Genomic DNA, 144,179 nt, shown 5'->3' with positions numbered 1-144,179 from the left:
ATCAAATAAAAAGGTGTCGTTTTTGTCTTAATGGTTATGATCCTTCGAAATTTTGTTTGCACTATTTAACTTATCTGCTGAACGACTTGTGCTGGGGAAGATTGAAGACACAAGAGCGAAGATCAGGTTAAAACAACACTCAATTGTCCACTCCACGAGTGTAAGCAAAGCTGAAGCTTACCACCAGACCAGGTGTGGCGACCACGACCACTCTGCCAAGAATGTAGCGACGAAGAAGAAGAAGATATTAATTGAAGCACTTTTAATTTATAAGTATCTCCATTTAGTCAAATCAATAGACTATTTGACACCATTCCCCAATGATTCGAAATCACAACTTTTTGAAATTGACACTTCATTCTGGTCTTAAAAACCTAATTAAATTTAAACTATCTGTAAATTAATGTTTTTTGTTACATTGTAATTGAAAAAAGTTGAGTTGACAAAATAGTGACGTCACTTGCTTGTATTACAATACAAAATCTATGGGAGAGTATCGTTTTGACAGTTTTAAAAAGTGCGTCAATTGATTGTGGTGTCAACACGTCTATTTTACGTTTGACCTCAATTAATTTTAATGAGAAAGTAACGCAGAGCCAATAAACAACAAAGCAGTAAACAACTCCAGTTAATATAAAACTAACACAAACTACAGAACTAACATTTACATAAACACAAATACGCTTGTAAAACTCTACAAAGTTGGCGCATTCATTTCTTAAGATTTAAATACAAACTTAGACTTGCAAAAGTTGGGAACTCTTTTTATCTCATTGACTTCTTTCTTAGAGTAGTTGAAAACACTTCTTAAGGCGCTTAATTAAAGGGCCAATATTGAAAATAAATAACTTTCTTGTTGCTTGATTTTTAAATGGAAATTATCCTACTAATCCTATCGTACCAATATCACGAAATAATTGTGAAAGCATGTGAGGATTGTAGTTTGTAAAATCTTAACGGATTTTGATGAAACTTTTCTGTGGTATTGTTTGTACATTAGAATAACATTAATCTAACCCCCTTGATAATAAAAAGTAGGATGAACTCTGGATTAAAATGTCATTTCCATACTAGATGACAACTTAAGCCAGAGTTCAACTAGGGTGTAACTTTTATTAATAAGGCCCTATTATTAGTACAAAGAAGGAAGATTTGATTGTTTGTATTGAATAGGCTCCATAACTAATTCTGTCACCATTAGAATACTACATTATTCCTGATGAACATACGCGGTACGAACTCCGCCGGGTTACCTAGTAATAAATAAACCCAGTTACTAAATAGGTACACAGTTATTTATTCGTTAATACAATTTCATTGTAGACATTCTGGAATAAACACTCAGCGAAAAGTCTTATTTCTTCCCACTTCCCACTAAAGCACGATAAATTTCAAGCCGCCTGCAAGTGGCTATTTCACAGAACTCTACTGGTTTCCAGTCAATGCCATTGAATGTAAGTTGCCGTGAATGGAAGCCATGGAAATGTATGAATATAGTTCATTTATACACACTAGCGGCCGCCCGCGACTTCGTACGCGTGGATCCCGTTTTACCCCTTTAGGGATGGAGATTCGTAAAATCCGTTATTAGTGAGCACCTACGTTCTAAATGGAACCCCCATGCAAAATTTGAGACTCCTAGCACTTGTAGTTTTTGAGATTTCGTGATGAGTCAGTGAGTCAGTCTGTTTCTTATGTGTATGTTTCTTAAAGTGTATACATATATTCTAAGTATATTTTTCTGACTGTCCTTTAATAAATAAAGAAATTCAACCTGCAGGTTTAAGATTTGTAACGTTGTTCAGATATCATTACACTTTCCGATCGTAATTCTCCTTAATGCTGAAGAAAACTTAGCTAAAGAATCTTTTATTCACAACCTCTATTCCTTCCACTACTGCACAATAAATTGCGAGCTTGCTGCAAGTGGCTGTTCCAAAGATGTGTACAGTCCACAGCAGATTGAGCAAACATTTGTGTTCCAAAATAGTATCTATTACAACAACTTAGCGACTGCAGTATTTAGCTTGATGCGCCGTCTGTACATTCGATTCAACAATACTCATGCATTTTGTGCACTTTGTGCCCACTCCTGATGTACTTTTTTTGAACGTGCGATAATTTATTTTATACCTACGTCACTCTACGTCACATCCGTTCCCATTTCAAGACACATAAATGAATTATTCTAAGATAAGCAGTTTCAAATTTGATAGAAAATCGCCAAGGTTTAATTGAATCCCAATACATCACTACACTGGCCTGCAAAAGAAAATATCACGCTTTTAAAATTGCAATGACTTTGGAGGTACAAAATATATTATTAAACTTCGGAATAAAAACTAGTTGAAAAAGAGTTTAATAGTAAACTATTAAACTATAGCTTCTAAGAAAACTCATAAGACTTGCTAAAAAACTTTTTATTTTAATCTCTACCTTTTAAAGATTATAAAAAAATGAAATTGTAAGTGTAGTTAGTTTTGCAGGCCAGTGTAGATAGGCAGATTAAACAAGATAAAAACGGCCAAACAGCTGCAACCCCAAGCCTGAAAAAGTCTGAAAAATCTTTTGAAATATTTCCCGATAGCGTTGATTGCAAATATGAATAACACTCAGCCATTGCGCCGCTCGCGCTGTTCGAGCGGTGCTTGCAACTTGTGTAAATACTAATGCTTTATTTTATCCGATTTCCAGTGTATATCCAGCCTAAACATGAATGTATTTGACAGTTACTCTTTCACTAAACAGTGTTTAACGCCCGTATTCACAAACATTATTATGAAATCTCACAGTGCACGTGGACGCACAGGGTGACACACGAACCAATTACAGAGCTCTATTCAACGCTGTGCGTTCGATTTGCTGCTTCACTTAAGCAAGCATCGTTTGTTAATACGGGTGTTAGTTACCGATAATTTTGATAAGAAATTACTTACAGCGTCTATCTATGGTTAGTTTCGGATTTCAGTAGAAAACTAGGTATGTTAACTTAAAATAAAATACACTCGGCATCAAATAAATCGCACCTCCCGCGACAAGCACTTATCAAACGTATGCATCGCCACTTCCCACCAACATTGGTACCATTTGAAAGCCTAGTTCTAAACTTCATTTCATTAAAGGAAAGGTTTTTACCCCAAAAATGTGTCTTTACAAGGATCCAGAGTCACTTCTTCAAAAAATAGGTAGTTACGCTACAGCCATTTTTTATGACTCTATAACTGTTAAGTTAGGATTAATCGCTATCCATCTGTTAAAGAGGACACGTGAGATCTTTATTTGGTTTTATAACCATAAAAATTGGTCTAATTGATCCCAGAGGTGAGCCCAAAGTGAGGTCTATTTTCAAGTCACATTAATTTATGGTATATGTTAATCATTTATTTAGAAATGAAATGTATTTTTCTTTAAGGATATTATTGGGCTTTCAAATAACACCAATATTGTTGGGGTACCATAATTGTGTCAGAAGAAAATCTTTAAAGTTCGCGTCGCGGAAGGTGCGGTTTATTTGATGTTGAGTGTAGTCATAAAACCTTTTCCATTGCACTGGCCTGAATTCTTCTACATCTGCAATAATATTATAAAGAGAAAAGATTTGATTGTTTGATTGTACAGAAAAGGCTCCGAAACTATTGTATCGATTCGAAAAATTATTTCACCATTAGAATCCTAAATTATTTCTGATGAACATAGGCGGTATGAAGTTTTCCGGATCAATAAGGGACATACAAATAGTTTTCTGGAAGATAAATGTCTTGATGTTTTCGCCGTTTTTCAACCGTCACTCACAATCAATATGTATTTGGCGTAAGGTTGGGTAGCTGGTAGCTGTGAATTCGGCGATATGCTACACTCACAGTGGATGTGGACTGAGTGGGAGCATTATTTCCAGTAAAATCAACAACTGATGGATACGCCTTCAAAATCAGCAGAGTTTGATTTGACATAATTACTAACATTTCCACAATTTATACTCAATAGGTTCATTTAATTTATATAAACTACTAAGATCGTTCTACCTCCTTCCAAAAGCTTATGTGTTCTAACTGGGTCCATATAACTGCTTAAATTGTAAGACCTAATGCACTAATGAAGTGTGTACGTGTACATGCACATAACAATAGTGTAATATATATCAAAACTTTTGAAAAACGAACAGTAGCGAGCCACCACACATGTAAAGCTCACTGGCCTTAGGGCTATATTTCACCGGGACACCATGGCGGTGCAACCAGTCGCCGCTACCAACAATGGCTTTATTGGTTGCCCTGTAACGGTTAGCGTTACCGTTGACCTTTATCTTAGATCTAAATTCTAATTTAATTACTATTATCTACCTAAATAAATAAACTAAAATAATAAAATATCTAAATCTACGTAAGCTACCTAACTAAATAACTTAATTAAGTAATTCATATTATTCTACACTAATAAAATAAATAAAATAATAAATCTACAAGCAAACCCGCGCGAAACAAGTTGTTAAATATTTCTTTTGTTCTCTGTCGAGCGGGCGGGCCGTTTTTTATGTATGCGCAAGCGACGCGCCTACGGCCGCGATGCTCCCGCCGCGTCTCCTAGTCCGAGCCAGAGCGTTAGCGAGCACGGACGTATCGCTGTCCGTCACCGCCGGACCCGCGATTTACGTAATGTTCTAAAAACTAAATATGTAATCGCGTATTGGTGAACCCCGCTACCGGGTGAGTGTTGCAAAAGTATTTTTAATGCCTAGATTTTATACTTGTGCTAAATGTAAGTGCCTAGCCGCCATTTTGTTCTTGAAATGTGCTATACATGTGCTCGGTGTCATTTCATACAAATTTCCTATTTCTATAACTTCTTAATATTATTATTTTACACCTTACTACATGATTAAATAAATACACTAAATATTTTATGAAATGACGTCGACACGTCATGACTTTACATGACCTTGGTCGTACTGTAACGACACTAATTTCAATTCTACTTGCTAATTTAAATTGTTTCATCGCATCGTACTTGTTCTAATTATTCTAAATTATTGCCTACCTATATTGTTCTATAAATTAATTGCCTACATAGATGATATGCTAAATTATTTTCTACCTACATAATTTAATATTTTGCCTACTTCACTTTGCAATTACTTTCTCTGCACCTACTGTAATTCTGTTTGACTGCCACATCATTACATCACCATTTATTACTTAAATCATTCCATCTGCTTCGCTAGTATTTTGATGTCGCAGTCAAACGGTTAAGCTGGCAACTGCTTAAATATGCCGTTTGATTCGCAGGGTTCACGTTCACCTTCATCTTCACCTTTCTCCTCACTACAAATGGCCATCTCACCACTACCGAAACCACCACCTGGCTCCTCAACCCGGCAGAGCTGCCTGTCGTGTCGGACGGCCCGTACGCACACTCTAAGTGGCCCTACACCACAGTGCGTACGGTCCCTAACCGTCTGGCGCGTCGACGACCCTGCGGGCTCACCACCAGCGAGGAACCAAACCACATCACCATCAATGCTAGCGAGGACAGTGGTTTGAATATACTACCACCGGTGACGAATCTCGTGCGATACGATAGTTTGCTCGACAACCCACACCCTTAAGGTCTCTTTCTCTTAAATTGAAATAAATGACTTGTTAACTTAAATCTATCTTTTATTTCTCAAACTTAACTCTAAAATTCTATTATGTCACTTGGCTCTAAAGCCAATAACCGTGACATTGGCGCCCATACCGGTCTATTCTATCGCACTTGAGACGTTACCAGTGAGTTTACTTGTAATAAATGGTTATTTTTGGTGTTGGCATTCAAATAACTTAGTTATAAGATTGTAACTAATATTGTAATCTCTGTGTGGTGGTACTAAACTTGTAATTTTTGTGGAGAATAGCTACACTATTCTACCTACTATAATTTCCTTAAAGATAAAATGTATCTACCTACATTTTATAATATTAACTAAATTCTACCTACCTTTGGTAATATAATTTATCTTTTACTACTACCTACCACACACAGATTTTACTTTTGTTAAACTAAATTGTAATGCTTATTGTCTTATTGTGTAATTTGCAACACACACCCGCGTGCCTACCTAGTATTTTTTTATATTTACTCGGTAATTCTAACTAAAATATAAATTTAACTTGTAACTTAAAACGTTACTGTACTTCTAATTAAACTATTAAATAAAATAATAAATTGTAAATACTACTAAAAATAAACAATTTATTAGACCACTCGTATCTTACCTACTGGTATCTCTTAAACCTATAATTGAAAATCTACCTTAATTATAAAGTCTGAAACTAATTTTTAACTGTCTTGTCTGACGCACCATCTAAAATGGATTGCAAGGTACACTCTACTAAGTACCTCTTTGCATTGCTTAGGACTCAAGATAGGAAGTTGTTGGGTGCAGCAGTTGCTAAACAACTGTGCATACTTGTAATTAGCTGTAGTCTACCCTACAGATAATATTCCGACCTCTTCATTAAATAATGGTTATCTTATGACTTTCTCTAAATCTTAACTTAATGAATCTTGTGAGTATTATGAGATCTACTAAAAATCATATACTCTGTACGTCAGGTTGCAAGTAAACAGACCTAAAATGTTTATTTTGTTAGTCAGACTCAAGATTAGCTAGTACAGTTAAGATAGCGGATTTTCCTTAGGTAAAATCCTACCGTAAAAAGGGGGATATGTAACGGTTAGCGTTACCGTTGACCTTTATCTTAGATCTAAATTCTAATTTAATTACTATTATCTACCTAAATAAATAAACTAAAATAATAAAATATCTAAATCTACGTAAGCTACCTAACTAAATAACTTAATTAAGTAATTCATATTATTCTACACTAATAAAATAAATAAAATAATAAATCTACAAGCAAACCCGCGCGAAACAAGTTGTTAAATATTTCTTTTGTTCTCTGTCGAGCGGGCGGGCCGTTTTTTATGTATGCGCAAGCGACGCGCCTACGGCCGCGATGCTCCCGCCGCGTCTCCTAGTCCGAGCCAGAGCGTTAGCGAGCACGGACGTATCGCTGTCCGTCACCGCCGGACCCGCGATTTACGTAATGTTCTAAAAACTAAATATGTAATCGCGTATTGGTGAACCCCGCTACCGGGTGAGTGTTGCAAAAGTATTTTTAATGCCTAGATTTTATACTTGTGCTAAATGTAAGTGCCTAGCCGCCATTTTGTTCTTGAAATGTGCTATACATGTGCTCGGTGTCATTTCATACAAATTTCCTATTTCTATAACTTCTTAATATTATTATTTTACACCTTACTACATGATTAAATAAATACACTAAATATTTTATGAAATGACGTCGACACGTCATGACTTTACATGACCTTGGTCGTACTGTAACGACACTAATTTCAATTCTACTTGCTAATTTAAATTGTTTCATCGCATCGTACTTGTTCTAATTATTCTAAATTATTGCCTACCTATATTGTTCTATAAATTAATTGCCTACATAGATGATATGCTAAATTATTTTCTACCTACATAATTTAATATTTTGCCTACTTCACTTTGCAATTACTTTCTCTGCACCTACTGTAATTCTGTTTGACTGCCACATCATTACATCACCATTTATTACTTAAATCATTCCATCTGCTTCGCTAGTATTTTGATGTCGCAGTCAAACGGTTAAGCTGGCAACTGCTTAAATATGCCGTTTGATTCGCAGGGTTCACGTTCACCTTCATCTTCACCTTTCTCCTCACTACAAATGGCCATCTCACCACTACCGAAACCACCACCTGGCTCCTCAACCCGGCAGAGCTGCCTGTCGTGTCGGACGGCCCGTACGCACACTCTAAGTGGCCCTACACCACAGTGCGTACGGTCCCTAACCGTCTGGCGCGTCGACGACCCTGCGGGCTCACCACCAGCGAGGAACCAAACCACATCACCATCAATGCTAGCGAGGACAGTGGTTTGAATATACTACCACCGGTGACGAATCTCGTGCGATACGATAGTTTGCTCGACAACCCACACCCTTAAGGTCTCTTTCTCTTAAATTGAAATAAATGACTTGTTAACTTAAATCTATCTTTTATTTCTCAAACTTAACTCTAAAATTCTATTATGTCACTTGGCTCTAAAGCCAATAACCGTGACAGCCCATTAAGATCCTCCTAGGTTTTCTTAAGATTCTCTTAGTGAATTACAACAACTATCCGAGTAATGTGGTAAAGCATTCAGTATAGAAGAAGAATCAGAAGGTTGGCGTAGGAACTATAGGCCTACTTCATCGACTTTTACTGTGACTGACTCAAAAAGGTCGACATTTTTCTCGTCGTACGTGCGTAAAGCGAGCCTGACAGCCTCCTGATTTCGCGTAGTTGTGCTGTTTTTACACCGACGGAACCGTTAGAAGTGTTCGTTTCAAACGAATTCCGTCCACTGCTGGACAAAGGCCTCACCATGGATTTCCCATTTCCACAACGACCAGTCCTACGGTGTCCGGATTTATGTGCTATCCGCGACCTTCACCAGATAGTTGGCCAGTCGTGTGGAAGGCCTACACTACGTTTTACGATATTATATTGCCCTTTTGGAACTAAAAATGATTAAACTACTATGAAGAAAATGTTTATAAATAAATTCAATCTTGTCACTATTTAGCACATATATCTTACCAGACTATATTTCATTATAGTTTTAGTTACTCACACATTAACGTTTCCGTTTTATTGCTCAGTAGCTCGCGACGCGCTTGAAAAATCTGCAACTATAAAAAGAAAATTTTGTTTTTTTTTACTTTGACGGTGAAACGCGTCAAGGTTTTTGTCTCTATTGTCTCTGTGCCGCATGCGATTTGTGGGAGGGCAGGCGGTGTTTCTTGCATTTGCTTGTACTAATAACATTCAGTGGGCATCACTAAGCGGAATTATTCGTTCGTTTCAACCGAAAGACGTCCACTGCTGGACAAAGGCCTCCCCCAAGGATTTCCACAAAGACCGGTCCTGCGCCGCTCGCATCCAGGCACCTTCCGCGACCTTCACCAGATCGTTGGTCCACCTAGTGGGAGGCCTACCCACGCTACATCTTCTGGTTTGGGGTCGCCACTCAAGAGCTTTACTGCCCCAGCGGCCATCAGCTCTACGAGCTGTGCCCCGCCCACTGCCACTTGATTTTAGTGATTCTGTGGGCTATGTCAGTCACTGGTTCTCCTACGGATCTCCTCATTTCTGATTCGATCACGCAGGAAAGCTCCGAACATAGCACGCTCCATTGCCCTTTGGGTGACCTTGAGCCTTCTTATGAGGCCCATAGTAAGCGACTACGTTCCGCTAAATAATTTTATCTATTTTAATATCTAGCACTAAACATCACGCACTGTGTAAATAGTGCCGCGTAAAGAGTATTTCACACTTGATGCGCTCGCGTCCGTGCGTACGATAGGGGCAGAGATGCTATCACGCAGTGTATAATATAACTGTCCCGAACGGCACGTCTGACCCGATGCATATCGCGACTTGTTTATGCGAAATATCACTCAATGTCAAGTTTCGTGTGGACGTTTCAGAACAAGTCATTTAAGCCGCGTACAAACGAAACGCATTTTAGGTACCTATCTAATAAACTGACTGTACCCGTGACTTTGTAAGCATAAAAATAGTTTGCTCGTTTGTCTCCTGTCCCATAAAAATATCCCGTTTTTACAAAAAAAAATATTTACTGCTCCGCCCCTATTGGCTGTTATTAAGCTGAAGAGTTCGTTTCTTTGTTTGCTTGGACGCGCTAATTTCAGGAACTACTGGTCAGATTTGAAAAAATAATTTTCAATAAATGTATCGAGAAAGGCTTTAGGCTTTATGACATCAGCCTACGGCCGATGGCTGAGCAGTAAAGAAAAATGTTGCAAAAACGGGAAATATTAATCTAACTACGTATATTCACGCGTACGAAACCGCGGGTACAGTCAGTTTATTAGATAGGTACCTAAAATGCGTACGGCTAAGAGTAGTAATGAATAAAGTTGTCATTGAAGTAAAAACAATGACAACAGCCGCATACAATATACCTATTTCAGTCGTCCAGTTTGTTATCACAAAAAACATGATGACGTAGTTATGCTCGTTCCTTCACGATAATGTTATGGTATGATATGAAAATAGATGGGTATTTTGTGGTTCATACAGGGTGAATAACTTATATAAAATATTTAACCCTCGCTGTACGAGGTGGGGTGTGACACACCCCAGTCCTTTAAAAATAGCCGCAATTTTAAAAATTTGCAAGTGCTGAATTTGAAATTCTCAGTAGCTGGAATTATGACACTGCTGCTTCGATCAGCGTTGCAAAATCAGTCCAGCGGTGACTACCAACTGAGTTACATGCCTTTAAAGTGCGTGTGGGTGTCACACACCCCACCTGGTACGGGACGTTGTTAAAAAGTTTTAAAAAAAATCTAACAGTTTTGGTGTAATTTATATATTTTTAGCTTGTCAATTGAATAAAATTCAATACAAATATTATTTTTCGTGATTTTTACGGTATCTGAAATTTTCAAGCACTTTTAGTCAAATGAGATGACTTTTAGTGCGAATCTGGAAGTTTAGTACTGAGATCCGAAGATGTAAGTGAACATACACTTATGGGCTACAATTTATACTTGGTGATACAATTTATGGGCTACTGAAATGGAATAACATATTTTATAAATAAATAAAATTGTTACGCTCCCATTTTATGCATTGAGCATACTCATTTTCTTTCATCAGAATTGTGGTAAATTGAAAACCGATGATCAAAACAAATTTATACCCTTCCAGTTTTTAATTTACTTTCAAATTATAAGTAAATACTTGTACTTTGTTAAATAAAAACGGTTGTCATAATTAAAGGCACTAATTAAAAATTATACATAGGAAACTGATTCCTAAATTACAAGAACAACGGAAATTGTGTCTTTTTGTTTTTTTATGATAAAAATGTTATAATACATATTTTCAGCTCAGAGCATTTCTTAAACCTAATTAGCATACGTAAATAATCAATATTAAACATTAAATTCCACCTAAAAAATGTTGAATGAAAATTTTATCACTTTGTATATTGGGGTGTGTCATACCCCACCTGGTACGGGACGTAACTTTTAGTCACCTCGTACACGGAGGGTTAACACGTGTAGTCTAACCTAACCTAACTTGTTGATGAACTTTTTGTTACGATCAGTTTGACACTTAACCTTGACGTTTGCAATAAGGCTATTTGTAAAATAAGTGTTATTTATCCCTTTAAATAGCACTTATTTTACAAAATGTGGGTTGTGTATGAATATAATCAGACTACTTTAAATCGTCTCGTTAATATACTTGTTCAGGAATTTCAGGATCAACGCAGATTATGAATAGATTATTTTTGTATTGTATCTTACACCCTATATTATTATTGTAACAATCAGTTCGTGGTTGTGGTCTATTTTATTTAGATATTATACTTATCAAAAGTGGTAATTATTGTTAACAAAAAAACAAATTTCAATGTCATATTCTTATCGCGCTACTAACCACAAAATAATCAACTGAAAAAGTATAAAACCTGGCGGCTGTATGGTATTTTTCATTAACTGCCATAAGTGTTGTGCGAAAATCAGTAATATTTTCTGTTATTGTGACTACTCAGAATTGTTCAAAATGTCGGCGGTGAAGCACTTGTTTGAGACGAAAGAGATGTCCGACTGCAGTTTCATGGTGGGAAAAACGAATGCACAGCTCGTCTTAGGACACAAAAATATCATATCAGCAGCTTCTTCAGTCCTCCGAGAAAAGCTCAAAGCAGCAGACACTGACAATCCTAAAGTAAGCTTGACTGATGTTGAGCCCGAAATTTTCCAGTTAATGTTGAAGTACATCTACACCGACCGTGTTGAAGTTGACTCTGAAACAGCTTATGATTTGGCTGAAGCGGCAAAGGTCTATGAAATTCCAGAGTTGATAAAAAAGTGCACTGGGTACATTTCTGATAACCTGACGACGAAGAATGTTCTCCGAGCTTACAGTCTTGCTCTTCAATCAAGTGATAAAGAAGATTTAAAGAAGAAATGTGAAGAGCTGATAAAAGCTAAAGCTAAAGACGTGCTCGCTGACAGTACCTTTGAAGAAACTTGCCTTGATGTGGTTGTGGCAGTTTTCTCACTGGAGTCTCTAGATATTGAAAGTGAGCTGGATCTCTTGAACGCAGCTGACCGCTACGCCAAGCACATCACTAAGTGTAACAATGTGGACAGTGAAACCCTCGATATTCGTAAAGTCTTACAAAAAATTCGCTTTCTCTCTCTGACTCCTACTGAATTTGCCAAAGGTCGAGCTTTTTTTTTTTTTTTTTTTTTTTTTTTTTTTTTTTGCGTCAGGAAAATGTATTGAAATGCATACCCACCGGTCCGGGGGTTCCGGTGGGTTATGTGGGGCTCTCCCTGCCAGAAGGGCAGGGCCTACCCACTAAAAACCTGACGGGTCCCTCGGGTGGCGCTTAGTGGAGTAGCACGTAAGGCGCCGTTAAGTCGTTCACGTGCGTACCCCCACGCTTTGGCCGCAGCCTCACTCAAACTGTCGCCCTTAGAAGGGCAACTCTCTCCGAAGCGCGCGGGGACTCCGCGCGCACTTCGGGCCTCAATGTTAGGAGGCAGACGCCCCCGCGTCTACCTCCATGAGGCTCGCCGTCGTGCCGGCTCGCTGCGCCGGCTTCGGCTTTTGCGCCGGCTGAGGGCAATCTTTTGCCCCCAGTGCCAAAGGTCGAGCTGCCACAACCGTTCTCTCTGACTCGGACGCTTGCGCAATCCTTGCTAACATAGCATATGATAAATCATCGACTAAAATGCCCGCGGGTTTTTCACTTCGAAAAGATCCCAGAAAAACAAAGATGAATATAAATATATATGAAAGGTCCTCTGAGATACAATTTAAATTCCCTGTATTGGATATTCAAAATGTAATCGAAAAAGTGGAAAAGAAGTGGTCCGACAAATTCACGGTATCAAGTTTAAAATGGAAAGTTTATATCGATTTTAAGGTTAAAGATTCTAAAAAATTTTTAAGTATATATTCGTATACTAATTGGGATAGCGATTCCAAAACATGGTCTTGTAAAGCAGAAGTAGAATTTAAGCTACTACGCACTGATGAGGATAAACCTTTTAGTCGTGTATTTAATCATGAATATACCCATGACACTAATGATTGGGGCTACCCAGAATTCATTGAGACATCTCAGTTGCTGGATCCCAAGAATCATTACATAAAAGATGGGGCCGTTACTTTCCAGGTTCGTATAAAGGCTTACGAACCACAAGGGCTGTAACTTTAAGATTTCTTTTGTAAACAAACTAAATGTATTATTGTTTGCTGAAGGTATGGTATGGTAACTAAACAATTAAAATTCTCCGTCTAATAATAGTAGCCTGAAATAAATTATGGAAACATTGTGTTAAAATTGTATTGTTTCAAATAAATTGCGTCTTTTCAAACTACTCTCCGTGTTTTATTACTTTTTTATATCTGTTCTCTTGTATTTGATATTATTATATGACATTAGTGATAATTATTGATCCTTTGGTTTTCATTGATTTAGTCTTTACAATACAATATGTTGACTTTGCAACGGGGTGCGAAATTTTTAGGACTGACCCACGACACGAACCAACAGAACTCTATTCAACGCTGTGCGTTTCATTTGCTGCTTCACTTAAGCAAGCATCGTTTGTAAATACGGGTGTATGACTTCTATCAAAGGCTTACTTACAAACGTCGATTAGTTTTATTAACATAGAGTTCGCATTATGCCGTTATACGACCAAATTAAAACAATGTGTGTACATGTAACATGACGAATGGACACGGCTTTGACAGAGCAACGGTAACAATCACGCTAACTAACAATTAGTCGGTTTATTGTTAACTGGCATTGAAATAAATAGTTATTTTCTTAAATGACTTAAGTATAAACATAAATTATGAAAACCGTTGTTCTTTCCAAAAAAAATTAAATTAAATGCGAAATAATCTAGTCACTGGTCGAACTACAGCAGTTTTTTGTTTTAATAATCTTAGGCTGAGTTGCACCACCTATAACGATTACCGGTGTCTTTTGTATGGAGTTTCACAGATTTTTGACGTTTGTTAAAGTTAAAGTAAGATGGTGCAGCCAGCCTTAATGATTTATCTTCACGCTAAATTTTAATGCATCCTGTAATAAGTTAATATTTTCATCGAACATGTAGGTACCCACTCTTGTCAAGATGTAATGATAGTGTTGTTGGTGTAAATAATTGTTGGTGAACCAAATAAAAAAATAAAAAAATCTTGATTCTATTAAATTTAACCGCTTCTGTGGTGTAGTGGTAAGACGAGATTCGATTCCCAGTGGGGGCAGATTTTTCTGTTCGGTTTGGTTGGTGGTAGGGCTTGTTCTAAGTCCGCCAGGCTAGCTACCACCATCTTATCTAATTCTATCGCCATAACATCAATGTTAATAGCATTTTTGTGTTCCGGCAGTTAGAGGCAAGAGGCAGTTCCCCCGTGGTTGAGGATTCCAGGTGAAGCTCGCTTCCACCTTCGGCCTGATCATCACTTACCATCAGGTGAGATACAGGCCAAGAGCTTCCTCGTTGTGGATAAAAAAAATTTATTCGTATCTCATTAAAAACAAGCTATAGGTATATTATCTCATTAAATTTCATCAAAAACAGGCGGAAGTTCGCGAGTGGCGACCACGGGCCGAAGACGTAGCGTGGGCAGGATCCCACTAGGTGGACCTACAAACTGGTGAAGAACCTGGATGCGGGCAGCGCAGGACCGGTCTTTATGGAAATCCTTGGGGGAGGCCTTTGTTCAATAGTGGACGTCATTTTGCTAAAACGAACGAACAAATCTTTATTAGAAAATGTATACAGAATTCGCACAATAAGCCATATTTATTTAGAAAGTACTTTCAAACTAAAAGAGCTGTTTTCCATTTCGGGACAAAGTTTTTGTGGTTTCGTCCCCCAACTTTTAGGATTAGGGAGGATCATTGGAAAAACTACTTTGTGTGGAAGCTCGCTCCCACTATAGGATTAAAAATATACATCCGTTCTCTTTGTTTCGATGTCATAGGACGAAAATAAAGGAATACATAGTTGTGCTTTGAGCTTTATCTAGTACGGGTAAAACAATCAGATATTCAGAGACAAAAAAACAGAATTTTAAGTTTTTTTATTTAAATGTTAGTGTGAGATGAGACTCTTAACGCTGAAACATTTTTCATAACACCAGAATCAGTACTTGTATAAGTTTACTCAACCAGTATTACAAAAAAAAAAACGAAGAATCGCGGCTACCGTAGTGTCTCATATACCTACTTAAGTTGTTTTCTCTAGGAAAATCCGATAAATTAAACCATAAGTTGTTATATGCGAGTAATTACAAGAAAGTACTATGATTCAAGTTAATACTAATTGTTGCATTTAAATTCCTTTTAAACCCCCCAAGAGGGAGTCATGGGGTCGCCATTGGGAACATGCAAGCGAATTCTTTTCATCAATTACTAAGAATAGTAGCTCAAGTCAGAATACAAATCAAACCAATGATGGGAACAGTTTCGATTGTGATAATTCTATCGAGGGTAAATATAAAAAAGAAAAAAAAACTTTTTAAAAACAAGCTTTTAGTTCTAAAAAGAATAAAATATAAATTATAAGCCATAAATTACATTACTCAATTTGTATGACGAAAAACTTGTGTCAACAAGAAATCATTAATTAGGTATCTAATTTTTATTCATAGGTATTATATTCATCATAATTAACTCAAAAAATACGTGTTAAATTGCATAAAAATTTAACTTTTTACTTTTAATTTAGTATGTTCAGTCGGGGTGACATTAACAAAATTAATTTTATAACTACTGAGAAACTATACACCGCAAGAAAACTAATCCTACTAATAATGTTATAAATGTGAAAGTTTGGATGTCTGGATGTTTGTTACTCTTTCACGCAAAAAGTACTAAACGGATTTTGTTGAAACTTTACAGTATTATTGTTTGTAATCCATATTAACATATAGGTAGGCTATAATTTATGCCGATCTGTGACACAAAATTTCACGCGGGTGAAGCCGCGGGCAAAAGCTAGTATTTAATAAAAGCTTGTAATAAATAATTGGGCCTCAAGTACCTCTTGATATCAAATAATAAATTTTCACATATAAACGATAATAATACACTTTGTCATTCCAAAAAGATTATTGTTACACCCTTTCGCTGTCTATTGATAACATTATTTTAATCATAAAAATATTCAATCAAATCGAATCCACCAGGTTACTCCGAAACGCTATTTACGTGGTTTCGGCTCTATCTGTCACCGTCGCTCAAGCTTTCCGCGAGAGGGATGGCAACATCGAAACTTCGGAAAAGATTTTCGGAGTAACCTCTCCAATCCCATTAAGGTTTGGCCAAACCAGCGCGCTTGTAGAAATCAGTATAGCGATGGTGATCCTACTGATTTCTATTGATCGCCATCGCGCACGCGGAATGCACGCGTTGGTTTGCCCGACCTTTAATGTATCGTCTATGTAGATCACTTTTATCATCATCACTCGCCTTATCGGCCAGTACCAACTATAATAGGCTAGATGACAAAATTTCAATTAGGTATTTGTCCGTCAAACAGATAATTAGAAAATATTAGACTCACATTTTTTATTTTCTTTCATAATTAAATAATAACAGTGCTACATCGAGTTGAAATGGCGCGTTACGTCACGCTTGAGTAGATTTTTTACTCCAAAGTGACGTCACGCGACATCTCAACTAAATATAATTCTGTAATTATTCGATTATGAAAAAGATTAAAAAATATGTGTCCAAAATGTTTTTATTATCTGTCTGACGGACTAAATAAAAAATTACCCAGTCATCATCCCAATTGGCATATGACACGATAAAATGTATCGATAGAATTACGCACACCACTAAACACAAATCCAAACAGCGCTAGTTGCTGTTTTACACGTAAACTTTATAGCTTTAATAATGTCGTTCCATATTTATAGTGTTTTTAAAGTTTCTGCGACTGAATTATTGCGGCTTGCTTTTGTAGGTAGTTGTGAATATTGCGACGGATTCCGGGATAATCCGCAGTTTAATTCCAAATGAAAAACTTAATTTATAATACAGTTTTTTTGCCGTATTTGTTAACAAATAAGGGTGTAAATCATTGAAAATATCAGCTTGGAAATTATATGACTTTTTCAAGCATTTCATAATTTTTATGGCGAGATTATTTCGACCAGGATTACCAGGAACCAAGTCTTGAGTCCTATGTTATACTTATATCAAATAAAAAATGTATTTAAGCGGCTTGTTTAGAAAATGCAATAAAAAGTGCAGAATTTTTTCATGTTATCGTATTTTACATCCTGTGTTTATGATTTATTTATTAGAGTATTAAAGACTTCAATTACCTATTCATCTAACTACTATGTATGTCCTTTCAATACGTTTTCTATTGCCTGGGATAATCTTTGCGTTTGTGTAGAACCGCCCTAATCAATATTCTGTTGAATAAATGAAGTTCTTAGGCCGTATTTACACAGTATACAGCGTACCAACATATTATCTATTCACTTACAGGGTCACTGTTTGTTGTAACGGCAACAATGGAGGCGGCATGAGGTCAGATGCTAAATACCACCAAGAATCATGGAAAATATCAAATGGATGTGGCGTTGTACTTTTCGATAGATATTGATCTATACTATTTTTTACCGTCGCAGACGACTTTTAGTCAGCCGATCATCATCATCATCATCTCAGCCACAGGACGTCCACTGCTGAACATAGGCCTCCCCCAATGCTTTCCATGTTGCCCGGTTGGTAGTGACCTGCGTCAAGCGCCTTCTTGCTGCCTGATGTCGTCCCACTCTGCGTTTTCCGGTACGTGGCCTCCACTCCAGAACCTTGCTGCCCCATCGGCCGTCAGTTCTGCGTACTATGTGCCCTGCCCATTTCCCCTTCAGCTTACTAATCCGTCGGGCTATGTCAGGGACTTTAGTCCGTTTACGGATCTCCTCATTTCTGATTCGATCTCGTAAAGAAACACCAAGCATGCCCTCTCCATAGCACGCTCCACTATATCCATGGCCAATAATTCATCATCGTCATAATTTCAGCCATAGGACGTCCACTGCTGAACATAGGCCTCCCCCAATGCTTTCCATGTTGATCGATTGGTAGCGGCGTGCGTCCAGCGCTTCCCCGCTACCTTTACGATGTCGTCGGTCCATCTTGTAGGTGGACGTTCCACGCCAATAATTATGTATAAGTTATTGTGTATGAAAGTAGTATCGACTCCAAACCAAACTATCACACTATATTAGCACATCGTTGTACAGTTTGGACAACGGTGTCCAAATCCTGAATTATTAATATGAGCTTTAGGGTGAGGCATTTCGATTTAGGCCCGTCAGAGGGCAGCACTGTCTGTTGTATCCAATATACATTTATTACGATCGCATTTCATACGTTATTAAAGTCTGGATATTTAAATGGTTGCGGTTTAATAATGTGACTTTGGTTTTGTTTGTGTTACCCACTTGATAACAATTAATGTAGCGCGAATGTATGTCAATGCGTGATTCGGGTATACGATAAAAATGAATTTGTCGTTTTATGTTTAATTAATGTCACAGATTATTTATGTGAGTGTAATCCTAACTGTTATTGTTTCATCAATCAATGTCTTATAATACACTTACTTTTGTCTGTGCCTTCGGCTGCTTGAATTTCATTTTTTCACAGATAGTTATAAATTAAAGCCTATCAATGTTATTCTAATAAATAAACATTAATATCTTTAGTAAAGATAATTTATAATATTTCATAAAAATCCATTTAGTGATTCGTTTGAGTGAAAGAGTAACACAAACGCATTTATAACATAAACGTATTTATATAGGATAATTCAATCATTTATCATCACAATGCTTATTTACTTACAGCAAAATCAAACTCATTAAGTTCGTTTTAGTTTCCAAAAATAATTTTCTTTAATAACCGTTAAAAAACCAACATCGCGTAAAAACGATCCCATTAATTGAATAATCTTCTTTTTAAACTTGCCCATTAGACGCAAACATTAAAAAAGTAGGCTCAAAAAGTTGCCAGGATTTTTTCACTAGTCACTTAAGTCTAAAGTAAGAGCCAAAGCACACGATGCGTTGCGGCGTCGCACCGCAAAGATTTCACAATATCGCTCAGCGCGACGGCCGCACCCGCACTGTCGTGTGTCCGCCATAGATAAAAAGTTATATTTTAGGCGCGTCATTAACATCATAATTTCAGCCATAAAACTTCCACTGCACTGGTAGCGGCCTGCATCCAGGGCCTTCCTGCTACCTTATGAGGTCGTCGTCGCATCGGTCCACCTTGTGAGTGGACATCCTACGCTGTGCTGTCCAGTACGTGGCCTCCACTCCAGAACCGGCTGCCCCATCGGCCGTCAGACCTGCGTACTATGTGCCCTGTCAATTGATACTTCAGCTTGCTAATCCGTCGGGCTATGCCAGCAACTTTACCTTGTGAATTAAGGCTACGTCGCGGCGTCTAGGAGGCGTTGTTTGTTTGTTTTTTCCCCATTTAATTTCTTTCTAAAAAAACCTTTGTCACCTTGACTTACCAGTGAACAACGCACCTAAGACGACGCAGCGACACCACTCCAACGTCGCACAGACGCAACGCATCGTGTGCGTTGGCTCTAATCACTGTTTAATCCCACTCCCAGCGCAGTGAGGGCATTAATGAGAATACTTACAAGTACTTTGACGGATAAGCCGCCGCCGCGAAAATTTTGTCTTGAACCAAAGAGACGCCTTAATATAAGATTATTAGAACTACGCTCGTCTTAGTGGAGATAATGATGAAATTATTATAGGCTTTTAATCTGGGTGACAATCCAATTTAAAAGATTATGTTGCGGTGACACAACAAAGAAAAATTATTATAGCTATAAAATTGGTATTTTTCATCAGATGAATAATATTAACAATTATTATTATTTATGTATCGAGTATTTTAAGCACTTATTGTAGCCCCTTTATATTATCAGTAAATATAGCTTTTTGTTTAATGTATGATATTCTCCTTAGATTCGCGCAATCGCGATGACAATGTATGTAGCCAAGTATTCGCGTAGGTATACTTCGATGCTTTTTTTTATAGTTGCAAAGACTCCACTCCGATGCCCCCTGAATATTCTCGCGATGTATGTGGCCTATGGAATAGAGATTCAGAATCGGTGAAACTGGCCGTTAACAATGTTTTTGACGCTACAAAATTCGAATAGCGTATAAAAATTCAATTTCAAAAAGCGTCAAGATTTAAAAGGGGTTCTAAATTTAAATCCGCCTGCTATTCAATATCCCCCATTTAAAGATCACATTAATTTAATCCCACGATAAAACTCCTCACCCATAAATCACTATAGATATTTTATTGTGTTTGTAAAAATTAAGTTTCATGAATAAAACATTTAATTCTGTCCCGGTACTTTACCGAGTGAAATTAATGTGTTCCAACGTACCCGATAACGACCTCTGGTGAGCGTTGCGAGTATTGCCAGATTAAAAAAATGTTTTTTTTGACGTTTTAAAATTACTAATTCGTTTGTTCGTTCGTTTCAGCCGAAAGACGTCCACTGCTGGACAAAGGCCTTCCCCAAGGATTTCCATAAAGACCGGTCCTGCGCCGCTCGCATCAAAATTACTAATACCTTAATATATTTACTAGGCTCACTTTTAGCAGATGGTTTGTTCGTTTCAGCCAAATGACGTCCACTTCTGGACAAAGGCCTCTCCAAGGATTTCCACAACGACTAATTCTGCACTGCCCGCTTCCAAGTACGTCCCGCGACCTTCATCAGATCGTCGGTTCACCTAGGAGGCCTAATCTGTCAAATTGGTAAATAAAGATTTCAAACATAAGTAAACCCTACCGGTTTCACTAGTTAGTTACTAAATCTTATACTAATGAAAGGTAAGTTAGTAAATCGCATGCAAGTACATAATGACATTGTAATGAATGCTGGTAACACTGAACTTGCAATTGATTCCAAACTTTAGGTAACCGCACACTAACCTGGTTCATGGCAGGTGTCTGTCGGAGTTGGTTAAGTGGAAATTAGTTAGTGCATTCTGAATTTGTTAATGTTACATGTAAATCCAACAGACCTGTTAATAAATAAGAATAAGACCTTAAATATTATCTGAACCGCTCAACACCGGAATATAGCTCTAAGAAGCGATTTACTGAACATTAAATGAGAGACGCCTTGTTAACTGCGCGCAGTGACGCATCAAATTGGTTTAGTATTTATGGGGGATTTTTCCTGTAAGGCTCCACGCATACGGCTGCTATAGCCACCGGTGGCTATTGTGCGTCCTTTGGCACCGCCTAAACGAACGTGGGCCGGGCAGTCCTGCCACTAGGTGGATCGACAATCTGCCTGGGAGGCGGAGATAGCCTGTGGTCAGTGGTGGCTTGAGTGGATATGTTTTCATTATTTTATTAATGTTTATTAATCATAAACATAAATGTGGGTATATCATTCAATATCATACACCTACACACTGAATGCCTCATTATTTTGTATTTGTTATTTATGTAAAAATATTATATTCATCGTCAGCATCATTTCAGCCATGTAAAATTATTGTAGATATAAAGTCTTCCTTCTTTTTTTTTTCAAGCAAGAACTGAAAATCAGTGTTCTGTTCATTTTAGAGCAGTGTCTACACTGAGCTCTCTGCTTTTTTGCATCGCTGCGGCACACTTATACCTTAGGGCGCAGGATTTTCTTTCTTACTCTTTGTAATGTACTATATCTTTCCTGCTACTCCTGTGTTTATTAATCTTACTTTTTGCTTCTTGTGTGTAAATGTGTTTTACAAATAAACCATTTATCTATCTATCTATCTATCTGAAGGCCACGGGAAGTACCTGGATGCGGGCAGCGCAGGACCGGTCATTGTGGAAATCCTTGGGGGAGGTCTTCGTTCAGCAGTGGACGTCATTCGGCTGAAACGAACGAACGACGTTGTGAACTTGGTAGAGCCTTCATGGTAGAAGACAAAGATTGACGAGGGGGTTCGTTCGTCACGCACCGACGAGCTAACAAGAAAATATCCGCCATAGACAATTTCACGCATCACCGCTCGCAGTTAACAAGCGTTGCTCATTATCGTACGGATATTCCTAAGTAAAAGCTATTTTTATCAGTCGATATCTTTTATTACGGGTCAGGACGGAATTGGCTTATTTTGTAATGCTCGTATTTTTGTCTCTGCGTAACACAAAATGTGTTTTATAATGTGTCAAGATGTTAAAGTTACCACTCACTTTAATTCCATTTAAATGGTTATTTTCCATTAAAAACATACCTGGACATGAACTGTCAATTATTTTTCCAATAATGAGTAGAGTCGTGTTTGACCATAATCTCGCCTAAGTGATGAAATATGGAAAATAAAATGGTCATTAATAATATGTAGTATTAAAACAATGTCGCTTACGTTGTCTGTATCTTTTAAATTACGCAAAGTATTCAGTTACACAAGTTTTCAGCAATTGATAGGCTCAAGACGAAGTTAAATATTATGTATAATACAATCCCGTGCGAAGATACAGCGGGTCACTAGGCCTACTATAATATTATAGGTAAATGCAAAAGTTTGGATGTTTGGATGTCTGGATGTTTGTTACTCTTTCACGCAAAAACTAATGAACGAATTTTGATGAAACTTTACAGTATTATTGTTTATAACCCAGAATAACTTATAGGCTATAATTTAGGACTATGTGTGACAAACGAAATTTCACGCGGGTGAAGCCGCGGGCAAAAGCTAGTGGTGGGACTGCCCGGCCCATGCTCGTCACTAGAGCACTATTCTGCTCTACATTTTCAATGTCTCAAGTTCTCAACATCATCATCATTTCAGCCATAGGACGTCCACTGCTGAACATACGCCTCCCCCAATTATTTCCATGTTGATCGGTTGGTAGCGGCCTGCGTCCAGCGCTTTCCTGCTACCTTTATGATGTTGTCGGTCCACCTTGTGGGCGGACGTCTCACGCTGCGTTCTTCTCAACCTCATGGAGTTAAAAGCGTCTGTAATGCCCGAACTGCCCCCCAGCCCGTGGGTTTATGGTATTAGATGGTTTCCACTTTTATCTGACGATGTAAAGTCTAACTAACTGTTAGTCTACGAGTTATGTGACATACTCGTATTCTAGTGAAAAGCGCCTTCGTTATATTTTCAGAAACAAAGTTTAATAAACCATGCTTTGTTTACGCGTACCTACACATGCATTGTAAATAGACGACAATATATGTATGTATGTGCCTGTAGACGTATATTTTCTGCTTTGTAGTAAGTAATTATGTTTAGGGACGAGCGATTGGCGATTCCAACTGAAGATCATAAGATCGACTTTCCATATTTTAATCATTCGATATTTTGATATTTCGATTATTTGTAAATTCGATATTTTGAACGTTCGATGAAACGTGTTCGATATTTTTATTTTCAATCATTCGTTATTCGATATGGCAGAGGTAACCCCCTGTTACAGCCCCATAAGATACCAGTGAACCTTGAAGTGCCATCCGAAGTGCCTCACGTACGCAGATGTTAATCGTCATCTCGTCCCTACCGCAATTACACTATAATCCGTGTTACAATCCGTCACTGGATCACGTCCCCAACTTCTGTCTGATGTTACATCTTGCGTACACTGGAGCTGGATTGTTATCAGTTAAACCGCAAGTTAAATTACTGCTACCTGACTCCGAATTGAGTTAGTTCCGTGAGCCACCGCGATCACTTTGTAGCTACAAATTACGATGTTGTATATTATGACACTTGGGATTTAGACATAGTAAAGATTAGGTTACTGTGTATAGTTTGAGTACGCATTAATGTAATTTACCTACAAAGCTTCTATCTTAATTTATCGCTGAAAAAGTGATGTTACCATTATCAACGTAACAATAAAGTATCTTTTACGTAGTAAATAATATTGTATTTTTCATATCATATTAATTATATTAATACTCGTATGTCGTCGGTCCACCTTGTGGGTGGACGTCCTACGCTGCGTTTTCCGGTACGCGAAGGAAGGCGCTACACGCAGGCCGCTACCAACCGTTCAACATGGAAAGCATTGGGGGAGGCCTATGTTCAGCAGTGGACGTCCTATGGCTGAGACGATGATGATGCTGAATACTCGTGTCATTTTACTTCCTCTCCATTCTTTTAATTTTAGAAGAAAATTATTATTTTTACTGTTTTGTGTGTAGCTCCAAAAAAGGACATTCTTTTGCAAATATTTTTATTTATGGGGAAGTATCTCTACCTATCAACAAAAGGGTAAACTTAGCCCACGGAAACACGCAAATTGACTGTTTCTATATGTAGATAAAAGAAATACCTGCTTATGTAATGTCGTCAGAATTTTCTTGATTTCTTTTTCTCTATCTAGGTTATTCTAATGTTACACTTTCAGAGTGCGTATCGAAAACACAATACAATAATGTATTCTCATTGAAGACTTAAGCTGTTCGTTGCCGTGGAAATATCTTAGTGTAAGTACTTTTATTCTGACAATGTAAGGAATACAATTTGCTTCGAAGTAAAATGACAAGTGTACTGGTATCTTGAATATCCAACAATGTAGGAAATGAAACAAAATTGTAAGTTATTTCACTTTGTTATAGGTACCTGACACATTTACATTTTGGTTGCAAGTAAGTTAGGCAGGTTTTTTTATGGACAAAAGTAGGAAAAGTCGAGACTCCAATTTTTTTGCTTTAACTTTCTAACCACCAAGAAGGCGTTTTAACTGATGAAAGAATTTAATTAGGAACTCCTCTGAACCTTAGAACAATAAGTAGTAGTCACATACAGGGTGTGTTAAATATAGCACGTCACACTGACATCAGAGGTAGCTTAGTGAACACGCATCGATCGAACAAGCCTAATTTATTGTCCTTAGAATAGTTGCAGGAGTTTTGTGATAAGACCAATTTCAGTTAATAATGTTCATAGAATAGTTTCAGTCCATAGAATAATTGTAATTACCAGTTTTAGTATTCTTATAGACATAATAGACTTGTTCGATGCGTCTTAGGCTCATCATATCCTCCGGTGTACTTGTTCGATGCATTTAAGGCTCACATCCTCTGGTGTCGTCAGAGTGACACCTAATTTTGGGACATCCTGTATAGTATTTTATTATCTCATTCACGCAATACCCAAGTACTTTAACAAATTGAAACCCACACGAGCGGCGCCGCCAGCGAAGACTAGTCGCAGAAGGGACCTAATTACACCCTCGGCAGATGTTTGAAGCAGGGATGTTATGGATATGAAGTTTCGGTTATGGATACTGTTACGGATATTAGAATAATATTAAACCGGTTTCGGTTACGGTTAGGGATAGCAAGTCATTGCGGATTATCCGAAAGTTTCGGATAATTTCGGTTATGGATATTAAAATTTTAAAAAGGTAAAATTCAAATAGCAAGATGCTGCGCGACCCACATAGCCACCCTAGTAGGTACTATGACGGTACCTATGATAAAGTTAAACAGGCGGGTATATCAGAATGGTGCCACCATGGGATGCCAGACAAGTAACAAATATTAAAAAATTAAGATTTAGACTCCGCTATTATCCGAAACTTTTGAATCGGTTTCGGTTACGATTACGGATATTTTTTTATTTCGGATATCCGATAGTTCCGGTTACGGTTACGGATATCCATAACATCCCTAGTTTGAAGCATCCTTCAGTATATTAACGGACTCATCTCTTCTTAATGAGCGACTTCCACCGTCCTGCTAGTTTATTGAAATTAATTGGAGCGGTAGCTAATTGATATTACACGATCAAGATTTTTACTTATTTTCTTCATATTAAAGTTCAAACTTAAATTACTTTAGTAGGGAGGAACTAATATGAGAAATGTGAAAGTTTTTGAGTCGATGTTTGTTACTCTTTCATGCACGGAAAGCTGAACAGATTTGGGTGAAACTTTACAGCATTATTGCACAAATTAATTTGTTTAGTTTAGTTGAGTACTTCTCATAATATATACAGGATGTTAGGTAAATGGGTATATGAGCCGACACTAGCCCATGTTAACATGGGCATATAAATAGTATGGTGAAGTCAGAAATTTAACCTTTAACCGACGACGTGCGGTCCCACAGACCGCTCCGGTTTTTGAAATTTCTGGATTGCAATGTTCTACTTACTCCCGTGTCCCGAGAGTCTCAGTACCTTCGAGTTTAGTTACCCATACGCCATTACAGGTAGTGGTTACATCGATGAGGGCAGTTTTAATAAGATAATTGGATTCAAAGTTCAATAGCGGTCTGTGGGACCGCACGTCGCAGACTACGTAACATTATTGTACCATACTAAAACTTGCGTTTTTGTTTTAGACGACTGATTTTTTGTAAAAATGATGGACCTTGGGCCATCACAACCTAGAGAAAGACATTTCTTAATGATATATTGATAATAGGACATAATATTATGTAAAAGATGGTAGTCTGTAAAAAAATACCGCGGAACGGGTGGTAAAGCAAACAGTGACATGATTATTGGCTCTGACATGCCAAATCAGCCTGATGTCATTGCAAAAAAGACGTACATTTTAGTCCACCTAGATTGCAAACGAAATTATCTTACAGGTGTTACTTATGCATACCGAAAATGCTTGGCATGTGGTAAAAAAATATGTCCAGATTGTGCCTAATGTTTACCCTACGTCAAAATTTTTTTTGTGCATATAATGTACGTGTCATTTATTTTTATTTTATTCGTTATGTTCACTATATTTAGGAAGAAGTATAGTTTTTCTTGATTTGGTTAAAATTTACAAGATTTAAAGGTATTATTGAGCTCTAGTGTAATTTCAATGAAATTAAGGGTCAAAAAAGTTTTAGCCATATTTAAATAAAAAATATACATTATTTCCTCACAAATTATTAGTATGTTTATTTGTAATACTATAATGTTCTCAAAAAGTATAAAACCAGTATACTTTTATACAAAAAATGATTATTTTTTGAATAAACAGTATAGCGGTCCCACAGACCGCACGTCGCAGACGACGTGACAAAAAAATCACGTCGTCGGTTAAAGGTTAATATCATAATTTTTATTTTTTTAATTTTCATACAAAATATATTTTATAAAATCCGATTTGTATGAAAATTAAAATAATTAAAATGGAGATATCAAATTTCTGACCTCACCATACCATTTATATGCTCATGTTAACATGGGCTAGTGTCGGCTCATATACCCATTTACCTAACACCCTGTATATGTCTGTTATTTTTAGTCAGTATTTTTATTCAAGAGTAGGTATAGGTAATGAGCATTAATCTTATGAATAAAAAATAAAGTAACAAAATTACTGAACTATAAATCACGTTGTAAATCTTAGTTAATATCAAAAATTCAAATTTCAACGGTGCGTAACTCTCCTAATGTTAGCGCCATCTGTCGCCAATAATGGGGCGCGACTAATAGTTGCGCCTCGCTTTTCTTTTAAATAGCCATAGTTAAGGGGGAGACAAAATATTTGAGCTGTCAAACTTGAATGTGTGTTTATTATATCACTAGCTGCGCCCGCGACTTCACACGCGTGAAATGAGATTGCGTTTTTTTTTTCCGTTTTGCAACATTTTTCATTGATGCTCCGCTCCTATTGGTTGTAGCGTGATGTTATAATATTTTTTCCCAGATAAATTGACTTTCCAACACAAAAAGATTTTTACAATATGTAGGTAGGTACTTACTTTCAAAATCTGTATGCTGTCAATTTATCTATCAATCTAACTATGGGCTTATTATTTTGTTTTTTTTTTCTTTTTATGTACGACTACCAGAAATTGCCTTTAAACTATTTTTTAAACATTAGGTGTGAAATATTCACCATCTGTTATCGTTATTTGTGTTTTTTAACTCAATATTTCCAAGAATATTATTTTATTCTAATGGGTGTAGACCTACTTTAACTTCTTAAAACCAACCAATAACAAGCCCATACATACCAGTACATCAGAATATGCATTTATTGCAAAATGGCTCCTTTCACCATTATTATATTAAATCCTAGTGTTCTCCTATCTACACCCTATATTTTGGTGACACCATGAACCTTTGTACCTAACAATGGTTCACAATACAGCCTCATCTCGTAAAACAATACAATCCACAATATTAGGTACTGGTCTATTCATAGTTACGAACAGCATTGTAAACCCAATCTCATAAGCAATTTGATTCTGAACAATGTTGTCTTGACCTACAACTGTCCAAAGTTATGTAACATTATATTATATAGTTATACATATAACATGTGTGGCTGATCCTAAGCACACAACTAGTTTGAGCCACGGGAATACGTGAGCTAGTTCATTAGGGAACACAAAAACAATAATATTCAAATAAGGCGAGAGTGAATAGGCACTTACAGAGCAGATATGTACCATCCTAGACTGCATCTCACTTAACACCAGGTGCGATTGCGGTCAAATACCTGACTTTTTAAGCATAAAAAAATCCGATTTTATAATTGTTTAAGAAAACAATTGAGAGAGCATTAAATACTGTCCTAACCTAATATTAATATAATGTGTAAGTTTGTGAGGAAAGATGGAAGATCTATCATCATCTAAGATGTGTTTTTAGTTCCCTTTCAGGCATAAAACACTGAAGAAATTAAAATTACATGGTATAGAGATGGTTTGAACCAGGAAAAACCTTTCAAGAGCTTTTATCCCTATCATCATCATCATCATCTCAGCCATAGGACGTCCACTGCAGAACAAAGGCAGAGTAAGTAGAAACGCACCAAGCGCGGTTTGTATGTGAGCGCGCGCCAATACGTATGCGGCGCGCACGCACACACTGACAAAATTCAGCGCACCTATTGGTGCGCTCACATACAAACCGCGCTCGGGCGTTTCTATGAAGATGACCTACTCATTTGTATTTACTCTGACATAGGCCAATGCTTTCCATGTTGCCCGGTTGGTAGCGGCCTGCGTCCAGCGCCTTCCTGCTACCTTTATGATATCGTCGGTTCACTTTGTGAACCCTATATTTTTTTATTTTAGAAGATGACACACGCGGGATAAAGACTTTCTATGACAGTTCGATGTAGCGGATGAAGCCGATGGCAAAACCTAGTATCGATATATTTTAGGGAACAAGTCGTAAGTAAATAATAATATGAAATACCCGTAATGATCTTTTCAGCTTACTGACTCGAATCAAATATGAGCTACAGGAATTCCAAGAAACAACCAACTCAAATGAAAATTTCCGCTTTTAACTCCAAAACTCTGTGTAAATATTCCCAAAACCGAATTGTATTTTTAGATTTTTAAATAAGGCACATTGACCGAAGTTGTGACGCATGTTATGCCTATGGTTACTTTAAGAAAAGTTATTTTGGAAATATTCCATAACTTGCGGCCGCCCGCGACTTCGTACGCGTGGATCCCGTTTTACCCCCTAGGAGTGGAGTTTCGTAAAATCCGTCCTTGCTGAGCACCTACATTATAAAAGGAACCCCCATGCAAAATTTGAGACTCCTAGAACTTGTAGTTTCTGAGATTTCGTGATTAGATAAGTATCAGTGACCTTTCGCTTTTATATGTATAGATGATTCATTTTATGTATTGCATGTACTAAATAAATATTCTTGGACATTTTTCAACTGCACCCTCTAGGTAATAATAGTAACAAACTCAGCAAAGTTTTCGAACCAGAAAACAGATAATAAAGCGCTGTGTGAAATTGTCCAAAGATTAAAAAAAAAAAATTATCGACATACATAAAAATACTTACTTTTTTTGTAAATTACCAATATTCTTATAAAACACCCAGATTATACTCGTAAATAAGTCCATAAACAGTCATTCCCCTTAATACTCTGACACAATATGCGGTGCACGTCGTTCGCACCCTGTCTTTAAGAAATAGTGTATTACAGTATTGTCTTTAATTTAGGGGACATTCTTTAGGGCCTGTCACACTCCGAGCGAGGCGAATGATAAATAACTTCTGTATCTTTTTGCGAGATTTCCGAGTTATTTGTTGAGCTTATTCAAACTGATTTTGCTTGTTCGTGTTATAATGCTTAATTTTTTTTTGCTTGTCACATGGGTGTTACAGGTATTTTTGCAATTTTGTACCTAGTAGGTATACTTGTGAGTGATTATAACGATTTTTTTGTGACACTGAGTTTATTGTTCTATTTTTCTTATTATGAATTTGACATAATTACCTACCTATATTCTCTAAAGGATTTTTAACACGGTGTCGTAACAATAATCGTACATGTTTTAATATTACTAACATTCACACGTTTGCAGTAGCGCAAAAAACCAGTCCGTTCGATTTTGTAGTTTAAAATTCAGACTCGCCCTTATGTGTACACACGACAGTCCAGTTTGGCAGCATCCTGCATTACTGGATCCCGCAAAACCGGATTTCCCTGGAAAAGGGCCCTAAATGTCTCCAAAATTACCTTCTCAGCATCGCAATGTACACTGCTACAAGCATTACAGGGGTAATAAATTAAAGTACTGATTCCTAATTAACAGCCGCTTAGGACGCAAGCAGTCAGCCGAAGGCAGTATCTTAGCAATTAAAATAATTATGCTAAGTGAGCATTAACTGCTCGCAACTTTTATCGGGGGACAAAGATTTATTGGACTTTTCGGGGCTCATTTGCCCCGAGATCGACAGGGGGTTTTTGTCCAATCTTATTTTAGGTAAAATTGACAGAACATTAACTTATTTTCTTCGCAATTCGCACCAATAATATAGCTGAAGAATTTGTTTGTCGCTAATATCAGGCTGCTGCTGGTCGGTTTCGAAAAAAAATCGATTCGGCTATGAATTATATTCGGAAAGGCTCTGGCTATAATCATCGCTAGCCCAAAGTAACTATTCCACGCGTAAGAAGTCGCAGGCAGAAGCTAATAATAAGTAACGTATCCAGTTCAGCTGCTACCTATCCATATTTTTAAAGTATCATACAGTAATTTATGGAAATGAAACTACCTATACTGTATTATGACTAAAAAGTGCTTAAAACCTTGAGGTCTATGTTCAGCAGTAAACGACTTTTGCTGAAATGATGATCATGGTGACATATCGCTAGACATTTATACAATTCAACATTAATAAGCCTATTCATCTATATAATAATTCATCATATTTGATGTTATGAACTTGGCTTAGTTACTTGTTTCAGTTCTCACTTTAATAAGTAACAAACAGCGAGACCAAAAAATATTTTCCACCGGACAAAAGACCTTATTCGACCGGAATACATAATTGTTGTCATCAGGCCTGCTTCTGAGGTAAAGGCGAAAACATTTTGTGTACCTTTTCATTGCACTTGACAGATGTGATCCCGGCAAAAGTATTGTTGACGTCTTAAAAAGGTTGCTTTAGGGTTCCGTACAACTTTAGAAGTTACGAATGGGTTGAAAATTGCTCGCAGTTACAGGCATTTTTAAGGACCATTGTCTTTCTTGATCCTACACAGTGACAAAATCATCAACCCAATATTTACCCCTACTTAACGACGGATTGCTAAAATCAATACTTATCCAAATCGTCCATGAAATTTCAATTAAGATATTCAAAATTTAGGCGAAAAAGAACGTTTAGAAATGTTTAACAACGAAATAGACCTCTAGACTTTTTTCTTCTTCTAAAACTCACTTAAGAAAGTAAGTCTTACAATTAAAGAATTAAGGCTTGTACTAAATAAAAAAATAAACGGCGAACAAACCTCTTCTCCTGCCTGCCGCGTGCTTCACCGGATCGGGCGTACTTTATCTCCGAGTACGAAGTACTTTTGGCTTTTGACGTATTGATGAAGAACACCAAAAATCCCTCACTCACTGAATTCACTAGATTTTGGAAAAAAATATTAGGTTCAGGTGGTTGCCGAAATAAATAAACCGTTTTGTTGCGCACGAGCGTTTCAAAACTCGACTCGCGTCCGCAATCGCGACTAACTTCACACTGCTTTGTCACTGGAGCAACTTCAGATTGAAAGGGTTGCCAGTTTGATACAAATAATTGAATTGAGAAATAAAAACAAATTGTGTTGTTTCATATCCTATTAAAATCCCATCAAAAACAATACTTGTCAAAAAAACCAAGTCTCGCAACTCAGTTGTTCTACGGTAAAAAGTTGTGAGATCCATGTAATACCAAGTCCAGGCCAGGAAATCTTTAACGTTTTACATAAATTATTGACTTGGCCATCGCACTAAATAATTTAATTTACACGTGTTTTCATGCGATGGCCAAGTCAATATATTTATGTAAAACGTTAAAGATTTCCTGGCCTGGACTTGGTATTACATGGATCTCACAACTTTTTACCGTAGAACAACTGAGTTGCGAGACTTGGTTTTTTTGACAAGTATTGTTTTTGATGGGATCTCATTTCTTTTTGTATTTTGTAGACAGCAGTTATGTATCTAGAAAACTGGACCGAAATTGAAAAATTTTACTCGACTTGGCGGTTGCGCTACCGTGCCCCCAAATATTTTAGTTTTTCCTTGATTCATACACCAAACACTACTTATATTCCAAATTTGAAGCTTCTAGGTCTGCTAGAAGTGCCTTAGAGTTTTGATGATCGGTGAGTCAGTGAGTCAGTGAGTCAGTGAGTGACAAAATTAAGTAACTTTGACCCGTTATAATTCTTAAACTACTGGTTCAAATTGAATGAAATTTTAAATATACCGTGTCTTTACAATGCCTGCATAGCTAATGAAAATTCAGCCTTCTAGTTTTATCCACAACGAAGTTACAGGCGGTCGAAAATGGCCTGAATTGCTTCGAGAAAAGGATGGTACGGCCGTGCCGCTTTTTTGCTCGACTTGGTGGGGGCACTGCCGTGCCCCCAGATTAAGACTAAGAATAGGTACGTCAGAAATAAATACATAATTAAAGAAGTTAAAGGAAAGAAAGAGGGTAGGGGAACGTGGAAGATTGAAGGAGAGGGAAAAATAATTTTGTTTCCTATAAATGAATTTTGCGGCGTTGGATAAATTTTGTTAACTGTTTTAACTACTAATAAAAAATCTATTTTAGTACGAAACACCTATAAAATAGGATGACACAAATAAATTATGAGTAACATCCTCGGCCGTATACCTAATTTAGTTTGCTTTATTCGTATAACCTCGTTCAAGGGAGGCCTCGTCCGAGGGTCAGGTTCAATAAACAATAACTCCGAATGGCAATAATAAGCGAACTGTGCCATTTTACCCATCTTATCTCCGAAATAACAATAACAGTGCCGCTTATGTTTACAACTCTGGCCCAACTCAGAGGGCCGATTTAACTTAGGATTTTGTGATTTCATAAACATAAGGGAGCTGATTTGATTCACAAAGGCTATGGGGATAGCCTAAAATAATTTAGCACAAAGATTATTTTATAATATTGAAACAATTACTAATTTTAAAGTTTGCTCCAATGACAAGTTGAAGCGATGTCAAGATCGTTAAACGTAAGTAAACTAAAAAAAAAAAATGCAATATTTTTAAACTATTTATTGCGAACATTTTGTTCAAAACTGAGTGACCAAATATTAAGTTTAAAACATTACTTTATCATTTTTTGTAAGGAAAGTTAAGTTTATGCATTTTTTTTTTATCCACAACGAGCAAGCTCTTGGTCTACAAACTCATTATTTTGATGGAAAGTGGTGATCAGGCCGAAGGTGGAAGCGAACTTCACCTGAAATCCTCAAACACAACATGCTGTAAGCATTGTTGTTATGGTAAGACTTAGGTAAGATGCTGGTACTGCTGGTAGCTAGCTAGGCGGACTTAACCCTCCCACCAACCAAACCGAACAGAAAAATCTGTCTCCAATGGAAATGACTTGGTGTCAATGTTACAGTCGCCATTGGCGGGATTGGAACCCACAGCTGCTTTCATTATAATCTGGTACGCAAACCACTAAACAAGATGGCGATAAATGCACTGTACCGTTTCATTTCTATATTTGCATTTAGACAACGAAATTGACTCTACTGTTCCCTCCTCAACAATAACCAAGTTTCAAACTTGAACCAGTTAAATATAATCTACCGTGTTTTGTTTTCTTACGCGTTATTATCTCCAGTTCGAGGAAATAAGAGAAATGAAAGTAATTTAATCTCAAAATGTTCTGTTAATAAAAACTAACGACTGTCGTTGAACCATTCGCGCAAATAGAGCAAAAATATTGCGTCATTTGGCCAATTACCTTTTATTTGTGTCGGGTAAGGAGCTTCATATACCAAACGCCGTGTTGAATTTTGTATACATGTGGCTTTTTCTTGTATATTCAGCTGAGTAATAAAGGAATATTTGATAATATTGCTCATAAATAATCATATTTGAAATTGGAAGATATACTTAGTTAGGTACATGCATACGTAATAACTGGAAAATCATTTCTCAACAATTTTTTTTTGTTCTAAAAATTTGTAACTTGTCGCAACTAATCCCAAGATCCCCTGGTATCGATTTTAAATATTTTATAGACATTTATGACTAATAATACTTTCTTGTCCATACAAGATTTAAAATCGTCATAATTTATGACCCTACGACCATTAGATAGACTTTATATTATAGTAGAGCCTTATTTATAAATGACCTTTACATTTTGCTTTAAAAACTACATAAAAAACTAAAATTCTTGTTATGAAGCCACAAAAAATACCTTAATAAAAATATATTATAATCTATCCTCAATAACGTCCAAACCTTTTTATTGTAACCAAAAATTTATATCCGTCCATTTTTACAAAGGGAAAATTGAATACAATACGAGTAGATACCGACAACAGCTAAACATGGTGGCCTTTATCTCGTTGCAATAGAGGTTATTTTGCAACAAAAATGTATACCTAGTCTGATCTGCTGTCGTCTATACATCGGATTGTTTCTCATTACGATTTTCATCAATTACTCGTGTGGATCGTAAAAAAGGGTTGGGATCCCTTGTTGTGTGAAACCTTCAATTTGCATACTGAACTCCAATAAAACTCTTCGAAAAATACAATTATTTTACACCACAAGGATTTGCTCGCGGCTCTGTTTGCGGGAGTACGTTTTTCTTTTGCCTCGGAACTCCAATTCTTTTCTTGAAATTATTTTTGCCCGTTTAAATTAATTTAGAGCTCATTTGGAAATAATACAAAAAAAAAATACCCTATCATGAGTTCCAGTTACCCATTTCCGGCTATGTCGTCTCGTTCTATCGCAAAGAATCACAAATTGACGAGAACGAGAGAAAAAACGGAAAATGATTCCTACGTAGCTTGAACTGTGGCCATAATAAAAATAATATAATAACGATTGTAATAATGCATAGCTTTATAAAGAAAGTTATTTTATTTCTTAAATATAGTACGTATCAACAAAAAAACGACAGAACGTTCAGTACTCACCTTTTTGAGATCGTTTATCCTCAATAAACTGTTGTTTTACTTATGACAACACAAGGAAGAAACTACAAATTATTTCCTTATTCTTCTTTATAATAATTTTCATTGTCCTCATTAACACAATAGTCGCAAAATACAAACCTGAACTTACCAAACCAGCAGCTTAACAGCGTTCAACTTGACAGCGACCGCTGGAAGTTGGTTCAAACGCATATATCATTGTTACGCTCAATGCCGCCCAATTTGGCCACGTGAGGGGATTAAACTTGGACCGGCTTGTTAATACGGCCGTTTTGTCAATTTATTTCGTAAAGACTTTGAAACAGCGCAATTTTGGATGCAAAATTTGTTTTAATTTATCTTTATTTTGAAATTTCCAGCTATTAATAATTTCGAAAATTTATAATTTTTAATTTGAATTTGATTTCTAACATAATCCGATCAAATTCCAAAAAAATATCAGTCTGAAGTAGGAGTGACATTTTAAACCAAGTTCTTTTAATTACTGTCAAATTGGGTTTGCTGGTTGAGACCATGTAAAGTGCCCCTTAACCTTTTTTGTTTAAATTATTTTTGAAGTTGTTAAGTACCAAAATAATGGTCATGATTTGACTTGGTCTCAAGCTGCTTCGAAATCAAAAAAGACTTTATCTAAGTCCAGGGGAATAGACTTTTTGATTAACATTTCATAAAAGGCATGTCAGTCGATTGGCTGTGTCAACTACTTATTTATATTTTTATTACTAACTACGTATGTTAACAAATTATTTTCCAAATGTAATTGGAACTACCCACGTTTGTTTATTTAGCATTTGTAATTTTGTATCGCCCACACCAAAAATCAAAATTCCAAGAATAAAACAATTCCTTTGAAAAAGTATCAATTTATTGTATCCACACTTCAAATAGAATAAGTTACATTAAAATTGTTTATTTACATTCCCGCGTAAACAAAATAACATAATTAAACCCGACTTGTACATAAATAACGAAGATTTGTTTCGAGAATAATCTTTGGTTTGTAAATCACTGTTGTTTTATGCATAAATTATAATTAATGAAATTATTACTCCAGTCTTCCCTCTAACAATATTCATTAATACAAAGTCTCTAAACTTATAATTGAGGTAATAAACACTATTGATGACAAATTAACTAATTGTAAGTAACTAACAGAAAACATAAACACGTCTCGTGGAAGTAAATACGGAAAGGACAAACAAACAGACAACCTCTTTGACAATCGTGGAATTAGTCCAATTGTGACAACATTTGTATCAACTGTGTAAATTAGTTTCAAATTAGACTCGATTCGTGTAATCGTAGCAAAACAACTGTGAAGAAAATGTAATTCATTACTCAATGTACAATCATTGAGCAATGACAACATTGAGTTTTATTCATCATCATTATTTCAGCCACAGAACGTCCACTGCTGAACATAGGCCTCGCCCACTGATTTCCACATCGCCCGGTTGGTAGCGGCCAGCATCCAGCGTCCTTATGTTTTATTATTATGAGTTCTTCTTGCTACCTTTATGTTTCATTACTCAATATTCGTCAATAACTATTATTGAGTAATGAAAATTGTATTAAATGGAAAATGATGAAAAATATCCACATACATCCTGCCTGTTTGTCGATCTTAATAAAACTATATATTTTCAATTTATTTTATAGTCGTTTTGTAAATAAATTGAAAATCTAGTTCAATATAAAACGTTTGAAAACACATACGCCTTGTTTACTTTGCTTTGAGTTGGTTTTAACACATTTTTTTTAACTTGAAAATAACATGGAAACAATTCTTAGAAGTAGAGTTTAATCTATTTTAAATTAAGATTAAATGTTGCTAACAATAATTGGTCATATCCACGAAAATAGCTGAAGAAAATTCTCAGTAAAACACTTTATTAATTTTAATTAATTTCCGTACCAACTTAAGAGTTTACTTACACTAATTGGGTAATTGAATTAACTTAGTTTATTTTAAATAAGATACAAGTTATACTATTTGTATTATACAGGAAATACTGTGTTTATCTTAACCTTTAAATAAATGTGCAAACAGACCCATTCAAACCTTAACTTATACTTATAATAACTTGATTTATATTTACATGCTTACTTATCAAATTTGAGTATAACTTCTGTGGGTGCTAAATGCTTTGTTGAATAAACTAGATGAAATTTTCATAGTTTGATTTATAAATACTCAAAATACATTACAATAATAATAAATGTCTAACTTAGGTTACTGATTTAAAAGATGATAATTTCAACTCACGAATATCGTTCAAAATGATAGATACTGAGATTTAGAAGCAGGTTCAAAATTCTGCTACAAAATGAACGCCATAGCAAGTAAAGGTATCCAACTGACGCTCCGTACTTTATCACTTGAAGAAGCCTTGTAATACTTAACTTCATCTTGAGTAGGGGGTGAGTAGGATGCTTCATAGCTCAATCTATTGGGACACGGTAGCATTTCCGTAGGAATTTCCAGCAGTCTCCTCCGATACTCGATCTTTGACTCCAATTCCGTCACTTGATCTTGCATTGTATCATCATACGTTCTATCATCGTCAAAATCTTCATCATTATCGTCGTAGTTATTTTTGAACATGACCGCGTTGATTTTTTGAGGGGGTTCGGTTTTGGATACTACCTTAATACCAAAGAGGTTGGGTTTCAAATTGTTGTCCATGATGCAGACCAGACGATTGAGGGCCGATTTTGTGCGCTTGCTTTTGGTCTCGTTCTTCAGTTTGTGCAGCCAGGAGAGGCGGCAGTCGCAGCTCAGCTTGTTACCTGTTTGACAATGAAATACGAATTTAGACGTTTGAATCCATTGGTTACTAAGTAAGTGCAGATTTTTTAATCATTAGATATCTTTTAACTGAAGAATAAACTTGTCATTTTGTCATATTTCCCATACTGAAACAGTCAATGTGCCTAACTTAATCTTCAGTCGATAGTTATCCGACGATTGAAGAATCAGCCCTCAGTAGATTTATTGCTGATTCCGTTGTTACGAGTGTAATGCTAAAATCACCTAGGTATGTGTTTAATATTGTTGTTGACGACAAAATGGTTTTATAACTTGTGGACCCCTAAAGGTCTCAAGGTAACAATTGATTTCAATTGTGTCCCGATTTGCTGGTACTTGAAGGGATAAATATCAATACGAAGAAAACCATAAATTATTAAAAAGACATTCCTGACACTAAATGTTACCTAAGTGAAGTTTAGTGTGCTCCTAAATAAAAAATTGTCTAATGTAAACGAGTTTAAGAAATCTAGGCCCTGACCTGAATCTAGACTGAAAATAGACTGATAGGCCAGGTTGATCACAGTGAGAGGCCTTTTTCAACAGTGGACGTCAAGTGGCTGAAATGAAGATGCTTTTGTAGACGCAACGTCCTTAGAAAACTGTGACCGAACCAATAACACGAGAATTATTAAAAGACATTCTTGACACTAAAAGTTACCTAAGTGAAGTTTAGTGTGCTCCTAAATAAGAATTTGTCTAATGTAAACAGTGCGAGATTTAAGAAACCTATGTCCAAAATGGGACTGAAAATAGACTGATAGTAAAGGATGATCTAGGTATCAGTCTATTTTCTCATTTCTATATTCTTATTATATGAAGAGGGCTTTTTCAACAGTGGACGTCAAGTGGCTGAAATGAAGATGTTTTTGTAGACGCAACGTCCTTAGAACGCGTTTAGGCGCGATTAGTCCAATTCGCTATTGGTCCAATTTGTAATTGGTCCAAAATAAAAGGATATTAAAAATGAAAAAAAAGGAGGTTATCAACTTTTTTTTCTGTATAGCGAATTAGGCCAACAGCGAATTGGACCAATCGCGCCTAACTGTAACCGAACCAATAACACGAGACCTTCCAAACCGCATAATCTTACACAACCATTACACCTAACGCCAGGATCGTGCGGTCGCTGACTGCAGCTATAAACAGACCACAAAACCGAATTAACACACACAAAGCGCCTTAAATCATAGCAACAATGCCGTACACTGGCGAGCAGTTTGGCGGAAAATATAGGCCCTATTAAAATGTCGCAGGAAGCATTGCGCTGATGATTCATTGCCTTTTTTGTAATTTGCAAGGCTCAAAGAGACTGGTGGCCATGAATGACATAGACACCGTCTGCTAATTTCTTTGACGGATGACAGTCAGCAACATGATACAATGAAGACACTGATGCCCGTATTCACAAACGATGCTTGATTAAGTGAAGCAGCAAATCGAACGGACAGCGTTGAATAGAGCTCTGTGATTGGTTCGTGTGTCACTCTGTGCGTCCACGCGCACTGTGAGACCTCATAGTAATGTTTGTGAATACGGGCGTAAATCTATTATGCAAGTATACTGCTAATCATAAACATTGAAGAAATGTTTTCAGAAAAGATACCTACTCAAAACTCGGTTCAGACTTGAGCGTAAATTTGATTTAGGTTTAATTTTGAACATAATGCCACTTCAATGAAAACCCTAGCCCGATAACTGAATGACGTCATAAAACATTAACCAAGCGTTGTTGTAAAGTCAGATGGCAATAATATCTGAATTATACATCAAAAGCATATTCAGCTTGGTGTTAAATTTCATAATGTTAATTACCTTAACTGCAACAATTAACAGGTCATAACGAACTAACTGTTCGTGAAATTTAACGTAGAGCTAAAAGGTGCAAAGTAGCTTTTTAATCTGAATCGAGAATTCTCATTAAAATAATGTGTTTTTGCGGTTACTGCCAATAAACTGATATTGCGATTACTGTTCAATAATCCTGTGGGGTTAAAATTAATAGGGTTTTAATTAGTCTGTTAAAACCACAAAATAAATAACTTATATGTTTATTCAATTGACATCTCATTTAAACTTAAATGCACGATGCAGCATCATAAACAGTTAATTAAGTTTTCCCTGAAAAAGATACACTACTACAAATACAAAGAGTCGGTTAGAAAATCTTCAATATCATCAAATGTACTGATATTGAAGTCATATTTCTTAACAATATCTGCCATAATGACGCCATTTTTATCATGAAGTAGCCTTAAAAAGCCAAATAAAATAGCTAGTCATCACACAACTATGAAACGTTAATCCAATACATTCTTTACGATCAATTTGAGCCGCCTATAACCGATCTATTAGTTATTACTGTAGACAAATAGCCTCTTTAGACGCTGATAAAATTATATCAAACTATAACGAAACAAACGATGAAGCCACGATAGCCGAACGGTGAAGGGGTTGGACTTTCCGACTCGAGACCCGAGGAACGCGGGTTCGAAACCCAACGGCCGCTAGACTATTGTGGTGAGGCCACTCGTAAGCATAATTATTAAGGGACTATTAGTAATAAGTACAAATTAGGTAGATACCTACTAATAATCTTTTACAAAAATCAAAATCAAAAAATTGTAACACATTTCGGCAATGGTTTATCAACTGATTGGATGATATGATTTACCCACCATTATCATTGGTATCATCATCATCAGTAATCGGTTGCAATGCTCTCTATCTGTAGGATGTAGGTCACTCATCATAAATTCTCCTATTTTGATTTTAAGTTGGTTCGTTAGATTCTAGAAACATGCTAGAGTTATTTATTAATTGCCTACAGGGTTACAGGGCAACTTTGATCCTAATGAGATCTTTGTTGCATTTGACTCGTATCTATTCCTGACGAGAATACGTCCAGTTCCCAGTAATCCTGTATATTAGTCCTTGCTTTCAAAGCACAACTTATCTAAGAAAAAATAATTTTAGCCCTGAAACCCAATAATTTTCAATAGGTTGTAGTACAAAGTTAGTACACTTTACGGTTATTTTGAATCGATAGTAAATAGTCAATTGAGTTGGCGCATTAAGTGACTTCAAATTTAGTGCCAACATAGCAAAATTACATAGTAGATGAAAAAAATACATTATATAGAGTTATCTAATTTAACTCGTATGCGATACATCTATGTCGTTTATTTGTCTGTTATAAGTTATAGCTGATGCCTTCTGTGAGGTCGAACTAGTGAAGCGAATGATGCGCCCCAATTAACAATTGATGTAAAACCAATAATTAAGGATCCATTTCAGAATGCTCACGCATTGTTCAACTGATTAGTTATTGGGTGAAAACGCACAACCTTGATATTAATTATTACTGTATTGAGCTTCATTTCGTTCGTTGCAGCCAAATGACTGCTGGAAAAAGGCCTCCAAGGATTTCCACAAAGACTGGTCAGCTAAGATTCTTGCATCATGCAAAGAGCTTGCATTAGATAATTGTTTTTAAAGAAAATACGACAGCTAGCTTGTCTTTACTTTTAATATTATTATGTATCGAGTTTCTATCAAAAAATAGGCGTAAAGGCGTAAAAAAATTAAGCTCAAGCCCACTTAAGTAAGCTCTAATAACTAAAGGTTTAACGCTTAAGTACGTTTGTAGATCCCACATTATTACGTTTCTTGAATAAGTAAGTACCTACCTAATCAAATATGTAATCGTATATTTATAATAAATGTTCACATTAGGTAATATATTATTACTTTTAATAAAAATGGTAAGTAATGTCAGGACATAATTTTCTTAGAAAGAATAAGAAAAGAAAGAAAAAATATGTAAATTTGACTCTCATTAGCTATGCCTAGACACTTTGAAAACACTTTGTGGGAGGTTCAAAGTCTGAACGACAACAATTTAGGCATTTACGAAGAAAACTATTTCAGTCAAAGTTTAGTAATTACCATTATTATACAGTAGATGTCCCGGTAACAATAATATCAATTTTCTTCAAAGTTTACCTACTACATATACGCCCGTATACACAAACATTACTATGAGGTCTCACAGTGCGCGTGGACGCACAAGGTCATATACGAACCAATCGCAGAGCTCTATTCAACGCTGCATGAGCGTTCGATTTGCTGCTTCACTTAAGCAAGCATCGTTTGTGAATACGGGCGATACTTAGTAAGTAAAAATCGGTTATTTTGATAATATCTATCACGAACCATTTGCCTTTTTCCGAGAAGCAGACGATTTGACCTCCAAGACGTTATACACGGCCAATTTCACAAACCTTCAGGCGTTTGTAGACGTGACGTTTTTTTAAACGCATCAACAGTTATTTTTCTTTCGTTTTCATGAGGTACTTCCTTTTTGGCAGAAAGCGAAAATGATTCATAAAATTAGCTTTTTTAAACAAATCATCCTAGGATGATTGACGGTATCAAGATATGGTCAGTACCAGACCATAATCTAAACCAAACTAGTACATAATACGATAAGGAATGTGATCTAATGTAAAAAATAAAAGACATCAAAGCAAGGATAAAAATAATATCGGACGGATAAAAACGCCATATCTGCACACGCTCTTATAGTTATTACTTTCTAACGAAGCCTTCTCCAAAGTACCTATTTACCCCGAGCAGGTCAACTGTATGACTTATTCCAATTAATTTGCGATAGCTTTTAGTAATTTGTATAGAGCTCCTGATTGATCTATTGTCTCGTATAGTAATTAGTGCTGATCCAATCAATGTATTAGTATTGATCACTACAATTATTGTAAACTAGCGGCCGCCCGCGACTTCGTACGCGTGGATCCCGTTTTGCCTCCTTCATCTATCTTACGCGGTTTAGATTTTTTTATACAAATGTTTTTTCCCGCTAACTCCCGTTCCCGTGGGAATTTTGCAATATCCTGTTGTAACTAAGCTTTAAGTTTACAAAGGTACCTGCATGCCAAATTTCAAGCGTCTAACTTAAGCGGTTTAGATTTTTCATACAAAAGGATTTTCCCGCTAATTCCCGTTCCCGTGGGAATTCTTAAGTATCCTATAACCTGCCCAGGAGTATGGAGAATAATTGTACCAAGTTTCGTTAAAATCCGTCGAGTAGTTTTTGTTTCTATAAGGAACATACAGACAGACAGACAGACAGACAGACAGACAGACAGACAGACAGACAGACAAAAATTTTACTGATTGCATTTTTGGCATCAGTATCGATCACTAATCACCCCCTGATAGTTATTTTGAAAATATATTTCATGTACAGAATTGACCTCTCTACAGATTTATTATAAGTATAGATTAACCTATCGTCATTACGACTATAGTATTGATATTATCCGGTGTCAAACAAAGAATACAAACGTCCCAAAAAATAAAACGAACCAAACGCAAACTTATTGTCCCAACAGAAACGTTTTCACTTACCGTAAATTACTATGTATAAAATATTTGTATCCCCAAAAGTACCAACAAATAAAAGCGTCCATCAATAATTCAAGCCGTACAAAGTTTTTATGTCGGTATCAACAAAACGGAACGCTCAAAGTACTGAACAACATAGATAATTTGTAGCGAAGTTTAAGAATAAGAACTCACCATCGAGAGATATTAAAGCGTAATTCGTCTTCATGTTCTCCAAAACATTCTGAACGGCCTCCTGTCGCAGCGTCTCTAAGTTATTATTTCTCAAATCCAACACAGTCAACTTCAGATTATCACTGAGCACTCCCTCGTCTAATGCGTCCAACTTATTGTCGGCCAAAGAAAGTTTCCTCAGTTGCGTCAATCCTCCAAAACCTCTGCTGTCTATATACTGTATTTCATTACCGTCCAAATAAAGTTCTTGGAGACTCCAAAGTTCGGCGAACGCCAGGTCCCCTATCAATGTTAATTTGTTGTTCCTCATATCTAGTGTAATCAAATTAGACAGACCCTGGAAATTCTCTCTTATCACTACGGTCAGCAAATTGTTGTCGAGGTCTAACCTTATCAGGTTACTGAGGTGCTTGAAACAGCCGTCATGCAAAACGCTTATAGTGTTCTTCGATAGGTACAACCGCTGAAGGTTCGGCAGGTAGTAAAATACGTCTCTGTTCAGTTCCGATATCTGGTTTTCGGCAAGGCTGACGTTTGACAAACGCAGTAGATGAGCGAACGCCATCTTTTCGAGTTTCGTTATTTTGTTCTTGGGTAAAGTGATTTCTCGGAGCGTGGTCGAATTCGTGAATGCGAATGAGGGAATGCTGAAAATGTTCGCGTATTGGATATTGAGGTACTGGAGGTGCTCGAGGCGCACAATCACTTTGGCCGGGATGTAAGTGAGCCCGCCGTCCGCTCGGACGTTAAAAGTCAGCTTCTCTATTTTTGGCTGCGAATAAAAGTTTGACCAAAAGGGATCGTCCTCCGCTATGCCGCCGTTGAATACCCAGCAATCGGCCTTTGTGGCGGTTTTTATCTTTACGCTCTCGCAGTAGCAATGTACTTTGGACACCCTATCTTGAATATCGCAAATGTTGACGTAGTGCGAGTAGCTCTTGTCGTTTTTCCACCGCCTTTTGTCATTTTGCCGGCTCTCAGTTACGTTTATTTCAACTGTCGCGAAAGCGATCATTAGGATCAAATATTTAAGGTCCATCTTTGTTCCTCTTCACATCGGCGCAATTTTCATCTGTAACAAAAGAAAGCCGTTTAGTAAGAGTTCCTTTGTTTTCTTTTTATCTTAGATCCTTGCATTAGCGGAGTTGTTGATTAAATTGTATTGAAGTCTAGCAAGATGCTATAACGGGAAGTTAATTGACTCTGCATTGATAGTTGGAGAGTGAAAAGTTGAATTTTATGCGAAAGTAACGGTGGCTATTATCACGCCATTCATTCGGAATGTACTCGTAAAACGGTGAACGAGTCTTTTGTTCTTTATTCTTGTCGTAATCGTCGGATATGTCTGACATCCATAACTCAATGTTAATATGCTTTAACTGCTTAATATGCCTATTAAATATTTATGACTACATTACGGTCCTCCTAGAGTTGAGGCATAATATTTTTAAGCTTGAAATTTTATTGATGATATTTTAATTGTAAACTATACTCCACCCGCGGCTTTTTCCGCTTGAATTTCAGTTTATCGTAGACTGCAAATTTAATCCTTGAAATTAATACGTATTCTATATTACATAAAAACTACTTAAATGCCTTAATATATTTGAGTTTCATTTTAACAAAAGTCTAGAACGGACACTTTAATCGAAGGTTGTTACAGAGTCATATTTCTAATAACAGAAGTGCAAAAATATTGGGATTGGTTTTCGTTGGATTTTACTTCTATATTTTTCCAGTATTTTCTCGACTTTAAACTTTTGCCCGCGGCTTCGCCTTCGTATATAAAGTACTTTTATTTATTTCGTTAATGCGCGCGTGTCCGCCATCCAAAAACCAGGATAAAAACTAAGTATCCTGTGATTCTTAGATCTCGAACTAAATTTGTGCCAAATTTTATCTAAATCAGTTCATCTATCCTGACAAAGGTTTATATTTAAAATATTTATAGCGTTCATACGTGTACATGCTTACTTAGCCTTGAAACGAATGGTTTTATGATCATAATGCTCAATTGTTAAAATAATAAGAAGGAACAACTGTAGAGTCATTCGGGGTAACAGCACGCGGTGGGTAAAAGTACGCGGTGGTCCGATCTCCGACAGGGGTGGGGGAGCCGAGGTCTGTGTTTGTAAAATAGAGTGGCGCTACTGTCGCCGTTTAGGAGCCACGCGCCGCGCCGACGCAATCTAAGTACAGAGCCCCGATTACGGTAATTTTTAAGACACGCTTCTCGATTCTGCGATACGATTGGTCGTTCAACAGCGTACGTCAGCTGTTTTGACCAATCGTATCGCAGAATCAGAAACGCGTCTGGATTGTAGACGTTATAAAAGTTACCGTAATCGGGGCTCTGGTCGCGACACGTCGCCGAATACTTGTAGCACGCTTATTTCGTTTAATTTTTATGCCACGGAAAAGTGTGCTGTAGTTAAATGGATAGCTCTGTGCCAGTATGTATACTATATTTCTATTGTTCATTTAATATAGTTTTGATCTAAGTTTATCATATTCGTAAAAAGTATTTAACGTGTGTGTTGTGACTGATTATTTGGTATATTTGCCGATTGGGGTAAAAGTACGAGATTAATAGTACGCACGCGTACGTTTACCCCCGTTGCGTACTTATACCCCAAATGAAATAAAAATATCAAAAATTGTTCAATCTTTCAGAATACCTACACCAAAATGCCGAGAAATTACATAAGGAAGGCCCCTCAGCGGACCCTCATCTCATCTCAGATGACCAAATAATGAAGGCCAATTATTTTGATCTCAAAGTGTGACTATTGCCAATATAAATAATTTAAGACAAGATTCACATTATAATAGATACAGGGTGGAATTTTGTAATGCCACCTTGAGGGAAAGTACTCTTAGTAATGTAGAGGAATCGAACCAACTAAAATTTGTTAAAAATTACACCCTGTATTTTTATTGCATCGATCGTTAGGGTTAAGTTTATGGATGAAATCTCTCTAACAAACTTGCTTAAATTAAATGAAAGGAAAACCATGAAATCTTAAATTATTTTAATTATTTACAAAAAATTGTATGGTATGATAGTGAATTTTCGTAAAATTTTCAAAAATCTTTGAATAGAGTTCTCTTTGTTTTCAAAAATTAAGGAAAGTTTTATTTGAGTAAAATTTTCTATCTACAATATTAAGAGTACTTTCCCTCCAGGTGGCATTACAAAATTCCACCCTGTATAATACAAAGAGTTCTTATTTTTTTTAATGTTAAAGTTCTTAAAATGTTATATACAAGATTAAATAAATATTGATTATCGCCAATCTTAATTGTATTCTCTTAGAAATCTGAATGCGTACGTTTACCCCGCGTGCGTAACTTTACCCTAAGACTTGCGTAATTTTACCCACACATCGGGTCAAGAGTACGCATCGGAAAAGTTTTCAGTTAAGCCTATGTAGGGCTAAAACTAATTAATCTTGATGGAAATTTTTCTTAAATAGTGAAAATTTATTAAATATTCTACAGATTTAATATCATAACATGCCAATTATACAATTCTTTATAGGTCTGGGAGGCCATCAAAAAAAAAGTGCGTGCTCTTGACCCGAATGACTCTACACATTAATTAATTATCCTACAAAGTCAAAGTCAAAGTCAAAATTTCTTTATTTGTTTAGACTAATAAATAGTTCTTACAAATCGTCATAATATGCTCTTAAGGAGCCTCTACATGTCTCATAATCTTTTTACCCTACCAGCGCTTCGAGACCAACATTTGGCAAGTGCTGAGAAGAAGCGCCGCAACAAACTCAGTCACCACTGTCTGCCGGTTAATATAAATAAATAGAAATAGTAGTAGTAGGTACATTCGATTCAGGAGCAGTTCACTGAATTTACCATGCATTCTTGTATGGTGTATCATAAGAATGGGTATACAAGATTGCGTGGTATATTAAACAAGGTAGTGACGTGCTAATATCTAGACTTACATATTAAGGTACTAGTAGAAATGACTCGCATACATAAATTTGAATAACTTGGATTGACCAGTCCCCGAAAGCAGCGCCTGTTCACAGACATGACGAGTGAACCAGCCATCGCTTCACTCGACCATATTAGAGGGAATGTAACGACCCGCCTCACTACGCCACCACCCCAGAGACATTTTAGTGAGAATGACAATGCCAAGTTATCTCTTTAAAAAAAAACTAATAATAAAGCTAAGTAACAGTCCAGATTGAGAAGCATGACACTATAACATTTGAGAAATTATTATTAGTTTATACAATATTACTTTTCATTTTAATTCTTTTTAGTGCGAGCATGAGAGGACCATAATCCTACTCCCAGGATGACTTATCATTAAGAAAATCTCGAGTTGTATAATAGGCTTTTTTAAGCATGTGATCTTTAACTATACCTTTAAATTTATTATACGGTAGCTCTTTATATTTATCAGGGACTTTGTTATAAAAATGGATACCTTGTCCCATAAAAGTGGCAAACACTTTATTAAGTCTAAAAGCGGGTATAGCCAATTTATTTTTATTTCTAGTGTTAATTTGGTGAATATCACTTTTCTTTTTGAATTCGTTAATATTTTGTTGAATAAATAGAATACAGTTTAAGATGTATTGTGAAGCGGCCGTGAGAATGCCAATTTCTTTAAACAATTCTCTAAGGGACGCTCTTGCTTTCATTTTATACAAGTATCTTATCGCACGTTTTTGCAAAATAAATATTGTTTCAAAATCTGCAGCTTTGCCCCATAGCATGATTCCATATGACATTAGGCTATGAAAGTAGCTAAAGTAGACTAAGCGAGCTGTTGAAACATCGGTTAATGACCGTATCCTTTTTATTGCAAAAGCCGCTGAGCTGAGCTTTCCCGCCAGAGTTTCTATATGGGGGCCCCACTGGAGTTTTGAATCCAGGGTAATTCCCAGAAATACAGTAGAGTCTACCAGATCGATTGCATTATTATTAAGTTCTATTTGGGTACTAACTGTTTTTACGTTAGGCAAAGAGAATTTTATACATTTTGTTTTCTTTGCATTGAGTTGTAAATTATTTGTAGTGAACCAACTTAAAACTCTTGTTAGTGCATTATTTACATCATCAAAGTTATTTTTACTTCTATCAATATTAAAAATCAAAGATGTGTCATCGGCAAATAACACGATTTCGCAAGAGTCCTTAACAAAATATGGTAGATCATTAATGTATATAAGAAACAAGAATGGACCCAGAATGGACCCCTGCGGAACTCCCATTTTCACAGGTGACCCAGAAGACAAAACACCATTTATGTCAACTTTTTGAACTCTAAAGTTTAAATAGGATTGTATTAAATCCAAAGCCGAGTCCTTCACCCCATAATAGTGCAGTTTGCGAATTAGCGTTTGATGTTCTACGCAGTCAAAAGCTTTTGAGAGATCACAGAAGACCCCTAGTGCATTTTGAGAATTCTCCCAAGCCTCGAAGATATGTTTAAGTAGTGCAACCCCGGCATCGGTGGTGGAACGACCCTTGGTAAAACCATATTGTTCACTATGAAATAGTTTATTAGAGCCAAAGTGAATCATAAGTTGCTCCTGTATGATTTTTTCAAAAATCTTGCTTAGAGCGGGCAAGATAGAAATGGGTTTATAATTGCCAGGGTCGGTTTTGCTACCAGACTTAAATAATGGCATTAGTCTACTATGTTTCATGAGGTCGGGGAAGATGCCCTTCTCTATGCAATTATTGAATATTATCGCTAACTGTGGGGAAATTATATCAATAATGTGTTTGACTATCTTGACAGAGATGCCCCAGATATCAGTTGTACTCTTTACATTTAAAAGATTAAAAGTTTTAGTGATATCTAATGGAGTAATATGTTTAAAAGAGAAGTGCGAGTCACAGGGTGTCACGTGGGTTTTCAATATTTCTTCAGCCTCGGAGGGAGATGACTTTAAGTTGGCAGTTGTTGCTGAAGCTATATTACCAAAAAATTTGTGAAAAGCTTCCGCTACATCTTTATCTGCAGATATCAAATTATCGTGAACTTTGAGAGAAAAGTCATTATCTCTTGGTTTTAGTTTACCAGTCTCTCGGTTGATAACATTCCAAGTTTCTTTTATTTTATTACTGGCGTTCCCTATCTTGTCCCGAATATAAAAAGACTTAGCCATGAAGCAAACTTTCTTAAAAATTTTTGAATACTTTTTTACATGCTCAAGAAAAGATACACTATTATTATACTTTTTCATGCCATAAAGTTCATATAACGTATTTCGACTTTTGTATATTCCCTTAGTAGCCCAGTCACTAAACTTACATTTGGTATTTGGTTTTAATGGCTTTACCGTAAAAACTTTGTCATGTTCGGTTTTAATACATTCGAAAAGGTTATTGTAAAGAGCATCTGGGTCTCCCTGCACATACGGGACTAAATGCAATTTATTTTCAAGATTATTTTTAAAACGTTCTAGACGACTAATGGTTACAGGTCTACATACGGCATTTTTATTACTTTTATTATTCAAATTATTACAAATAAATTCTACTTTAATACCACAGTGATCTGACGTAAGATTGTGTATGACAGCTTTATTGTCAGGGACACAGCTAGAGAAAATATTATCTAGACAAGTAGCCTCTCAACTTTGGATAAAGATCGTACAAGTTTTAATTGGATTTAATTACCCTTTCAACTAGCCTGCATCGAGTAGGCCGTAGGATAAGGAGCAAAGCCAACCCAGTAACTAAATAAAAACATTTTACATAATGCCATTAAAGTACATAATATTTGCCATGGGGCGTACTCGTGTCGCCCGAAACGTTTTGGGCATTATCGTGCCATAGGACTTTGAAGTATCTACATAATTTATGTACATAAGTCACATAATACTTGCAAGGAGTACCTACCGACTAAGAAATGAAACTAATCAAACTTTCGCAACAGCCAACAGGTTCTTATGAACACACAGGTTCTTTTGTTTATACAAAATACGTAATTATTACATAGTTATACCGTAACAGACGTGATCTTGTACTCTAATTTTGTATTATCCGGGTGCCAACCCTAGCTCCTTTATTACTAACATTAATACTAACATCTATACCTTTTATCACATCGGAATCCCAAACATATTAACTCCATACTAATCACAAACTCTTAGCTAAACATTTTTTAAAAACAAACTAAACAATTGTTTAAGTAAAAACAATGTCAAAGTTATAACAATTGTCCATGTTACGTATACAGCAAACAAAAACCTATGCAATTGCATGAAAGTTTAAAAAACTTTTACCCGCATCTCACATCGTATGTCGCGGTGTTTGGCTCTTTTATTATTGCTACAATACAATTGAGTTTTATCAAGTAAATGAACACTTTTTCTACGTAATAATATTTCATAATGAAGCCACATCTGCGGGCGACTTAACACTAGAAGTGCCGAAGATTACGACCCCCCTAAAAGCGCCGCTGGGTCAATTTTGTCCCAGCATATATTTTGTAACATTTTTTAGTTTCAGGCATGAATAATAAGGTTAAAACTATTTGTAGTATCATTAAAAAAAGGTTTATCTATGTAGTTAAATAAATATGTACGTATTTCTTTAAATATAAATGTATTCAATTTTAATTTTGAATTATTAAAAGTCAGATATTTTTGGTTTCATTTAAAAATAGTCACATATTACGTGGTGTTATACTGTATTAAAATAATGAAATTACTACTTTAACTAGTCATTATTATTTTTAAAGGATAAATAGATATCTTACAAATAATAGTGCACATTTTGCACAAAGTATTTTTGTATGGTTTTTTGTCTCTCTGGTGTACTATGTGTTTAGGAATTTTTATAGGTATGGTTATTTTTCTGTTATCTGTACACAAACAGTGAAGTTTTTTACCAATTACAATGAAAAGTATGTACGTTTAATTTTCAAAATTTTATAAGTCACACATTTTAAAAATGTATCAAATCATACAATGTATGAACTGGCTTATGTCTAGAAGCTACCTTCCTACTAATATCATAAATGTAAAAGTTAATAAATATTAATGAATTGAAGGATGGATGGACTGATGAATGGATAGGAAGGATGAATGGGTGGATATATGCTTGGAACTTGAACTAAGCGAGTATGGATTCATGGTTAGATCGATGGATGTTTTTTCACTCTTTTATGCAAAAAATACTAAGCCGATCTTAATAAAACTTTGCAGTTTTATTGCTAATACTTCAGTATAACATAATATAGGCTATAATTTAGAATAATATTCAGTTATTCGGTCAAAAAGCAACGATAAGTGTCAAGAAATTAGGTCTTTCTATGATAAACTTAATTTCTCACGGGTGAAGTCACAGGCAAAAACTAGTACAACATATTTACATTTCTGCATTGTCACGAGTCACCTAAACTCTCCTCACCTCTCCACTTTCGTATCTCCTCGAAACAAGGACTCTTCGTCGAATTATTGTGGCAAATACCAGGGTGGGACAAAAATGACCCAGTGGCGGTTCTAGGTAAAACCGATTTTTAAAAATTTTCTATTAATGTTATATTATCAAAAACATTAAAAAATGATATAATTCAATAAATCAGTAAAAGTCAAAAAGTTTCATAGACTTTCGTTGAAAAATAAAAAAGTTAGAGACGATCAAACTCGCGAGTGGGACAAAAATGGGACGGCGGCCTTTATAGTGTTAAATGCCTTTTTTAACTACAATAGCGTTGAGCAGTAAATGCGGTTCGATACTCAATACGGTCAATTTCTCATCTTCTACAAGAGTATTAGATTTTTCTCCAAGTAAAGGGGTTTAAATAGAATCAATGGTCAGCGACTTCTACACAGAAACCCGAGTAAATACCTACTTACTTCATAAGCGAATCATTAAATGCCTGAAGCACAGGGACAAGATCCATTATTCACTTATTAATTTATACATGAAGACATTTAATTAATAGGGCATTCAATTAATTACTAGGCAGGTATGTATGTACGAACACTTAGGGCTATATTTCACCGGGACACCATGGCGGTGCAACCAGTCGCCCGCTACCAACATAATGTATACAGCTCTATAGAGAGTTACTCACCTGTAGGCCTAAGATGCGCGCCGTGATAACTTTTGGATTTTGTTGGTAGCGGCGACTGGTTGCGCCTCCATGGTGTCCCGGTGAAATATAGCCCTTAGACTGCATCTCACTTAACATCAGGTGTGATTGCGGTCAAATACCTGCCTTGTTCTGCATACAGTCAAAGACAGAACCTCCTTCTTCCTTTTTTAAAAAATCCTTGCTCAACTCTGGCTTGATCAAGGTCCATCAAACAATTTTGTGACGTAGGCTGATTGCTAAGAAGTTTATTGATAAGTGTGTATATTGACGTCATCTTTGTTACTCGAAACAATTGTTAGGCGTTTCCCTTAAGGGTAAAGTGGAGATACACAGAATCCATTAACATAAAATTTATTTTGGAAGTTTAACAATACTTGAAGACCTCCTACGTTTATTTCCAAGTACTGTCAACATAAATAAGTATCAGACTATTTTTTGGCAATATCGCACTTTTTATAAGAGTGATTAGCTCGATTTGGCATCGTCTGTTACATTGGTATTAATCACCATTTTCTTTGTTCTTTTAAAAGAACATTTCAATAATTTCATCGTTATTCTTTTATTTCTTCAAATGATTTCTTTTTTACTTATTTCCCGTAAAGGAACCCATAAAAGTGTCATTTGTGAAGCAATCGGACAATGGTGACGTGTAATTTGAGGGGACCGCTGTCATTATTTGTAACATCTGTCATTTTCCATGGGTTTTTATTCCGCTATTATGACGTCATGCCGCTGTCATGATCACTTACTATTCAAATAATAATATTTCTTTTATCAATATATCTATTAAGGTGGAAAATTGGAACCTTGGGAAACGAGTTCATTGACCCTGACTAAATTGACTTCGTTTAAATACATAATTTTTTTGACGATTTCATGAAAGATGGCTGTAGCTAATTAGGTACCGCCCAAGTTACCTCAAGAAGCCATTTTGTTAATATTTAATTTGCCACTGAAACTAGAATCATCATTTTAAAACCATCACTATCAAATGGCACTGTGGTCGTAAGCTCTCCTTAAGCTCACATTTTTTTTTCCTCTAGTAGCCACTGAGATCGTCCGTCCATTGAACAAGACCTATACGTAACTTTCTTTAACTAACGATAGCGATTAACTAGAATTTTTGTGAAAAATATATTTAAGTAGATAAAATAACTCTCAATTCTTCGGCCATGTATCTCGGCGCAGTAATGACTCCATAGAGCGTCTCGTAGTACAGGGAAAAGTTGAGGGCACCAGACCACGTGGTAGATCACCAATGAGATGGACGGACCAGATCAAGGCCGCAACTAAGTGCTCGGTTAGCGAAAGTACCCGGAAAGCTGCAGTCCGCGAGGAATGGCGCCGTATTACGAGGAACATCACTCTGAATAGTGATTCAAAATGATGACCACGACCACTCTGACAAGAGTGTACCGACTGAGAACAAGAAGATAAAATAAACGTATTTAAACGACTACTATATTACTGCAATTCTCAACAACTTATAACATAAACAGAAACAAAATTAGCCTACAAACTCAAAACACGACCAGCACAAAACAAAGTCCCTTAAAAACTCGTCACTAAATTACAATTAACAGTTAATTACCCCGTATATTGTTATTAAAGTACGAACGCGTGAACCAGGGGCTTATGACTAACTAGCGGCACAAAACTGCAGGGAGACAAATTTATGTGCCCTCCCGTAATTAACATGCCCCACGGGCGGTAGAGAAACTGGATGTGGCTTATGGCGCGATGACGCTGATACGCTACAAGTATTCATACAATTGGTCCAGATGACAAGTTTTTACAGACAAAACGAGCGACTGCATGTGGAGGGCGGATATTTTTGTCTGACGCGTTCAGTAGTCTGAAACCTGCGACCTTTAGTTTTTACTAGGTACCTACTGGATAAACAATATTAATGTTTCCTAGAAACTGAGTGGTTTTCTACGAGTATAATAAAATATCATAAGTCAGACAAAGTTTATGCGATTGATTGACATTGGCATGTAAAGTTTTCTAAAAGGGTAGAATATATTACAAGAAGTTCATTCCACATTGTTTCTTAATACTAACAAAATGAATAATATCATATTCATAGTAAAACTCCCCGCAGATTTTGACAGCCGATAGTTTAAACATGTATGAAAGTGCGCACAATACACCGATTTGACATCGGCCGATTCCTTATTCAAATTATGCGGGGACTCAACTAAACGTTTGCTATATAGGGTGGAATTTTGTAATGCCACGTGAAGATAAAGTATACTCTTAATACTGTATAGAAAATTTTACTCAAATAAAACATTCCCTTATTTTTGAAAAGAAATAGAATTGCATTCAAAGATTTCCAAAAATTTGCTTGCTACACTCGGGAATCGAACCAACTAAAATCTGTTAAAAATTACACCCTGTCTGTTTATTGCATCGATCGTAAGCGTTAAGTATAAGGATGAAATCTCTCAAACAAACTTGATGAATCAAATGAATGGAAAACCATGAAATCTTAAATTATTGTAATTATTTACAGAAAATTGTATAAATTTTCGAAAAAAATTCGAAAATCTTTGAATGCAGTTCTCTTTCTTTTCAAAAATAAAGGGATGTTTTCTTTGAGTAAAATTTTCTATCTTCAGTATTAAGGGTACTTTCCCTCCAGGTGGCATTACAAAATTCCACCCTGTATAAAAATGGGTGTCTCTATTAAGATCAATATTTATATTCTTACAAATTAGGTCAAATCTACAAAAGTTTTGACGATGACGATCTGGTAAAGAGCCTGGATGCGGGCAGCGCAGGACAGTGCATTGTGGAAAACCTTGGGGGAGGCCTTTGTCCAGCAGTGGACGTCATTTGGCTGAAACGAACGAACGAACGAACTACAAACATTTTTAATGTAAAAAATATATTTTCAAATATAGAAATTAAAAATAGATCCACAAGAACCTTTGGGTAATTTCATATTATTATGTAAAAACTTAATATATTAGCCAGTGTAATGCCCGGTCTCTACGGACTCGCATGTTAGCCCAGACTGACATGTTGGTTCATGTTGGTTCAGTGGGCAGTCGTTATCGGGCCGGCCATATTTTTTGTTAAGTAACTCCATTTGAAAATGTTTAATCACTTATTTGGATTGTACTTTCATTTAAAGAAGAAAGTAAACTAAATAAAATTCATTGTAATGAAACCATCGTAAATGCGTGGAAAAGTAATAAATAAAAGTTAATCTATACTAGAATTAGTTAAAAAATTCAAATCATTTGTAAATTCAACCATGATACTTTCACTATCAATATTATGTGGTTAGAAAGACGCAATAGATCATTAAAGTAGAGGAGCGAGGGGCCAATCGGTCAATAAGGAAATTATCGGGGGAGGCCTAGTTTAGCAGTGGACAATTGGAAAATAGATATCCTATGAGAAAATTAAATGATGATGATGATGGTGATAATTTTTGTCCGCAATATTTTAAATCTTTTTTGTCATTGTGTCATTGACACAAGTATTATAATTCAACCAATCTACTTTATGTCTCTTCCAGTCAACACTCGTATGTGTTCGGTAATTAAGTGTGCACATCGCGCAATTGTGCATGCGAGTGGTGGATGCGGACCGCTCTGCTTTTTGACCGACACAAACCTACTGCGTAAGCCGATTAGTCTGCAGTTAAGTTGGAACCGAATCAAAACTGTTCTGAGGCTTCAAGTTTCAGTATGTACAGACGTCAACTTAACGCTGTGAGATCTTACGCAGTTGTATTAAGTACGATTTTGGAACGATGACAGGTTTGATTCAGTTTTTGGCAAGGCATTAAAATGAGTTACAATTACTTACAAAGTTTTATTATGTAACGTAAAAATGAGCTTGTAGAGTCAATCCCAAAGGTATAGGTAAATCCAAAATCCCAAAAAGAAAAGCTCTAACAAAGCTTTTTAAATCCTTTGCTGATATTGCATAGAACAACAAGTTGTATTGTTTCTAAGCTTTTATTTACATACTTTTACTTGTCCGGTGTCTGTAATGAAATCTTGCAAATTTAATTTACCTCACTTCACGGTTTTTTATTGAGATGAAAGACATTAATTGTGCAGAAAAGTTTTCGAGAAGTAACCACGGGCCGGAAGACGTACTTAGTGTGGACAGGCACTAGGTGGACTGACGATCTAGTAAAGGTCGCGGAAAGTAGGGCAGTGTAGGACCGGTCTTTGTGGAAGGTTTTTTCCTTGGGGGTGGCTTTTTCCAGCAGTGGACGTCATTTGGCTGAAACAGACGAAGTCATATACACCCTGTATACCTCTTCTAGAGCTAGTTATCCGTGTGACCATAATTAAGCGAGCGCATCGTGCAATTGTGCATGCTGACTAGTGGGTGTGAACCGCCTTTTGACTAACGCGCCCTTTTAGCTGAGACTTGCGTGCTTGTGGCCCACTCGTGTGGAATAAGCTTAAAATAGCTGTGACGCCGTTATAAAACTTAATAAATTATAAAATCGCGCATGAGTCATTTCTTTTGGGACCATGTGATGACCATTCTAGCAAAACTTTACTAAATTGTATATTAAGAGACCTCATAAAGGCACTGGATGCAGGCCGCTACCAACAACAACTACAGCCAGTACAGAAATCATTGGGGCCTATATTCAGCAGTGGACGTCTCTATTGCTGAAATGACGATAACGACTATTAAGAAACTGGAAAAGGGGCAGTTACACCTTTTATACATGACTATTATTACAGTTTAAAGTGACAAGGATTAACAATTAGATTATTAGAATCCATTCCTAGTAGGTACATAATAGGTCTTCAGGAGTACTTATTGAACATGAGAATATCTTTCATTTCCGCAAAATAAATGCAGGTTTTTCAACTACATCAAAAGCTACTGAGTTTACATTATTTATTCATGGTCATGAAGTCAAGTCAAAAGGTCATGAAGTTAACCTTTTAAAACCCCAGAATTAGTGATAAAAACTCTACGCTAACCACAAAAAATACAAACCACATTATATCAGGGAAAAGTAATAAAAAGAGCTTTCGGATCCATCTAGGGTCATCGAAACTCCGAAGGGTCAACTAGACTCCATCTAGCACCCTTCACACACTAATCAAACCACGCACCACTACTAGCTATGTCAGTAACTACAATGTACAGTGCACTATGCCAGCTACAGTGTTATTTGGGATACACCATCAACTTTGCAGGAATTGATAGCTGACATCATAGATAACAACATTTTAACAAAAATGTTTTTCATACAAGTCTATGTCAACGAGATGAAACTCGTTTTCATACTTGATAATACGCGTAGATTTATAAACATTAGAGCGAAAAATTAAACAAATATAGGTAATTACTTTAGTATGAAAAAAAACTAACGAATTATCAAGTCCTAGAACAAATTAATGTTGTTGCTTATCAGCTATCTAGTCCTGCGAGTTTACTGGTGTTTTACAAATAACCCTGTATAGCTGTCGATGAAGAATTTTACCCGCAACAACCCTGTATTCGCTTTATCATTGTCAGCAAAACATTGTGTAAAAATATGAAAAGCGTTTTCTAACTTTTCTGCTCTTTTGTGTTGATTTAAACAGACAGCGCTGAAAGGACGCAGCTAAACGTTTATCACAACAAAACTTTTTTAAAAACTAAAGCTACAACCGACGTGCATTACGGTCTCAATGTTTGCCTTGGAGCTTGAAAATAACTGGTGCAGAGTATTAGGTATTACGAAGCAGTTTTACTTAAATACATTTTAAACACACTAACTAGGAAGCCTCATGTTATTATTTATTTATTTTACGGTACGAAATGGTGTACAAAAGATGGATTTCATGCTAAAAGAATTATCCGCCAGTATAATTAGCAAGCTGAAGTGGCAATACGCAGGGCATATAATAAGTACGAAGAACTGAGGCCGACGCGATGGGGCAGCAAGGTTCTGGTGTAGTGGCCATGTATCGGAAAGCGCAGCGTGGGATGTCAGGGTGGGATGATGGGAGTCGTCTGTCGAAGTCTATAAAAGGTGGACAGACGACCTTATAAAGGTAGCAGTAAGATGCTGGATGCAGGTCTCTACCAATCATTCAATATGAAAATCACTAGGGGAAGTCTATGTCCAGCAGTAGACGTCCTTTGGCTGAAATGATGATGATGATGATGACTATCGAATGCTAAGAAAAAATGCGTGTGCATAAACCCTTCTTATTCACAGCATTGCCAGGATTTTAAAATGCACAATGCGACCTACTTCTGCACATTGGCACTGGCCTTATGCCTGCATTCGAACAAAGTTCAGGAACAGATGCAATTATAGGGCTAGCAATTGTTTAAATTGATATTAATTTGAATTTTTAAGGCTGAGTTACACCACCTAACATTACCCGTAAATAACCTTAACCGATGTTTTTTGTATAGAGTTTGACAGATTTTTGACGATTGTCAAAGTTAAAGTAAGATGTTGCAACCTTTGCAACCCAGCCTAAGAGTTTAAGACATAATCTTAAGTACAAACCTTAAGCACACATTATCAAAATTATTGAAAATATTTACTATATTTTCAAGCTTTTGCTCTCAAAACAAGGCTCAGGTAAATAACAATATACTTTGCTAAAGGGACTCGCAAAGTCGTTAAAAATTATGTAAAAACCTGAAAATCTGTAATTACATTTTACCTTCTGGTTATTAAAATGTATGAAATAAAATATTTTGTGTGACATCCCTGAAAATACGTTCCATTTCACTAGCAACTAGGACATGTTCTGTACATTCTGTCGTGTTTTGTTGTGATAACCAACCTGCTTTGAAATGTCACATAAACTCACATAACTGCTCTTCATAGAGCATTTCTCGTAGCTCATGTTTCGACATATCCCATTATATCAGTAAAAGTGTTATGTAACAGTCCGTTTTGCTTTTTGATTTAGTTGGAACACGGCAGTTTAAAACCAGATTATTGGAAAGAAATCAGAGAATCTGACGACCCCTTTGACCTGGTGGTTTGCGGACTACCGCTTCTGTGTTCTAATGGTTGATTCCTAGTAGGGGCAGATTTTTCTGTTGATTGGTGGTAGAGCTTGTTTTAAGTCCGTCTGGCTAACTTCCACTATCTTACCTAAGTATGTCACCATAACAACAATGTTTTTTTCCAGTCAGTTAGAGGTAAGATAACTAATTCCTCTGTGATTGAGGATTTCGAGTGAAACTTGCTTTCACCTTCGCCCTGATCATCATTTTCCATCAGGTAGAGATGCGCCAAGAGCTTCCTCGTTGTGGATAAAAAAAAACTTACATTAATCGTTTATCTCCTTTATTTGAATTCGATCTCGCGAAGAATACTTTAACAAGTTTAGCGTCTCCGTTCTTAATAATAAGGCTTGAATCAGTGCTACTGCTCCATTAGTCCCATATGCGTCTAGTTTTTACAGCAATAAAAACACCTGGTACTCTTTAGCACTGAGATATAGCCGTTTAGGGATGTTATGGATATGTAGTTTCGGTTATGGATACGGTTACGGATATTGGAATAATATTATACCAGTTTCGGTTACGGACATTTTTTTTAATTTGGATATCCAAAAGTTTCGGTTACGGTTACGGATATCTGTGCTAAGTATAGAATGCAATAATGTAGATCACAATAGTTTTCCAACACAGTTCATGCCTTACGAATAGAATGGGTACAGAACAGATTTCTTTGGCATCTGTCACCTTCTTTGGGTCTCACAAAAAAACTTTTATCTAATGGGAAAAAACTCATGTACTTCAAAATGCAATCATTAAATCAGCGTAGGGACTTGCTTGACTTTGCCTACATCCGAAATTATCCGAAACCTTTGAATCGGTTACGGTTACGGATATTTTTTTTATTTCGGATATCCGAAAGTTTCGGTTACGGTTACGGATATACATAACATCCCTGGCCGTGATAACCTCGTGTAGCAGCATAAACGTTCGTCGGAGCATATTCGGTACAGTCGTCCGTGTTTTTCTAGTGATAAATATCCTGGGAAATATGAGTGGACTACGCGCGCTATTACGGCAACAAGGGATGTTTTTTCTGCGGGCATATTTCATTAGTTTGATATACGACCCCGATCAGATTAAAACACGAATGTACTGCGGCACTCGCTAGTTTCGTTCTGCAGGTTTGTTCAGACGTGATTTAGGGACTGAGAAAAAGATGGCTGAAACAATTGTATTTCACAAATAAATTACAACAGAATTCAATATTCTTAACGTTAGAGTTTGTTGTGGCGCTTCTTCTCAGCACTTGCCAAATGATGGTCTCGAAACGCTGGTAGTGCAAAAAGATTTGAACGAATTATTTGACGAATTGTAAGCATTATCTTAATAAATTTTTTGACTTTGACTTTAAACTAAACATTTAATTTTTAAATAGACAACTTGAAAAAATCGAACTCGCGCCCTTCGCGTCCCTTCCTCCCGTGTCCCGCCTTAGACAGTTCGATTTTTTTAAATTGTTAATTCAAATTTAGTTTTAGAAGCGACTCTAATTGCTAAGAAATTTTAATAACGGTTAAACATTTAAATATTGATACGTGTTAGTAAGAATTAAGTAGAGCTCTATTATTAAAGATTTGGTACAACACTTTTGTTGTACTTAGTCCAAATTAAAATATTACTTACTTCAGTACTTGTACTACAAAGCGATATTAACATGACGACAAAAAGTATTAAAGTTCAATCAACTTGCCCAATGTAAGAAAAGAAACAACGAATAAGTTTCGTAACCGATACCATACATTTACTCTCTGAATCAAATACAAATTTTGCTCAGTAAAGATCTCGTTGCCAACGAAAACGAAAAATTAAATCCTACTTTAACGGTAAAATTGTTTTTCTTAGAATATATTTGGTAAGCTTAGTAAAACATTGTCTTTGCCTTTGTTCAAATACTAAATACACTTCACACTATTTTCACGTACAGTAGGTCCCATCTTTGCATCTTTGCTAAAATCAAAAAATCTTTACCCCACAAAATTTTATTTAGGCATTCATAGTAATCTTCATGACATCTATGCCAAAATCAAAAAAATCTTTGCCCCACAAAATTTTCTTTAGGGACTCATAGCAAGCATGCGTAGTTCCTTTGTTCGTTCGTTTCAGCCAACCGCGTCCTGCGCTACCCGCATCCAGGCTCTTCTCGCGACCTACACCAGACCGTCGGTCCACCTAGTGGGAGGCCTGCCAACGCTAGAAGACAGCCCGTGGTCGCCACTCGTAGTTACTTAATGCTGGACAAAGGCCAAGGATTTCCACAACGATATCCAGGTATCTATGTTATCTGCCCTTCTATCCAGGAAGTATATGCCCTTCAAGTCCAGTTAACAGAGGCACAATAGAAATCAATTGTTACCGCGGTCTCGTGCGACCACAGCGTTCCACTTGTTAGGCAATATACTCGTAGCTAACTGGTGATGTATGATAGACGCAGATCTAAAGCTTCAACCACACCAACGCGTGGCGGTGGCGATCTGCACGCGTTGGTGTGGTTAAAGCATTTTCAGCAGAGAGATCCAAATATTTGATCTATCCCAGATTTGATCTGGAGTGGATACTGTCATTCGAGAATCTGTTTATCTATATCTATAAAAGCGAAAAGTCACTGACTGACTGACTCACTGACACATCACGAAATCTCAGAAACTACAAGTGCTAGGATCTCAAATTTTGCATGGGGTTTCTTTTAGAACGTAGGTGCTCACTAAGACGGGATTTTGCAAAATTCAATCGCTAAAGGGGCAAAACGGGATCCACGCGTACGAAGTCGCGGGAGGCCGCTGGTAAGACTGTAATACAAACTCAAAGGATTCACGGAATGGATGATCAAAAACATCGTTTTTAGGTCACCCGTATGTAAATTGTGCGAGTCCGTGTGATTTGGAATTCGAATGCTTCAAAAATACGTCTTCAGTGTGCTTATCATGAGTTTACGTTAGGTGTGCTCGCTAGTGACTGCGTAAAAAAATGTCATTAAATGTATGACATATTATTATGCAGCGCCTCTAGTGGCTACTTTCAAGGAATAAAATCTTCATTATTATTTTTTTTGACGTACTCGCTAGCGAGTGCACCTAACGTAAATTATGATGATGATGGTATAAAATCGAGCTCAGTACACTTAGAATGAGCTATTTAATGGTGAGCTCATATAGGCTAATAATGATCATGATAATGATACAGTATGATCGTATCATTTCTCTTCTTTCGGTCGATTTCGATTTCTTTCTTCGTTTTAGCTTGGTCCATTGTTGACTGTGTTATCTCCAATTTTGATAAAGTGTATTCAAATCTCAGACTTCTAGCGGTTTTTCGAGTAAACTAGACCAAAACTTCTGCTTTACTTTATACTGTGTAGGTATTTACAAGAAAAATAAAAGTATCACCAGCACCTCTATACGACAACAAAGACTAACGAAGCTTTGGTAAATAATTGTTTGTGTAGGATCTATGTGCTCAGGACAAACTACATACACGTGGCTGTCTTTTTATAGCAATTTAGGTAGAGACATTCAAGTAAACTAGTCTATGTATTTTTGTATGCTACCTAGTACCTAATCCTACTTAGTACCTACCTAATTTGCAATTATTGTTAAACTAGCGGCCCGCCCCCCTTTTCGGCTTAGCACTCCCGTGACGTTCGATTGACACCGTTTCATACTAAATTCTGATTTTTTGGTGGTTTTTAGTGTTTCTTTTGGGATCTGAGATGGTTTTTGGACGTCATTTTCAAAATTTTCTAGGACCACCCCCCGGCTTCGCACGGTTTTAATGGAATTTCCCGACCTTTCTCTTCTATAATATTCATGTTTTATGCCTATAAACCTTCCTATTGACTCACTCTATCTATTTAAAAAACCGCATCAAAATCTATTGCATAGTTATAAAGGTCTAAGCATAAATAGGGAAAAACTATTCTATTTCATTTTTATACTATGTAATGATGATACATCATCATCATCATTTCAGCCACCGAACTTCCACTTCTGAAATAGGTCATTGACCGGTTGGTAGCGGAACAGACGGATTAGCAAGTTGAATTGGCGATGGACATGGCACATAGTAGGTTAGGTACGCAGAACTTACGGCCAATGGGGCAGCAAAATTCTGGAGTGGAGGCCACGTACCGGATAGCGTAACGTAGGACCTCCACCTGCAAGGTGGACGGACAACCTCATGAAGGCTTTTTTATTTAGATAATTTTCCCATCAAACAGAGAACGGGCAGCAGCGCTCTCTGAAAACTAGCGTCCGTTGAGAGACCACACATGACGCGACCAGTTTGAAACCGATTTGAAATGGTCAAACTGGTCGCGTCATGTGTGGTCTCTCAACGGAATCTATGGCAGAAACTTAGATGCAACTCAAAAGTAACTAGAAGTTGCAGTTTCGTTGCAGTTAAGTTTCACCGTGTGTTCTGGGCCTTAAACTGCGATCTCCCGCCTGCCAAGCGTGGGGATTGTGGCAAAACCCTCCACTATAGTGGAGGAGGCTCATAGTCCAGCAGTGGACTGTAAAGGGATGTTGATGATGATGATGATGAGATTTCCCAAAAATATTCCATCAAACAAAGACTGTAAAAATACACAATTCAATTAACAAAGCCTTACAAAATATCTACGTATGTGAATTTAAACATTGCTGCATCGTACCTACTGCTACCACACCAATTACTGGGCAATAAAAGCTCTGTCACCAATAAATGCAATCAGGAACGAAATAATGCAGTCTTAACATTGTTAAAGCGATTCATCAATTATACCGAGTCAGTGCCACTAATGAGCACATTGTTGAACCGGCTCGAACCGGATCGAGTCGGAACGATCCGGAACGGTTTTTACCCTGCAGTTAACTAAATGTTAACTGCAATCCGGTTCGGATGCGGTCGGTTTAATCAGCGGATACCGCACTTATACTGTTTCGCTTCTCACTGTACTTTTGATAACGGCTTTGTTAACTGATTGGACTGTACGGATTAATTTGGCCAGTTTGGAATGGATATTAATAGTAAATACTGGTTTATTGGTAACACTAAACCAAAGTGAATTTGATGAAGGCGAAATCTAAACTTAATGAACTTATTAAATTCCTAATGATGTATTGTTTAGATTTACGAAATAATATACGTCGAACCTTATAATAACAATGTAAACAATAGGATAGGGCAGACAAAATGACTTTACAAGTCGATCGACATTTTAAAAACAAATGATGAATTTATGCGATTTTTAAAACGTGTCTCAAATAAACTACCACTACTTCGGGACCACAATATCAGCTGATGCTTAGAAGAAGTGGCGGTAGGAACTTAGCCACCTTTTTAACCAATTAAAACTTGATTTTTTAAATGAACTACAGGTTTTCCCTTGACGTCGTAGTACGTGACCGTCAATTCACTCAGAGGGGTTACTTCGAAAATCGTTATCCGAATTTTCGAATGCCATCCCTCTCACGCAAAGCGATATGCTAGCTTGAGTGACAGTGACAGATATCCGAAACTACGTGAACAACCTTTCGGAGTAGCCCTGCATAGGGTTGCTGCACAAAAGCCGGACTCAGTGCTTAATTTTGCCGGACATTTTACCCTAAAGCTAGACATTCATGAGCGTACCAGCGCAAAAAACATAAGAAATAGCAATTATTTTATTTTTTTCTTTTTGGTGCCCCCCAACACGTGATGCCCTTAGCATTTGCTTATTACTTATCTTTAAAAGTTATTACATAAGGCCTTGCCCTGTGAACATATAAAAAAGCCTAACAAAAGCCGGACAGGCCGGACGAGAGAATATTCGGCCAGAGACGACCGTAAAAAGCCAAACAGGTCCTAAAGCCGGACAAACCGGACACCTGGTAACCCTAGCCCTGCAGAGCCGGACACTCGCTGAATCTCGATCGCTAGCAGTAATTGACGATCTTTCATTTACCCGAAATGCGTGTTTAAACGCATTATCTCATTAAGCTGGACGAGTAATTACTTCGAAAACGCCGCGGAAACGTTGCGTTTTAATCTGCATTCGAATACGGGAGTATGAGCAGAAAAATTGCGATGTATTCTTTGAGGTTATATCTACGATCTTTATACTAGAGCTTGAGTTGAGGCGGGTTAAAAAAGACCAATAACCAAAAGGTAAGGTTAAAAATATAAGGAGGGTAATACACCATCAGTATTTTTATTCGCGGTAAAGGTTTTGCCACAGTAGATAAATCAAACAGTACGGAAGCTTCATACAAACGCTCGAAATCAGACTCACGCACACAGACGCACGCTTTACACGAGCTCTAAGCGAACCTCGCAGTCCATCCGTCGCGAGTGTCGCGCGCGTTGTGTTTTTAATAATAATTTTATTGCATGCACTGTCCGCTGTATTTTTAAAAACATGCCACGAGTGTATTGCGTAGTATACGTCTGCTTGAACTCGGCATCTTCAAAACCAGAACTTTCATTTTTTAAACTTCGTAATAATTCTGAATTGTAAAAATGATTAAATATTACTTTTTAAATAAAGTGCTTACATCTGATTTTGTAATAGTACGCTTTTTAACAATTTATGTGTTCTATTTGATAAAGTAATTTGCTCCGCACGCTTTTGTATTAAGTGATGAACTGTATTTAAAATGAGGCAATAGGTATGTGAAAGTAAGTATCCGGTATTTTATTTATGAGAATAGATCTTCTACCGGCCTCTAATAATACTTAATCAATTTATTCGATTGTATTCGATCATTATAGAACCTAATTAACGTTTTATTTTTTTGTTAACTACTTAGTCAATTAATTTATTCCATTAGGTATTTGATAATTAAAAAACCTAAATAAACGTTTTAATAAATAAGTAAGTAAGAACCTTATTATTTTATAAAGATTAAGAGTGCCAACCCTAACACTCAGTTGAAGTGTAGGTATTTAACTCGCCGAAAGGGCTAAGTTTCCGTACTGCTTTAGCTCATATATACTGTGGTTTTGCTCTACGCCGTGATTCCAATTGAGTGGACACCGATTTAAAAAAAGTAAAGAAAATATTTTGATTCTACAAAATGATATTTATTTACTACTATTATGAACAGTAAGAGAAAAACGTACCCGTGATCGTAACGTAACGTGATCTCTTCTAGAAGAACAATATTTATTTTTATCAATTGAAGTTACGATTAAGTATCTATACTCGTAAATCTACTAGCAAGACTGTTTATGTAGGTACCTACCCTAATGAAAATATTTTCAGTCTAAAATTTCTTTCAGTATGAACTTTCACTGGTTTCTCTCAAAAACTTATTACTTCAGTTAATCCGACATCCAAAATGGCTGGTCATGAAAAATCCTCCAACCAACAAAATCGACAACTAAAAATCTAGTTCTAAAGTTTAAGCAGGCTAGCTATTAGTTAGACCCGTCGATTAGCTTGCTCGGCTAATGAGTCAAATCAGTCATGTCGTGGTGCCTACAGAAAGTCAGATGTAGCCAAGTTTAAACCTTATTACAACGGGTTAAGGGTGCTACTAAAGTAACGACATTGTTCTTGAATTACTGACAATTTTATTAGCACAGTGATTCCACAGCGTCACAGAGAACATATGGACTAAGGCTGGTTTTAGTGTCACGCGGATTGTCCGGTGAGGACCCGCTCCGCACGGCCAATCTGTATGAACTTCTAGGGAGCGTTTTAGAGTAATGCGATTCGGAGGAACCACTCCGCTCCCTAGCAGTTCATACAGATCGGCTGTGCGGAGCAATCCGCACTGACAGTCCGCGTGTGACATTAAAACCAGCCTAAGAATGTATTTAGTTTCGTTCATTTCAACCAAATGATGACTGCTGGACAAAAGTCTTCCCCATGGATTTCCACAATCTGCGCTTTCCGCCCATATCTTCCCCAATAGTCTGTTCGCCGAGTAGTGTTAAACCTAAAGTACACGATGCGTTACGGAGGCGATACGGCTCCGGAGCGGTGTCGCTGCGTCCTTACATACTCGTAGAAACAATCTGTGGCGGGCACACGAGTGATCTCTTTGCCGTGGGGCGCCGCAACGCATGGTGTGCTTTCGCTTTTATTTAGTTTAAAAATAACTTTTACCAGAGTAAATACAAATGAGTAGGTCATTTTCATAGAAACGCCCGAGCGCAGTTTGTATGTGAGCGCGCCAATACGTATGCGGCGTACGTAAACACACTGACAAAATTTAGCGTTGATTAGCGGTGAGGTGCGCTCATTTGTATTTACTCTGCTTTTACTCAACACTCATGTTTGAGGTGACCCTTAGAAAATTCTATTTACTTACTTTCAAAGTATAGAGTTCCCTTTTTCGATACCATTATAATCAGTGTTAGGCAACCCACTAATTATTGAGCTATTTATTCAAAGTAATTAATTTCCATACACGTCAATATTATAGATAGTCACGAACATGTAAATCGATAGAGTAGGGCGCGCCCCCTCGTTAGTTGAAAAGATAATCTAAATCAGTTAGTTCTAATTACAGATTTTATGGACTGACAATCAAAATTGAGGGGAAAAGCAGGAAAAATCTTATTAATATTATTTTAGGACATTGCAAGGTATAAAGGTAAGGTAAGGTCGAGATTTGGGATTACTAATACTAGGACTAGAATAAGCGCTTTTTAAAAAGAATTTACAACACTTACGCGCAGACCACCGACTTTTAGTTGGCCGACAGTTGGGTGATCAGTATGGAGATGTATGGAAGTGCGCACATTACACCGATTGTTTCCTCTTACAAATTAGATCGGAGATTCATAGAATCGAGCTCAACTATCGGCCGACTCAAAATCGGTGGTCTGCGCCTAGACTAAATCATCTTTCTTTAGTTGACACCCAGGAGCCACAAATTCAAAAATATAACGTTTGGATTATAATATGATTAAATACCGTATGAGTAACACCTTCAAGCACGATGAATGGCAGAGCTCAAAGTCAAAAACTAAATTACAAGACTTCATAAATAGTTTCGAGATGCTTTAATAAAAAGCTTTGGCTAGCGCAAATAATTCTTTTGGCGTATACTCTAGCAGAAAAGTTGAGGTAGTCACAAGAGAGAAGAATACAGTAGGCTTACTCTAGTTCCTGCAAATAAACGTTGAAGGATAGAACTTGAAACTTTTTAATAGTTTGGAATTGGCTTTATTTCAGTCTACCGAGATATAAAGTGCTGAAGTCAAAACTTTTTTGTTAAAATATTATTGACTAGCTCTCCCGGCGAACTTTGTACCGTCTATATTCATCCTACTTCCTACTTAATATTATAAATGCGAGAGTTTGTGTGGATGTCTGGATGTTTGTTGCTCTTTCACGCAAAAACTACTGAACGGGTTTTGTTGAAACTTTACAGTATTATTGTTTATAACCCAGATTAACAAATAGGCTATAATTTATATTGATCTGTGACACACTAAATTTCACGCGGGTGAAGCCGCGGGCAAAAGCTAGTTTCTAATAATGTAGGATGATGACGAAATATTTTTTCAAATCGGTCCAGTAGTTTCGAAGCCTATTCAATACAAACATTCAAATTCGTCCTCTTTATAATATTAGTGTAGATTATAATACTACAGATCAAAACTTTATTTCAACAACCACCCAAAATACTCTTAACTAAGCAGAGCGATAATCGATCGTGATTGTCACCATAAGCTTTGCCCCTGAGAGGATTTACATTTCAAACCATCGAACGGGGAAGACTTCAAACTGGATTTGTAAATTGTTACTTTAGCTTTCCTATTTCAAAAAGTTGCCGACCTCTTAGGCTAAGAACTCATGGCGCGATTTTCACCCGCGCCCGCGGCGGTTGCGGGCCCGCAGCTTCTGTAGAATACAGATACTTGTGTAAAAACTAATGCACAACTCACGACGCGGTTTTCGCCCGCAGCGGGCGCGGTTGTAATCGGGTCCCGCTCGGCGGTTTTCGCCGCGCGAAAACCACGCGAAAACCGCCCGATCGGCGGGCGACCATTTTGTACCAATGACTGGGCACGCAGCGCGATTTAAAATCGCGCCGTGAGTTCTTAGAATAACCGCGCAAATAACCGCGTCGTGAGTTTTGAAATAAAACCGCAATTTCACAACCGTCGCGGGCGCGGGTGAAAATCGCGCCGTGAGTTCTTAGCCTTAAACTACAGAAAATGCAGCTACCGTACCAACTTCCTTTGCGAAAAAAGAAATCATGCGCACTCGAGTGGAAAACTTGAGTGTTTTGCGATGGTTTTACAACTTTTTAAAGAGGCGTGAAACTTTTTTATTAAATTTAATTTTATTCACGTGTTATCTCCACGCCGGATCCCGTGGGCAGAACTTGGGAAAGAAGTTTTCGCGTTAAGTGTATGAAAAGTTTTTTTCTTATTAATTTCAGGAGTGTTTACATTTTCATGGGCATCTTTTGGGAAATGAATTACAGCGACAGTATCTTCGAGGAGTTTTTTAAAGGAATGTACTGTTGAATATGCAAAAAAATATGTAAGTGAAAAGTTTACGTCGACGTTTGTGGGTACATACGTAATACTTTTTATGTGTACAAAATTACCTAGACCATACGAAGAAATATAATTTGAACTGAACACCCAGATTATACAAAGATATACCTACTTGGAGGCAAAAGGTTTGTATACGGGTGTCGAACCTGCGACTTTGGCATAGTAGTCTGGAACGCGAACCACCCGGCCAATGGCCATCAGATGGGAATTCAATTGATTCAACAGTAATAAAATAAAAATAAAGCACCAATGCAGTTTCATCAAAATTGCACAAATTGTTTTAATTTTACATTCAATTTATGAATATTATTGGGAAATGTGTATTTATTAAACAGTTAATACAAATATCAGTGAACATTAAAAGTGATCGCTTAATTTAGAGTTAAAATAAAATTACATGTTTACTGTTTAATTAATATAAATAGGTACAATTTGTTTTATTCTGTTCATAAATAATAACGAACCTACCATAATTAATACTGGTTAAATCTATATGACACCGTAAAATGGAATTCTATCTGTATACGTAACTCGTACATAGTTTCATTAAACTTATTACTTCACTATTGATGAATTTTGGCATGGAGATAGATTTACATAGAAAAAATACCTATCTAATACTATCATTTAGTGGCGTTTTAAATCTACAAGGCCAGGGATTGAAATTATAAAATATTATTTTATTACATTAAATTCAATTTTGCGCCATTTCATTCCAAATTCTAAACATAGCTACGAGTAGTTCAACAAACTCTTTCACTAACATTCAAGTTACAAAAATGTTGCTACATTTGAAACGTACAAGCACAGAATAAGTAATAGTACAGGTACAGAAGGATTACTCCGCAAGACGATTTAAATAAATGCGAGTCTTGCTGCGACGCGATACAGTGGAATTCAGCTCGCACAGCACTACGTACCTACAATTTTATTCACCTACAAGTTTTGTCTCTTTCTATCGCATGCCTCTGAACTCTTCTTACGCTGTTAGGGTTGCTGTCTAGTGAAAAAAATAATTAATCTACTTATATGTCATGAGGTACGTACCTCATGACACGTATGTATGTAAGTACGCATTCATTATGGAAAACTTTGGGAGAGGCCTTTGTCCAGCAGTCGACGTCATTTGGCTGAAACGAACGAACGCATTCTGAGCAGTAGTCATGGTAGGTTAGGTTCCTATACTATCCTAAGAATTATTGATTACCTACATGGCCAACATACCTTTCAGCATCTTTGGGAAGCGAAAAAAAAGATAAATCCGGTATATTTCTTTTCGAATTTAAACACCCGAACGCCGCACAATATTTCTTTCTCTTTATGTCCATTTTTAAATAATACTTCGATCATAGAATTAGGTACTACAACGTCCACAACGCACGCCAGCGTATATTTTGTGCCAGCGTCCTGACGGGCGCGCGCGTGACACTCGACTGATATAATACCCGCCGGCGGGGCGCTTCGCTGTAGGTAATTATCGGATGTACCGCGCGGAGTGAGCCAGGCCTGGTACAAGTAAAATATGTTCATTTAATCTAGTAATGGAATGTCTATCAAGTGAAAAGTCATATTTATTGTGGGCACGATGTCTAGCACTTTGTATAATGGCAATGAAAATAATTAATATTGCAATCTTTCAAAGTAGGTAGCATTTTTTCTAAGTGTTGGTACTTATGAGCTCATATTGTACTCATATAAAATACATCTTTTCATTTACCGCCCAGTAAAGGTAGCAGGAAGGCGCTGGACACAGACCGCTGCTAACCGGGCAACATTGGAAGCATTGGGGGAGGCCTATGTTCAGCAGTGGACGTCCTATGGCTGAGATGATGATGATGATGTAAGCCTATACTTTCCTTTGAAAAACCAGGATAAAAACTATAGCTTTTAAATCTGTTCAACGGCTTAAGCATAAAGAAATAATAGACAAACAAACTTTCACATTTATAATATTAGTTAGAAAAGTAGGTATAGATTAGATAAATTAATGTAACTGTTTATACTTATGACACAATTATTTTAATAACTGGCAACATTTTTCCAACCCGAATGAGAATGAGAGTTTCACGGTTGATTAATAGCTAGTGTTTTCGAAATCCAAGTGTAATAATTAATTGAACACTTATCTAAGGCGATCGACCTTGCCTAGGTCGAAACTAATTGCTAGACGTGTAATTAATACACAACACCAATAACGCCCGTATTCACAAACGATGCTTGCTTAAGTGAAGCAGGAAAATCAAAAATCAAATCAAAAATAAAAAAAATCAAAATCAAAAACATTTATTCAGTTTAGACCACAAATGGCACTTAAGAACGTCAAATATAGCAAACAATAAAAAGAAAAGGTAGCCCAAATGTAAAAGAAATGGAACGCACAGCGTTGAATAGAGCTCTGTGATTGGTTCGTATGTCTCCCTGTGCGTCCACGCGCACTGTGGAACCTCATAGTAATGGTTGTGAATACGGACGTTTTCGATAGTAAGGGAGGTGTTTGACTATCGATTTATTTATGTAAGTATAGGTGTGAATCCAATCAGTTATAAAGTAACATCGATTACGAGCCAATACATTTAATAGATAAGATTTTTTCATCGATTATAAGTAGTATCCTGTGTTTACATAATGACCTGATGAAGTAATATATGCCTCTCATTAATGACAACAATAAATATATGATTCTAGCTGTGTGTAGCCCCGCGGTGTTACCCGCGGTAAAACGTAGTCTGTATGTTAATCCAGGGTGTTAGCTAACTCCATATTAAATTTTATTAAAATCGCTCCAGCCGTCTAGACGGGAACTAACGGGAATGTTAGTAATTTTGTTAGTCGAATGATGTTAAATGAATAACTCATCAGTAGGTAATATTAATACTGCCAAATGACAATGTTTGCATATCGCTATATCAATGAAACCTGCTGTGTATTAATCAAATAAAAACTTTAATAGTACCGTGTTTTATGCAAAATAAATAAAAAAATAATTTGAATTTGTTCTCTACAAAGAATTAAAAAGACAAAGATAAATACACTAACGAAGTCACCTATAAGACGCTCAAATGTGATGATAAGTGAAATAATTTTCACACCCAAAAATAAACGCGAGCATTTCAAAAATTACAAAATTAAAAAACCGCGCTCGAGTGTAATCAGTAAATCGCCGGACAAAAATTCCGAGCAAAAGTTAAAAGTTACCGCACGCGGGGCCCAACGCTGTCAGTTTTAATTACCCAGCAGTGTTTAATTAAAATAAATGTAGTTTTATCATGCGCAGGTGAGATATTGCATCTGCCCTTTTAATTTGGGAAATAGTTTTTGGGGTGCGTTTGTGCGGTACACTGATTTTGTGGGCACAACGTTAGCCAAAGTTGGATCAAATGTTTTAGGTAGAGAATGTGTCTCAATCTGTCTGGTCAGCGTAGGGTGTAGGACAAATCTCCATTTGCCTCTGGTGAATTGGAGAGGGTCGTGCTGCAGTGGAAACTAAATTAACTGATGATGATAGAGAATGTTTGATCAAACGATTTTCTTTTTTTTTTTGACATTGCTGTCTAATGCCAGTTTACTATAAATCCAAATCCGTCCGTCAAAGGTCTCAATATGTTTTGGTCAAAATATCTACGGTTTTCGAAGTTTTCACATATTGCTTTTATGACTATTTAATTTTAAACTATAATGAAAGTGTAAAAGCATAAAAAATTATGGATATTTGATCGAAAACAGATTGCAATTTTGACAGTGGAAGGACGGATTTGGATTGGGATTGAAGAAAACCGGCATATGTAGAGTTTATCTTAATAAGTATGTTTGTTTTGTGTATTCTGGCTTTCAGTTATTATTGTCGGTTTTAATCAGGTTGATAATGGCATAATAAATATTAATATCCTCACAAATTCATTGATTACGATTGTTTGCGCAAATACTGAGAAGCGAAATGACGCCGGATGCGATGGATGCAATTGAAGTTTATTAGTGTACAGTTAATGCTAAATTAATTGAACTGAATAAATTGATATCGATATTTTGTAATTAAACTATGGTTAAATATACTTTATTAAAACTAAAAAGTAAATTCGAACCTGCAAACAGAATCTACCAAACTGGGAAAAAATATACAAACCGTATAATACCGTTTTCAGTAGAATTTTTATCCAAAGTTCTTATCCCTAATCCATTTCCAGACTAATGAGGTAATAATTGGCTTAATTTTGATCGTGTTAAGTGACGTCACGACTGAGTGCCCGATTATATTATTAATTATCTCGCTAATTAATATCAATGGACAGGTGTTTGCTTTGTGACGCGGCGCGGGTAGTAATTTAATTAGGTATATTATTAGTAATTCGGCGAAGATTATTGGATTAGGTGCGCTTGCAGGATTCATAAATAATAATAATAATAAATATCCTTGGACATTTTACACTGCGCTTCTAGTCCCAAACTAAGCAAAGCTTGTACTATGGGTACTAGACAACGGATATAAACATACTTAAATACTTTTTTTTTTGTAAATAAATACTTATAATACATAGAAAACACCCAGTCCAATACAAACAAATATGTTCATGCACACAAATGTTTGTACTGTGCGGGAATCGAACCCGCTACCTCCGGAATAGTAGTCCGTTTCGAACCACTACACCAAACGGCCGACAGACATGTTATACTATATATTTAATGCAGACATATTTAATACTAAATCTTTAAGTTTAATCTTTTAACGCATAGAGTAATAATTAAACGATACTAGAGAGATCGCTTCATAGCCATAAGATGCTTTATTTTTTCTCACCACAACAACCAACATTTTTGTTTTTAGGACAAAAATCTAGCATTGAAAAAATAGATTATTGTGGCAAACTGCTGCCTAAACTAAGCTAAAGAGATTGTTTTCAGGTCATCAGGTACCAAAAATATCAATTTCGCAAAAAAAATACAGAGGGGATATATACCTACGACCGTATAAATTGTGCCGTCTCTTTTCTGTTGTATTTCTTCTTTTTTTTCTTGCTTTGTGAGGTACCTAGCAATTAAGTGTTTCAACTATCTTTCTATTAGTCGGATAACCGATATCTATCTTGGTATATCAAACTTGGCATAAGTAGTGTAAAACACCTGCTCGATAGACCGAGGATTTCAAAAAAGATTAGCTGTTATCGGTTAAATGAAAAAAGCGCGAGTTAGGACTTTGTGCTGGCGTTCTTTGGAAGCTTACGTCCAGCGGTGGACTTACAAAAATTATGGTAAATGTCAGAGATTTAGTTGAAACTAGGTTTAGTTTGAAACGTCCCGCCCCAAAGTACTAAAGACGTTAAGCACCAAGTACTTTCAACAATCATCATCATCATCATCATCATTTCAGCCACAGGACGTCCACTGCTGAACATAGGCCTCCACCAATGACTTCCACATCGCACGGTTGGTAGCGGCCTACATCCAGCGCCTTCCTGCTACCTTTATCACCTATCACCTTGTGGGTGGACGTCACACGCTGCGTTTTCCGGTACGCGGCCTCCATTCCAGAACCTTGCTGCCTCATCGGCCGTCAGTTCTGCGTACTATGTGCCCTGCCCACTGCCACTTCAGCTTGCTAATTCGTCGGGCTATGTCAGCGACTTTAGTTCGTTTACAACAATAATACAAAATTAAATTCTTCAATTAAACTTTAGTTACGTTTTGCACGTACTTGCCTATTTACAGCGCTGTTATATAAAAGCAAATACTCGTATATAGCTAAATAAGTTAGATTTGTTACGAGCATTTCTCACTATTGGGTTTTCGCTGTATTCGAGAGCTAATCCTGTATCACCGAAACATAAATTAATTTTATCAGCGTTTGATTAGTCTGACCTAATTAGAACATTGTTGTTTGTTGTTTACGTATCCATGATTCAGTTATATTAATTTAATTTGATTCTGGGCTTATTTGAGTAAACGAACAAATTATGGAGTAGATAACGCATGCAATAAAAGTTATTTTATTGAAATATTTTTTCTGGATTAGATTTATAAATCCTTTAGGTAGGTATATAATATTTAAATCTTCATTCGTACAATTCATTGATAATCATCTACCTTAAATAGAAACAGCTGTTCAGTTCAGTTTTTTCTTGAATATTACTATTTTTGATCCTCCCACCGACTCAACCCACGTCTTTCGCTTGTCTAATATTTGCCTCGAATACTCAACTATTTTCTTTAACAAAAAGTTTGTTTACCAGAAATAAATACCCAGTTCGTCAAAATTATTAGAAAACTTACATTGGCGAAACATTACAAACATTTGCCCCAACCACGGCCAACCAACCACATGCGTGACCAATGCCCCTTTGTTCTATTTTATTATAATGTGTACGTTTAATTGCACTGACAACTGACGCCTGTATTCAGCCCATTAAAACAAAAAAAAAACATTCTGAACTCTATTCTCAAGCGCAAAAGGATTAGTTGATTTAACCGGTATTTACCGGTTTTGCCTTTTGTAGAGCGCATTTAAAAGCTGTTATCGGGGTATGAAAGAATGTAATTGTGCAGCCCATGCACTAGGGCATTGTATGGGATTATTAATTATTATTAATGGTTCACTCTAATGTACGTCACGCAAGTAATTATGAACAAGCCGGATCATTTAGCGGGATTAACTAGAAACTTGCCGGTAGTTTTGGAAATTAGTATTGTTATTGATTTCAATTTTCTACTGTAATAATTTGATAACGTAGAGTTACGTAAATAAATAGTTACATGCTTGGTACTCCACTGTACACTCTACTGCACATTTTTTACATTTTTTTTTTGTTGAAACACAAACATTTTTAAATACTTACTAATAAAGTACTTTGATTCTTAAAATGTAAGTCGATCGAAACTATAGATGCCTAAATCATACCTAAGTTTTAAAAAAATGTTCTCTTAACCTAAAAAAAACCTACTGTAAGGCACAAATCACAACTTTTCCAGAGAGTCAAAAACATTCTTAAGTGCTATAATTTAGATGTTTGTAATGCTATGGAAATGACAACTATAGCAAAGAGTACTCCACGTGTAACAAGTATTATTTTGGTAACTATGAAATCGAGTTATTACTTGATGTTATTACATAAATTTACATAAATCCGAATGTATTTTTCCATAACAATACTTGTTACACGTGGACTGCTCTCATCGATAAACTATGAATCTCATAACACGGTAAAGGTTAATACAGTATTATGACTGTATGACACTTGAGTCATGTCATAAATAACATTCCTTCTGCAAATCCTTTTTTAATGAACTTGTTTGCATAAGGTGATGCTTGAAATAAATTGATATGATACTTATTAATAATTCCAAAAATGTTGAGAGTACTTATTTATTTCTTGAAGTGTATAATGAACCAGGATGTTTTTATTTTACGTGGACTTGAATTGCCCAGTCATTTTAATCGATTGTAATTTTTTCTACTTTCTTTACTGTTTGAGTCAGGACCTGTCTTTATGAAAATCCTTGGGGGAGGACTTTGTCCAGCAGTGGATATCTTTTGGCTAAAATGAGTCAAAAGCACATTATAGTCCCAACTCAGAAAGGCTGTGGAGTTTTAAAGAACATTTTTTTTAATTCGGTTGATTAAAACAATCAATACCATAATGTAACTGGGAACGAATACATACTCAAAGCGATTTTACAATATGTGTACAATAGTTGTGTCCGTTAATTCAATCCAAAACCACATATGCAAGTGTCAAAGTATCAGAGACAGTTTTCAGAGTGAGACTAGAGGACAAAGGTGTTATTTCCATATTTTAATACAAATATTTTTTATACTAGCGATCTGCCCCTACTTCGCACGGGTGCTAAGTATACATATAAACCTTCTTCTTGAATCACTCTCAAAACCGCATCAAAATCCATTGCGTAGTTTTAAAGATCTAAGCATACTTAGAGACAGACAGCGGAAAGCGACTTTTTTATACTGTGTAGTGATTACCTAATCTACATAATAGGAAGTTTGATAAGTACCTATTTAAAAGCAATATTTAACTATAAGCAAAATTAAAAGCTCAAAATACTCCCAATAATTATCGCCATACATTTCAATAAGTTCAACGACCTAAAGATAACCGTTAACTTTTATTAACCCCGTTATTTGCTATTTAACACGAAATAACCGAGAGCTTTCTTTTAAACACCGTTTTATGGACATGAGTGCAGTTTTAAAAACTATAAACGTATGTTTTAGTTAGAGATTCAGCGGTTTAACTACCACGTACCTGGGAAGAGTCTGGCTAGCGCAAAGAGGACAGTTTGTCCACTCAATGAGGGAATACTAAGTATTCCCGAAAGAAAAAGTATTCAATACTTTTTTTTCTAACGTCTAAATGTACGGTTGTAGTATTAAATTACAAGGAATATGAACAAGATAAGAAGTTGTAAATTCATAATAATGTATTATTAGTTACATTTGACAGATATTCGGCAATGCAAGCAGTTATGGCAGTTAATATCACCATCATGAAGCCTATTGTAAAAATAAATGAGATTTAAGTGTTTTACCAATTACTTAATAAGCAAGATACAATTTCATTTAGGAGTTCAATTTTTATTTCAATATAAAAAAATGCTTTTATTGGCTAGCCCACTGAATTGACTAACAAGAGTACCTACTAGGTATATTGATTTCGTGCCACTTAAAAATCGACTTTAATTGAAACTTATTAACTTGAAAACTTAAGAATTATTTAGTCTTCTACTCACGCCAACAATAATGCACCTTCACAATATTTGGCATGGCTTTAACTTTTGTGAATTGAATCTGACATAAGTAGATAGAAAGATTTTCGTTGGATTGGCTGTTCTTTTTGTGCTGTAAGTCTAACCCAACATCAATTAGTTTTATCTACAAAACCTTACTTTAACGAGTGAACTGCATACTAATTTCGGTTGCAAATACAGTTAAAATAGATTCTGAAATTTCTTCTAAAATTCAGCTTAAAAATAAAGACTTATAAATAGGCAGTACTTTAAATAATTTATTTAAAGTATTTATTAAGTGCCTACTTATGTTTGATTTGACCTTAGTCACAAAAGTAAGTAAAACATTATAACATAAGAAAATCACCTTATTGTGGGGTCAGACAGATAATTTAGTGCACTGGAAGGTTTAGGGTAGTTATCAGTACAATACATCAACTAAAAGCATCTTCATTATTATGTTGCCAAAAATAATGTTTTCCCTTAATTCAAACATGTTTGAAGTTAATGAAACAACAATCAAAACCAATTGAATGACGCTACATAAAGTTATAAGTTGTCATCAAAAGTAGCTATTTTGTATCAAAAACACTGATTTGTCAACTCTACCATCATTAGTATCGATAAACAAAACATCGACAGAATAATTGATGTGAAATTCCCGGCTCTATTCAAACCAATATTTGGTCTGTTAATATTGGTGTGGAACTAGCCGGATAGATTTCATATAAGTCCTTGTTGTGTGCGTAAGTTTTTAGCTACGGGCTAGTGTACACAGACCCGTATTTTTCTATTGGGGCAAATGTACACGAGCTCCATTTGAACTATCATCAACGCACATTTGAATTGCTATTGACAATATGTTGTTAAACTTCACACTAGTGTTATATTGTCATAGATTTTGAACCTTATGTTATATTAATAAAGTTTGAAATATGGTGATTCCAATTTTATTCAGATACCACCAGATAAAGGTTATCCTACTTCCTACTAATATTATAAATGCGAAAGTTTGGATGTCTGGATGTTTGTTACTCTTTCACGCAAAAACTACTGAACGGCTTTTGATGAAACTTTACAGTATTAATGTTCATTACCCAGAATAACATATAGGCTATAATTTATGACAATCTGTGACAAAATACATTTCACGCGGGTGAAGCCGCGGGCAAGAGCTAGTGTTTTATAATAGCGTAAAAGTTTTAGGCATTTTTATTAGAGATGAAACGGATATCCGGTAACTATCCGGTAGGCCGGATATCCGGCCTAAATTTACTATCCGGCCGAATACCGGATAGTAACTCACTATCCGGCCGGATACCGGATATTAAAAAACTACGACAATTTCCTATTAATAAAATGAAATACATTAATCTTTGAGGTAAACATCAATAAAATGGCTTATAATAATGACGGCTTTTATTTAAAGTCCAAAAAGTTACAAAAAAGCCATATTAAGGCCTTTAAAAAAACTAATTTCTTTTTCTGGGCTATTCGCTGTAATGACAAATACATAAATAGTAGATATCTGTTAATATCGAAATTTGTGAAATAAAATAGGCGATCTTTTTTTCACTGATGGTAGTGATGGTCTTATGTCATGATGCAGTTCAGTCAGATTACGCAGCAAGTAAACTAATTTAATTTTCGCTGTTCAATCACATACTCACGATGGCAACCGAAATCGCCCGAATTGATCTGCCCCTTAGACGGCAAAATCTGACATTATATTCAGACTGATTCGATTTTCGAAAAGTGTGACTAGTCTAGTCTATTAATAGACCCACTGATCGCGTTCGAAGCACCTGTGCGGCGCTAAACTCGTCACGACATGCAACGAGACAATGGGCCAACTATCCGGCCGCCGGATATCCGGCTATCCGGCCTAGCAGCTGGCCGGATATCCGGTATCCGGCCAAACAACTATCCGTTTCATCTCTAATTTTTATTCTATTTTGGCACACTAGTTCGTGAAGAATGTGAGTTTAAGTCAAGTGAGTTATTGAGGCGAAAATTAGGCTTAGGCTACACAAAGTGGTGTTCCAAGGTGGTGAATACCACGCATGTCACCACGCGGTACCAAACAAACAACAACGTATTAAAAGTATTTAACGAGCCTGTGCTCGAAGAAACGAACAAAAATAGTATCAATTAGTTACGTAAAATTAAAAAATACAGTGTGAGTCACGTTAAAGTGTACATATGAAAATATGTGAAACTAGACCTATTTTTATCGACAAAAAAGAGGTCAAAAAATGTTTAAGATTTTTTTTTTTATTTTTTATAGAATTTTTTTTCTTCCAATTACTTCTCGTAAAGAAAACGTAATAACTTTTAAACTAGGAGGTATATCCTGATAAAATAAAAACAGTAATAATGCTAAATAACAGGCGATATTAAAAAAATACATAAAATACCCAGAAAATGCCAACAAATAATAAAAAATGATACTTTTTGAAAAAAATCTGCTTAAAAATCGTACTTTTTTTTGGTTATTTGATAACTTTCTCAAAAAAATGCCCCTATAATAGGTAGTTTTTATTACTTTGTATTATTCTCTATCGTATTATCTTTGTAAAACCAAAAATCGCATGTCTCTATCCCTATCACAACATTTGCTATGATCGTTTGAACAAAGGCCTGCCACAACATTATTCTCCGCTACAGGTAGAGACAATTTTAATTTTAACTAAAATGCTTATTTTACTTCGAAATCTTTGGTTTTTATTTGAAATCTAACTTATCTTTATCAAAATTACAAATCTAGAGCCATTTTCAGTTTCGTTGTTAACGAAGCGTTGAATGGCGCGCCCGGAGAGGCTTAGTTCAAACGATCATTGCAAACGTTGTGATAGGGATAGAGACATGCGATTTTTGGTTTTATGAAGGTAATACGATAGAGAATAATACAAAGTAATAAAAACCACCGGTTATAGGGGCATTTTTTGGAGAAATTTATCAAATAACCAAAAAAACACGAATTTAAAAGCAGATTTTTTTCAAAAAGTATCATTTTTTATTATTTGTTGGCCTTTTTTGTGTATTTTATGTATTTTTTTAGTATCGCCTGTTATTTAGCATTATTACTGTTTTTATTTTATCAGGATATACCGCTTGGTTTAAAAGTTATTACGTTTTCTTTACAATAAGTAATTGGAAGAAAAAAAATTCTATAAAAAATTAAAAAAAAATCTCAAAAAATTTTTGACCTCTTTTTTGTCGATAACAATAGGTCTAGTTTCATCTATTTTCATATGTACACTTTAGCGTGACTCACACTATACAGTGTGAGTCACGTTAAAATGTACATATGAAAATAGATGAAACTAGACCTATTTTTATCGACAAAAAAGAGGTCAAAATTTTTTTGAGATTTTTTTTAAATTTTTTATAGAATTTTTTTTCTTCCAATTACTTATTGTAAAGAAAACGTAATAACTTTTAAACTAAGCGGTATATCCTGATAAAATAAAAACAGTTATAATGCTAAATAACAGGCGATACTAAAAAAATACATTAAATACACAAAAAATGCCAACAAATAATAAAAAATGATACTTTTTGAAAAAAATCTGCTTTTAAATTCGTGTTTTTTTGGTTATTTGATAAATTTCTCCAAAAAATGCCCCTATAACCGGTGGTTTTTATTACTTTGTATTATTCTCTATCGTATTACCTTCGTAAAACCAAAAATCGCATGTGTCTATCCCTATCACAACGTTTGCAATGATCGTTTGAACTAAGCCTCTCCGGGCGCGCCATTCAACGCTTCGTTAACAACGAAACTGAAAATGGCTCTAGATTTGTAATTTTGATAAAGACAAGTTAGATTTCAAATAAAAACAAAAGATTTCGAAGTAAAATAAGCATTTTAGTCAAAATTAAAATTGTCTCTACCTGTAGCGGAGAAAAATGTTGTGGCAGGCCTTTGTTCAAACGATCATAGCAAATGTTGTGATAGGGATAGAGACATGCGATTTTTGGTTTTACAAATATAATACGATATAGAATAATACAATGTAATAATAACCACCTGTTATAGGGGCATTTTTTTTAGAAATTTAACAAATAACCAAAAAAAACACGAATTTTAAAGCAGATTTTTTTCAAAAAGTATCATTTTTTATTATTTGTTGGCCTTTTTTGTGTATTTTATGTATTTTTTTAGTATCGCCTGTTATTAAGCATTATTACTGTTTTTATTTTATCAGGATATACCGCTTAGTTTAAAAGTTATTACGTTTTCTTTACAATAAGTAATTGGAAGAAAAAAAATTCTATAAAAAATTAAAAAAAAATCTCAAAAATTTTTTGACCTCTTTTTTGTCGATAAAAATAGGTCTAGTTTAATCTATTTTCATATGTACACTTTAACGTGACTCACACTGTATAATCCGTGGTTGAGGATTCCGGGTGAAGCTCGCTTCCACCTTCGACCTGATCATCACTTACCATCAGGTGAGATACAGGCCAAGAGCTTCGTCGTTGTGGATAAAAAAAACGCACTTAACGGTTTTTTCTAGTACTTTACGGTACCTAAAAATAATGTTTACGCCCTCTTTATTATCATAGGCTGTAAAAGCAATTGTGTTAAACATTATGAGTGACATACGTGTCTGACCTCTGTTCAACAGTGGACGTTCTATGACGACTCAAATGGCTGAATTGCTGAAATGAGGATTAACTCTTTGAGGCATTAAATAAACTTTTTTAGTTTATTACGGATTAGCTACGGGGCAGCATGGTTCTGGAATGGAGGCCGCGTACCGTTAAATGCAGCGTGGGACGTCCACCTACAAGGTGGACCGACGACATCGTAAAGGTAGCAGGGAAGCGCTGGACGCAGGCCGCTACCAATCGATCAACGTGAAAGCATTAGGGGAGGCCTATGTTCAGCAGTGGACGTCCTGTGGCTGAAATGATGATGATGATGATGATGATGACGGATTAGCTGTGCCCGCGACTTCGTACGTATGAAAATAGTTTGAATATTTTTTCCTGTTTTCATAACATTTTTCGTTGATAGTAGTATTGATCATAGTATGCTGGTATATTGCCTATAGCCTTCTTCGATAAATAAGCCATGCAACACAGATTTTTTATATCACTTTAGACCAAGTTCCTGAGATTAGCGCGTTCAACCAAACAAAGCAAAAAAATCTTCAGCTTTACAATAATTTTCTTTTTAATAAGGTTATTATGGATGGTTTCCAAATAATAAAGTCAATTACTATTCTACAGCCAGAGAGCAATTACTCCTTCGTAATTACCTACCTGAAATTACAGGTCTAGGAACACGTACCCGACCTAGAATCATTTGTAAGACTAAGATTAATTACAGTTCTTAATGTAGGTGCCAAAATGTCAATCTGTGACTTGCTATTTCCAAGTCCAACCTGTAGAGTAAAACTAATTATAAAATGTTCCTTTTGCTGTGTTAATGCTTATTTTATGTAAATAACTAGCGGCCGCCCGCGACTTCGTACGCGTGGATCCCGTTTTACCCCCTTAGGGGTGGAGTTTCGTAAAATCCTTTCTTAGCGGATGCCTACGTCATAACATCTACCTGCATGCCAAATTTTATTTATTTATTTATTTATATGGCATACCAACAACATATATATTATACTCTTATGATTAACATTTATGAAGATAACATTTCTGATATATATGTCACTTAAGGGTAAGCACAACATTCAGACGGTTTTCTTTTAAATTACATATTATTTAAGAGATTTAAAACGAATACAAAAGCGACTCGCTAAACTAAAAAAAACAATAACAACAAAAAAAAAGCGTGCCCTACATCGCAGAACTTAAGTGCTTATGCAATTTATCTTTAAATTTAGGGTGCTTATCGTAAAATACATCTAAATCCCGAACCTTGCTCTGTAGTGTGTTGTAGTCATTAAGGAGTCTGTACATAGGAGATTGACGACCCAAATTGGTTTTCGTAGCCGGTATCTTGAAAATCTTGGTGATTATGTGTCTAGGATATCTGTATGGTATGGAGAGAGAGAATAAATTTGAGCCCGATCGTCCAGTGGTTTGGGCTGTGCGTTGATAGATCACTATGTCAGTCAGTCAGTAAGTCAGTCAATCAGTCAGTTATTCAGTCAGTCACCTTTGAGTTTTATATGTATAGATATGTATACAAAAGTGTGTATGCCTGTTATTGGCATGCTATGTATCCTAAGGTTCATCATCATCATCTTCAGGTCATTATTTATAGTCTCCATTGCAGGAGTATGACCCCGGAAGACCTAGTGTGGGCAGGCCCCCCACTAGGTGGACTGACGATCTGGTGAGGGTCGCGTTAGGTGCCTGGATGCGAGCAGCGTGGGACCGGTGTTTGTGGAAATCATTGAGGGAGGCTTTTGTCCAACAGTGGACGTCATTTGGCTGAAACGAACGAACGAATAATGTGAGTGTACTTAAATAAATAAACAAGTAGAGCTTAATCAGACCCAAGCTAGCTGATTTTTTAAAGAATAAATCTCCTTTATACTTACAATTCGTAAAACACTACAAAGGCTTTCGCGTCGGTTTTACAGAAAATTCCTCAAAAACTAGCTTTGTCAAATGCAAACATATTCAAATTCAGAATTTTAACGGTCGCGTTTTAGTCAAAGGAATATATTTTGGCACCCCTTCGCTGTGTTGCCAGTCGTAAAAAAGTTTGAGTTGATAAAACAACATAATGTTGCCTAATAAAGGTGCTGTCATAAAATGAGAATTGTTTACAAAATCTTGGATAGTGAATAAATGTATGTATATAAATATGTGTATATTCAAAGAGTTGGTTTGGTACTTGACATAAAGAGTTCCCTAGAGGCTAGCTCTACTTGAAAAGGGTTGATATTGTTGAGTGATATGACATACAATATAATTTTATAATTACTTACTTTAGTGTTTGTGAAATAATAAATCATAATAAAGAGACAAATTATAACGAAGTCAAGAATCCAAATATTAACTGTAACTGAAATAAGTATATTTTTTTTAAATTAAACATCTTGAAAAATTCGAACTGCTTAAGGCGGGATTCGAACCCACGACCTTCTGCTTGCCAGGCGACTTTGAGAAGCGACTCTATTCGCTAAGAAATTTAAATAAGTATAAAAAAGATTGTACATAAATTCAAGAAACAAAACGGACGAAATTTCGCGAAGCTCAGCAAGGATTTTCTAATCCAGTAAACCAATGATAAACGGTATTAATCCGACAAACAAAGAGAAACAAAAATAAATCAACCGAACGAAATAACAGATATAATGCGATAAACTACTAAACTAATGCCGTCCCATATTAATAATGCGATCGTATAAATAATGCACAATACTAAATTTTCTAACAAGGGCCATAAAGCAGATTGTCCACATAGATACGGCTCATTCTGGAATATGGCGGCCCCTAATTATATTAATTATTAATAAACTAAAGCATGTCCGCTGCCGGCTGGAAGCAGTTAATTATGGATATGGTTTATTTATTTAATTTTTACAGAAAGTAGAGTCAGCGTCAAATAGTTTGTGACACCCAAAGTGTCCAAAAAGTTGGCATCATCATATCAGCCATAGGACGTCCACTGCTGAAGCCTCCCCTAGGCCTCCCCTAATGCTTTCCATGTTGCCCGGTTGGTAGCGGCCTGTTAAAAAGTTGACGTCACAAACTTATTTCAATGGTACAGTCAGCGTCAAATAGTTCGTAAAACCACAGAATAATAATAAGTACTACGTACAGAAGTTTTACTTCGCGAAGGTATTGAAAAAAATGTATGCTCAATGTCATTAACGATTATGGTGTAATTTAGCCTGTCTCAAGAGTCAAGCACCATTTTGTTGACAAACGTCAGTGATCGGCACTGCGCCGAAGCTATAGGGCTGACTTCGGTAAAATGATGTGACGTAAGGTGCCAAACTGCGGAAAATGGCGGAGGAAATATCATGAATTATCATGAATAATATTAACTACTTATTTACCTTTTAGTGTCTTGAGGCAACTTAAAAAAGTACATTCTGTGTTTTTATATTATTTAGGCAGTTAGGTAAATATTGCACAGTATTTAGTACACCATTTTCTTTATTTTCTTCCATCATACACAAGAATACGCGTGCGTGAGTCAATGTTCGCTCGTATGTGAGGCCTTGTCGAATAGTATCCTGCAGGTGGGCCATCGTGCGTGTTTTGTTTTCGATGTAAACTCGCGGAGATGAACAGGCCTGGTAAAACCCAAAGTGGCGAAAAAGTTGACAACATAACGACGTGCTGCGAAATTATTGGATACTTTGGGTGTCACGAACTATTTGGCGCTGACTGTACGTTAATTGAAAAGTCATATCGAAATAGAGCGTGTCGCTTAGGAGTCAGATTAAACACTTTTAGCTTTATTCCGATTTCTCAGTTAATAAGTTCTAAGAGTTATGGCATGTTTGTTTATTCATTATTTTATGAGAATTTAACGACTGAGAGAATTATATGTAAGTACCTAGATAAAATGATACTTTTATGTGCACCACCAAAAACAATTTCATATAAAATGTTGCCAAGACGAGACCATAATAATATTATTCACACCATGAAAAACTTATCAGATCTCATGTATATCCAAGCTTCTAACGCCCATATTCACAAACATTACTATGAGGTCTCACAGTGCGCGTGGATGCGCAGGGTGACACACGAACCAATCACAGAGCTCTATTCAATGCTGTGCGTTCGATTTGCTGCTTCACTTAAGTAAGTATCGTTTGTGAATACGAGCGTAACTTGCCCTAACTTCACAAACTCTACAGTTTACACTTTAAGTTAAAACATCTGGCATGGCCGTTTCATCACATGAGTGTACGGTGTTTTATCTTTTATTTTTAATCACCTTCCATTACGTACAATACTTTTTTTTATCCACAACGAGGAAGCTCTTGGCTGTATCTCACCTGATGGTAAGTAATGTTCTTAACGAAACGGCCAAGCCACATATTTTGACTAAGGTGTATATTTTGTGAAGTTAGGGCGATAATTTAAGCTACAAGTCACATTTCTTGTATATGTTTATCGTTTAAATCGTTTATTAAGAAATTAAATGTGTTTTTCTTTAAGGATATATTGGGCTTTCAAATAACACCAATATTGTTGGGGCACCATGATTGTGTCAGTAGAAACGAGTTTTCCTGTAAAACGTAGGTGAGTCGATTTTTGTGATGACCAGTGTCGTTGTCTCTCTAAAATGACGTTTATGACATATTTTAACCAAGTTAGAAATTTCACTGACGGGTCATCATACAAGGAAGTCGTTTAAGTGACAGCAACATATCGGCTGTCATATTAATTTGTCAGGCCACTCGGAACTTCGGCCAGCAATTGAAAGGGGTCGCAACGCTGTCGGAATAGAAAAAACTTTTAGGTAAATAAAATATTTCAATTTTTTTGCGACATTGGTACTTATTCCTTTTGTTTATAATAATGTGTTCAACGTTTATTTTTATTTATAAATTCATTACCATGGTTTAAATTGAAATTTAGTACACCCAGAGTACTTAAGTTTGTTGGATTATTGGGTTGTATAGTTGTTCAAATAACTTTGTTTGTTGGAGATAAATAGAATACTTATAATACACATTTATAACATGTCGTTCTTGGAATGTAATAAAACTACTCGTATAATTGCATGGCTAAAAAAAACTGTTTTTTTACCCACAACGAGGAAGCTCTTGGCCTGTATCTCACCTGATGGGTAAGGATGATGGAAGCGAGCTTCACCCGGAATCCTCAACCACGGAGGAACTGGCTATCTTACCTAGAATTACATGTATTGTGACTGAAAAGTTATAGAATTTTAATCAAAACATGTATTCAAATGTTTGAGATACTAATTAGCTTAGAGTTAATATAAGATTGTATTTTGAAACAGGCTACTGGTTATACCTTAGCCTTAAGCTTAACTTTCCCCGAACCACAAAACTGCTAACCAAATAAGTACAAAATAAATTCGTTAACCCTTTTTTGTCACACCAAAGTCTAAAACCAAGAACATTATTTATCAAACAACAGGCATTTTGTCCCACCAAAGTCTAAAACCGAGAAATTTTTTTGAGACAACAGGCTAACATATCGCAATTAGGGAACCCCTAAAATAAAATCGAACAAAGGATTCCGCTTAGCTATTCCCGGATCAGTCCAATAGTTCGTTTCCGAATGCCCGTAGAACTTTGTTATTAAAATCCTCCAATTTCCTCGTTTCACAGTTATTTTGTACGATTTTGCACTACGTCTGCATATTCCTCGATTTTTAGCAGAACATTGCTTAATGAAAAGTAAACGAATGTGTGCTGCAGTGACCAAAAGGATTATGCATTATCCAATATCAGTTCAGATAATGGCGACTCATCAAAAGAATATTAACTCAACTTAAAAACAGGCCAGAGTTCAATGTACATAGATTTACGCCCGTATTCACAAACATTACTATGAGGCTCACAGTGCGCGTGGATGCACAGGGTGACACGTTATCATGAACCAATCACAGAGCTCTATTCAATGCTGTGCGTTCGATTTTCTGCTTCACTTAAGCAAGCATCGTTTGTGAATACGGGCGTTATTCTTTTATTTCAGGTAACAATCCAGGCCATTTTTGTTGTTAACTATTACAACAAATTAAGCCCGCAATAAGTATCGTGATCAAACTGGAAATTTTTGAGAGATGATGTCATGTTTTTAATAGAGATCACGCCGGTTTAGTTATTTTTAAAAACTTTATAGACGTACAAGAACACATCAAACTTAATGCTGTGGTATCTTAAAAGTGGCACCAAATGGTTCGTGTAATTTACACTCGGCGCTGGCTAGCCAGCTCCTTTGCTTGAACTTGACTCAAAATCAAAATCAAAAATATTTATTCAGTTTAGACCACAAGTGGCACTTATGAACGTCAATAGAAAATAATAAAAAAAGAAAAGGTAGCCCTTATGGGGCACTTTACATGTCTCCTTATCTTTTGGGCCCTACCAGCGCTTCGAGACAAACATATGGCAAGTGCTGAGAAGAAACGCCGGAACAAACTCAGTCACCACTTATTGCCAGGAATTATCTAACGGTAAGAATAGTCAAATTTAAGTACATCAAATATGTGCAGACTGAACTGACCACGCATCCTTGTCATCAATATAGTCTCGAACCTTGTAGTACCCTTTGGACATAAGGGTATTTTTTATATGTATCTTTTTGTTTATTGGCAATTCGACAAGGTTGTGTGGTATTTTGTTAAATATGGTAATACATTTCCCCAAGAATGAATTACCTATCTTATGCAACTTAGGACTTTATAGAATATGTAAAAAAATACTCAAAAGTTTTTAAACAAGTTTGTACTATGGCAAAATCTATTTACATACGTGACAAAATTAAAAACTCTGGCAACAAAATTAAAGCTACTTGGAATTGTATTAATAAAGAAACTTGTAGAATTATATCTCGGGATGACACATTCGCGTTAAAAATTGATAATAAGTATATTAAATGCAATGATAAGGTAGCAAACGCATTCGAAGGTTACTTCTCAAATGTACCAATCATAACAACAAGCAATCTTAATTCATGTTCATATCAGGCAATGTCTCTTCTCGAGGGTTGTGTTGATGTTTGCAATAGCCCATTAAAATTTAGACAAATAGACCCCATAGTTATTATAAAAACTTTCAAAGAACTAAATATAAAAAAGACAGAGGATATATGGGGCATATCAACAGACATAATAAAACCCATCATTCCTCTTATAGCTCCCCATTTAGCTCATATCTTTAATGAATGTATTAACGAAGGTCAGTTCCCTACCCTGATGAAACATAGTAAAATCATACCATTATTTAAAGCAGGAGACAAAAGTGACCCATCCAACTTTAGACCTATATCGATACTACCTGCGCTCAGTAAAATATTTGAAAAAATTATTTTCAATCAACTACTGTCTCATTTTAACTTAAATAAACTGTTTCATGAAAAACAATATGGGTTCACAAAAGGGAAAAGTACGACCGATGCAGGGGTTGCTCTTATCAAACACATTTTCGATGCTTGGCAGGAGAAAAAAGATGCTATTGGTGTATTTTGTGACTTATCGAAGGCGTTTGACTGTGTTGATCATCAAACTCTGTTATTTAAGCTAGAACATTATGGCGTATCAGGCAAGGCCTTAAGCCTATTACACTCTTACCTCTCAGACAGATTACAAAAAGTAAATATTCACGGAACTAACTCTTCGGGCGCCCCCCTAAAAATGGGAGTGCCCCAAGGCTCAATACTGGGACCATTGCTCTTTCTGATTTATATAAATGATCTACCTTTTTATTCAAAGGACCTTTGTGAGATAGTATTATTTGCTGATGACACTTCTTTAATTTTTAAAACTGACAGGCGTCAGGAAATATTTGACGACGTGAATAATGCTCTTTCCAAAGTATTAGACTGGTTTACAACTAATAATTTGCTATTAAACGCAAAAAAAACCAAATGTTTAAAATTCACTATGCCTAATGTCAAACAAGTTAATACTAATATTACAGTAAATAATGAACGCATTGAACTGATAAACTCTACTGTCTTTCTAGGTATTACCCTAGACTGTAAATTACAATGGGGCCCCCATATTGCTGCCTTGGCGGGAAAACTTAGTTCAGCTGCCTTTGCGGTGAGAAAGATCAGAAACTTGACTGATATTGAAACAGCAAGGCTTGTATATTTTAGTTATTTTCATAGTATTATGTCTTATGGTCTTTTACTGTGGGGCTCAGCAGCAGACATAGAATCAATTTTCATTTTACAGAAAAGAGCTGTTCGGGCAATATACGGTCTTAAACCACGTGACTCGCTTAGAGAAGTTTTTAAAGAAATCAATATATTGACTGTGGCTTCGCAATACATATTTGATAACATTATGTATGTCCGTAAACATATACATTTATTTACTAAGAAAAGTGACGTCCACTCATTTAACACGAGACATAAGAATAAACTTGCTGTTCCATCATTTAGGTTGCATAAGATAGGTAATTCATTCTTGGGGAAATGTATTACCATATTTAACAAAATACCACACAACCTTGTCGAATTGCCAATAAACAAATTTAAGATACATATAAAAAATACCCTTATGTCCAAAGGGTACTACAAGGTTCGAGACTATATTGATGACAAGGATGCGTGGTCAGTTCAGTCTGCACATATTTGATGTACTTAAATTTGACTATTCTTACCGTTAGATAATTCCTGGCAATAAGTGGTGACTGAGTTTGTTCCGGCGTTTCTTCTCAGCACTTGCCATATGTTTGTCTCGAAGCGCTGGTAGGGCCCAAAAGATAAGGAGACATGTAAAGTGCCCCATAAGGGCTACCTTTTTCTTTTTTTATTATTTTCTATTGACGTTCATAAGTGCCACTTGTGGTCTAAACTGAATAAATATTTTTGATTTGATTTGATTTGATTTTCAACCTAAATGATGGAACAGCAAGTTTATTCTTATGTCTCGTGTTAAATGAGTGGACGTCACTTTTCTTAGTAAATGAATGTATATGTTTACGGACATACATAATGTTATCAAATATATATTGCGAAGCCACAGTCAATATATTGATTTCTTTAAAAACTTCTCTAAGCGAGTCACGTGGTTTAAGACCGTATATTGCCCGAACAGCTCTTTTCTGTAAAATGAAAATTGATTCTATGTCTGCTGCTGAGCCCCACAGTAAAAGACCATAAGACATAATACTATGAAAATAACTAAAATATACAAGCCTTGCTGTTTCAACATCAGTCAAGTTTCTGATCTTTCTCACCGCAAAGGCAGCTGAACTAAGTCTTCCCGCCAAGGCAGCAATATGGGGCACCATTGTAATTTACAGTCTAGGGTAATACCTAGAAAGACAGTAGAGTTTATCAGTTCAATGCGTTCATTATTTACTGTAATATTAGTATTAACTTGTTTGACATTAGGCATAGTGAATTTTAAACATTTAGTTTTTTTTGCGTTTAATAGCAAATTATTAGTTGTAAACCAGTCTAATACTTTGGAAAGAGCATTATTCACGTCGTCAAATATTTCCTGACGCCTGTCAGTTTTAAAAATTAAAGAAGTGTCATCAGCAAATAATACTATCTCACAAAGGTCCTTTGAATAAAAAGGTAGATCATTTATATAAATCAGAAAGAGCAATGGTCCCAGTATTGAGCCTTGGGGCACTCCCATTTTTAGGGGGGCGCCCGAAGAGTTAGTTCCGTGAATATTTACTTTTTGTAATCTGTCTGAGAGGTAAGAGTGTAATAGGCTTAAGGCCTTGCCTGATACGCCATAATGTTCTAGCTTAAATAACAGAGTTTGATGATCAACACAGTCAAACGCCTTCGATAAGTCACAAAATACACCAATAGCATCTTTTTTCTCCTGCCAAGCATCGAAAATGTGTTTGATAAGAGCAACCCCTGCATCGGTCGTACTTTTCCCTTTTGTGAACCCATATTGTTTTTCATGAAACAGTTTATTTAAGTTAAAATGAGACAGTAGTTGATTGAAAATAATTTTTTCAAATATTTTACTAAGCGCAGGTAGTATCGATATAGGTCTAAAGTTGGATGGGTCACTTTTGTCTCCTGCTTTAAATAATGGTATGATTTTACTATGTTTCATCAGGGTAGGGAACTGACCTTCGTTAATACATTCATTAAAGATATGAGCTAAATGGGGAGCTATAAGAGGAATGATGGGTTTTATTATGTCTGTTGATATGCCCCATATATCCTCTGTCTTTTTTATATTTAGTTCTTTGAAAGTTTTTATAATAACTATGGGGTCTATTTGTCTAAATTTTAATGGGCTATTGCAAACATCAACACAACCCTCGAGAAGAGACATTGCCTGATATGAACATGAATTAAGATTGCTTGTTGTTATGATTGGTACATTTGAGAAGTAACCTTCGAATGCGTTTGCTACCTTATCATTGCATTTTATATACTTATTATCAATTTTTAATGCGAATGTGTCATCCCGAGATATAATTCTACAAGTTTCTTTATTAATACAATTCCAAGTAGCTTTAATTTTGTTGTCAGAGTTTTTAATTTTGTCACGTATGTAAATAGATTTTGCCATAGTACAAACTTGTTTAAAAACTTTTGAGTATTTTTTTACATATTCTATAAAGTCCGGGTCGCTACTATAGGCTTTTCTACCATATAATTCAAACATTTTTTTCCTACTAATATAAATACCTACTGTAGCCCAGTCACTGAATTTAGTTTTATTGTTTTTAATAATAATTGTTTTCTTAGGAAAAGTTTTATTGAACTCATTTTTAATTAATTCAAATAATTGCTCATATAAAATATTTATACTACAGTTAAAATAATGCAAAAGTGGGACCTTATTAGATATTTGATATTTAAATTTGTCTTTCTGGGATGCAGTGACTGGTCTATATTCTATTTCCTTGCTCGATGGCACAAAATGGTGTTGAAATGACGCTATTTGACCGCAATGATCAGAATTAACAAAATTTATTATTGATTTCTCTAGCACTAAGCAGTTACAGAATATATTGTCTAAGCAAGTAGCTGATGTTGGAGTCACCCTAGTTGGTTCAGAGAAAAGATTTAACAAGTTAAAAGATTTGAATAAATTTAAAAACCGTATTGAAAGAGAGGAATCTTCTATTATATTGATATTAAAGTCTCCACATACAACTACTTTCTTTGAACTATTACACACTCTTCTAAGTACCTCTTCCATTGTGGTTTCAAATAATTCATAGTTACTAGATGGGGGTCTATATACACATACAATAACATAGTCGTCCAGTTCTGCACATGACAGCTCAATAGTTCGCTCAACAGAGAGAGATACAATATCTTTACGCTCTTTACATTTTAATTTATCATTGATTAATATTAGTGACCCTCCACGAATAGCTAACTCTCTAGTGAATGAACTAATAAGCTTACGCTGCCGCGTGTCTAGATCATTATAATACGCACTATATTGCACTGATGTACTATAGTCTGATATAGTGTCAACAGTGCACAGGCACAATATAAACAACATTACACCAAGAAAACTAGCGTCTGGCCTATCGTTTTTAAAAGCCGTTACCTGTATTTCCCGACCAAAATAACCATTATAATGTAACATGCTAACGTCAATCCTACGTTAAAACGCCGCCAAGTCGCGTTATCTAAACATTATTGCCGCAACTTGTCCCGGGCTATAACAGTTTCCCGTCCTTTATGAAAAAGAGGAAAAATCAGAGAAATTAAAGTTCCCTTGTTAAAGTAACTTTGGACGTAGAAACAGCATTTATAACGAAAACTTTCGGACATCTCTGTTTCATTTTCATTTATATGGGGCCAGTTGAATGGTACTAAGGTATTATTCTGGCTTCACGCTCTCTGAGTGGCTACATTAAGGACTTGTTTCGCTGGGTTCAGTAGGGCCACTTATTACAAATTTTAATTTCGAATCTAGACCATTAAAACTTAGTGACAGAAGATTGCCAAAGGCCAAATAGGTCTAGCTGAGTTTAGAAATCTATAAATCTGGTAAGTTTTTACCTAGTGGTGGCAGAATTGATTCCACCATACTTTTAACTTTAACGAAAAAAATAAGGTTTTAAAGCAATGAAAAATATTTTATGTCTTTATACCGCTTTAAGGGTTAAAACCCTGGCTTTGGTTTTACCACGAAGGATTCCAACCGAAAAGAAAGACGGGTTTGTGTGACTCACCAACATTTTGAATTCTCAAATTTTATGCCATCAGCTGTTAAAATCTGTTAAATCAGACTTAAATGCATTGATCGCCATCGCTGCACGCCGACTGATCGCGTTGGTTTGGCCGAACCTTTAATAAAAATAAGGCTTACAAAGGCAAACTGACTTTCAACCGCCTTCTTTTCAGTACCAGCCGATATGTTGTCCCGAAGTGGTGGTAGGGCAAGCTATATTGGGACTTGTATAATGCCCTGAAGAGGGTATACATACTAATAAACATTTTGATTTGAAAAGCTTTCAGAACTCAAAGGTACACATTTGGTTAAAGTATCTTTACATCTAACTCTACTATCTGATCGTTAGGTTGCTTGTAGTAATGAGGGTACTGAGTGCTCGGGACAAAACGACTTCGTAAGTATAAGTGCGTCTTTACGTTTGTTTGGATTAAATTTTGGTGTTATTAATTTGGATTACTTAATTAATTAAAGAATATAGAGTTTAAAATTTAAATAACTTGAAAAAATCGAATTGCCTAAGGCGGGAATTGAACCTACGCCAATTCACGCCTTAGGCAGTTTAATTTTTTCAAATTAGGTATTTATAATTTTAAAATTAGTTTGAGATGCAACTCTTAACGCTAAAAATTAAATAACTGACTAACAAGGCAAAGCACACGTGTCATTTCCCGACTCTCTGTTTTGGAATGTAATTGACTGTATAATGAATGTGTATTAATGTTCAATTAATATACCTACAAATCAAAAGTAATAACCCAGAATAATAATGTACTACGTTCGTTCGTGTCAGCCAAATGGCGTCCACTGCTGGACTCAAGGATTTCCATAACGATCGATCCTGCGTTGCCGGCATCCAGGTTCTTCCAGCTACCTTTTTTTTTCATTTATTATCATTTTACAAAGGAAGTTCTTAAACATATTACAATTAAATGCACTGGCATAAACCACTGAGGTTTGTTTGCAATGCTAGTAGGACCTACCTACTACATACTACACCTACACCAGATCGTCGGTCGGACGGTTGTGTACTACGTAATACTGTGGTAACGCTAATTCCATAGTACAGTCAATACATAAGATTTAACATTTTCATTGCAATTAAGCATATTACGTATTATAACTTAACATAATATTATTATAGTGGCGTCAAAGTCTATATATATAAAAGAAAGTCGTGTTAGTTACTCCACTTATAACTCAAGAACGGCTGAACCGATTTAGCTGAAAATTGTCCGGGAGGTAGTTTAGAGCCAGGAGAAGGACATAGGATACTTTTTATCCCTTTCGAAATTAAAAAAAAGTCTGCTTATTTATTGCCATTAAGGCGGAACAAAGTTCGCCGGGTCAGCTAGTTTTATAATATTTATAAGGTTCTTTTTAGAACATTGAAGCAACTATACTAACCCTTAGACTCACTTACCTCAAAAACAGCCTGAACTACTAGGCCATCGGATCTTGGAGAACTAACCTTGTTTACACAGGGTTTCAAAGAAAAGCACGTGAACAACTAAACACAATCCGAAGTTCCTTAAATACATTGGTAACACTAAAAGGTATTCCAGGAACGGATAAACTTCGTACAACCAAAGAATACTTGAGAACTAGACTTAAATTAAAAGAAAAACATCCAATTTGTTTTCATAGAATTCCTCAGTGTCCAGTGTCTGTTTTGACCTACCTAAACAATCAACAAAAACATCTCAACATTCAACAAAGTTGCCTACAAAAAGATGTTTTTGTGCGCTGGAAACCCAGCTTTACTTTTAAGCAGTTCAAGATTCACCCCACTTAAAGTATTAAGTGGTTTGGTCGACATGCTACATATTCTTATGTTGCTAGAGTAATTAAAAAGTGCTTTAGTTGATTAGTCCCGCAATTAACTAATATATTTTTCAGATACCGCTTAAACCGACCATTACAACTTGTTGGGGCCTTGAAATTTCTGTAATCCTACAAGCATTTGTTATAAATAAATAAATAATGTAGACCAGCACTGATATTTAGAGATTAACTAAGTAATTAAACCCATTTACATTTGCCAACCAACCAATTCAGTATGATACCTATTGTCTAAAGAATTTATTAGCCTTTTCAATTTCCTTATGGAAAATTTCGTGAAGCGGCAAAACTCTCAATGAAGCCAAGAAGGACGGTGAGCAATTAGCCGCCCCGTGACCCGGATAGGCACGTGACGCCTTGCAAGCCTTACTGGATACAATGGCTCCGCTATGCATGTGATTTTCTCAAAGGATTGCAGCAATGTATCGATTGAAACACTATGGATGCTAGTATTAATTAACTGGAGAGCAATTTTATTAATTGTAGTATAGTTAATACAGCTACACACGTACAGAAAATTTATTTATGCCTGATGATCACGTGGAATATATGCAAAAAAGTTTACGTGACACAAAGACGTAAAGTGTAGCGTCTATCTACACTAATATTATAAAAAAAGATACTCAATTATTTGTATTGAATAGGCTACGGATTTGAAAATATCTTTCACCATAAAGGTCATAGCACACTTATCAAAGAAAGGGATCAACACCGTATCGCCATTCGCACGCTGTCAACCGCGAGTCGAGACGTTTAAAGTCTGTTCGCCGAGAGTTGATAAATATTATAAAATGTCTTGCAATAGCGACTGTCGCTTAATTATCGCATTCTGTATGGCGGGCGTCGTTTGTCACAACGCGCACTGAGTACCATGGTACGAGCCACGCAGCTGTCGCACAGTGTTTTAGAAACCCTCAAAATCGGACATGATTAAGTTAATGCCATGAGTCGATAGCGTCTTATGTCTCAATCACAAGAGTGAAACTCACGTGTGCTCATTTTACTTGGTTTTTGAGAAAAAAATTGTGAAAGTTGGCCGTTTTTAAAATTCCTAAAAATGAAAAAAAATTTTTTTTTATAATTAAGAGGGTTTGTAAACTTGTGATAAAGCTGATTCGATTGATCATTAAAAGACGCATGTATTGTACTTTATTTCATTTCTACAAGTCAAGTAGTTCCAGAGATTTGAATTATTTTTCATTATTTAGACTTTATTTTTTTTCTTCCATCCTAAATGGAATCCGCAATTTTATTTCATACTGAACAATACTTTGGTATAGCCTCTATGTAGAAATATTTTTATCTTTTGTGGATCGTGTCTTGTACCAGAGATATATGAATTTTTTTTTTTTTTTTATTTTCGCCTGTACAATTTTTTATAGCAATGTTTCATATACGCATTGATATATAATCTGACGTTAACTATACTCCCATGAAGGGTTGTGTGTGGCACGGGAAGGGGTCCACACTCGTAGGGCGATTGCTAAAACCCATTTAGCAAATTAAATTGAAAAGAATACCTTTCTCTAAAGCAGTACTTTCATTACTTCAACCTTGCCAACACGAACACTAAGACACCGAAGATACTGGAGATACTGGAGATACCGAACACAGTACAGAGGATGAAAAGTCCATAATAATATAAACGACACAATGTATTTGGCACGGGAGACACGTATTTTTGACGACCAAGTCCCCTTGTAATTATTCTTTAAAACGCCTTATCATATTAAAATGCGTCGATGAAACATTGCTATAAAAAATTGTATAGGCGAAAATAAAAAAAAAGAAATTCAGATATCTTTGGTACAAGACACGATCCACGAAAGATAAAAACATTTCTATATAGAGGCTATACCAAAGTATTGTTCAGTATGAAATAAAATTGCGGATTCCATTTAGGATGGAAGAAAAAAAATAAAGTCTAAATAATGAAAAATAATTAAAATCTCTGGAACTACTTGACTTGTAGAAATGAAATAAAGTACAATACATGCGTCTTTTAATGATCAATCGAATTAGCTATATCACAAGTTTACAAACCCTCTTAATTATTAAAAAATATTTTTTTTCATTTTTTGGAATTTTAAAAACGGCCAAATTTCACAATTTTTTTCTCAAAAACCAAGTAAAATGAGCACACGTGAGTTTCACTCTTGTGATTGAAACATAAGACGCTATCGACTCATGGCATTAACTTAATCATGTCCGATTTTGAGGGTTTCTAAAACACTGTGTGTCGTCAAGCGCCCCGGCCGTCGGGCGGCGGCGGCCACAGCGTGACCACTTTTAGTAGATTTCTACTTTTTTGGTAGATTTGAGGCAAAGAGAACGATGATTTAGTAGTGCGAAATCGTTTAGTAGATTTTGGTAGATAATTGGTATTTTTAGAACATTCTTATAAATGGTAGTCCAAAATTAAATTGTAACCGAGCCGAGAATCCAGGCCAAAAAAAAAAGGCCAGGCCAAATAATCTACCAACTTTTTCATTATATCGACAAAAATAATTAGCGGGCCGCAATTTATAATGAGTTTAGAACCTCTGATATTTAATTTTTTTTATCAACTCTCGGCGAACAGACTTTACGTTAGCTGATAAGTGTGCGTTGCAGCACAAAGAATGACCGCCTCGACTTGATACGGTTCGGAATACGAATCCGTTTTCGGGTTGATAAGTGTGCTTCGTCCTTTAGAATCTTACGTTATTTCTACGAAGTTCGCCAATTCGCGCTACGATAGACTTCATGACATAGACCGAAATTGACGCTAGCTAGGTAATAACACACCGTCCTAGCCTTTGACTGATAACAGTTTAATACACCGCAGCTTCACTGAATAAAGCCGTATCTGAGAGCCCAAGATTAGCTGTCATGTGAATCAGAAATACATGACAGCTTATTGAGTTTTCATGAGCTATATAGTTTCTTAAAAACTTACTATTAAGGTTCACAATAATATTTAGGTCCACCTATAAGCTTTTCTTAAACAAATATGATTTCTGATGACAAGTTATAAACTTTCCAACATAGACCAAAATCCAGTGCAATTAGCATAGACCAGGGGTGGCCAACCGGTCGATCGCGACTATTAATCCAGTCGATCGTGGCAAGGCAAAAAATACTACATGATTGTGTACTAAACTATGCTGTTTCATTTAAGATTTCAAGAAGTAGATCACCCAGGGTTTCGTTAGTAAACAGTAGATCTTATGTCTAATCAAGTTGGCCACCCCTGACATAGACCTATACTTTTGTACAACACACCTTTGACTGCTAACAGTTTAATCTACCACAGCCTCACTGAATGAAGCCGTATCTGCAGCTCAAGATTAGCTGCCACGTGACGCCGAGTCGATGACTGCGACCTGATTGGATTCTAACCCTTGCTGGGCGATATTGTTTCTTAAAGACCCATTCATATGCTCAGAATTCCTGTAATTATCTTACTTCATTTATTAATCAGTCATAGTTTACCTTCGTTTATTAATCAGATCTCATTCCACGCTTAAACCACTAACTAAATGTAGACAGTTTTACACTCAGGGAAAACATACTATCTACTTATAGGTAGTTTTTTTTTTATCCCAGTTCTTGAAAATGTCTCCAGTCTTTCTCTCATAAATGCAAATTCGGGCGTTCAAAACCGCTGGCAAAAGCTAGTTCAGAATATTTTTGAAACGTTACCTCAAAAAAAATTACATTTGGATTTTTTCACTAGTAAAACTAACAATGAAAACAGCGGATAGCCATGGAAACAGCGAGTCCTAGATTCGATTTCCGGTCGCAGTTGAGAAAGCGATACACTAGATTGGATTGCGTCTGGATAAGGGAGACCTTAGGAAAAACTATCAGCCTGTGAAGTCAAGTGCAAATTATAATCAAAACCAAATTCATGGCAAGGGTTTTACCCTATGCCCTATACCAGGGTTGGCGAACCAATGGCACGCGTGCCAATGATGGCACGCGACATAATATTTTGGGCACGCCACCAATCACAAATTCAGTAATTCAATAGTAAATAATGTGTTTTGATTATGAGCTATCGTATTTGCCGTCATCAGTTAGTGCCACTGTAGAGTAAGGTCGTGTCACTCACCAGTGGTGCCACTTGATAGCATTAGGTGTTAATTTAATGGCACGTGTCTATGACTACATCAAACATTTTTTTCTGAAAAGTGGCACGTTGAGACATAAAGGTTCGCCATCCCTGCCCTATACCATGGATATAGAAGAAGTGGAAACAATATTTTGTTCTTTATCACATAATTTTATTTTGTTATTTCTCATAATGTTTGTGATATAAATGTAATAAAAGTTATTCTATTCCAATATTATATCTTTCCCTTTTTTTATTTGCACTTTAAAGCTCTTTATGTAGTTAATCGTAGTAGGATGCGAAAGTTTGTATGGTGTACCTTACACGCAAAAATGTTTGTTACTCTTTCACGCAAAAACTGTTCAATAATTAATTTATCTAGTTTAATGCCTGGATTACGAAGTAATTCTCTGAACTCGCTACAATAATAAAAGCTTTCATTGGTTGAACTTATTTCGGCTTTCACTATGTATTTATTTGCTTGTATATGTAATATTTAAACCACTAACAGAAAAGACTAAGTAGGTATGTTTGAGAATGAATATATTTTCGAGAAAAGTTTCGTAATTTCGGGACTACGAGGTAACTGCCTACGTGTGTACCTACTAATGTAGTTAGTATAGACTATTTATGTAGGTTTTTTAGCCTTATGTGCCGTGCCGTATTTCTAGCGTACCTACTTATATTTATATTTAATATCGGCCTAACTTTACTTTAGCTTGCTTAGGACCGGCTAAGTCTAATAAACTAGACCGAATAAACTTAACTAGATCAATTAATAATGTGAAACATGAAATAGTTTTGAAGTTTTCTCTAACAAAGTTCTGCGCCCCTTCAACAGTTTTAGGGTAAGTCACGTGCCAAAATATGTATAAAGTAAGTAAGTCCGTTTTCATCGGAATTTGATCCTTATTACAGCGGAATAAATTAAGAAGTATGTACAATAGTGTACATTCATATAAGCCGAATAATTAATTTGTACCCTACGATAGCAATTAATTTATAGTACGAGGGAAAAATAATGTGAGTTATTACTGTAAGTTAGAGTTGCAAGCTAAGTATGAAATGTCGATAAGTCTATCGATAGTTTTATTCCATAGTACCTAAATGGCTGTTTTTTAGCCGGATATCGATATCATAGTCCTACATACTGTTAATTACAAGAGTTATCAAAATCATCGTTAGGAATTACTCGAGTCCGGTGTACCTACCGGGAAAACGCGGTAAAACCCAACTGACAGCTCCGAGCTGTCAAGATGACAGATTTTATTTGAACGTCTTGTCATAACTCCATGGTTAAGGAAACAGCTATCAATACAAATGTAAGATTATATCTTTAGTATTGATTTAAGCCAAATGACGTTCACTGCTGGACAAAGGCCTCCTCCAAGGTTTTCCACAATGCACGGTCCTGCGCTGCCCGCATCCAGGCTCTTCCCGATGATTTAAATGATTGCTCTATCAATTTTATTGTATATCTACTATCGATAGTATTTTAACTGTTCTTAAAGGTTATCGATAGTTTTAAAACACTACTGTAATGTAAGTTAAATGTACGTCGACTTAATTTTGGGGTTCATAATATACGGTCCTACATTGAATACGTAGGTGCTACTAATCGAATATTCTTTGGAAATTATGTAATTAACTACATTTGATATTTCTTTTTATTTAACTTTATCCACAGCTGCTTGTTTTGCTTCGTATAAGTAGATTTATTTATTTGTGTCTGTTATGATAATTAAACATCGGTTGTATCATTACAGATTGTAGTCCTCAATGTTATGAATAACCTTTATTTATCTACAACTTCAATATTTAAATATTTTTATTTAGATTACACATTTATCTTCATGTCTTATCATCAAAGGCAAAACGGTAATATCCATTTGGGACATTTTGGTATTTGAAGCTAACTTTAGCGTCATATTTTTTTCTTATAATTTAGTATTATTTCCTAAATTGCTCGAAATTAGTAAACATTCAAATTAACTAATACTCACATGGCTCAGTGTTACCTGCTGGACTCAGAGGTATCGACTTTAATACAGTTCGACTCAGAGGTTGCGGGATCAAGTCCCAGGTAGGGCACAAAAACTGTAAAATATACCTGTTTGTTGTCAACTCGGGACACTCCAGGATTCAATCAGGATAACGCACCAAATTTGGGCAATACAAATTGATAATAATCTTTTTTTATTAAAAAATAATAATAAAAAAAATAGCTTTTTAACTAACTAACTAGCCTTAACGGGACGTCACACTAGGTACCTTTAATTTTCTACACTACCTCATGTGACATGTAATAATATTTTAAATCAAAAAATGTATTAGATGCCTAAGGCCCGATTCGACCAAACTTTTATCAGAGAATAACTCCTGGTATAACTGGCACATTGACAGTTTCAGTATGGGAAATAATATGTCAAATATATAAATGACACGATTTATTCTGAGATTAATATTTACTCTTGTTTGGTCGAATCGACCCTAAATATAGCAGCTACAAAAGTGTGACACGTATGCCAAATTCATTAGGTCTATAATTAAAATTACGGAAATCCGCTCTGAAACTTTTTAAAACCTATTTCCGATACAGAATTTCGCGTATCAAAGAGCCTTAATGGCGGAGCAAGTCGACCTAATTTATAATGCTTTAGCTGAATTTTATCTAGACTGGAACAGGCGAATTACTGCTGCCCGGAAACCGGGCTGAAAGGACCGATAACTTTGGCCTGCCCTGTATTTTTACCTTTTAGCGCAACCCAAATAAGGTAAGGTTATTTTGTAAATAATAAATTATTATTGGCTTTCAGTTCGGTAAACGTTTACCAATTTGTAACGTAAATATTCATGTAGTAGTTAGGTATCTTTATATTTATACTGTCAGCCCGAAAGTTTGTGTTTCTAACTAGGTACTTTAAAAACTATTTGACGAATTTGATAAACTAATATTAACATAAATGCTATAAAATAAGTTACACTATTTGACATTGAAATTATTTCAAAAATAAATTCATAAATTACCCCCAAAGGGATTCAAACCCGCGACCGTATCTACCTTATTATCGTTGAAGCAAACAAACATGCAACGCACACACTAAGGCCCAGAACACACGGAGAAATCGGTTTCAAACTGGTCGCGTTATGTGTGGTCTCTCAACGGACGCTATGGCAGAAACTTAGATGCAACTCAAAAGTAACTAGAAGTTGCAATTTCGTTGCAGTTGCGTTTCACCGTGTGTTCTGGGCCTAAATGTTACATGTTATAAAGAATCATAATTTTGTAATATTTAACCTCTCTGTTACCTAAAGCTATTTTTTTCAATTCTACAAAAAAAATTATTTTTATTAAAAATATTTATTAATAATATTTTATATTAAAATATTTTTTTACTAACTTCAAAACAGTATAGAGCACTTCATAAAATATAACCTTTACAAGGTGCACTAATCTCCGGTTTGAACTTGATATGAAAAGTTCATAGTAGAAAATGAGCGAACTAGTACTTTCAGAAACTGGGGGTATAATACCTAAATCGTTGTACAAAGTTAATTTCCAAACCCACCACTAACCTAGTACCGTAGTCGCACAAATTAAACAATATAAATGGGAACTATATACCAATTTATATCACCTGTTTCTATCTGGAGCGGCAGAATTAATGTACGGCCGGAGGACTGACGGACGCGCCGGGCGACCGATAACTTAGGCCTTTTAAACCTAAGGGATATTTATGGTGGGAAATCTGTATAATCTATTCTAATATTACGGGTATAGAGAGGAAAGATCGGATTGTTTGTTTGCATTGAAGGCTCTGATTCTTCTGGACCGATTTGAAAAAAATATTTTACTGTTAGAATCCTATATCATCGCTGATAGACATACGCAATAGAATAATTCCAAAAAGGTTCCATTCCAAACTTTTTTGTTATAACACAACTTTTTTTTTACTTTTTTTTTTACATTTCTTGCAAATAAAAAGTTTTCTATTCTATTCTAACGAGGAAACTCTTGGCCTGCATCTCACCTAATGGAAAGTTGAAATAAATTAGGTATTTACTTCGGTATATTTCAAATGCGGACATTTGACACCTCATACCCTCATATCAAACTCCGAGACAGCTTTTTAATTCTTAGGCTGGGTTGCACTATCTTATTTTAACTTGGACAAACGTCAAAAATCTGTCAAATTCCATATAAAAAACACCGGTTATCGTTAAAGTTACGGTCAAACTTAGTTGGTGCAACTTAGCCTTAGACAGTTATCTGGTCTTATTTAAATGTTGGACTAAATTAAGTGGCTGTTGGTTCGATTCCCATAAGAGATAAATAATAATTATTAATGATACCCGAAGTTATGGACGGTCGTAAATATAAAGATAAGTGGTAGCAATCACTGTTTGAGCCTTTATTATCGGTGTATGAGTACATTATTATGTCACGATCATTAAGTTTATGTGTCAAATAAGTATATAATATCATTTTATCACAAACTGTAGGTACTAAAGTGATGACCTAATTCTCGGAATTGTTCTCACAGGTTTTGTGACAGTATAACTAAACGCTACTAAATTAAGTTCTCCGAAAATTAAATTAGGTGTAGTCTCAATGTCTTTGTAAATTAATAGTGTTCATATTACACATTTAACCTAAAAATAAAATGTAGCTACGTTAACAAAATACAAACACAAAGTCATTGTCTAATATACGAATATAACCTGGCTATAGGTCTCATGAAAGTTTTAATAAAACTTCAACAAAAACTAACAGAGTGGAAGAAAGCAGGAAAATATTGAGAGCAAAAGTGTAAGAAAAACTTCAGTCTTTCAATAGCTTTGAAAACGGGAGCTTTCGATAAAAATGCATATAAACAACTTTTTAAAACTTCCGCTGCGCTGCTTCGCGCCCGACGGTCGTATTATAAAATTTTATAAAACTATTGGTTGCTGTTTCACTCTGCTATCATATTCAATGGAAAACAAAACGAATAAAATTCAGTTTATTCTTGTACCGTACTGTTTGCGAATTGGTCGAAAATGAAATATGTATGAAGCATTTACGCTATAAGTTTTTATTCGGAAGAGTATACGTATGTTTATTTAATATTTTCAGTCTTTTTTATGCATAACAAGGCATGTATTTGACCACAGTCACACCTGGTGTCACTTAACCAGGATGCAGTCTAAGATCTGCCCTGTTAGTGCCTATTCAATTTCAAAAACTTAATTCGGTAATAATTAATTCATAAATTGAAAATACACAATAAATAAAATCGGTTAAAACAATTGAAACGACTTACCTTCAACGATGTTATAAACACAAATATTAACTTCTTCTGGAACTCACGAGCGTTTTTGTTTTAAATTAGTCCGGGTATATTTATTTCAAACACACTGTCTCTTCGAAAATCCATTGCGTTAAAACAATTCACTTACGGAATACCCATTTGAAAATCAAAATAGTGCGGAGCATACACTCTCGGTAACACGTGACAGTCTGTAACGTAGTTCGTGATCGCGAGCAAAATTCGTGGCAGGCGTTCGCTCGCCACCGCATCTACGGCACGACTGAGCTTCAAAACGCCGGAAAGCGCTGTGAAACTTAACGAATACAGGGGCACTAGATAAGGCATCTGAAAGTTTCACGCTTCAGAGCTTTTGGACGCGATAAATAATTGGAATTGGCTCTTTGATAAGATACTTTTTGTTTAAAATTAAGATAGGAAACAAATGAAGAATCAATTTCAAAAATTAACAGTAAAATGTACGATAATTTTATTCAATAAATAACAACATTTTGACTGCAATACGCAGATCAAATTGATTGCAAAAATACTCGCACGTAAGTTTGAACGATTTCACAACTACCGCAGACCACTGCGAATCAATTTACGAACAACCATATTCCGTAGGTAAACGCGATTAATCTGTAAAACGAAAATGAAATTTTTGTACTCGATGTATATTTCATTTGTTTGTGACGTTACCGGAGGCAGACCGCTCGTGTATATTTCAGCGCTCATTTCAGGCTGTGTGCACGCGGCTTTATGTTAATATTTAACTACAGGATTAAGGCCCTTCCAGTAAACTATGAGCGAAGGCTAAACGATTGAACGTTTAAATATGGAAATAGTCTTGAAAGTTAGAATTAAAATCGAATTACGATGTTGAATTAATTGTAGTTAATATTATATCCGATTGGAGAAATGATGATTTCTTATGTCGTTGTAGTACGAGTTACGTACCATGTATAATGTTAAAATTTATTTTTTCCTCTTTAACATTGACAAATTCAGAAAAAACTGCTTTAGTAACAATAACGGTGAAAAGTGGGTCGGTTCGATATTTCGACATTCGATTCCCGTAGACCTATAAACTTTAAATTGTTGTAATCCCAATAAATATTACACTAACACTTGTATAATAATTTATTTGTCTTAGCCACTCACATAAATAAATCTAGTTGTTAAAGATAACAAAATGGATTCAAATTCGTTTTATTCACAGAAATACATGTTTATATTTATTAAATGGCTGTAAAAGCATTGACCTAATTCAGATCCCGATTGTGATTACTTAATTTACCAAAAATATTTTATTCTGACCAGCTGCACAAACTAAATGACTATTCCCACCTCTCGTTCCCACCACTGCAACTCCTGTGTAGCCAGGATCTACAGCTTGACCGCCACAAAAACCCAACCAATGAAGGTCAAGTTTGTCCCGGGGGAAAGTTAAACTGTCATTGGACCCGCAACGAAATTAATCAGAAGAACATAGGAGGAGTTCGAAATTAAGGTTCGACTTCCCTCCATTGCAAAGCGGATGACAGGTGACAAACAAAGGTTTAAAACCTTTAAGAAAAAGATTATGCACCACGGACAATAAATTAATTAAATTAAGGGGGCCTATCTTATGAGCAATTAGCAACTACCTGACAATAATATTTTTCACAAAATCGCTTAAAAGCACGGAAATTTTTCCTTGTCGCGACAAGATCGGTGTAATAAATTGCGGAAACAGATGTATGTTGTATTGAATTAAGCATTATATCAGCTGCACAAACTAGTATATTATCAGTAATAATGAAAGAAATAGTATAATTAAAATACACACACTGGGGATATGTACGACTATCCATCACCACGCGGACCCTCTATGTCATTATAATAATTAATTCATTAATGTGCCGCTGGAATTTCTTTGTCAAAACGTTAATTTCTATTCTCTAATCCAGCTACTATTCGTATGAATCCAAAAGTCATTAACCTAATCAATGGAATCTATACTAATATAAATCTAAAGAGTTTGTTTTTTAAGTTGTTGAACGCGCTAATTTTATGTACTACTGGTATTAGAAAAATTGTTTTGGTGTTGGATAGCCCATTCATCGAAAAAGGCTATATCATGGCTGTATATAGGCTGTATCATGCTTAAACAAATAGGAGCAGAGCATCAATCAATAATGTTGCGAAAACGGGAAAACATATTCAAATTATTTTCACGCATACGAAGTCGCGCCGAGTGAAATGATAATAATTGTAATAATAGGCTAGTTTCCTAAAAAAATTTTTTTGGTCCGTCATGTTTAATATCAAAACTATACACGACCAGTACGCATATGCTGCGTACTGCTCGCGTATACTTTGTAGTGACTTAGGTCAATTATCTTACTCCAAAATATACATCGCCAGTACGCATACGGACTAATCACGTATGTATTGTAATAAGTGCGTGATTACAATTTATACGCGAGTAGTTGCATGCTAGTCATTTTGTCTTATTGACCTCTCTTTCTATTACATATTAATTCATATCTGCGTGTCTACTTTAAACATTGAATCATCTTTCGACACGTATTATGCCATAGAAAAGATATTTGTTTTGGGGCTGATATTTAATTTTCACCAATTCTCGAATAACTCTTAAATTAAGAATTATGTAGGTATGGAAATATGTCAAAATGATTTTGTTCTTGAGATAAAAGTTAATAAATAAAATAAATAATAAATAAATATCCTTAGACATTTTACACTGCGCTTCTAGTCCCAAACTAAGCAAAGCTTGTACATAATACTAAGTATTAAACATACATACTTAAATACTTTTTTTTTTGTAAATACATACTATACATAGAAAACACCCAGTCCAATACAAACAAATATGTTCATGCACACAAATGTTTGTACTGTGCGGGAATCGAACCCGCTACCTCCGGAATAGTAGTCCGCTTCGAACCACTACACCACCAAACGGCCGATAATACAAACCTAGCATTTAAAGTCTCGCATAATGTATTAATAATGCACGTTGAACTTTCTTCTCTCACTCTCTCTCATTTTAAATGAATTTATGATTACACTAATAATTGTTATTTAATTTGAAATCTACCTAATCAATTTAATTTCAAAAACCACTTACAATAGTGTTAAAAATCTAGATTTATTATAGATTCAGTAAAATAATAATATTTTATGTAATAATATCGAAAAAATGTAATTTTAAATATAATTCCATATTTTACTAAATCAATATCTACTAAACACACTCTAGTCAAGTGTAAGTGGTGTAGTAGAAACTAATCGAGTATAGTTTGGATATGACTTTTTTTACTAAGCTCTTCCAAACTATACACGATCAGTACGCAAAATTCGTGTATAGTTTGGAGTCACAGATTTACAAACGGGCACTACAAAATATACACGAGCAGTTTCCTATGGGTGCGTTCTGGCCATGTATAGAACGGAAAGACGCCTCTGGAACACAGGACGTAGACTACACTGTTAAACTGCTCAGTACGGCTAGCACGAAAAACTTTCGAGTTCAAAACGTTTGCGTACTCGAATCGCCATCATAAGATTTAGTAAGAAAACTACAACAGCGCCATTGTGAACGTGTCGTAAAGTGAACTTAGTACTCGTATGAGATGTGGTTGCACGAAACTTATTTTGAGAATCAAAATTGTCACGTTATCGTTTAATTCGAAGATTGAGTATCGAATTTTATCGAATACGCAAACGATTCGAAGACGAAAGTTGTTCATGCTAGAAGTACAGACAAGGAGAGAGTATAATTATCGATGTGGGTCATTTTATTACGGTTCTACTATTTAGTAGAGTACTAGACCTAGACTGTTTGAGCTTGTATCTTATACGTAGTTAATAAGTTTTCTCTACCTCAAAATCAATTTACCCCACAGCGGGGTACAGATTACCCCGGTCTCCTGGGGAGTTAGATTAGGTTAGGTGTGATGTAGGTGTAATATTGTATTACTGATCGTGTGAGGTATTTAAAACTTTCTTCTTCAAACTTAGGTTACGGAAAATGGAAGGAAAATAAAGTTAATTAGAAAACAATGCATTGCAACAAATAGATCTACAGAGAAATAAGCTTTAGACTTTTTGGAACAGTACACGATACTGATATTTTTTAACAATACTTGGGAACTATACGCAATACTATTGACCCATAACAAAACTTATTATAATTTGGACCCTATTAGTGCTTCGAGAAAAACATACATTATACACTAAGGCTGAGTTTCACCACCTTATTTTAACCGTAACAATAACTGGTGCTTTTTGTACGGAGTTTGACAGATTTTTGACGATTGTCAAAGTTAAAGTAAGATGGTGCAACTCAACCTAAGAAGAATGCACTGGAACAAAATCAGTTAACACTATTATACAAACGTACGAAACTTTAAAGGGCTTGTCACACTGAATGCGATCTGCGGTCAAGTCAAAGTAATCACACATGAAACGGGCTGCGTGAACCTGAATGTGAACCTGACCGCAGACCGCATCCAGTGGGGCAAATCCTAGGATTGATAAAAACTCTATCAAGGCGAGAGTCAATAAGCACTTACAGGGCAGATAATAATATTATGTACCATCCTATACATCAGGTGCGATTGCGGTCAAATATCTGCCTTGTTCTGCATAAAAAAGCCTGGTATTTTAAAACTCAATGGTTTGTTTAGGTACCGTTCCAAATAAAGAAAACAATAATACGCATTTTGTGTATTTAATTACCTTGTAAATTGTATTTACTAAATTAAATTAGCTACAAAACTTTGAGCAGCATCGCCCTTAAAAAGTTATTTCTGGCAACCGTCGTTAGTAATTCCACCGTTTACATTGACATTTGCAATTTCTCAGCAATCTAAAAGGGGAAATTAGCGAAGCAAATGGTCACGCCTTTTCAGGGAGGATTTCCGTTCGTGACTGGCAACATTTTAATTATTATTTATACGGCTTCGAGTCGTTCTATTTCTTTTCTTACATCAGATGGTGTTCTGTCTAGAACGCTTCTAGGTCGGCTTAGAAATACGATTTCTTTAATATCTGTGAGCCATCTGGCCTGGTGGTTAGAGGGTTGGACTACAAAACTTGCTGTGGTTGCGGGATCGATTCCTGCTAGGAACATATCTTAGTGGGTTGAGCACGAACATTAATACCCGGACTTATTGACTTGAACGTAATTTGTATTGTTAATTCATATCTCTATTTCTTTATTCTACACTCATATTTAAGTACATAATTTTATATTTTCTATTTAGTTGTTGGCAGCTCTATGCATATCTAACTATGTAAAAAAGCAACATGTTAGGTACTTCCATAATTTTTTCACTATAATATTTTTTAAGATTAATATACCCTATATTTAAATCTAAAAAAGTTAAGCAATTAATGCAAAGACAGACCAATATTTTTTTAATATCATCAGCCGAATTTACATACCAAAACGCATTGGAACAAGGCCGCAATCAGCCGTGCATTTAAAAATATTTAAAAAATAAAATATTAAACCGTCACGAATGTTTCACTTCGAATTTTATTCGAAATTCGAAACTGAATATCGTTTTCGTATTTCTGCAAAACTACCGCGAGTTTTGATGCCGGAGTTTTTGTTCGAATAACAATTTTAGACGCGGCCATTGTTTTCTGACCGATTGTATCGAAACTTTCCTGTTTTGATGGAGTGGCGGTTTGGAAAGAAAATGTTAGAAAAAATTCGTTAGAAAAATAGGCGTGGATTCAGCTCTGGTGCTGCTCATTGTGTTGTCCTAAAACTTTTTGTGCTTCGTTTTGCGTATCTTGAGTAGCGAATCCCCCTGCGTAGAATACAGAAGCTTCCGAGTAAAGCTAAGCGTCCACTTGACGGTATCGTACGCAACGGACGCATCGTACGAAACACATCGTATCGGATGTGCGATGCGTACGATGCGGACAGGTGGACGCACTTATATGAGTTTCCATATAAATAATACTACGATCCGTTGCGTGCGATACGTCCGATGCGTACGATACCGACATGTGGAAGCCTTGAAATGTTAGTTATAATATTTGATGCTATTTTAAAACCGTATACTTACTTACTGCAGCCTACGCGTTAATCTAGGTCCAATTTCCGAATGAGGCACAAATAAATTTAATATGGAATCAATTTATTTTTTCTATTTCGATTAGGACTTACTGACTGACGACTAAGTACTTTCACGTTAACGCCAATAAAGTCATAGCCTGAGAATGATAATTTAGTGAATAGATATAATAATAAATATGTGTAAGAGGTAATCTTCGGAACAACTACACGTAGTTTTAAACTTGCATGTTGGATTTTTTTACTTAGTTAATTCTCACTAAAAATGTGTTTGTGTTGCCAAATCCTATTTTAGTGAGAATAAACTATACGTAGGTATTTGAAAAAACCTTTCACCATCCGAAAGGTTATAAATTACTTTATATGGAAATGCCGACAAACTGTTAAGCACTGCCGACAAACTGTTAAGCAGTTTGGCAGATTAGTATTAAGTAAAATCGATGTAACTTTTATTAGACAATAAATAAAAATAAAAAAATATATTTACATGTTTTATGTAACTGACTCTTTATATATGTTCATACCGTGTGAAGTCACTAGGCTTAAAATAACACAAAGACCGATTACCAACCATCGACTGCCATTTCGTAAGAACTTACCGTAAAGTTGCTCAAAACTCGTGTAATGGCAAGTTAGAAAAAGTTTTACATTTTTGTTTTTAGATTTCTTGCGCTATAAAAGTAATAGTTTGATAACACATAATTGATAGCCTGTTGGCGTTGACATGACTATTGTTTGAGACTGTCGGGGATGCTCAAGTGGGGTACAAAAAAAGAGAGAGAAGAAACATAGAAGCGACTTCATGAAGACAATATTTTCTCGAAAGACTACGACCAAAATGGTACAGTTATTAAGAATGAATTAAAGAATTTATTGCACTCTATCTTTTCCCCAGCTTTGCCTGCGTGAAATTCATTTTCATCAATTCATTTCGTAACAAAATATCTTCAAAATCCGTTCGGTAGTTTTTGCGTCAAATACTCCATACATCCATCCACACAAGCTTTATTAGAAAGTACCTAATTAGGATATAAAGGCGAAGTTACTATTACTTAATTCAGGTGGTAAAATATTGCATTATTACTTCTACTCCTTTTGTTCAATCCAATCCAACGCTTATCTAGCATCTGACCTGAAGACGGCTGGCCACGACAGAAGTCACCTTGTCGTCGGCTTTCATAACTAAGTGTCATGGCACACTTTTAAAATCAAGCTTACTACTTTAGGACTTACTGCCCCCCTAGACAAAACGCACTTTTTGATCGAATCGAAAATCGAATCCGTCAAAACTCCATACAAAAAAGGGGCTTTTCGACCACTTTTCGACTGGTTTGCGATTATAATTTGCACTTTGTCTAGACCCACTGTAGACTGTAGGGTAATTCAAGTGCAATCTGTCATTTCAATCTATTCTATTTGTCATTTAGCTTGTTTAATCTGTGCTGAATAAAGTGCACAATATTTAAGCAGGATATGGTTGCACGCGGATTTTTAGAGAGTTAAATCTTTTGGCCAATAGAAAACGTCATAATAGTTATTATATGAACTGGGATTGGTCAATGACTTTTGAAATTAAAATCCGATGGCCTGAAAAAATCGGTTTTCCAACAAACGTCAGTTACGCGCAAGGAGGTTTAGCTATTTATCCATCGAAGTTAATAAGGGAGAAGACATAAGACTAATTTTATTATTTGCCTGCCGCGACCCGGTTTTTACGAACAATGACGATGACGAACGATGAACCAGTAACGAGGAGCACACTTAGCAATGCTTCCAGGTTGCGCCTCGGTATCAATTAAGTAACATTTTCCGTTAAGTTTACTTTATGGCCAACTAAAGGACTTTTGCCGTCTCCATGGACAAACTCGAAGTATGATAACTACAGTCATTGTCAAAATTTTGCACTGCCATTGCCGCTGGATACCATATATCGCTACTATATTCATAGATAATAGACTTTCAGTTAATCGTCAAAATTGACATTGTTTTTTAAATAACAACAAATGGTATGAATTTTTAAATGTGATATTTTTATAAAGGTAAGTCCCCAAAACAACATTTGATAGCCTATTTTCTTTCGTTGGCATCTAAGTTCCTGTTTTCTACATATATGTTACTACTACCTATTGGATAAGTAACTAAGAACTTTGTCGTTTATTCCATGTGAACAAAATCCCTAAAAGCCCATTTGTAATAATATTCTTACTAAACACTGCTGAAAAAGGACTAAACTTCTGAGCTATGAACGTATAATCCAGTAGCATTAAGTAGGTAGGTACGTATAGCGACGTTGGAACTTGATATAGAAGTTAGCTGTTTTATATTTTTTTTCACAGCAGAAATCTTTATCTTTGATCTTAATATCTGATCGTACGTATTGTCTTTTAAAATATTACATTTGCCTAAATAAAAATAACCGACCTGCTGCTTATGTAAATTATAATTATTTATAACCCTACTTACAATGCATAACAATCATAATTAGGTATTATAACCCTACTTAACAATGCATAACAATCATAAGATAGTTTGGCGTATAAGTAAGTAGGTAGGTACTATCTAGGCCGAAGGTGGAAGCGATCGACCCGGAAATATTCTCAACCATCTCAACTATCATAATGTATTTAGAACATTCCCTCCTTACCAATGATATTATAGATAATACCATTGCTCCTTACCATCAATGCAATCGAGCAGACAAAGGACATTGATAAAAATCGCCCTAAGATTTTCAAAGACTTAGTATGTACCATAATTTTATGTATATTTTATTTATTTACTTGCAAGTGTCCAAACCTATCGGACAAGTTGCAGTTCGAAAAAATATTTTAAAAGTATTTAAACGAAATCAAAGTCACCGACATATTGACAGAGCAGAGACAGAGATGCGCTAGAGTCTAATCATTAGACCTTTAGACGGGCGCAGATCCGCCGCGCCCGCAGCGCTTCAGTGGATTATTGCATTTTATGTATATTTAATCACATTTATTTACCTACATTTACATATTTACTCTTTTCTTTAAGTGTAGACACTGTTTATGTATAAGTCCACTATTGCATGCCGTGGCAACCTATAATTAAGGCAGCACTTAGATTAAGTTAAATACGTTGTAAATATTGATTGTCTTCCAGTGTATGTCTTGTTGGTTGTCCTATTAAATAAATAAAATAAATATTTATAGCAACACAATGTTTAAAAATAAAATTTTTCAAAAACGATCAATTTAATCGATTATGTCTATTCTAAATGGACATCCCTATTTGTTAGTCAAATTGTCATTCACTCGCATCACCTTTTCTCTCTCACTCACTCTTGCTGTGTTGCTGTCTTGCTTGATCCTTCTTTGTGATTCGTTTGTGCTTTAGCTTTTATTTTCGGAACTTTATTAACTACAAACTTGGCTATTCAAACGGACTCTGATTGATTGCAATAACGACATACTCAGCCTGGGATTTACTGTTTTTGTGTGGCTCGGCCAAGGCTCGGCTGGTGGTTCTATGGTGTTAGAAAATGAGCAACTTAATTATACACAACAATGGGCAGCACCTCGATCGGTAAGTACCTACATTTTGCTCTGCAATCTTATGAATAAGTACTAGCCTTGCCAAACTTCTGAATTGCCATTCTCATGGCGGGTTGTCTTGAAATGAATGTTCCGCTATTATCTGTGGTTCAACCCTGGACAGTGTGGACAGCCAGGCCCGATTCGATTGTAAGAAACTAGTCGATGGTACAGCGCAATGGAGGCATGAGCGAAACAACAATTATGTTGACAATCCAGCTGGTTTTGGTGTAAATCTAAGGAATTATTTACTTTGACACTATCTCCCTGCTCTCAATGAAAGCTTGTTTTGTTTTGTTTTTTGGAACTAAGACTACTAGATTATTATTTTTTGTAACTAAGTTTGTAACACGTCATAATTAATTATTATAACAACAATGCTTATTTACTAAAGCTGTTTAACCCTACCCTCTGACCCAAAATTCTACTAACAGCACATAATATTGAATTATCATTTTTTTTATGGTTTGCGGCTCAATTTATTCAACGCACAGGAGTATGTGTGGCATGGCATGCAATGAATCTATTTATTTTTACAGGTTACAGCTCATGATCTTATATGCACAACATGTTGGACCCAAGCCCAAGATACAACACAAATGCATCTACTTCAAATCTTAGCAGAAAATGTGTGCTTTGCAGTAGAACACTAGAGCCTAGAACACGTTCACATCAGCTCATGTCCCTGAGAACTAACACTCAACATCATATTAACATCAGGAACATAATTGTGGAACGACTAACTCCATTAGAGGTAATGCACGCTAAAGTCCTTATTTAATAAAATGTTATTGGCTATACAATCAGTCTAATTCTTGTAAAGTTATTGGTTTCTGTAAATTAATACTAAAATAAAATAATTTAAGTGCGGGACATTAAAAAACTGATAATTTTTTAAACTTATTTCTAATTATTATTATTTTTAAACAGGTTACTGCAAATGACTACATCTGTGGGGCTTGTCACTCATTATTGCAAAGAGATACCACACCTACTTCACAAGACTCTCCAGATATGCCAACCGGTGCCCCGGTAGGTCACCAACAAGTTTGTGTTGGATGTGGTTGTTCATTATTGCGAACTTGAAGTCATTGTTTGGATACAGAGAATAATCAAGATATATTAAACATTGTTCGAAATTGGATTCAACCCAGAGAGGTAAGAGCCCTGCCAGTTTTATCCCAACTAATATTATAAATGCGAAAGTAACTCTGTCTGTCTGTCTGTTTGTTACGCTTTCCCGCTTAAACCTCGCAACCGATTTTGATGAAATTTGGCATAGAGATAGTTTGAGTCCCGGGAAAGAACATAGGATAGTTTTTATCCCGGTTTTTGAAACAGGGACGCGCGCGATAATGTTTTTCTGTGACAGACAAAATTCCACGCGGGCGAAGCCGCGGGCGGAAAGCTAGTAATACATAAAAATAATTATGCCGGTTTATTATAATAATAAAAAAGGTTTTTTCCGAATCAGCCTTCCCATCCTTCAACTCCTTCCATTGCTTTCAATCTGCCACTACTCTCATCCATACAGGTTATACAGGGTGGAAACGATAAGTGATCTCACTCGATTATTTCTAAACTACACAAGATATCGAAAAACTGGTTACTCATCCTGAAAGTGCTTCACGAGCTCTTTCTAACGGTATCAGTAAATAGTTACAGAATTAACTGGATCTATCCGAAAATTCAATTTTTTTAGCCTCCATACTAAATGTATGCCAGCCACACAATATTAAAAGTGTTATAGATCACTTATCGTTTCCACCCTGTATAATACAAATAGACTTATATTATTAAAATATTGCAATATTATTACTTACATAATATTAAACATAATTTTTACTATTATAAAGCCAGTTAAAAATTCCCTGAGCCAAATAAACTCAGTAAAGTTTTATTTATACTTCCTGCATAACAACAGACTACTCTTTTGAACTACCACTATTCTCACTCTCAATCCTCGTTCCTCATTCATCCCTTTCGTTTCCTCCATAGACCAATCATTCCTCATCATTCAGCGTTCAAATCATAAATTATCTTTCATCACTCATCTTACTATTCCGTTACACACAAAAGTCGTTAATCCTATATAAATATTGCTCTTCTTATTGTTGAACTGTGAATCTGATGTTTTATTTTATTTTCAGATTCGTCCTTCAGATCTTCTTTGCCATAGATACTATCAGAGAGCACGAATTACTACAGTTGGTGCTTATTTAATGAAGCTAAGGACCGGTGATTCAGATGACAGAATAGCTACATTACTTGGCATTTCAAGGAGTACTCTTACAAAATATGTAATGAAAGCACGCAGTATGATGGAGGAACATTTCGTACCAGCACATTTAGGGTTACAACATATTAGTAGAGAGGAAGTAGCCCAAAGAAACCTTTATGTTCCAGTCTCTTTTCGGGAAGCCAGGAAACGATTTACCACAAAGAAAGGCTATTGTCATCATGGATGGTACATACATACATTTATGTGCAAAAAAGTAGCAATTATGCATACCAAAAAAAAAACTTATTCCCTATACAAATATCGGAATCTCGTTAAACCATTTATGGTACTTTGTTGTGATGGCGACATCATTGATGTATTGGGCCCATATTTAATAGAAAATGTAGAACATGACCATTAATAAATAATAAGTACCTACATACGTATTTTCATTTATACCTACATAACTGCCTACTTACCCTTGGGTCGGAATAAAGATATTTTTGGATTTAAATGTAAGTAAAATATATTAACTTCTTTTTAAAAAATGTTTGGCTTTTCCGTAGGCATTCCTATTTTTCCAATACGCAAAGTTCTATTTGCTGCTATTCATACGGTTTGACAAAGGGGTTCTTTATCGATCTACGATTTAAAGTGTAATTAAGACGTCTCTCCTACATATCTATACCTACTTATAATAAATCTGTAGAGAGGTCAATTCTGTACATGAAATATAATTTTCAAAATAACTATCAGGGGGTGATACTGATGCCAAAAATGCAATCAGTAAAATTTTTGTCTGTCTGTCTGTCCGTCTGTATGTTCCTTATAGAAACAAAAACTACTAGACGGATTTTAACGAAACTTGGTACAATTATTCTTCATACTCCTGGGCAGGTTATAGTATACTTAGGAATTCCCACGGGAACAGGAATTAGCGGGAAAATCCTTTTGTATGAAAAATCTAAACCGCTTAAGTTAGACGCTTTAAATTTCGCACGTAGGTACTTTAGTAAACTAATTCCCACGGGAACGGGAATTCGCATTATTATACATATAATTCTTGACAATAAATAGTTTTATTAGCAACTAGCGGCCGCCCGCGACTTCGTACGCGTGGATCCCGTTTTACCCCCTTCATCTATCTTACGCGGTTTAGATTTTTTCGTTCAAATGTTTTTTCCCGTTCACGTGGGAATTTTGCAATATCCTGTTGTAACTAAGCTTTAAGTTTATTAAGATACCTACATGTCAAATTTCAAGCGTCTAACTAAAGCGGTTTAGATTTTTCATACAAAGGGATTTTCCCACGAATTCCAGTTCCCGTGGGAATTAGTTTACTAAAGTACCTACGTGCGAAATTTAAAGCGTCTAACTTAAGCGGTTTAGATTTTTCATACAAAAGGATTTTCCCGCTAATTCCTGTTCCCGTGGGAATTCCTAAGTATACTATAACCTGCCCAGGAGTATGAAGAATAATTGTACCAAGTTTCGTTAAAATCCGTCGAGTAGTTTTTGTTTCTATAAGGAACATACAGACAGACAGACAGACAAAAATTTTACTGATTGCATTTTTGGCATCAGTATCACCCCCTGATAGTTATTTTGAAAATATATTTCATGTACAGAGTTGACCTCTCTACAGATTTATTATAAGTTCGTTCGTTCGTTCGTTTCAGCCGAAAGACGTCCACTGCTGGACAAAGGCCTCCCCCAAGGATTTCCACAAAGACCGGTCCTGCGCCGCTTGCATCCAGGTACTTCCCGCGACCTTCACCAGATCGTCGGTCCACCTAGTGGGAGGCCTGCCCACGCTACGTCTTCCAGCTCGTGGTCGCCACTCAAGAACTATTTATTATAAGTACCTATAGAAGATAGAAAATGGAAATGTACTTCTGTTATGCTAATAACCTCAAAATCTGAAGCATTTTTCCTATTGTAACGAATCTCCCGCTTATCCGTGCTTTAAGTATCTACACTAATATTATAAAGAGGAAAACTTTGTTTGTTTGGTTGTAATGAATAGACTCAAAAACTATTGGACCGTTTTTATTAAATTCTTTCACCATTCGAAAGCTACATTATCCACGAGTAACAGGCTAAATTTTATTTTGGAAAATAATAGGGTTCCGTAAAATATGTAGGTACCTAATGTAGGCCACGCGCGCGAAGCCGCGAGCGAAAAGCTAGTGGAGTATAAGGTGACAATCGTTAAGTAATTTCACATATAAAAATCATTATTTCATTGCTTGGGGGTCTTGGGGCGAACGATGTATGGACGCAGAACAATATCCTTTATTTTCAAATTTAAGCAAAAAGCATTCTGTGGTTATAAAATACCTATGCTTATTTGCACCTAGTTTATCAATCACCATGTTAATTCCATGCTTTCTATCCAGTCGACTGCTCTAACGACAAGGGTGGGCAGTCGTTGAGATGACAGCGCGAAAATCGTCGGCATCCACTAATTATGACCCTTATGTACCACTATATTGACAAAGTTCTCCGTCTTCGTACGCGATATTGGAAATTTGGCATCTACCATCGGCTGATCTGACATTAGGCGTAGTCTGGCTTTGATATTCAATTGTCAACTGTATTACCTTGACAATCAGTTCAAAATTGATTACTAGAAAATTATTTGACAGACGATTTCTACTCTCGACAAATGCATTTGAATTAGCCCACTGTATTTATTGTCCGTGGTTCATAATCTTTTCTTAAAGGTTTTAAACCTTTGTTTGTTAACTGTCATCCGCTTTACATTGGAGGCAAGTCGAACCTAAATTTCGAACTCCTCCTATGTTCTTCTGATTAATTTCGTTGAGGGTCCAATGAGAGTTTAACTTTCCCCCGGGACAAACTTGACCTTCATTGGTTGGGTTTTTGTGGCGGTCAAGCTGTAGATCCTGGCTACACAGGAGTTGCAGTGGTGGGAACGAGAGGTGGGAATAGTCCCGATACTGTAGACTTGCAGAGTCTACACACCAAGCCCGCCGACAACCCGGCGGAGTAGTGTCGGCGGCTCTGTTTCAAAAGAATCATGTCTATGTCACAAATAACTTGAAAAGATCGAACTGCCTAAGGCGGGAATCGAACCCACGACCTTTTGCTTGCCGGACGACCACTCTTCCATCTGAGCTACTTAGACACTGGATCATACATCACACACTGGATGTCTACGACCTGACTTTTTATGACTTTTGACGATAAGTCAAAGTCGACGACTCATATATCGGCGGGTTAGTGTGTAGACTGCATTACAGTTTCCGACAGGCGTTCTGACTGATAAGTTCTGGATTTGCTATCATGAACTTATGTTTTGTAAAACCTTTTGTAAACTACGGACTAAATAAAACAAATTACATACATAAAAATTGATTTACAAATAAATTGATTTCTCTAATACATTACGTAGAAGTATCACTTACGACTTATTCGCACTCATATTATTTCTCACAGCTTAGCACACCCTTCCGATTGAAAGGCTCGGATATTTCAATTATTCAGGGAACAGAAACGTTCGCCCGTAATTGGATATCAATGTCAAAGACACGTTTATTTTTGGTCGTGACTTTTGACGTCACTCTAAGTGTGATCATTAAGTTTTGGGCACGTGTATAAATGGTACTCGTGAGCTTATGACCGCAGTCTGTGGAGGAACACTATCTGTGGTCGCGATCCTCATCAATGAAGGATCTAGCTCATAGATTCATAGAGTCATCGTAAAGGTAGCAGGGAAGCGCTGGACGCAGGCCGCTACCAATCGATCAACATGGAAAGCATTGGGGGAGGCCTATGTTCAGATGATGATGATAGACTCCATATTTGGTAGTAGAAAACGTGTGTGCTGCAATTTCTGCATCTTTTTCATCATCATCATTAGATCATTTAGCCCCTACTGTAGGAGCACACCCTGTATATTTTACCAGATACAAATTGAGGAAAGACATGATGTTCACATGTTTCTGATGAGAGGAGAAGGAGTGGACAATATTAATTAAGTTTTCTAATCGTACGTTTCACCTAAATGACGTCCAAAGCTGGACAAACACCTCCCCAAGGATTTCCAGAACGAGCGCAGCCCACGTCCAGCTACTTAGGTACATACTATTATCCAAATCACACCTTTTTTTTTAATATAAGTAACTAGCTTTCCGCCCGCGGCTTCTGCGCGTGGAATTTTGTCTGTCACAGAAAAACTTTATCGTGCGCGTCCCTGTTTCAAAAGGCGGGATAAAAATCGGGACTCAAACTATCTATATGCCAAATTTCATCAAAATCGCTTCAGTGGCTTAAGCGTGAAAGCAAGGGAGTTACTTTCGCATTTATAATATTAGTATAGATAGATTTGTTCTGCAGAAATTACTATCTCGTTAACCCCTCCAACTAAACTAAATATTAATTTGTGTTAAGATTTACCTAACACCAAATTACTTTCAGCTATTTATAATTTAAGAAACCTATTAGTTTTAGTCAAAAGACTGCCAGTATAATACAAACAAATTTCTCACCATCTCGTTACGATTAGTGCCCCAAATTTTATTTTCAGGCCTCAAGCACAATGGAGGTGTCCGTCATTCACTCGTCTACGTATTTTCTTTTAACTAATGGAGCTTATTCATACTTCATTAGAGCTTAACCTTCAGGATAAAACGAGATATTGAAGATCTTTGAATGAGATTTTATCTTAAAAAGCCTTGAAATCTCAATGGTTTTGAAATTCATAACTAAGTATGTAATTTTTCAGCACCTAAGTATACTTTCTATATTATTTAAAGCTCTTTATTATTATAAAGCTGAAGAGTTTGTTTGCTTTAATTAAACGCCCTAATCTAACGAACTACTGTTCTGTTTTTTTTGTGTTGAATAGAAAGGAAGGCATTAGGCTATTTATAACATCACTCTACAGCCAATAGGTAACAATAAAGAAAAATGTTGCAAAAGTGAGAAATACTATTCAAACTATTTGCACGCGTACGAAGTCGCGGGCACAGCTATTAATTAAATATTTTGTTAAACAATGTCGACACTTAGGCTGGGTTGCACCATCTTACTTTAACTTTGATCAAAAATCTGTCAAACTCCATACAAAAAACACCGGTTATCGTTAAAGTTACGGTCAAAGTTAGGTGGTGCAACTCGGCCTTAATGGGTTAAATATTCAGTCGTAAAACAAAACATCGTTCATGGATCAGCAATATTAACTTGTAGAACATGTCCATTTACGTTTAAGCCCTATTCAAATTGGGTCCTTTATTTAATTCTAAAAAGCTTATCTAAATAATCCTTGAGTGCTCGAGTGTTATGGTTTGAATAGGGATAAAGGTTGGCGCGCACTTATCAACTGTGGTACCTAACTTACAACGTATGGTACGTAAAAGTTTATATTACAATTTATTACAGTAATATTTTTATTACACAGTAATATTACAGTAATATTTTTTTTACTCTTATCAAGGCAGATATTTGACCGCAATCGCACCTGGTGTTAAGTCAGATGCATAGTAATTATTTAATTTATTTAAAACTTATAATAATATGCCCATAATTCACAGTAGGTACATAAGGCGAACTTAATGCCATTCGGTATTATCATCCAGTTAACCTTAATAATATTATTATTGAGGTTAACCTAATGATTGTAGTGTTTAGGCAGTGGGAGGTAAGATAGCCAGTTCCTATGTGTTAAGGATTCCGGGTGAAGCTTCACCTTGGGTCTGATCAACTCTTTCAACAGGCAACTCGGTTGAGAGTAAAAAAACCTAATCAGTAGTAACAAATAACAGAGGTTCGTTCGTTCGTTCATTTCAGTCAAATGACGTCCACTGCTGGACAAAGGCCTGCCCCAAGGTTTTCTATAATGAACGGTCCTGCGCTGCCCGCATCCAGGCTCTTCCCGCGACCTTTACCAGAGTCCCAATTACGGTAATTTTTAACGTCTCCAGTCCAGACGCGCTTCTTCGATTCTGCGATACGATTGGTCAAAACAGCGTACGTCAGCTGTTTACGATTACCGTAATCGGAGCTCATATCGTCGGTCCACCTTGTAGGAGGCCTGCCCACGCTACGTCTTCCAGCCCGTGGTCGCCACTCGAGAACTTTCCTGCCCCAACGGCCATCGCCTCTACGAGCTAAGCTAAGCTAACAAAGGTTAATTTGATGTTATTAGTTCGTTAGTTTCTTTCACGCAATTTGCCTTGTAAAACTAGAATTTTTATAATAACACCAAACTTAACCTAAAACAATTTTGCAGACCAATGAGCGAATGATTTAAATGAGTCGCAACAATAAAGATGCTACTTAGAAATAAAAGAATATAAAAGCGTTTCAAACTCTTTTGGCAAATGTGAAGTTTAATTGGTAACTCTACATATTATGTAATAAATAATATATACTAATAAATAATAAATAAATCTTTATTTTACTCACACAAAAATATAACTATAAGTGTGTTATAGAATGCTGTTTGTTTTCATAACAATGAAATAAATAAATAAAGTAATAAATGGTCTAGTGCTGGTTACATAAAATTAAATGTGCGAAGACCTTACCATACTAAAACCTAACAAATATTGACTCAACATTTTTATCATGATCTGAACTAAATTTTACTATTTTTAATTAATTTAGTTAATCTTCTCATATACACAACGAAGGGCGTCCAGGTTATCATTCCATTTTAGCAAGATTTGTCGGCACTAATCTTGTTATTTTAAAATTAGGAGGTAACCTTTTGAAGTTAAGGTTAGTGTAAAAGCAATTTTGCGCTAATTCTTAAAACATAATATTATTTTAGTAATTTGTCCAGTAGTGACGTCATTTGGATGAAAAAACTAATTACTATAATTTTGGTAGAAACTTTTATGTTGAGGTATGAGTTCTTCTCCATAATGGTTTCCAAGTCTCCACAGAATTGACTTTTGCCCATAGAGATTCGGGTGATATAATTTACTACGCAGCCGCCCGCGACTTAGTACGCGTGGATCCCGTGTTACCCCCTTAGAAGTAAAATTTTGCAAAATCCCGTCTTAGTGAGCACCTATATACATTCTAAAAGGAACCCCCATGCAAAATTTGAGACTCCTAGCACTTGTAGTTTCTAAGATTTGGAGTAGAGAGTGAGATGTTTAAATAGATAGATCAGCTACTGTAGGTACCAATACAAAACCTAAACGACTAGCTAGTTTAATTAAAATATTTTGCGTAGGTATAATGATAAGTAGGTATCTTATTACATAAGGCAACTTGTCTATGACAGACAGCTTCACATCACTATCGTTCAATCTCATTCGGTCCGCGCGCGCGTTCACTCTTCCATTCACTGTATCCCTCTCTCGCCTATCAGCCACCGAACCGGCTTGACGTGCCGGCCGGCACGTTAACTAGCAATTTATTTCAATGTAATATTGTCCAAAAGTACAATAAATTCTCAAACTCAAGAATGCATTTTATTAAGTAGTTCTGCGTGAACACAACTAAAATAGTTATTTTATGATTAAGTTCTTCACTAACTAATTTTAGAATTATGTCTTACAAAGTTTACTTATATTAATGAGTTCTAATAAAGCTATTAATTTTAGGAAGCCATATTACTTACCTAATCTACGATCTTTGGGCTTCTATTATAAGTAAACTTAATTAACATTAACTTTAGGAATAAAAATCTTTTCTCTCATTCAATAATTTGCTTTTTTGAAAACTTGAATATAAACTACTTCTAAGTTCAATCGAAGCATGAATATTTAGTATTTACTGAATAAACTTGTTTGTTTTGAAATTCAGACGTCTTTATAAATAGGTACTCGTTTCCAGATTTCGTTTTTATAAATGTCATAGTATCCTAAAATAGAATTCGGTAAACCTCCTTTAAGAACCTTTTACACATGCGTAAATTACAGACAAAGCTCTATAATAATATTGTTTTCAATGTAATCTAAACTCACACATGAGGTGGGTTTTAGAATCGCGCTGACCGCTCGCTGATCGTCGGCGCTGACAGATCAATATGTATGTAATTGAAGGGAACGTTCCTGAGTGACGCTGATCGCTCAGCGCCAACGCTTCATACATTTCGACTGTCAGCGCTGACAGTCAGCGTGCGTCAGCGTGACTCTAAAACCAGCCTAAACTGTCACATAAAAAACTAGCGAGTTTTATTCCCAAGATAGCATTAAACAAATTAAATAAATACATAATTTTAACGACCACAACTCACCTATAATTTTTTCCTAAGCTGCACCCGCTTTTTGGAAGTTATTAAAAGTGCACTTACCGTTGCATTAGCATTCACTTACTGTACAAAAAGTCCCCCACAAAAATTACATACGGAACCTTCCGCTTAGTCAGCAATACTGTACCACACACAAAGTAAAACGGTCTCTACATACCTACATACCCAATATTTTAATTTGAACTTTTCGTACTGCTGATTTGACAATGCTTAATTATTGGTTCAACCAGTCTAACGAACGACCTAGCTCCCTCTCGAATTACAATGCGGCCGTCACTATCCACAATAGCCGAACGGTGTAGGGGTCGGACTGGCCCACTCGTGATCCGGGGAACGCGGAATCGAATCCCGCCGCCACTCAACTATTGTCTATTGTCGTGAGCATATTTAGCTTAGTACGAGGGGCTAACGGGACTTAGTAATTTGTGCAATACAAATTACTAATGATAATGACTTAAAAAAAGATACCTAAGTAAATCATTGGGCTATTGTCACCAATTTCAGTCTACACACTTGTCAAAAGTCATAGAAAGTATAAGTCGTCGACATGTTGTTTTTTTCAATAAGGCCGCCGACACCACGCCACCGGGCTGTCAACTGTCAGTGTGTAGAGATCTTAAACTTGTAGGTATAAATCTTGCTGAGCTCTGGCTCTGGCGGTTCTCTTTGCGCTACCGTCAACTCGTTAAAAAGTCCTTGAACGAAGGGAGGTGATGATTCAAACGCCACAACCCTGTCGTGTCCGATGCACATTAAAACCGCGAATGCCTCGTTTCCACAGTTTTACACGCCAGCCATATTCAATGTGGTATAACTTTGGACTTAATCATCGTAAGAATAACTAGATACGGCACACAAACAATAATGTGACGTCTAGACTCTGTAGCAGTGATGTTATGGATATCCGTAACCGTAACCGAAACTTTCGGATATCCGAAATAAAAAAATATCCGAAACCGTAACCGTAACAGATTCAAAAGTTTCGGATAGTTTCGGATGTAGGCAGTTTAAATTGATTTTGTATAGCATTATATGTAAAAACATAAAAGCCTGATTTTCTTTTATAATGCCATCTACTTAGTATCATTTTTTTATTACTTTTTATTCGATGTAAAGTGTGCAGCCATGAATGAACCGTGTTGGACAACTATTGCAAATAACATTCTTAAGCACAGATATACGTTACCATAACCGAAACTTTCGGATATCCGAAATAAAAAAATATCCGTAACCGTAACCGAAACCGGTATATTATTCCTATATCTGTAACCGTATCCATAACCGAAACTCTACCAATTCTCTACCAAGGTGGAACGGAGCAGAGAAATGTTTTGAATAACCAGCCAGATTTCACTCTGTCAATTTCATTCAATCTGAATGACATCTGATTGTTTGTCCAAAACATTTCTACAAAATCTTGGATGCAATTAAAAACGTTGCCTTTTGCGAGATACGATTCCCTAACCGCAGGTTTTGTATTCCGGAGTGTGAACTATTCATATTTAGCCTAACAGGGTATCGATACACCAATGGACAAGTTTCGTGACGTTGAAAACATTAGATTTCACTGAATGGGATTAAAATATAGAACAAAACTAAAAAAGCTGGTGAAGTTATTCCTAGTCTTAATTTTGTAAAATATATTTAAAATATTTTTTAAAACATTTCAAACGTAACGAGTACGCGTAATTTACGCAACAAAAGAACGCTACCTACTTTAAAAGTAGGTAGCGTTCTTTTGTTTCTGTATTCGACGCTCATTTCCAGAAACTTTTAAATCTTCGTTCGTACATAAAGTTAAAATCAGAACGCAAACGGTTCGTAGAAACGAGGATAAAAACTGCCAATTCACTCACGTGGCATTGTTGTGCCGGTAATTGACTGTTTGTACATTCCACGGTCAAAAATCGTCGATTCCAAAGAGTTATTTAGAGGTGAAGTTCAAATAAAAGCAAAAATAAATGAAACGTTTTCGTAAATTCCAAAGCTGAACGGATGAAATTGAGGCTCGGGTTTGTTTATTAGGTAAAATTTGCTACAAGCGATCAGAATTTTGGTTAAAAAAAACCGGCCAAGTGCGAGTCGGACTCGCGCACCGAGGGTTCCGTACAAACCTGCAAGGTTTACAAAGTTCGTTCATTACGACAATCGAGTCATAACTATGGTATTTTTATTGCAAAATGAAATTCATAAATTTATATTTATTAAAAAATATATATTTTGTAATGTAACTAAAAATTTAAGGTTTTCGGAATTTTTCCTTCATGTGTGCTATAAAACGTTGCTTCATGCCAAATTTCAAGATTCTAGGTCGACTGGAAGTACCCTTTAGGTTTTGATTCCCTTGCGAGTACTTGCGAGTTTCAAAATATGCAGCTTAAATTGCTGTTTCTTTTGATTGCGTTGACATAGAAGTTTGATTTTGTTACAGCTTAAAGGTATTATAGACCTGAGTATTTGGTATGAATTTCAATTTAATACCTCTACGCGTTTATGAGGAAATGGGTAGTAAGTTTAAAATTATTAAAAAAATATATATTACTAGCGGCCGCCCGCGACTTCGTACGCGTGGACCTCGTTTTACTCCATAAGGGGTGGAGTTTCGTAAAATCCGCTCTTAGCACCTATAGCGCATACATTTTAAATTTCAACTCTCTTACTTTAAACACATAGGACTTTCATAATATAAACTTCCAACCCTCCTTTTATCTCCTTAGGCCCAGTAGTTGATTTCTAATGATACATTTTCAGTATACTTATGTACCACCACCACCACCATCATTTCAGCCATAGGACGTCCACTGCTGAAAATAGGCCTCCCCCAATGCTTTCTATGTTGATCGATTGGAAGCGGCCTGCGTCCAGCGCTTCCCTGCTACCTTTACGATGTCGTCGGTCCACCTTGTAGGTGGAAGTTCCACGCTACGTTTTCCGGTACGCGGCCTCCATTCCAGAACCATTCTGCCCCATCGGCCATCAGTTCTGCGTACTATGTGCCCTGCCCATTGCCACTTCAGCTTGCTAATCCGTCGCTATGTCAGCGACTTTGGTTCGTTTACGGATCTCCTCATTTCTGATTCGATCTCGCAAAGAAACACCAAGCATAGCCCTTTCCATAGCACGCTGTGGAACTGAGCTTCTGTATAAGGCCTATAGTGAGAGGCCACGTTTCCGAGCCATAAGTTATCACTGGTAACACACATTGGTTATACACTCTAGTCTTCAGGCATTGAGGTATTTTGGACGATAAGATGTTGCGTAGTTTCCCGAACGCTGCCCAGCCGAGTTGGATTCGACGATTGACCTCCTTCTCGAAATTGGACCTACCTAGCTGGATCGTTTGTCCGAGGTAGACATACCTACTTGTCGACAATCTCGAGAATTGAGCTTCCAACTGAAACTGGTTAGGGCGCAACATGGACATTCGACATAAGCTTCGTTTTGTCCATGTTCATCCTCAGGCCTACCTGTTGGGAAAATCGATTAAAGTCTTCGAGCATTGTGCCAAGATCTTCCAACGATTCTGCCATGACCACAATATCGTCGGCAAACCGATATGTACACAGTACCACGATGTACCGAACATTTAAACTTTCAAGTCTCTTACTTTAAAAACCGAGGACTGCAATACAAACTTCTAACCCCCTTTTTAACTCCCATAAGGTTTGAATTTTGCAAAATTTCGTTTTAGTGACTACCTACGTGTTACAGCGACAATTTAGTGTCCTTTGAATTCATTCTGTGCCTTTGATCACCCACGGATACGATGTCCTAGGTGAGCCAAGTGGACTCTAGTTAAATTATTATTTTAGTGTCCTTTGATCATCTACAAACAAATCACACCTCCTCTGAATAGTCACATGTCCAATTGTTGTACTACATATTTTGTTTTGTAACATTTTTGATATTTTCTAAAAACCGCAATAAACAAATTGGACATGTATGTGACAATTCAGAGGTATATCTTTCTTTATCTTTGGACAATCTCACACAGCGCCATCTAGCCCCAAAGTAAGCAATTAATATGCTTGTGTTATGGGTAGGGTTTCTGATTTCTCGACTTATTTTTTTTCTCGAGTTTCGGGAATTCTCGAGGCCAAAGTCTCGAGTTTTCTCGGGTCTCGAGTCTTTTAATTAAAACTGTTGAAATCGGTTGAAATTTATTAAAAACACGGGTTTTTATTAATGTTATAATGTGTCTGGGTTATAATCAATAATACTGTAATGTTTCAACGAAATCCGTTCAGTAGTTTTTGCGTGAAAGAGTAACAAACATCCAGACATCCACACAAACTTTCGCATTTATAATATTAGTAGGATAATTATAACTTAGTAATTAACTAAAGGAACAAAAGTCATAAAGTCGCGTGTACTTTAAGGATTAATAACCATAAATATCTGGAGCTCCAATTGAATCACTTGTTTTCCAAAGAACACAAGTCCAAATTAATTGAAAAATTACGATAATAAACCTACATTTACAAACAAAAAAAACTTTTAAATAAATTTTTAAACTTAAAGATAATGACTTGAATAAACGTATTTACGAGTACCTAAACTAACAGATAGTTAACAAAAAATTTTCAGTCTTTAAATCAGTCAGTTATACAAACATAATAAAATATAGCATACTCGTAGGTGAACATTATTAGTTTCGGTTAAGATCATTAATTGCAAATTAAATTAATTAAAAAAAGGAAAGACTAGGCCAGTCTAAACGCAAAGTTAACCTATTAAATAATTAAAAAACTTACTTTTGTCTAAGAAAATAGGCTTTCAAGAATATTAAAGCTTCAAAATCGAAACTCGAGAATTCTCGAGCTCCGGTAATTTTTTTCTCGTCTCGAATGAAGCCAAATTTCTCGAGTTTTCTCGAGTTCGAGAAAGCTCGAGCAGAAACCCTAGTTATGGGTGCTAGATTAACGGATATACTACTTATATACTTTTTTTTTTTAAATACATACATATTATACATAGTAACACCCAGACCCGTCACAGAAATTAAAATTCATCATTTCAATTTCTGCCCGGCCGGGAATCGAACCCGGGACCTCTCGGCATAGTAGTCCGTTCTGAACCACTACACCAAACGGCCGACAAGAGACAAGAGGTATAATTTATTTATAGGTGATCAAAGAACACTAAAAAAATAATTTAACTGGAGTCCATTTTGATCATCTTGGTGATCAAAGCCAGGTGATCAAAGTGGTATAGACCATTAACCCCTATGAGAACTCTTTTGAGACTTGTAGTTTCTGAGACTTCGTGATGAGTGAGTGAGTCACTTAGTCATTCAATGACCTTTCTTTCTACTAAAATTATACGTACCTATAGTAATTATCATGAAAATCAAATAAGTAAGTACCTACCAACCTAAGTAATTAAAATAAAGACCCTACCAAAAAATTAACAAATAACATACAGAAAATAAAAACGAAGTAATTCTTATCCTATTCAACTACAATCGCCCACGCGCCCATCCCATTTGTCCGCCGCTGAACCGTACCCTAATATTCATCTCGGTAGATGGCGGCACATAGTAAGAATTTGCAAGGAAGTTTGTAAAAGTCACTAATTAACACTTTGATTTGCTCGTTTAATTAAACACAGTGAATGATTCAAATAGGTGGTACATACAGTGAATGGTTTAATTACATAAAATATCTTTATTTCTTAAATTTTCAAAATTAGGTATTTACGAACAGCGCTATTCATAGCATGTAATATTTAGTTACTAATTTACTAATGATGTCGATAGATGGCGTTTGACAGCTTTGCCTTCATGAATATTTACGTACCTCAGAAATGTTTGTCAGGCGCAAGAAGATTTTAACCAATGACGATAGATGGCGCTTTTCCACGTCTTATGAAAATCCCAAATATTTTACGGGACCCTATTTTTTTCCAAAATAAAATTAGGCCTATGTTACTCGTGAGTTATGTAGCTTTCGAATGGTGAAAGAATTTTTAAAATCGGTCCAGTAGTTTTTGAGCCTATCCATTACAACTAAACAAACAAACAAACAAACAAACAAACAAACAAACAAACAAACAAACAAACAAACAAACAAAGTTTTCCTCTTTATAATATTAGTGTAGATGTGATGTAACTAAAAATTTATGGTTTTCGTAATTTTTCCTTTATCTATGCTATAAGACGTTGCTTCGTACTAAATTTCAAGATTCTGAGTTCACGGGAAGCACCCTGTAGGTTTTGATTCCCTTGCAAGTGTCGAAAATTTGCGGCATAAACGGCTGTATCTTTTGATTGCGTTGGCTTAGAAGTTTGATTTTTTCACAGCTTCAAGGGACAGTAGACCTGAGTAATTGATATAAATTTCAGCTTCATACCTCCACGCGTTCTTGAGAAAAAGGGTCTTGACAGACGGACGGACGGACAACAACAAAGTGATCCTATAAGGGTTCCGTTTTTTCCTTTTGAGGTACGGAACCCTAAAAATGATCAGTTTCCTCCAAAACGAAGCTTATGCTTTAGTACTTGTAAGTAGACTTCTGAGTGTACACTTACGTCCGTATTCACAAACGATGGTTACTTAAGTGAAGCAGCAAATCGAACGCACAGCGTTGAATAGAGCTCTGATTGGTTCGTGTATCACCCTGTGCGTCCACACGCACTGTGAGACCTCATAGTAATGTTTAAGAATACGGGCGTTACTGAAATGAAGTTGACATCACTAAGATAGACCAGTTTCAATTTCAGTTCATTTTCAGAAACAAACTATCAAAAAGTTTCTTAGTTATTAGAAGGAATTCGTTAACTTGTAGTAAACTTGAAGAATGATTTTCAACTTAGTGACATAGTCTGAAAGTCACTATTTACGTTGATGCCAACCCTTACCTGGTTAAGAGTAGGCGCACACCGTTGATTTTTCGTCGGCCGATAGTTTAGTCGGGCAGTTGATCAGTATGGGCATGTATGGGAGTGCGCACACTACGCCGATTCGATTTGGCCGATTCTTCATACACTTTAAAATCGGGCACAACTATCGGCCAACTAAAAATCAACGGTGTGCGCCTACTCTAATACACATACTACGCATTCCTGCAGCGTGCCCTTTACAGGTATTGTTTGAGCTAGTCTAGCTAATATTGACAGAGGCTTTTTGCTATCCCTCACTCCTCTGGGAAATAGAGTCGAAAATGAAACCGCGCTGTGTTTGAAGATGCTTGTTTGCTTTTATCATAAGAGTGCTGCAGAAAAAGTGGGTAAGCAGAATTTTATTTTGGTATGAGGCACGCTGAATGTAGAGTACGTATTATTTATTCTTTGGTAGAGCATAAGAGTTGCTTCAGTTTATGTCAGTTTATTTCGTGTAACTCAGAGTGGAATGTTGAAATGCTTTATCATTTTGGAAGATCAAATATTTATTTTTAAAATGCTCGCTTGCATGGCTAGACAACACCAGTAGTTAATGGTTTATCAAATATTCAGGGGCAATTAGTCGTCGTACCACCATTTAAAACAATGTAATTTAAAACCGTTTCAGTGTCATGAACGGCTGGTTTACTTAGTGGTTTTAGAATAATAAGTAACTGTCATCCCAACTAATATTATAAATGCGAAAGTAACTCTGTCTGTCTGTCTGTCTGTTACGCTTTCCCGCTTAAACCTCGCAACCGATTTTGATGAAATTTGGCATAGAGATAGTTTGAGTCCCGGGAAAGAACATAGGATAGTTTTTATCCCGGTTTTTGAAACAGGGACGCGCGCGATAAAGTTTTTCTGTGACAGACAAAATTCCACGCGGGCGAAGCCGCGGGCGGAAAGCTAGTTCATTATAATTTATCACTGAACCTGAACATCTTATCATGCATACTGCATGGAGAAAATTATCCTACCAGGCTAGGCAGTACCGAACAGATATTCAATTCCTCTACTCTACTCGTATTTGTATTGATTCATTTAAAACTGAATCAGGAACCTCAATCTGATCTGATGGCAAGTGAAATCTAAGATGAAGCACGCTTGCTCAGTAAATAACTATTCACTTTAGTCTCGAGTAACAGTACTATTTTAGAACGAGATGACAGTACCTATTTGAGAGAGAGAACGTACGTGTTTTTTTATTCTAATACCAATATTTATTGAATTACTAGCAGCCGCCCGCGACTTCGTAAACGTGTATCCCATAAACCCCTTAGGGGTTGAATTTTGCAAAATTCCATCATAGTGAGCACCTACGTTCTAAAAGGCATGCAAAATTTGAGACTTCTAGCACTTGTAGTTTCTGAGATTTCGTGACGATTGGGTGAGTCAGTCAGTCAATCAGTCAGTTTCAAAACTTTCGCTTTTAGAAATATTAACCCTTAACCGCCTACCATACGTCTCACAGACCCTGTCGATATAATAATTGTGAATATTTTTGCGCCGGAGTGTTGCATCGACTCGTTAGTTTCTGTACCTTTTCCCCGCGCCCCTCAGCACCTCACAACGGCTTGTCAAGGTTGGAGGTGCGCGCATTTGCTTCAGGTGAGTAAATAAATACCAGAATGGGTCTAAGAGACCCCTGTTAGGAGGTTACGTAATTTTTTGTATGAGTGTTTTTTTATTGTTTTCGTTATAATGGCTCTTAGTGAAGCTGAAATTGAACGTTGGTTGAACAAGATCTGCCAGACGATGAAAACATACCAAACGACGAATGCAGCGATGTGGAGCCGGTTGAAATTAATCATGTGCTGGAAGAAAGTAGCGTGTCTGATTCCGAATGCGAAGGCTCAACAGTGTGAAGCAAATAAACTCTCCATCACAATGTGATATTCCCTCAGTAAGTGACCAAGAGTTGTCATCTGAGGATGATGTACCGCTAGCAGAGGTTCGATCGAGACCTAGGAAAAAGAATTATTTTGGAAAGAATCGTTTTAGTTGGTCATCTGCCCCGGCGACTTTACGATCGCGGACTTTACAGGACACACAATTTAAAGCAGGTCCAAGTTTATGAAGAAACTGACTGAACAGCTGACGAGACCGCATATGGCATGTCGTGAAAGCAATGTGAAATTGCAACGTGGTATACGTATCAGTATACAACGCATCCTCCAGGTCAACGTGACCCCTCCAGCAGCTGTCCCATGCAGTAGCACAGGTGAAGAGCGATTGGCGGTTCGTAAAAACTCTTCCACTTGCAAATATACAAAAAAAAAACGCAAAACACAATACATGTCTTTCGAATGAAAAGCGCCAATTTGCCTCGAATGTTCGAAAAATATGAGTCTGGATTGCCGTGAAAAACTCTAAGTTTAGAGCCTGCAATTTTTATTAATTGATTCTAATAATGAGTTTTATTTTTTTTATTAAAGTTCCTTGTTGATTGAATTATATAAAAAATATTAGAATAAGTTCCTATCACTTTAAATATTTTTTAGGATCTAATTTTTTATAAGTAATAGTAAGTAAGTAAAAAAATAAGAGATTATGCTAATTATTCGGAGTTTTTGTAAAAGTATTGTTGATTTTCGCATTCCTCTTTTTTAAAATAAAGAGTTTAATCATTTTCATAACAGAATTTTAATTAAAATGTGTACCCTCCCTTAATATTTATCGTAATCGTATTATTTTTTATTCTGGGGTCCCACAGACGTATGATAGGCGGTTGTGTGACAATATTATGTGCTAGGTGGTTAAGGGTTAATAATAATATAGACTTTTATATTCGAATAAATACTTACAATTCCACGAAGCTTTTTTTCCAAACATTACCAAATTAATAACCTCAGATGGTGAAATAAAAGAGCGTAGTATTACAAATTCACGCGCCCCAGTTCGGGCTAAAACTACGAAAAATGCACGCTCATTTATTGTAAGTTGACCTCTCCATTACTTCGATATATTCACGCCAGTGGACCATGAAAGTGTATAGAGCATTTTTCTTTTGTAAAAAATCGCACACTTTAGACGTTTTTAGAGAGTTTTGTTGTACGCGAGCGCGACGATACGGTAACGAAGTTTGTAGTTGTCACAAATCGCAATGCATTTTAGATAACTTTATGGCAAACTACAAAAATAAAATATTTCAAAATACTGAGAATTATCGGACAATTAAAACTTTTATTTATCAAAGCATGTTCAGCGAGGCTAGGATGCGCGCCGTGATAAAATGTTATCGATAATTTTAAACGCCCTAGGTATATGCTTATCACGCAGAATCGATAAAATGCCTCGATACTATACATTCAACAGATACAAGTTTATCATAGCGCGCATTCTAGTAAATACTTCTGAATCAGCTAGGCCTGGTATTCATCTAATAATAATTAAAAAAAACAGGCATTTAGCCTTGACTATTCGCGCCACAGTGACCAAAAAAACAATCATAGCTCGAAAACTATCAAAAATCGCGGAACATACATGGGGGTGATTTGGATAGCCCTAGTAATGCTCTACCTCTGGGCTTCGGCTTGACACTACTTATCGGGACACCCTGTATACTGCCATACCATTTTCCTCTTTCAGATTTAGTATGAATGTCGTAAATCCACGATTAGTCGTTAGTCTACGTTTTTCCCAAATGAAGGAATCGCTACGTGCATACATTATGATATATCCACGTCCGCGCTGACAAATGTATTGAATAAATCAAAATGGCCGCCCTCCACTGTTTCGCGGCACGAAAATGTTTATGGGTATTTTCGGCCTTATAATAACGAATAATAAGTAGTACTAAAAGTAATATCACGTGGTAAAAAAAACTAGTTAAATTGACTATAATTGGATAACTTTTAACTAAAAATATAAGCAGACTAATTCAAATAAATCGTTTTTGCAATTGCTTTTCTGAAAGTCTTATTAGATGTCTCTAAAGTGACAAGACTGAATGTAGCAAATTGTATTTATTTTTAGCTAAGTTATGTTTTTAGGATTCCGTATAAAAAAATTAATGCTCACATGTTTGTCTTTGTGTTAACTTTTTTCAGACATTCATTTTTCGATAATGTGACTATTAAGATACGATTATGTATGATATGATACTTATATGAGGTGAGATGGAATTCAATAAAGAGTAATTAACCCAGAACCCAGACATATTTTTATATGTATATAGAGAATTTAAAATAAAGTATGCCATAATTTAATTAATAATTCTATTGAACCCTCTGAAGAGTTCACGCTTGACTAGTTTTTTAGTACATATCTTTGATCCCATCCGAAGGACATTGCACTCTCTATTTATATTCTAAGAAAACTTAGTGACATTTTTATTTAAAAAGACAGACTTTAATACCCGAGATTCATTTTGTCAACGTTAAATCATCATTAACATAATTTGAGTCTACAAAAGTTTAGTCTAAACTTTGGGTGCTTTAAAATGTAAGTGGAAAAATATTCTTGACGTATTCTCTCCAGTACCTCTATTACGAAACACTTTTGAGTTCGTATCGTTTGCGTATTGGTATCGTCGAAGGTACGTTCCGAAACGTGTTGTGTTATTTTCAGAAATTGTTATAAAATTTTACTAAATTAAGTCACAAAGACGAATTAATGCTCATAACGCCTCATTTATATTTATCTTATGTTTTTGTATCATTAAATTGTGTGTTTAATATGTAATTAATTATTTAAAACCATTGTTTATCTATTACCAATCAATAATTTTATTGGTCGGAAAACAAATTTCGGAACAGCTTTCATCTTACTTTTCTTCTTATTTTGAAATGTGTAAGAGTGTAACCCTATGGTTGGCGCTGTTTAAGTTTTCATACTAAATCTCACTCTCTCGCGAATACGCAAACGATACGAACACGAAAGTTTTTCGGAATAGGGGTACAGTTCAGTCTTTTAGATTAAAAAGAAACTGTCTGCGAGAACTGATTATTAGGTACACCAATTTAGTTACTGTCTCAAACTATTCGTAAAGTTTTACGTGTTTTATTTACATAATCGACATACAGGGTGGCCAAAACAGTGAGGTCTAAAAGAAAAATTTAGATTCCTTACATCAAGGTGTACCTAAATCACCCCCATGTATGTAATACGATTGTGCTTAGTTTAGGAGATAGAGTTAATTTTGTGATATTTTAAAATTTTGTGACCTTGTAGGCTTTAAACATTTTTATCTTTTTTTTGGGGTGACTTTTCTCAGATTTCTTTTTTTCGACAGATTTGTTATTAATTGCAGATGTTTGAAAAAAATAATCACCTTCCTACCTTTGATTCAAGATACAAAAGTTTTGCTAGAAACATAAAAATTATGCTTTTATCAGAACACTATCAAATTTTCAACTTAAAAGTTTAAGTAAAAAAAAGAACTTCCATAGGTCCAAAACCATTTTAAAAACTGCGCCGTTTCCTGAACATTCATAATAATACAAAAAAACCCGTACTTAATGGGCCACTATTTCCTGTAATCGTTCCACTAAAGTGGTAAGTCGGAGATTCCGTTACATGTTTTTGACTTTCTTAGAGTGAATTAATATTGGGAATCCTCTAAGTTTACATTACGTAGAACAGATTTAGAGCAGTAACTGGACAGAACATGTATTTATTCTCAACGAGGAAGCTCTTGCCCTTCTTCACACCTGGTGGAAACTGATGATTAGGCTGAAGGTGGAAGGGAACTTCAACTACAGAGAAACTATGGCTTCCTACCTCCTCCTCTTCCAAATGCCGGAATACAGTAATGCTATTAACATTATTGCTATAGTGACCGACTCAGGAAAATAGAGTTGCTAGCCAGGCAGACTTAGATCAAACCCTACCACCAACCAAACCGAGCAGAAAATTTCACCTCCACTGGGAATCAAACCCGGGACCTCTGAAACTTACCTCTTACCACTTGAAGACAGAGGCAGTTGTTACATTTTACTATTACCCTTGAAATACCTACTACAGTGATAAGAAGAAGGAAGGATATTTGGTTTATGTTCATTAAAACTTACTTAAATAATAATGTGTTCCGGATTTTGGAGGTAGGAAGCCATAGTTCCTTTGTAGTTGAAGTTCCCTTCCACCTTCAGCCTAATCATCAGTTTCCACCAGGTGTGATGAAGGGCAAGAGCTTCCTCGTTGAGAATAAAAACATGTTCTGTCCAGTTACTGCTCTAAATCTGTTCTACGTAATGTAAACTTAGAGGATTCCCAATATTAATTCACTCTAAGAAAGTCAAAAACATGTAACGGAATATCCGACTTACCACTTTAGTGGATCGATTAAAGGAAATAGTGGCCCATTAAGTACATGTATTTTTGTATTATTATGAGTGTTCAGGAAACGGCGCAGTTTTTAAAATGGTTTTGGACCTATGGAAGTTCTTTTTTTTACTTAAACTTTGAAGTTGAAAATGTGATAGTGTTCTGATAAAAGCATAATTTTAATGTTTCTAGCAAAACTTTTGTATCTTGAATCAAAGATAGGAAGGTGATTATTTTTTTCAAACATCTGCAATTAATAACAAATCTGTCGAAAAAAAGAAATCTGAAAAATTTCAACCCAAAAAAAGATAAAAATGTTTAAAGCCTACTAGGTCATAAAATTTTAAAATATCACAAAATTAACTCTATCTCCTAAACTAAACACAATCGTCTTATATACATGGGGGTGATTTAGGTACACCTTGATGTAAGGAATCTAAATTTTTCTTTTAGACCTCACTGTTTTGGCCACCCTGTATATAAAAAGTCGAGCACTTACATATTATGTTTATCATCCCAAAGTCATACCAATCGCATTTCCATCCCAGAGGAATGCCCCAACGAGCGTCAAGGAGACGCCATATCTCAAAATATACTGCATAACATGTAGGGGAGAATAAGGTGAGATGTACCAGAGGATAGTTGTGACATTGTCGATTTTTTGGAACTTATTAACTAGAGCGAGCGCGTCGTAGCGGGCGTTTTTAGTTCAAGTCTCGAGCTACCAAATGCGCGCTGCTGATAGATAAATAGGTTTCCAAAAAATTGACAATATCACAACTCTCCTCTGTTACAACTTACCTCGGTCTCCTCCATAAAGAAATTGTCTCGTGTTTTCCCTTGAACAGACGATATCTCAAACAGAAATTGGATAGAAAACAAAAATATTACCTTCGGTTAAAGATTGATTGAATGTCGTTAGAAAAACACGTCGGTGCAGAATATAGAGCGCTTTTATCACCGATGTTTGTGTAGTTTGGGGTAAGCGAAAAATTGACGACGTACGCAATATATAACGTAAACTTTACTGTATGTTCGTTCTTTAGTAAATGTGGAATGTGACAGTCTGGCAACAATGGGAGCAGATGTTCCAATATGTTTATAAAAGGTGGAAAATACATGGGAACAAGCTAGTGAATAAATATTTACTTTAAAATGGCGTCTGCAGTTGTTATGACTGCGTTATGTTTCAACAGTTTTAAAACCTAAAAAACCCTTCGATCCCAACTATTATTTTTTCATAAAAACTTTTATATTTTTACTTTGTCTCTATCAACGAGTATAAATATAGGTACCTATTTCGTTGTATGTTTGACAGAAAGCTCAGACTATTTGTTCTTTAACTAAAAAAAGCTTGTACAAACGACAAAACATCAAGCTTTACGCAGTGTAATATAGCAGTGCAGGGTAGCAACTGGAATTATTTTGGAACAAAAGAAAGAAAGAAAAAGCATTTATTTTGTACTAAAAATAGAATAATACAAATTCAAATATGTAGTTTAAGCTACTATCTACTTGAATTTGATTTAATATATCTAGTCTTTTTCAGTCGGATAACGTATCTGACAATAGATTTAAAAATAAATAAAAAACAGCAACGTTCCACGAATGAGATTCATTTCGTAGTGTGCAACGTGTCCTGTAACTAAAGTCGCTGATAAAATAGATCGCCCACACCCATCCTATGACGTAGGTATCCTAATACTTGAAATGAAAACAGCAACATTGGATGATGAACGTACCTACAGGAAAATTCCGTGTTATGTATTACTAGCGGCCGCCCGCGACTTCGTACGCGTGGACCCCGTTTTACTCCCTTAGGGGTTGAATTTTGGAAAATCCCGTCTTAGTGAGCACCTACGTTCTAAAAGAAACCCCATGCAAAATTTGAGATCCCTAGCACTTGTAGTTTCTGAGATTTCGTGATGTGTCAGTGAGTCAGTCAGTCAGTGACTTTTCGCTTTTATAGATATAGAACAGATTCTCGGATGACAGTATCCACTCCAGATCAAATCTGGGACAGATCAAATATTTTGATCTCTCTGCTGAAAATGCTTTAACTACACCAACGCGTGCAGATCGCCACCGCCACGCGTTATTGTGGTTGAAGCTTTAGATCTGCGTCTATCATACATCACCAGTTAGCTACGAGTATATTGCCTAACTCGTGGAACCCTGTGGTCGCACGAGACCGCGGTAACAATTGATTTCTATTGTGCCTCTGTTAACTGGACTTGAAGGGCATATACTTCCTGGATAGAAGGGCAGATACATAGATACCTGGATATCGTTGTGGAAATCCTTGGCCTTTGTCCAGCATTAAGTAACTACGAGTGGCGACCACGGGCTGTCTTCTAGCGTTGGCAGGCCTCCCACTAGGTGGACCGACGGTCTGGTGTTCTAAAAGGAACCCCTATGCAAAATTTTAGACTCTTAGCACTTGTAGTTTCTGAGGTTTCGTGATGAGTGAGTGAGTCAGTCAGTGACCTTTCGCTTTTGTAGATATACGAGTAGATGTAGGTACCTACTTAGAATATCTGTTTTAGACAGCTTGTGCCTTCGATCAACGATAGCTTGAGCAGATTTTTTGGGATGTATTTATGAGGATTTATACGCAAGAACCTTAATAAAAGTAGCCTTAGTGATTACTCTATATCTATCATATCCCTTCGTGACTTCATAATCGGTCAAGCCGTTTGGATTTGAAACAAAAACTGACTGACAGCAAGAAATATTTTAATAAATAGCCTTAGACTAGAAACGTCGCGCATCAAAATACATAATAATGTTACATTGTATACAGTTTAGAATCACATAACAGTAGCACATGAGGTATTTCTAGCTGAAATTACTGTTTACCGCTTCTATTGTCATAATACGCCCACAAGTGCAGACAACGACATAAATCAAACGTGTGTCCTATTTAGTTGAAATAAGAACGATTCTTCAATAAAAATGTACAGTCGGATGTGCTGGCGTCTCAGATCATAGAAAAAGAATAGATATGAAGTCGCGCGAAATACGTTAGCTGCGATCGGAGGATCGAAAAAAAACCGAATATACTTATAAAAGATTTAATTAGAAATTAGAAAATTACATGAAATACTTATAATTAAAACAAGATGAGACCTAATCGAAGTATGATTATGGAATGATAAAATAATGAACTACAGTTTTTAGGAAAATGTCGATTGACGTCACTTTCACTAATTGCACTTCGGACCATTGCACTAATGTAGGGCAGCAAGTCAGCGATCTTCATACTGGGCGACAGCGTAATTCCTCCCCCCTTAGAACGGCAACTATTTTATCACGTTGAGTGAAAATGTTGCCGGGATCGCGTCATGATGTTGCTGATCTCCGGAAGGTGCTGGATGCTCTTCCTTCTTTTTAGTCTGGCTATCTTTCCTTTTCTTGTTGAAGCGCCGGAATGCGATGAAGATTGCAAGTATACTCGCAGCAAGCAGTATCACATAAAATGGGATGGTTGTGTGATATACGTCGAGTGGGATGTCGGTGATATTGATCGGGGCTTCCATAGTGATCTTGTCCTGGAGTCTGTGTAGTCCTTGCAGGTCAATGGAGTTCAAGTTGATGT

The 144,179-nt window shown here is 36.0% G+C and overlaps 2 protein-coding genes and 1 long non-coding RNA gene across 3 annotated transcripts; 2 read left to right on the top strand and 1 right to left on the bottom strand.

The window, feature by feature from the left end:
* Positions 1–11,619: 11,619 nt before the first annotated feature.
* LOC135077806 (BTB/POZ domain-containing protein 2-like) lies at positions 11,620–13,508 on the top strand. The gene is made up of 2 exons (XM_063972348.1): positions 11,620–12,343; positions 12,774–13,508. The coding sequence occupies exons 1-2, from the start codon at positions 11,677–11,679 to the stop codon at positions 13,337–13,339; spliced, it is 1,233 nt and encodes a 410-aa protein (XP_063828418.1). The 5' UTR covers positions 11,620–11,676; the 3' UTR covers positions 13,340–13,508.
* Positions 13,509–36,449: 22,941 nt separating this feature from the next.
* LOC135077979 (connectin-like) lies at positions 36,450–107,588 on the bottom strand. The gene is made up of 3 exons (XM_063972518.1): positions 107,333–107,588; positions 44,010–45,081; positions 36,450–38,392 (listed from the first exon to the last, which is right to left on the bottom strand). The coding sequence occupies exons 2-3, from the start codon at positions 45,046–45,048 to the stop codon at positions 37,923–37,925; spliced, it is 1,509 nt and encodes a 502-aa protein (XP_063828588.1). The 5' UTR covers positions 45,049–45,081; positions 107,333–107,588; the 3' UTR covers positions 36,450–37,922.
* Positions 107,589–116,716: 9,128 nt separating this feature from the next.
* LOC135077804 (uncharacterized) lies at positions 116,717–119,639 on the top strand. Its single transcript, XR_010258510.1, has 4 exons — positions 116,717–116,972; positions 117,520–117,734; positions 117,911–118,138; positions 119,131–119,639. It is a non-coding gene; the product is annotated as an uncharacterized LOC135077804 (long non-coding RNA).
* The last annotated feature ends 24,540 nt before the right edge of the window (positions 119,640–144,179 follow it).

The sequence above is a fragment of the Ostrinia nubilalis genome, chromosome 14 (assembly GCF_963855985.1).
Source record: "Ostrinia nubilalis chromosome 14, ilOstNubi1.1, whole genome shotgun sequence".
NCBI lineage: Eukaryota > Metazoa > Arthropoda > Insecta > Lepidoptera > Crambidae > Ostrinia > Ostrinia nubilalis.
Note: the sequence above shows the minus strand (reverse complement) of the source record. Positions and strands in the feature narration are given on the sequence as shown.

Bases quoted from the DNA above. Each gene is read 5' to 3' on its own strand.
- LOC135077806 (XM_063972348.1), top strand. From the start codon at position 11,677: ATGTCGGCGGTGAAGCACTTGTTTGAGACGAAAGAGATGTCCGACTGC. The intron at 12,344-12,773 runs GTCGAGCTTTTT...CCAGTGCCAAAG, and splicing joins TCCTACTGAATTTGCCAAAG to GTCGAGCTGCCACAACCGTT.
- LOC135077979 (XM_063972518.1), bottom strand. From the start codon at position 45,048: ATGGACCTTAAATATTTGATCCTAATGATCGCTTTCGCGACAGTTGAA. The intron at 38,393-44,009 runs GTGAGTTCTTAT...ATTGTCAAACAG, and splicing joins CGCTTTAATATCTCTCGATG to GTAACAAGCTGAGCTGCGAC.